Below are 141,715 nucleotides of genomic sequence, written 5' to 3' on the forward strand. Positions count from 1 at the left end.
AACTACCATTAAATTTTGCCTAAACTATTGTGTCCAGGTAAACTCCTATTTGAACAACGCTTATCTGTTCATCATGTATCTATATGAAACTTTTTATGGCCTTAATTAGTGGTCAAAGATAGGTACCAATTGCATCACCGGGATTGCTCAAGGTGTACTTCGACCCGCTCAGACGGCCTTTAGGCATGGGTGGGTGTGGGGTTCTATCCATCAACTTCATCAAGAAAAAAAAAACATGTGGTGTTCTAATTAAAATTGATTTTGAAGAAGCTTATGATAAAGTCAAGTGGCCTTTTTTCAGGAAGCGTTGCAGATGAAAGGTTTCGACCCTAGGTAGGTGGTGCGAGTGGATCGCCCAATTTGCGCAAGGGGGTACTGTCAGGGTAAAAATGATGTGTGGCGACCCGAACCCGGTAAGGTTCGAATCTCTATGTTTACAGTGCTATCCCTGGATCATAGCTAGCACACACAGTAACAAATGATAATCAAAATAAACATATGCCATCTTTATTAATCAATCAATAGATCCAGAGTTTAATTACAACTTTGCACAACAGAGTGGTGGCTCACATTACAGCAGAAGCAAATAAAAACAACACTAAACTTGGGCTTCATCAACGCCACGGGGCTTGTTGAGTGTAGGCCTCGTGATCCTATCATCGTCACTTCTTATCTGCACATGATATGTAGCAGTTGAGTACATGGAATGTACTCGCAAGTTGCCAAGGAGATATAACAGATATATATGCACGGATATGTCAAAGGAAGGCTGATGGTTATTTTGCATAAAGCCAATTTTGTTTCGCAAACATTTTCAAAAGCTCTTATTTTCAAAAGAATTTCTTAAGTGAAATAATTTCCATACGGTACATCCCCATGTCAAAATACGAGCAAAACTGACTCCATAGCCAATCACTGGATAGAGGCTTAGGCTTTTTGGGCAACCGCTAGTCAGAGCCAATCACTGGATGACGTAACATGCCAAAACATTTTTGAAAACATTTTGAAAATAGAGGAGATTCTCCATCAGATTCAGTCTTCAGTCGCTCAGATTGCTCATGACCGGGAGCACGACTAATCGATTAGATTTCACTCTGCGGGGCTGTGCGCGGGCAGGCGGCGGCGACCGGAGAAGCGGCCCGGGGTTAGGGCCTGGCGGCTCAGCCACCATGTAGATCGGGAAGAGGTTTGCGCAGGGAGAGGAACATGCAGAGAGGAAGAATAAGGAGAAGAGAAGGCCCGTCAGAGAGGGACAGGGAAGGCCACGTCAGGGAAAGAAAAAGAGTCAACTTGCCTTGTTATGCTCTAAACCGCTCTAAATGTGCCAGGTCATCTGCAAAACCACTCTGTGGTGTGATTTATCTGGTTTTGTGGAAATTAGACGGTTTTCGACTTTAGGGGGTTATGCGTCCCCGGAGATACATTTGGGTGTGAAATATGGACTTCTGTCGAAGATTAAATAGGGTTGAAACGGGCCAAAATTGGAAAAATAATGGGCCAAACTGTTGGGCTGGTCCAGATTTTTGGGAATTAGTGGGCCAAATATAGGAAAAAAAACAAAAAGAAAAAATAATCGGGTGGTGCCGGGCCGGCCCGGGTGCCTGAGGTCGAGGCCCAGGCTCGGCACAGGCCGTGCCTCGCGGCCCGATTAATTCCGTGCAAGCACGGCCCGTTGGCCACCTATTAGTCTTATCTCCGAGCACACGCACACAGCACACTGCACACCAACACCAACACCAACACGAAGCGTCGAGAACGGAGAGCGCGTGACACTGACAGCGAGAGCGGGACGGGGCAGCGAGAGAGCTAGGGATAACCCACACCCACCAACACCATGGCGACGCCCGGCGAGCAGCAGCAGGCGCCGGCCGCGGCGGCGGCGGAGGAGGTCGTGTCCGTCGAGATGCCCGCGCCCGACGGGTGGACCAAGAAGGTACGGGGGTGATGACGACCTGCTGTCTCCCTGCCTGTTCGCTCGCTCGACCGACCTGCGCTCTGCTCTGCTTCGTTTCGCGTCCGATTCGGGGGCTCCAGGGGTGGAATTCGCGGGGCTTGCGGGTCCTGGGAAGCGGAATTCGACTTCCCCGGACGCGAATTCTAGGGCTTCGGCGGTGCTGGTTTGGCGTCCGAGAGCTTGCGTTTCGAGTTTGGGGGTCTAGGGTTTGCGAGGCTGACCGCCGCGATTCAGCTGGGGTTCGTGGCCTCGTGGGGTTCCGGTGCTCGATTTGAGCTGGGACGAGCTCGGCCACGAGTGTTCGAGCTCTCTGCTCCGGCTGGAGCGCGCGGCCTCACTCTACTCGATGGGGTAGGTGTGCTTGGTGAGCTGCGCCCCGTGCCCGGTCCGTACGGTGGTGATTCGGAGCTGGGGCGCTCGATTTGGATTCGGGACTTCTAGAGATTATCGGGGGAGAGCTGAGCCGGGGAGAAATTCCTAAATCTGGCCGCCAAGTGTCGCTGTTCACTTGCTTTGTTTGCTCGCTGTACTGTCTTTGCTGCTTACATGGTATTCGTACCCAATCTATTAATTCAAATTAGGATGATGATTCTGCTGAGTAGTTGTGCTCTTCTACTGAGGCTGGAATGGGGAATCTCCTTCAGCGCTTGGAGCTATGGCAATCACTGCTAATAGGGGCTTTAGCCTACCCATTTCTAGTTGAATGTTGATTTCTTTATGATAGGTTACCGGTTCCAGTGTTCTGTTTGGGCTTGAAATGCTTCATCTATTACTTCAGATTAGCGGTTGATGTTACTTGAGTTGCAGTGTGTTTGTAGTGAAGCTGGAATGGGGAATCTCCTGCAGCTTCGAGCTATGACGATAGCTGGTAACAGGGGCTTTAGCCTGCCCATTTCTAGTTGGATGTTGATTAATTGATGATAGGTTTACTGGTTCCAGTGCTTTCTTCTGTGCGCATCAGATTAGCGGTCGATGCTACTTGAGTAGCAGTGTGTTTGTAGTGAAGCTGGAATGGGGAATCTCCTGCAGCCTGGAGCTTTGGTAATCAGCCAGTCAATGATACTAGAGCTTTAGCCCCTGATTTCTATTTGGATGTTCAGTTGTTCATCATTAGATGGTGGATTAGTTTCCAATGCTTTGATTTTTTCTGACAAGTAATGGTTCAACAATTACTTTAGATTCAGGTGGTTAACATTGCTTTAGTAGTAGTGTATGTGTAGAGAAGCTGGGATGGAGAATGTTCTGCAGCTTTGAGATGTTCATTTGCTGGTAATAGTTGTCCTACCCATTTCCAGTTTGATGTTGATTATTAGATGATATGTGCTTAGTGAATCTGGTCATATCTTGGTCCATGGGTTTGGTTTAGTTTCATATTACTGTGATTAATGCCAGTTTTGCTAGAACAAGTGCTTGTCGAGCTGACTCAAACTAGAAATGAAAGCTTGATGCAACAGAACAGGGTGCTGCCAAACTGATATGGGCTCCTATTAAGTGTTTAGAGGATTTGAAAATGATCCATGTGCTCAGATGTAGTATCGCATGAATGCCCACCTGAAAATCTCAAATGTTCAAGCTTTGAGTTTAGGGGTCTGCTATTTGTTCATTATCGGATGTGTTTATGGTCGTTTCAGTATCCTTTTTCAACTGGATAACAGAAAAGTGCCAAACAACCTTATTAGCGTAGGAATTACCTGTTCTGTGTAGTCTAACATGGTTATTTTTTATTCCTAGCTAGAGACTGATGGTGCTTCATAAGATTTACTGTCAGTGTTTTGCATTATTGGTTGTTGGCATGCGCTTTTCATGCTATTAATAGCTGCAATATCTGGTTTCTCTATTGGCGGGAAGCATTGAATAGCTCAGGCAGTTGATATAGCTTGTCGTCTAGCGTGTGGATAAAGTTCAATGTTGGAATCATGTAAAAAGTGGTTTGGAGCTGGAAATAGTTGTTGTGGATTGTACCTTTAATGTCTTACGTTGCCACATTAAAATGACTGTTAAGAGGTGACGTTCTAATTCTTTGTTGGTTACCTAATTTTTTCGTTTTGGTTGTTAACTGTTTGCATGCTTGTCGTTCTGTTGGTCACATAGCAACGGGACGCGTGGTGTTACTAAATCGGCCACCAGGTTGGCTCTTGTTTGTTGTGTAAATTTTTGTTGTTGTTCAAACAAATGGATAATGTTTCCTAATACCAATAGATATTATTATCAAGTGTCTTGCATTATTTTGTACACATTTCCATTTTTTGTTGGTTTTGTAGCTTTCTGTATGTTTAGTAAAACATTGTTTCCATATATATAATGTGATGTTCAAAATTAACTACATATTTGTTGATGGCATTGCATCTGAAGTGGGTGATAAGGGTTTGAAAACACACTATAACCCTCCTTTGCAGTTTGCTAAGGCATTCAGATTCTCCGTTATAAGGCCATCATTTTATTTTTGCTGATAACCTTCTAGTCAACTAATTTTGCTAGGTAGATACCCAAATAAGATGTATCACTTCTGTTAAGCTGTGAGATAACTGCTTTTTCCTGTTCATTTTCTGTAAGCACTCTGAAAATCAATCTACTAGTAATTAGAAGTTTACCTGGTGACACTTTATCTCTGCTATGCTAGTAATTAGAAGTTTATCTGGTGACACTTTATCTCTGCTAAGCTGTCCATAAGTTTCATACGAATATTCATATGACATCTATCTCTTTATTTTTTTCCTTTCTGAACGTGAGTGGATTGAAATTGGTTTCTGGCTAATTATGTATCCAAATTCCAGTTACTTTTTTTTTGCGACGAAAGAATTATAATATTGGATAATAGCTGGGTACATCAACACGTTACAAGCACTCTGGATTACACAAATATCCAGAAACTGATTTTCATCTAAAAGTTTTTTTTTTGGCACTGCTGCACAGGAGGAGGGAGACGTGGGTTTAGAAGGTCAAGTAGTGCCTAGGTAAGATACCTTTCGATATCTAGGATCGATGATACAGAGGGATGGAGATATTGATGTAGACGTTAGCCATAGAATCAAAGCAGGGTGGATGAAGTGGCGCCAAGCTTCTGGCATTATCTGTGACAAGAGGGTACCCCAAAAGCTAAAAGGCAAGTTTTATAGAACGGCGATTAGACCCGCTATGCTGTATGGAGCAGAATGCTAGTCTACAAAGAGACATGTTCAACAACTGAGTGTTGCAGAAATGTGTATGTTGCGCTGGATTTGTGGTCACACAAGAATGGACCGAGTGTGGAATGATGATATTTGTGATCGTCTAGGGGTAGCACCTATCGAAGAAAAGCTTGTCCAACATCGGTTGAGGTGGTTTGGCCATGTCCAAAGGAGACCTTCAGAGGCACCAGTGCATTGTGGAGTTCTAAATCAAGATAATAATGTGAGGAGGCAGAGGAAAACCGAAGTTGACATGGGGGGAGGCAATAAAAAGAGATTTGAAAGAATGGGATATACCTAGAGATCTTTGTCTGAATAGGAGCGCTTGGAAAACGGCTATCGACGTGCCTGAACCGTGACTGAGGGTGCTTGTTTGGGTTTCAACTCTAGCCTACCCCAACTTGCTTGGGACTGACAGGCTTGGTTGTTGTTGTTGTGAGTCACATTGACTGTAGTGCAAAAATAATCTAACTATCTTTCTGCTTCTTAGGATCTCTAAAAGGCCTCCTTTGAGGCTAGGTTCTGCCTGTTTTCGAGTTCTATTCCTGTCAGGGCAGTAGCTAGTACTTGGCACAGTTAGCATACTTCCAGTCTAGTTCATGTGAGAGGAGGATGGCACTGATTATGGTGGTGAAAACCAAGAATGTAATGTGAAGCTAAAACTCTTAATACTATCTCTGTAATAGTGTGACAGTCTAGTTCTTCTTTGTTGATTGTCATGCATACCTAGCAGTAAATTGGCAAGCATGCATTCGACTGTCTCCAAGCATGCTGTCTTTTACTGACCCCCTGTGTCCTAGCTGTTCTTGTGCTTCGCAATATTTACATCAGTAAAGTTTTCCGCGTGGTGTTAATGACTACCTGGTGGTGGAGCCAGCAGTTCTTTTCAGTTAGTGGTGCCTCTGCTTTTCAATATGTAATCCTCTGGATGATAGATGAACATCCAAACATTGGATGCTATCGAGGCTAGCACTGTTCCACAAAACATTGTTCTGCTGGTAGCATGTTCATGTGTTCCCTTAACTTTTTCTAATCTTTCAAAGGAACGGTTCTCTTTTTCTTTTTGCAAGGAATCAAAGAGCTGTTAGTAGGCACTCATTTCTTTCATTAGTTAATGTGTATTTTATGGGAATATCTGATTGCATGAACTAATATACTTTCTTTTTCAATGTAGTTTACTCCCCAGAGTGGGGGAAGATCTGAGGTTATTTTTGTTTCACCAACTGGTGAGGAAATTAAGAACAAGAGGCAACTAAGCCAATACCTGAAGGCACACCCTGGAGGCCCTGCTGCTTCAGAGTTTGATTGGGGAAGTGGTAGATACCTTTGACTGCCACTCCTTGTTATTTCTTTAAATCTCTGGTTCTAATAGAAATGTGGATGGCTTTAGAAATCTTGTCTTCTCCATCTAAAATGCTTTGCAAACAGGTTATACCCCAAGGCGTTCTGCTCGCATTAGCGAGAAAGTCAAGGTATTTGATAGCCCAGAGGGCGAGAAGATCCCAAAACGCAGCAGAAACTCAAGTGGTAGGAAGGGTAGGCCGGGGAAGAAGGAAGCCACTGAAACTGAAGAAGCCAAAGATGCTGAAACTGGCAAGGAGGCAGAGGAGGTCCCTAGTGAAGATGCTGCAAAGGAGACTGATGTGGAGATGAAGCCTGCTGAAGAGGCGAAGGAAGGTCCTGCTGAAACTGAAGATACTGAGAAGGCTGCAGACAAGGCTAATGACGCTCCTGCTCCAGCACCAATGGAAGAAGATAAGAAAGAAACTGCGAAACCAGCTGAATCTGCTGTAGCTCCTGCGCCAACAGAGGAGAAGAAAGAAGATGCCAAGCCAGCTGAGCCTAAAGCTGTAGCACCAGCTCCAGTAAGCAACCCAGCTGAGCCTGCTGCTGTTCCTGCTCCAGTGCCTGAGACCAAACCAGACGCCGAGCCTGCTGCTGTTGCTGCTCCAGCGCCTGAGACCAAACCAGACACCGAGCCTGCTGCTGTTGCTGCTCCAGCACCTGAAACCAAACCAGATGCCGAGCCTGCTGCTGTTGCTGCTCCAGCGCCTGAAACCAAATCAGATGCTGCTGCTACTGATCCAGCTCCTGGAACCAAGGCAGATGCTGCTGCCGCAGATCCAGCACCTGGAGCCAAGGCAGACGCTGCTGCTCCAGTAGAGAACTCTGCCGACAAAGGTGGAAGCCAGGAGAGCCAGCCCGTGCACAACGGGCAGCTGCCGCACTCAACGGTGAAGTGCATCTGAAGCCGGAAACCGGAAGCCTGAACCCCTTCCGGCACCCGTGTATCTCATTTAGGAACAAATATTTGCATTTGCATTCGCATTGTAATCAGTTAAAAAAGTCGATGGATCGGTAAGCATGTTAATTAGTCAGTCTGACGCTGCTGGGTGACAGGTCGGTAATTAGGCTCTGCATTTTAGCTTGTTCTGTATGGCTGGTGTCGCCGCCCTACATGTATCCACCATATCTTCTTGGTTGTACTGTACCTAACTCTGCGTAAGCATATTAATCTTAGGCCATGTATACTCCGCTGTAATGTCTGTATCTGTCTGTGCTTTGTGTATTGTGAAACTTGCATAACTAGTTGCATGTTATGAAAATAAAGACTGGCTGGGTATGTATGGATGCGGGATAGTGTACCGCACCAATAAACCCAGCCACGAACAGCAGGGAACCTGATGCTATTTGTTGATGTGATATTTCTGCTGAATTCGTGTGGTTGGAATGTGTTTCTCAACTTTCTTCCTTCCATTCCAATCTTTCTATATGCTGTATGCAATGCTTCTACTTTACATCTTGTACCCCGGAATTCGCTGAGGTAAAAGATCAGGACGGCGGGGGCGGTTTGCTGCTGGCGGCGACCGGCAGACGGGGCACGTCGGGTGCAACTGCAGCCAGCGGTCGACGCAGCGCTGGTGGAAGGCGTGCGCGCACTGGGGCAGCACCCGGAGCACGTCCCTGGTGGCTGCCACCGCCTCCTCGTCGCCGTACACCACTTTGGGCAGCGCCCGGAGCAGCCCGGCCTCGACGTGCTCCACGCCGCCCACGAAGACGGCGGCGACCGTGCGGGCCAACGACGACCTCCGGCGCGCGGGCGGCGGCGAAGGCGGCCTCCAGCTCCACCATCCGCGACGTCGAGTGAGTGAGCGCTTGGCTGATGACTGGCTGCCCGGCGATGATGCTCCGCGTTGCGTGCGATGCGAGTGTGTGCGTGTTGTGGGGTGACGGAGCTAGGGAGGTGGCGCTGCTCAGTGGGTTGCTTGTGGGGATGGGGTGGGTCGCATGGCCTGGCAATGGCAGTGGCAGCCTAGGAGAAGCCTAGCGAGGCTGATGGCACCCGGCGACAGTGACCTCGTGAAGTGACACAGAATCTAGACCACCGCCATCATACAGCTTCTCTTTGGGCCTACGCTGTCTTGTTACCTTTTGTACAGCATTGTAAATCTGGAGTTTGCCAGCCCCACCGGCCTAAGTGTACCCGGTGGGGTGTTATTGTTTCCTTCAAAATAAGCATCCCAAATGCCACGGGACCGAGAAACGGGCAATCTTATCTTTCTGTCGCGGCAGGTTTCGCGTCTTCCGATCCGATCGGTCTGACCGTACCCGAGGCTCAACCACTGTGGTTTTCTTCCAAATAAGCATCCAAACAATGTCACGGAGCAAAAAAAAAAACAGACACCCTCTGGACGTGGCAAGATTTCTACCGCGGCCCCCGATACGACCGGCCTGACCGAACCCGAGGAACCAAAAAAAAAAACTAGGCCGTTGCGTGGGGACAACAGGAAAGACAACAAACAACAAAGAAAGGCGACGGAAGAACCTGTGTCGCCATCGGAACACCATGCGAGAGGGTAAACACCCCACGCACCTCACCTCCGGCACCGACGCGGCAGACGCCGTCTCGCCGCCAACCCGGTCCAAACACAGAATCCCCACGTACGTCACGCTTTGCCGCCACCCAAAGCGACAACCACCGGCGCAGACCACGTCCGGGTGCAATGAGGCCCTTCGGAAGCCAATGAAAACAGCCCACCACGGGCCGCAAGCGCATAGACGCGACCACAGAAAACCTGCGAAGAAATACCCTTGACGGCGACGAGACCAACGAATCGACAACCTTGCACGAAGCTCCCAAACGCCATCCTCCGAGACGTCGCCGCGCAGACACCATCCCTGAAACCTCCAGAAAACATCCTCCCAAGCGACAGGGCCAATGACGGGCAGAGAACCCTGAACGGAGATCAAAAATACGAACCTCCGACTCGCCACCGATGCCAGCCCTAGGCGGAAAGCACAGAACCCACGGCGCTGCCGACCCGAAGGACAACTTCCAAACAACACGTCGGCGGCAGTGCACAGTTGGCAGCACCGAGAGAAGGAAATGACCGCCACGGTGGCGTGCCGTCACCGACGGCCCGCCATCCAGCGGCAACCCCGCGGGCAAAAAGAGGCAGCCCAACACGGCAGACGCCGGATGCGCCTGCATGCAAACTCGACTGAAGGAAAACCTTGACGTCACAAACGAACTCAAGCGAACCAACACGCGTGGACGCAGAGGAGCCAAGAAACGACGGAGAACCGTCTCGCAACACGCTCAGAAACAATACCTCCACACCCCTACTATATAGACGGGAAACATGATCCCCAGTGGCACAGCCGCTGACAGCGGGCCACCCCGAAAAACCGGCACTGTTGAGAAAACGCAGTTTCCGTGGGCACCTACTGATGTAGCGCGCTGTGAGTGCGAGAAATCCTTCCCCTTTCGGATTGAGAGTTATGATCAAATGGCTAGGTTACCTGACGTCCCGCGTCCGGGGCAAACTTGGGTTATAATTAAATCAGAGCCGTTTATCTACGGAATGGAAGGCTAGAAAGTTTTTTTTGGTGCGATTTTCTAGGAGGTCTGTCTTTTTTCTGATTGATCCGTCATGTACGTTTAATATATAATAGATGAGGATGATCAGCTGGAGTGTCAATCCTCCAATATGCTGATGTTATTTTTTATGGAGCATGATTTAGAGAAGGGAACAAACAAGAAGTTGATCCTATGTATCTTTGAGCAGCTTTCAGGCCTTAAAATTATTTTTCATCAAAGTTAGATATTCTGTTTTTGTCGGGCTGAAGAGAAAGAGTCGGATTATAGACAGATTTTGGGTTGTGAATCTGGAAACCTCTCGTTTTGCTAACTGTTGAGGACCGGTTTGAGAAAAAACTAAGATGTTGGAAGGGCAAGTTACTCTCATATGAAGAATGACTTATTCTAATCAATTATGTGCTCTCGAGCATGCCTATGTTTATGTTATCTTTTCTTGAGATACCCGTCGTGTTTCCTCAACGATTGGATTTCTGTGGATCCAGTTTATGTTGGCAATCCGATGACCACAAGAGGAAATATCGTCTTACCAAATGAAACGTTGTCTGTCGTCATAAAGACCAGGACGGACCGGGTATCGAACTGCTCGACCTCAAGAATATTTGCTTAGCAAATGGTACCAAAGCTACTTAACTGGGAGTGGTCGTGCCAGCAACTCCTTCGTAATAAGTATCTTCATTCCAACACGCTCACAAACTAAGATACGACCAATTGACTCTACTTTTTGGAAGGGCCAAATGTGTGTTAAAGATGAGTTCTTCAACAAAGACACTTTCATTCTAGGGGATGGTCGAGGTACCCAATTTTGGGAAGATATTTGGCAAGGAGATAGTCCGATAGCGATTCAATACGCATCATTATTTACAATCCTGTAATGAAAAGATGTCTTTCTTGCAAATGTTGTATTGACAGTACCTATGAACATTTCGCAATTCTAATCGATCATATGTTCTTCGTTGCTTGTCATCCATCCTTCTGGTGATAGAATTCTGTTTTATTTGTTTCCGCTCCGTTTTTTGCCCCACTTAGTTTAGACGTCATATCTATGACTTGATCCTATCTAGCTAAGACAATTTAGGAAATTATTTGCGATAAGCTTTCCAAATTGTGTGTGATGACTTATGCTCTTGTACTTGTATAATGTCACAAAACAACTTATGTCCTCTTTTTATTGCATCGGTACTTTTATCATAACAATAAATTGAAACAACAACATGCATGTAACAAGTCATGAGAAACAAATGCCACACGAATCAAGAAGCCACGACCATCCTACATATATTGCTGCTTTACTTTTGAACGTCTGGGCCTCGATCAGTTGCAGCGTGGGCTCACGGCGAAGATATCAACTGCGAACGACTTCGATACCACGCCTGCTTCGAATTTCAGCTTGTCGCCGCTCCGTTCAACGCCATTGATGCCTAACGATTGGAATATTGCCAAGTTGACGCTCACCCCGCCCAGCCCGTTAATGAGCATGGACTTGATGTTCCCGTGTATGCTACTCTTGTACCGTAGCTTAAAGCCATCGACATCGATCTCGCAGTCGCTTGGGAGGGACACCGAGAAGGAGCCGTCTGCGTTGAGGACGTAGGATTGAACACCCTGCGGGAGGATGCCCGGAGGGAAGCCGTAATTCCCCAGCATCTCGTATGCCGTTGGAGCTGTGGAGTTGCTCGTGGTGGGAGGAGTGGCAGAAGAGGCCACCACGACGAAGCCAGCTGCGAGGAGGAGGAGAAAGAGCTGGTTCTTGGCCATTGCTAGATTGTGATACCTTGCCCGAAGTATGGGAGAGATGATTGAACTAAGGATGGAGTTTCTAGCAGCCTCATATCACTACTACAGAAACGGTTATCAGTAACGGTCGGAGCCGCCGTTACTAACTTCGTGTTACTGATGATACCCATCATCAGTAACGGTCGCACTGACCGTTACTGATGTATATGTACATCAGTAATGGTCAGGAACCGTTACTGATGCTGATGTATATATCATCAGTAACGGTCGCGTCTCCGCATCAGTGTTGGTCGAGCGACCAACACTGATACATTTTCGGTATTTAAAATAATAATTAAAAACACAGTAAATACACAGGAAATACACAGCAAATTATATACAGCACAACAAATTATATACAGAATGTATCTCATCACAGAAAAATATATCTCATCGCAGAAAAATACATATAAAACCGCAACATATCACATCACATCACATCACATCACTTAAATCATACAAATGTATATAAGCCGCATCATATAAAGCATATAAAGAATACAAATGTATCTCACTTCACGACATTGATTACAAAGTGTCAAAATTTCATACAAGCATAATTACAAAGTGTTAAAATTTCATGGAAGCATATAAAGAATACAAATGACTCTATTGTCGTGGGTGAACCCTAGACACGACTTGTTCCACGCGTTCGAAGAAGTCCCCACTAGGCTTGATGACCTCATTGTTTATGAGATGGGCGAACTCCCTTTGAATGTTATAGACGACCCATTTAGGTCGGTGTCCCATTGTCATTCGGGGCGACCAGTACTCTTCCATCGCCGCGACTGACCCCTTTCACTCAGGCTTGAACATGCTGGCATTCTCTATAAGGATGTGACAGCAGTAGTAGCCACAGAACACACTGCCGGGCGGCTGTTGCTGGCAAGGGAACCTATGGTTATGGTGAGGCTCGGCTTTATAGCCTTTACCAGCTAGTTTTTCCTTGGTCGTCACTTTTCAGGCAGTGTTAATTAGTGATTTGATGGGTTTCCAGAACCTACCTCGAACACCCTTCTTCGGAAGCAGTGAATCGAAGTAGTACACCACGGACCAAGGCAAACAAATGAGTAGTGTCACCCAATGGTCTCTGTTTTCAAAACAAACAAACTTTAGTATCTAAGGGTGTATAAGAAAGACTGAATTAGAAAAAACAACCGGTTCCATATATAAAATTGAACTTACTCCAAATTAAGGAAGAAAAGGATGAAGTCGTCGTCCGCGTATTTCTCGAGACATGCCACCAAGTATTTAGATGCCATGGTTCTTGAGGCATCCTTTTCAGGCTCAAGACCGATGTCACCGTAGTTGAACATCGCGGAGTCTAGAATGGCTACTTTTTTGACCTCCAATCGCCGCAGTTCTCTTATTTGGTAGGTAGACCACAGCCTTAAGAGGTTGATATCAAGCTTTTGGCGATTGAAGAGGTGGAACAGTTCGTTGTACTCCACACCAAAGGTGATAGGACGTTTCTGAATGTTCCCTGTTTCTTGGTCAAAGAAGGCATAGTCTTTTGGGATTCTAACATTGATCTGTTGGGCATGCTGTTCAGAACCAGCTGATGCTTGCATGTAGAACTGATGAAGCTCTTGCATCTCTCTGGACATGGCACGCAGGGAATCTTCGGTGACCATCGGTCTTCCGGGATAGTAAAGAAGCACCCGGTCGAACTCCCTAGCCACGAAATAAGATCCGTCTTCGAATCTCTGACCTTGATATGGGTTCTTGATGAGAATGTCAGGCCTATTGTCCTCCCAGACTCCAGTTATGTCAGGCACATGGTGTATCTCATCTTGAGTGACAGTGGAGGACTCCTTGATGGTCTTGCCGCCACGCCCCCTCTTTTTATGCCTCCTCTTACTGTCCCATGCCTTCTGCTCCTCTGCCTTGTACTTGTCATCGATCTTGTGGCATCCCATGGACTCAGCGGCACCCAAGAGAGAGAAGGTGGGAGGGATGCTTCCAGCCTGTGCCGAACCTGTGGTTCTGCAGGCATCGACATTGCCCGCTCTTCATCTCCACCGGCATCGACAGGAGGAAGTATCCTAGGGGAAAGGCCGAGCGGCAAATGAGAAGTACCTTTCTGGGCAGAGGGAGATCGAGTTATAGAGGGCCGCCGCTGGTTGTAGAGAGATACCAAGCTCCTAGGCCACATAATGCGGTAGTTTGGATAACCGCCTAGAATATCCACGCCTTCCTTCGGAGGTAGCGGGATAGCATAATCCTGATGGTCGTCGACGACGGAGTCCACCATCACACTCACTTGTGCGTTGTTCATGAGAATGCCGTGCACCAGTGGCGATGATTGTCTGGCATCAGGCAGCCAATGACGCCTACAGGCTTCCCAGGCTTGTCAACGCGGATACGACACTTCACCGGTGCCTGCGCGTAACAAGAAGAAGGCATATGTGTGTAAGATCTTTATTCATGAAGGTAAGGAGTGAAAAAGAGTTTGAAAAGCTTGCTTACAAGGATGTTGTCGCTCGGACCCGGATCGTTATCCCGGTTGCCCTCGCTTGGGGAAGGTTGGCTAGCGGGGGGGTTGTCCATGTTAGGAGCTGGGCTGTAACCTGGGGTGTAGGTGTCTTCGTCCTCCATACGTGTGTCGGAGGCGGCGCTGCTCTTCAAAGGGGTGCTCTTTCGCGGGGGAAGAGGAGGAAGATGAGGAAGGAGATTTCTCAAACCTTCCACTCCTCCCCCGAGTATGGCGCCAAGGGCGGTGTGGTGTTTGGCCAATGCCGACACCAAATGATGAACGGCTTGCACTGCATATTCCCGCGACACCTCTTGAGACACGATAGATGCCTGCTCTCGCGCCTCCGTCTTAGCTTGTTCTATTATCTCAGAAGAAGCGGGAGCTTTTTCTGGACCCTGCTTCGCTTCGGAGCAGGCGGGAAATAATCATCCCAGCAGGCCCCTTCGCTTTCTCCTAGAACACGGCCCATGTGCTCCGCCTTTTGCAAGCCGGCGGTCACAGCCGACTCCCACCTCTTGCTCTGCACGAAGTTGTCAGAGGTTTCTGACCTCTTTCTCTCCTCCCATTTGTGGGCATTTTCCTGTCATCATATAAGACAGGACGTGAGTCTATATGGATCAGGAGTGTCATAACTAACGCCGAAAACAACTAAATGCACGTGAACCCTTACCGTAAATTTTTTAACAGGCGGCTGCATTGGCTCAATGCCCGCCCACTGCTCGGGTGTCATGTGCTGACGTGCATATTCTCTAGCACGTTGGTCCTCCAGCATGTCATGCACTGGAGGCACCCTGCCTGCCGCCTCGAGAATTTGGTCCTGCTTGCGCCAAACTTTCTTCTTCCCCTCTTTCCCTGCACTCCCTAGCCTGTGGTTCAAGCGCTTCCTTAAGCGCAGCGCCCTCATGCGTTCACTCTTCGCAATGAAGGCAGGGTCAGACGATTCCTTCTTGAACTTTTCCCATTCGGCCTCATCAGTTACCGACGGCCATTTCTTCTTGATGATCTCATACGGTTTGTCCATCCACCTTCTAGCGGTGGTTTTCCAATTAGCAAGTCCATTGCGGACTGCTATGTTGACGGCTGCTAGGAATCGCTCGCGCCACTCATCGGTGACTTGGAACCTCCTTGCAACGTCCGCGATGCACGTTTCTCTAATGACTTGAGAGATGTCACTCCACTCGTCGGTGATCTTGCAATACTTGCGTGCAACTGCTCCATAGGTCGTTGCGAAGGCCTTTTGTGCCCTCTTTGGCGACTCCGAGCAGCCTCTCTCAGAGTGCCGGGTGACCACGTAACAGAACTCCTTCAAGTTGTGGCTCCCCCTCGGCGTCTTCTTCCTTTGCTTCTTAGCGGGAGTTTCAGAAGGCTGCGGGTTACTCTCTTCCACCCGTCGCTCGTTGTCGCGCTCTTCTGAACGAGAGCTTGTTCAGAAATCGACCGTTACTGATGTGCATCTATACTTGTTGAGCTTTGTACCAATTTAAATTACATCAACGTATTTTGTACCAATTTAAATTACAGGAACGTATTTTGTACCAATTTTTCTAGTATTGTACCAATTTAAATTACAGGAGCTTCTTACCAATTTAAAAAAAAGCGAAAGTTTGATGAATAAATTCATGCATTTTGTCTAGTATCTGTGCTAAATTTAATTTAAAAAATTCATCACATAAAGCCATGTACCAACATGCATACACAAAAGTACATGGATCACACATAATTTCACTTAGTACAAAGTTTGCATTAAGATTCAGTACGAGTACATTTTTACAATGTGACTACTAGTGCTTCTCATTCCTTCGGTAAGTCATAACTTGACTCCTCGCAGAACTGCTTCTGAGGTAGGGTTTTTGTGGTATTTTCTCGCTCTCGCTCCCATCACTTCTTCTTTTCTCTCTCCTTTTCCTCGTTAATATCGTGCGTTCTGCTTCTTCGTCATCTGCGGCGGTCGTCGGATCATGAAAACCTTCGTAGTCTTCTTGAGAAGTAACTCCGTCCACTCCAACAATGCTTCTTTTCCCTCTTCTTACTACGATGCGGCCTTTATTTGCCGGGTCGTCTATGTAAAAAACCTGCTTGCATTGTTTAGCAAAGACCCATGGTTCCTCTTTTGCCGGGATTTTTCTCACGTCAACTTGTTCACGAGGGATCTCAGGAGGTAGCACCATCGTCGTGAACCTGTGATTTTCTTCTTTGTCACGTTTGGTCCATCTTACACGGAATATTAGGATCTTTGTGATCGAGTACTTCAATTCCCAAATCTTCTCGATAACGCCGAAGAACGCTTTGGTTTTGCTGTTGTCGTCGGTCGCGGTTTCAGAAGTCATGACTACATCACTATTTTGATACGTGCTTTTACGGTCCTGAGACGCAGTGTAGAAGTTATAGCTGTTGAACGCATATGATTGCCAAGTAGAGACGTGGTAAACAGGTTGCCGTGACAAACATGCAACCGTCTCTTCTGATACATTGGTCGTCTCCCTACCGTACCAATAATTCTTCAGCCACGCTGCGAATGTTTTATTGTGCTCCCAGTGGATCCAGACTTTTTCTCTTTTAGGGTTTTCATTTCGCAGTTGTTCCAGGTGCATTTCCTGATAAGGCCGGCAGCAACGGACAGTTTGCAAGACAACCAAATGTGCTCTTTCAAAGTCAGCTTCCCTTCCTCTTCCATAGACATTAAGGTATGTATGTCCAAGGCCACCTTCGTCATCGAGCTTGCCCTTGTGCCGTGATTCGGGAACACCTTTTGATTTCTGATCGGCCAACCAATCCGTGCAGAACTCGATACACTCTTCTGCCCTAAAGCCTTCCATGATGCTACCTCCCGGACGCGATCTGTTACGAACGTACCGCTTCAGAACCCCGTTGTATCGTTCAGGACCATACATGTTATGCAGGAACGAGGGCCCTAGGGACAGGATCTCATCGCATATGTGGATCATTAGATGGACCATGATATCGAAGAATGATGGAGGGAAGAACATCTCGAGATCGCACCGAATCTGTATCATACTATCCTTCAATATCTGGCATCGTCCAAAGGTGATTGACTTCTGCGAGATGCTGTCAAAGAAGTCAGAAAGCTTCATGATTGTCTCCCTTACGTGTGGCTCCATGATACCTCTGATTGCGACTGGAAGTAACTGAGTGAGTATGACATGGTTGTCGTGAGACTTCATGCCAGATAGCTTGTGACTCTTCATGTCAACTAGATGCTTGATGCTCGACGAGTAGTTCGATGGGACTTTAATGCCATGCAGGCACTGGCACATCCTATGCAACTCGTCTTTGTACGGGTTGTAACATGCAAGACGACACCGCGTGGTCACCGTCACGAAACCATTCTTGTCGGCTGCCGACACTTGATCTTTGCCCCACAACTCTTTCCTGATAGACATGAGTTCCAGGTCCATCTTTCGTTTTCTCTGGAATGTTCATCAGCAACCCCAGCATGCTGTCGCATACATTTTTCTCCACGTGCATGACATCTATGTTGTGGCGGCATTCTAAATGTGCCCAGTACACCAGGTCCCAGAATACGGACCTCCTTTTCCACACGACGCCTTCAGGTTCCTTATATTTCTTCGCAGCAACCTTTCCGGGGACAACCTCAAGATCGTTCACAATTTGGAGAATTTGCATACTAGACTTCTCCTTCGGTGCTGTCCCGTGCTCCGTCTTCCCATTGAACCTTTCCTTGTCATCCCTCCAAGGGTTTTTAGCATCCAACCACTTTCGGTGGCCCATGTACACAATTTTGGATGAAGCGGGCAACTTCTCCGATGTCGTGTTTTTCCCGCACTTTGTACAGGCCTTGTAGCCATGTGTCACCTGGCATGAAATATTTCCATTTGCGGGGTAGTCATGCACGCAAGTCAGAAGCGCTGCTCTCATCATGAAGTACTCCCTCTGCCAGGGTTCCAAAGCTGTTTCAGCTCATCCTTCACTAGCTGCTGATACACATTTAGGTCTGCTCCCAGCTGCTTTGGACCCTATATGTGTATGCACATGTGGATGTTCTTTCTCTTCATGATTAACCATGGAGGAAGGTTGTAGACAAACAAGATCACTGCTCATGTGCTGTGCTTGTTGTTCATGTTTCCGAAATGATTTATCCCGTCAGTGCTGAGGCCGAGCCTCAGGTTTCTGGGCTCTGCCCTGAAATCCGGAAATGCCGTGTCGAAGTTCCTCCACTGAGTCCCATCGGCAGGAAGTCTTAGGACCCTAGGTTTCTCCACACGGTAGTGCCCGTCAGGATCGAATGCAGCCTGCGCTGGATCGTGATGGACGAGATACCTCACGTCCTTAACGTTCTGCATCCAACGTTCAACTCGGCCACCTGCCGTAAGATACCAGACCGTCTTTGTCGGCTTGCCCTTCATCACTTCTTCCCTATCGTCTTCGCTAGCTCTGGCGTTTTTCTTCTTGTATCTCGATGCACCGCATATGTGGCAGCTCTCATGGTTCTTGTACTCTCCAATGTATACCATGCAGTCGTTTGGACATGAATGATGTTTCCCGCAACCCAATCCGAACGGGCATGTAATCTTCTTCGCCTCGTATGTGCTCTTGGGCAACTTGTTTGGCTGTGGAAAAACCGAAGCAAGATAATTTAACAAGCCCATGAAGCCCTTGTCTGACCAGCATGATGCTGCTTTCAGCCTCAAAAGTTCGAGCGTCACTTCGAGCACGTTGTTTTCTTCGCCAGCTCCATCATACAAGGGTGTGTTTGCGTCCTCCAATAATTTTTTGAACCGAGCAGACTCTGCCTCATCTTTGGGGTCCTTCAGCTGCTCCCGTAGGTACGGGTCATCTAGCATTTCGGCAATCCTGCCACGTGGAGGTCCTTCACCTTCCACATTAGCCTTCTCATCGACCCTTGTTTCTTCCTCGGAATCATTCACCAGATCATACCGCAGGACATCATCATCTTCGCTACCGCTACCGACATCAACGGCATCCTCCCCGTGACAAGTCCAGCGAGAATAGCCTTCCACAAAACCCGATGCCAGCACGTGCATCTGAACATCTTCAGGCTTCATCATTCATGTGTTTCCACATTTGTGACATGGACAACGCATCATCAAAAGTCCTTTTCGTTCCATATCACCTTTCGCGACTCCAAAAAAGACCGTCCATTTGGTTATCCATCGAGCATTGATTCTTTCCTTGGCGTATATTCAAGAACGGTCCTTCGATCTACAACACAATACACAAGAAAACAAACAAAACAAAATAGTTAGCCTAATCATTGACAAGGGATTAAGGTGTTAATTAACCGAAGCTAACTAATAATTTGAAATTATAGACATTCGAAATTATAAACATTCGGAGAGAAATTGGAGGCCGGCGAGAAAGATCGGGATGGAGAGAGGGCCCGCAAGAGAGAGGGAAGCTCCGGGCAACGACGAGAAGGCCGCATTTTGGCGGACGACCGAAGCTCAAAAATTTGAAATTGGGGAACTTCGGAGAGAAATTGGAGGCCGGCGAGAAAGATCGGGATGGAGAGAGGGCCCGCAAGAGAGAGGGAAGCTCCGGGCAACGACGAGAAGGCCGCATTTTGGCCGACGACCGAAGCTCAAAAATTTGAAATTGGGGAACTTCGGAGAGAAATTAGAGGCCGGCGAGAGAGATCGGGAGGGAGAGAGAGCTCGCAAGTGAGAGGGAAGCTTGGGGCTCGAAAGATGGAGCTCACCGGCCGCCGGCGGCCGGAGCTTCAAAAATGGAGCTCGCCGGGGTCCGGCGGCCGAATATGGAGATGGGGGCCGGCCGGGGAAGAGAGGAAGAAGGGAGAGGGAGGGAGGGGATACCTGCAGCCGGTCCAGTCGGCCGCCATGGCGAAATTCGGCAGGGCTCTGCCGGATTTGGAGGAGAAGGGGCCGCAGCTGGTCTCGGTGAAGACGCGCAGCACGACCAGCTGCGGCTCTGTGCAGTGTATTTAAACCGCGACGCTCATCAGTGTCGGTCGTGACATGGCCGACCGTTACTGATAACAGGGGCGACATCAATGACGGTCGCTGAACACCAGCCCGTTATAGATGTATCACACATCAGTAACGGTCGGACTGCAATCGACCGTTACTGATATGCTTTGTTCATTAGTGGCGGGCACGTTAGGTTGACCGTTACTGATGTATCACTCATCAGTAATGGTCGACTCGTAGGCAACCGCCACTGATGTCTCTCACGAGGTATGATGGTTCATCAGTGGCGGTCATCTCGCTCCACCGCCACTGATGTATGGCTGGGCGGAGACGGGCAGACCTCGCTCTATTCATCAGTAACAGTCGCGGCCACGACCGACACTGATATTATTCATCAGTAACGGTCGCGCCGGACCCGTTACTAATGTGCCGTTACATATAGACCGTTTTGTAGTAGTGTATACAGTAGAGACAATTATGTTGCAGATAAGTGTATGAAAAATATGGCCGGTTAAACTAGCAAAACATATGGATTCTGCAAATCATTGAATAATTGGAACAATTAACTAGCATTAATTTTTGCCTGAAGTGCGTCGCTCCAGGTAACTCCTACTTGAACAACGCCTATGACTTATCTGTTCATCATGTATCTATGTAAGTTTTTTATGGCCTTAATTAGTGGTCAAAGATAAAGAACTTAGCTGCAGACTTTCTGAAAGAAGATTTGTTTCAGAATATGGAGGGACTACTCTTAGACATTCATTAATTAGTAGTACATGACGGTCGACATTGCAGGTAATCCAACATTCCATCTCTTTTCCTTTGCCTCCAATATGCCTACGAAACATCGGAACGATCTGAATCTCAACAACAAGACAGTAAGACACAGTAAGGTTGTCACCATACTAAAAAGGGAGGGTTCTACGAATCGCCTGCATGAACGCTTGGTCGGTGATGTATACGCACTCCGTCAGGTGGAGGGCCTTGAGAGCCGGCGACCTGAAAAGGCACTACTTGCAATAAGCGTGGCTTTCTATCACAGCACTACTCAAGCAACAAAAAGAACCAGAGATGGGTTCAGTTCAGTTAATTCAGCACAAGTATATAGGAGTACATCTCACTACAGACTATAGTAGCACTGAAAAAAAAATTAAGGAGAGCGAGAGAGAGTGTACCGTTAATGGTTTCCACTTTCAATGAAACTAGTGGAGTAGCCCGCGCAGATACGCGGGCACCATTCATACTATTATTTTAGTCGTCACAAAAAAAAATATGGCTGATTCAGAAATTACATCGACTATGAATCTATCATTCGGGTCGAAAATGACCGCAAACTATTTTAACCACTAAAATCTAAATTATGGAATATATGAATACTGGTACTGAAAGCTAAACCTATCGATGAGCTAACGGTTTTGCACAAAAGGCATGTTTTATGATGTTTTTTTTAAGATACCTCATCTAACCATCTATCCCAAAAGACCGATCTGATAGGAAAAGGAGATTTGATATACTTAACACCCCCCTTCACATCCGACGTGGATGTGGAAAGAAAGAAGCTCCCCCACGCCCGACGTGGGTGTGGATAATGATGGAAAATTGCGGGGAGATTGAGACTCGAACTCGAGACCTTTGGCTCTGATACCATGTTAAGATATCCCATCTAACCATCTATCCCAAAAGACCGATATGATAGGAAGAGAAGATTTGATATACTTAAGAGTTTTTACATCTAACTTGTAGACAATCAATATGAACTAAACCTACAGGTAAGAGGCAATATGTCTCATAGTAACACCCAGCTTCCTAGTGTCTCAGACTTATTACAACTTTCTACTAAATCTAAGACACTTATTATGAATCGGAGGCAGTAGTAGATTAGTTCATGTAAGATTTCTCCTTGCGTGTAACTTAAATTATTGGAGTATGGTGCAGACTACAAAAACGGGGGGTTGCAATTAAAACTAATTTCATGCAAGTGCAAAATAAAAATTGGGTATGAAATACTCACTCCTTAACTCTAACAGCTCTTGTGTCAACATTCCCCGCATGACAGTTTTGGCCTTTTGCGAAAAACCCCAAAAGGTAAATTTTGGCTATTGTCCTACACTCGTGGTGTTCATTTCATCTCTCGTCCATAAACTCAGTCGGCTTCATGTTTGCCACGACATGCAGGTTCCGGATGAGCGATTGGCCCAGAAATTTGTATAACAATTTAGAGTTAAAAATGTTGGTGGATTTTTCTTTTTATAAACTTGATTGAACTGACTTAGAGAAAGATTAAAGCACATCTTATATTTAGAAACCGAAGGAGTAGTATATTATTGTATTTTGTTGATACACACATTATCTCTGTTCCTAAATGTGTAAGAAATCTTATTTTTGTCCACGTAAGAATTTTTTTACTTCCTCTGCTCAAATATAGATGTATCTATACTTAAAAAACGTTTAAATACATGTAATATTTTAACAATTAATATGGATCGGAGTGATTACGTTTTAACCAAGTTTGTAGAAAAAAGGCACCGTAAAATATCTTTTATATGTGTCGTCATTTGGATAATCACAATAAAAATATGGATTAATTGTCTTTAAACTGTGTAACCGGCAGATTTTAATTGTCTCCACCATATAGCTAGGCCGTTACTACGGACATCTACGGACCGCTAAATCATCCCCGCACATTTCTTCGACAAGATATCACCATTCACCAGCACCGGCCATGGCCAAGAACCAGCTCTTCCTCCTCCTCCTCGTGGCTGCAGCCTCCATAGTGGCCTCTTCGGCCACCAACACCACGAGCAACTCCACGGCTCCAAGTCCAACGGCATACGAGATGCTGGGGAAGTACGGCTTCCCGCCGGGCATCCTCCCGCAAGGTGTTCGACATTATGTCCTTCACCCGGACGGCTCCTTCAACGCTCCGGTACAGAAGCATCATACACGGGAACATCAAGTCCTTGCTGATTAGCGAGCTGGGCGGGGTGAGCTTCAAGCTGATGATCCAATCGATAGGAGGCAGTCTAGGCGTCAGCGATGTTAAGCGCGATGGCGACGATCTCAGGTTCCAAGCAGGCGTGGTGTCCAAGTCATTTCCGCTTTCCGATTTCGCCGTCAGCCGGCGTTGCAAGTGATTTACGTTCTGAAGTAAAGTGTGCGCGCAGCAGCATATGGCCGATGGTTATGGGCTTGTTTATTCGCGTGGCGTTTTGTTTCCTGTGACTTGCACATATGCTGTTGTTTCAAATTATTATCAATAAAAGCTAGCATCGTGGCTTGCACATTTGCGCAGGTGACACTTTGAATTATCTCTACTGTGAAATTTTTGTAATGATCAAATGTTGATACTTATACGAACTATGTTTGGGAAAGAGATAATGAGAAGGATGGCAATGCTCAAGTGCACGAATCAGGGATGTCGAAGGGGACATCGATCTTCAGATGGAGGAGAGGAGAAGATCTAGGATTCATCGACCGACCTGCACTACTGTAGAAGGGGCGCGCTTTTGTAGCAGTAGCGTATCAATCACCCACACAAGTCCATGAACTTGTTCCCCAATGCAGGACCTCGGAGGATCAGAGATGCAAGTACTAGAAGGGGAGTCCTGTTTCCTACTGAAGAAGAACTTGCAGAGCATTGCAACAGCAGTTTAGGCAATAGCTTGGTAATGAAGGTAATTGTCATGTTCAATGTAAAATTTAGCTGGAATTTCAGTGACAATCATGGCTCTAAAAATGTTTCTTTCAGGTTTTTAGTGAATTCTGATTTATTCATTTTTGACCGGGAGGGAATTCTGATGTTTTCTCCTGTTTTTATATGCTATTCGATCTGAGACGGGCCCAAACTGTTTCAGCCCCTCAAAAGCATTAAGTGAGCCCCATCATTTCTGATGAGAAGTAAAAAGTAAAAGTTCAAACAGAAATAACAGACAGAAGAGAAGTGACTGAAACAACCAGCAAATATACTCACAATTTCAGACCTACTGACGGGAACATGTGGTCTTACGATCAAAATCAAATAGACCAAACACAAGTTTCTGAAATCTGTGTTTTCTTCAGTGGCATGCCTGTGGAATAGAATAGACACACGTTTTCTGTATCCAACTTCATGTGTGTGGCGACCTACCAACACATTAGTCAGAGGGGTTCATCGGATATCCAACGCCTGAGCATAGCAAGGCATCTCTCTGGTTGATACTCCGGCGCCGTGTGTCCACCGCCCTGTATTTAAATTTAGCGATATTTGTCTCAGGACTATAATACCATAATATATATGGTGCATTACAGAACTCTTATGTTTTGAATTGTTCAACGATTCTCATGTAAATACGGTTAGGCAGAGATAGATTTCTTGGTACCTTTACAGTAGCAAATGTCATGTTATTTGCATACGTTATGGTGAATCTGGAGACACATTAAATATGAAAATATCAGTGGAGTTCTCCAAAGCAGAGTATATACTCTACTCCCTCTGATCGGTCGATGGAAGTATTTTAGGTCTTATAGAAAAATTTGTACCCTGCGGACTGTCCATCGAGATACCAAGCCCTCCATTCATCCACAACGGGGAAGTTGAGCGATCTGACCCAAGACTGAGTGCCCACAAAGGGTACCATAGCATCATGGTCTCCACTGTAGAAGCAAGAGAGATGAGAGGTTAGAAATTAGAAAACTGCAATTTTCTAAGCTATAACCTTTTCAACATAACAGCATTACCTATATACCAAGGCACGATAACCTTTTGATGTAATATTGCGATGGTATTTTATGGTACTCTTGATGTCTCTTGAATAAGGTAAATCGCCATCATGGCACCTCACCCATTCCTCCACGCTCCCCTAGGTTATTGGTGTATGTATAGAAATGTAAGAGCAGGGTTAAACAGTGCATACAAATAACAAAAGTAGGAAAACGTGAGGTGCAAATTAGTAATTTACCTTCTTGATCCCAAGGGTTGCCTGAGTGATGTTGCTGTTAGCCCAAAAATATAGCAGGTAGTTGCAATAGTCCTGTATATCAAAAATAAAACTGAAGCCGATTCAGAAAAAACTTTATACTATGATTTTTTATGATGTAGCAGCATCTTCATAAGCTGCTAGGTTGTTTTGGGTATTCTCCAAGTACGAGATATGTTGCTTAATATCTAGGAGTATGTATTATATATTGAGAATATATAATGGGTAACACAAAAAGATACTAAATCTAAAAAAGTACCGCACTATGTCATGTCGACCCAACTATTTTTGTTTTTCAGATTACAAAGACACACTCAAATACTGAAATACACCACATGCACACCATCACACCCACACAGCCACACTAGATCTAGAGCTAAGTTGGATTTTTTTTTAAACAATTTCTATTGTAACTACCCTCCGGATACGCATACGCCCTTGTCCAATTCATTTTTTCCTTTTTATCGGAGCCATTTTGGAATCCAATGTCAGGTTTCTACAATTATTAATCCGTTTATGAGAAACAGTTAATTGCAGGTGTTTGAAGACTATAATTGTCATGTGACTGAGTCAACACTCTTTGCTCTGCTTTAGTCTAATTCTCGGTCAATGATCTTTGTGTTTGTCAGACTTCCTTTTTAGCCTTGGTAAGATATACACTCATGTATCCTGACCAGGGTGTTTCGCTTGTTAAATCTCTAATCCGTCCCTTAACCCTGAACCAAATAGTGTGCAGTCGATTTATTTTAGTTCGATCTCTTTATATTGCACAATGTGACTTTAATTTTTCAGCAATGGATTTGATTAAGATGGACGTACTAGGCAATCCAGAGGGGGACGAGGAGGTTGATGTTTCAATACTCCAGCAGGTTCCTCCTTCAGTATCTTTCTCTCTGTTGTCCAATCGTTTGGTCTGGGCGAAATAAAGATGCACTTCTTATACAGAATATGTCCCTCCTGAATTTCTTGAAACAGCTGCAATGAAACATAATTTTGTTGTTTCAATAGCAAGATAACATATGAAGGATGAACCAGAATCACAAATCAAACCTTTTGATTTTGACGAAGGAATCACAAATCAATTAGTTATACAAGAGACACAGCAGAGTATGGCATGCTCGATACAGGAACTTTAATTGGAACATAGCAGTTTCTTCACATTTTTCACTTAATACATACACAAATTTAGAAGGCGAAAGTTCAGTTAGTTGTATCCTTACTCTGTTGAACTTGTCCAAAGATTGTGCACAGAGTGCCTTCTTGGGGTTGGCAAAGTCTTCCCCTTCGCAGTGCTCCATAATCGCCTTAGGATCGATGAAATCACATGCAAGCACATGGACATTGAATTAATTAACTTCATATATGTCAGAGAATGTTAAGCAGTTGACTACAAGTGAATAGGTGATTGATCAAGAGATAAGTTGTGCCTAATTAATCACCTCGTACAGTTGATCTGAAATTATTCCCATTCCATGAAGAAAAGGCACTCTAGATTCAGTATCAATGCGTTCACCTGTACCCGGGTTACCCACAAGGTAGCCCTGACCATTTCTTATATCATTACATAAACTGTTGTCAAATTAAGATAATGACACTGTAATTGTCACTACATCAATACTTGTAGCTTAATGTATATTGTATGATGTCATAGTACCTTAAGATTAATAGTCGGCCTCAGTTCAGCTTCAATATCTGAAAATAGCATGAATTAATATCCACCTTTCCACAAACACCTTAATTTCTTTTAAAGAAACCAGCTTAAATTAGTAAAGTGTGTGATTACATAAAAATGTACTTACTCCGTTCCTAAATATAAGATGTTCTAGCTTTGAACTTGGTCAAACTCAAACATCTTAAAATTTGATTAAAAAAATTAGAAAAATCTACCAACGTTTATAACTCTAAATTAGTTTTTCTAAATCAGTCATGATATATATTTTCTTAATATACTTATTTGATGTTATAGGTACTAATACAGCTTTTTTATAAGTTTGATCAAATGTTAACAAGTTTAAAATTCAGAAACAGAAGTACAGAGTAGTATAAAAATAACAATAAGCGCTGCCATAGTGATAATACCTTCTGAGATCTTCTGCATGAGGAATGGAGCGATCTTTCCACCGTAGGAGTCTCCACCGACGTAGAAAGGATTCACGAGGAAATCTTGATGCTCAGAGAACCACTGATCCAAACGATCAATAAACACAAAAGGTATCAACTAAGCAATGAATAAAACGCAACCATTTTCTCAGAATCTCACAAAAACAGTAGACTATACCTTGGTGATGAACTTTCTGAGCTGCAGAGAAGCAGACACATCTCCAACATCATAGCCTTCTGGTTTCTTGGAGAAGGAGAACCCGGCACCGACCGGCGAATCGACGAACAGGACACTCGCCGCCTTTGTCCAGGAGTAGGGATGGTACCGCAGCCGTGGTATGCCTCCATTGAAGGGCTCGACGACGAATTTCAACGGGCCTGGGAAAAGCAAGCAAGCAATTGCGAGTATGTAGCTCTAGAAGTGGCATGGGAGACAGATAGTTAAGTCTGGGGAAGTCAATAATGGAATTACTACTGACCTATCTCGAAAAACAAACCGCTGAGCACGGTGCAGCGGTCGCCGCCGGTGAGCCAAAGGATCACCGGGTCGCGCCGCGGGTTGCCCTCCGACTCGATGAAGTAGTAGAACAGCTCCGAGCCGTTCTCCTCGTCCACGGCGACATACCTGCCAAAGGATCAGTTAAAAAGGAGCTGACAATTATAAACGAATGCACAAAGCGATGTTATCAGAATTCCAAAGACGTGATATTGTATCAAGTGTCTGACTGAAGAATGAATTACCCGGTCTCTAGGCGGAAAGGGAGGGCGCCGTCGAAGCCCGGGAGGCTGGAGACCAGCGTCGGAGCAGCAGCCTCGACGGAGAAGAGACGGCGGCAGTAGCGTGGCAGAGTGGAGAAGAAGCAGAGGAGGAAGACGAGCCGTAGAAGCATCAGGGGCAGAGGAACTTGCGCGTCCATGGTTTTCTCGTTGAAGGTTTCGTTAAGCTGCAATGTTCACATCGACTTTGTATTATACACTTCATCTGTTCTAAAATACTCCCAGTGTTTCTAAATGCAAGAATTTAGGCTAGGAAAGCGTCTTACATTTAGGATGATAGTGAGTGTACAAGTATGTGTCCTTCAAATAAAATACGTGCATAATTTTCGTTGACCGTCAAACTTTTATAAGTTTGAGATGCCAACATTTGATCTTCCATTACGAAATATATTCTCATATTGTATATCCTGGTCTGACATTATACATGTTGATATTTTTATAATTTTAGTCAAATTTTGAAATGGACAGTCAACAATAGTTGTACATTATACTTTAGAAGGAGAGAGTATGCACCACTTGACCTTCATGCGTTCTTCTTCTTATTCACCTCGATTCATGATTTTTCTAAGTAATACCTACTAAATACAGTACTCTTTTCTTCACTTCTGGGAAGGTAACTCCAAGCTAGGACAATAAGAGTCTCTGAAAGCATCAAGACATGCTGAGATTTTTTCTTTTTAATGGACGCCCAATGGCATGCTCTCCTCACAAAACAATTCTTTTTTATGCCGAACCATGGTCTGTCAGACCATATGTTGACACTAGATTGAGAAGGAAGATAAGAGGAGAACTGAAGGTCGCCGATGCATTTATTCAGGAGGAAGCTATTCGATTACAAGCCGGGAATGCCGACTTGCCGTATACACGTTCGTCACCTTTTTTTTTCGGGAATTATAACAGGAGAACGTTCTCTCGTTCGTCTCACTGCGCGACGCCTGTTCTGTCTCCACCCAATCAACTTCCTCTTGCCCGTTCTGCCGATGCAGTTCCAGCCACCGCACGCGCCGCCGCCGCCCGAGCCGTTCCAGCCGCCGCCCTGCAGCGCCTCCGCCCGAGCCTTCCCCATTGCGGCCACGCGCCGTTCCTGCCGCCGCCCCGAAGCATCCACGTCGCCGCCCCAGAGCTGCCGGCGCGAGCCGTCCCCGGTGCCGCCACAAGCTACAGCCCAGCGAAGACTCCCCTTCGTCCGTTCGGCCGGTCCCGCTCAAGATCCCACAAGCTCGAGGGGAGCACGAACGGCGCAGCCATGTCTCTGCGGACGCCGGTGAGAGGAGGGGGAGCGGGAGGGAGGAGGTTTCGGCTACAGGCAGGGTGCACCTCAAGCTGATATTGGACGGGAGGTCGAAGAAGATGCAGCCATGCAGGACCAAAGGTCAAAGATGATAGCACTGTTGCTGTAATCCTGTCGCCGGACGTCGTCGGATTTCCGTCAGAACATTCAGTTTCGTCAGTAGAAAAATAAGGCGCCGGGAGCAGCCCTGAGTCTGCTCACTTGAGTTGTAGCCGTTGTAGTTCAGCTAGTTAGCTTGTTAGCACACTGTCCAGATTTAGACTGAGAAGTAACGATTTGAGAATTGAGAGCGGAGATGGCAGATTTCATAGAGTGGAGGGTTGCCGAACTGGCCCTCACCGTATGTCGCCAGGTGAGGTATGAATCAACCTTCCCTATCGATTTTCGTCCATGGTTGTGTCCGGTGGATTGTCGTGTTGTAGCGGGGGGATACTTGCCGTGAGAGTTTTGCGTGCAGTCGTTTTCAATGGTTGTGGTAGCTCGATTTTCAGTGGAAGACATGCAAGGTGTGGTTGTGGTGCTAGATTTGGACCGAAATGGATGATCATGATTATTTATGTTCATTACAGGCGACAATAATTCTTTTTTAATCGCGGATGGCAATTTGTGTCCATTAGTGATGGCATGCAGATATGATTTGTGTTGGATTGTTTTGAATGGAGGTGGTAGCCTGATTGGAGTGGAGGAGGTGTGGATACGGTGCTGGATGGTAGAGTTTGACCGAAATAGTTGGACATGGCAAGTTGTATTCATTACGGGTGGCAATTTGTGTTTTGTTAGGGTTTTGTGTGAGGTCGTTTTGAGCGAATGTGGTAGTTCGATTTGGAGTGGAGGAGATGTGGGATGGAGTGGTGGGTAAATTTTTACTGGATTTATTGATGAAGGTCGTTATTTTTGTTCATTAGGGTGGCAATTAGTATTCACTACGGGTGGAAATATGTATTCTCTAGGGAATGCTAATTTATGTTCTTTCAGATGGAATTTGTATTCATTATGGGCGGCAATATGTATTCAGTGTGAGTGGCAGTTCGTATTCACCAGGGTGGCAATTTGTAGTCACGGGGTAATGGTAACTTTTGCTCTTTTGAATGGAAATTTGTATTCACTATGGTGAGAATTAGTCTTCACTTGGGGACAATTTGTGTTTAGTCCGTGTGGCAATCTGTATTCACTAGGGTGGTAACTTGTTCATTCAAGGTATCAATTTATGTTCATCAGGGATGAAATGGATAGATGGTTCATGTTGGGTTGTTCTGAATGGAGGTGGTAGCTTGAACCGGAGTGCGGAAGATGCGGGATGCGGTTGTAGATTTTGATCGAAATTGATGTACATGCATGGTTATTTGTTTTCATTAGCGATGGCAGTTTGTATTCAGCGGGTGGCAATTTCTGTTCACTAGAGGAGACATGGAGATAAGATTTGTGTGCGGTCATTCTAAATGGAGCTGGTATAGTTTTGTTTGGAGTGCAGGTAATTAGGGGTTGTAGTGGTAGATTTTGACCAAAATAGATTGACACGGCTATTTATGTTCATTAGGTCAGTCATTTGTATTCAGCATGGGTTGCAATTTGCGGGTGGTAGGTTTTGTCCAAAATATTTAGTTTACATGTCATAAGTATGAGTTGGTTTAAAAACAACAGCCACATATGCTGTGTGGTTTTATCAAAGTTTTCCAAGTCTCTTTTGAGCTCATGAAGTCTCGTGATGCATGCACTGATTGTTTTTACTGATGTGTACAGAATCGGAAAAAAATTGTTGGACTGGCACGAAATGACCTGACGTGTCAAAAGTTGATCTCGAAAGAACCAGCTACATGGTATGTGCAACCCCGCACTGACGTCAAAACGAGTGTAGTCGCGTGCTGAAAACGAATGCGGTCGCCCGTAGCAGCTAACACCCGGGCTCCTCGCCTCTTTCCATTACTTGCATAACGGAAATACATTGTCCATGACATCAGGAAAGTGAAACAGGGGAGGAAAACAAAGGAGCCTAATACGTGGGCAGGAAACCCGCTGACAGCGCTCGCAATCAAAACGCTGACTACAGGACAAAAACCTGTGCCTAACTACTGACCTAACACAAGAATTTAAGAGTTCTCAAAATTACAGATCCCATTAGTAGACGGGCAAACGAAGTAGAGCCAAAACGAAACAATTAAGGCCACCAGAACATCAAAGAGCACAACGCAGCATCAGATAGCTGGAAGACTTGGAGCATTGACACCAGGCGCCTGGCTTCCTTCTTGCAGAGCACGCATGAGCTCCTGTGCATTGTGAATGAGTTTCTCGGCTCCTTCCTTCAGTGCTTCAGCATCATTCCCTTTATGCAAACCTGCCCAAGAAAAAAGAAAGGCACTCATAGCAAAAACCATTTCAAAGGCACTTGAGTTTGTAATTTTCAAAAGTAACACGATTGCGGCACTTCCAGATTGCCCAAGTAGCAGCAGCCAAACCTACAACAAAGAACCTTTTCCTTCGAGGCAAAAGAGCATGTATGCAGGAAAAAAACTGCCATTGAGGTTCCAAAAAGTGAACCAACCACACCCCAAACCACTTTAACAGTAGAACAAGAGAAAATTAAATGTCTGGCAGTCTCAGTTTTACCACAAAAAGAGTAGAGAGGAGTCCCCTACCAATTTTTCCTGTGCATGCAATCTCTAGTCAACATAGCATCCTGAAATAACAACAACAAGAAGATCTGAATTTTCAGAGAAATTTTAGCACGCCAAATCCACTTGTTATGGGCACCATGCACATTTCTTTCAAGCCATCTGTAAAGGGACTTAATTAATCACCTCGTACAGTTGATCTGAAATTATTCCCATTCCATGAAGAAAAGGCACTCTAGATTCAGTATCAATGCGTTCACCTGTACCCGGGTTACCCACAAGGTAGCCCTGACCATTTCTTATATCATTACATAAACTGTTGTCAAATTAAGATAATGACACTGTAATTGTCACTACATCAATACTTGTAGCTTAATGTATATTGTATGATGTCATAGTACCTTAAGATTAATAGTCGGCCTCAGTTCAGCTTCAATATCTGAAAATAGCATGAATTAATATCCACCTTTCCACAAACACCTTAATTTCTTTTAAAGAAACCAGCTTAAATTAGTAAAGTGTGTGATTACATAAAAATGTACTTACTCCGTTCCTAAATATAAGATGTTCTAGCTTTGAACTTGGTCAAACTCAAACATCTTAAAATTTGATTAAAAAAATTAGAAAAATCTACCAACGTTTATAACTCTAAATTAGTTTTTCTAAATCAGTCATGATATATATTTTCTTAATATACTTATTTGATGTTATAGGTACTAATACAGCTTTTTTATAAGTTTGATCAAATGTTAACAAGTTTAAAATTCAGAAACAGAAGTACAGAGTAGTATAAAAATAACAATAAGCGCTGCCATAGTGATAATACCTTCTGAGATCTTCTGCATGAGGAATGGAGCGATCTTTCCACCGTAGGAGTCTCCACCGACGTAGAAAGGATTCACGAGGAAATCTTGATGCTCAGAGAACCACTGATCCAAACGATCAATAAACACAAAAGGTATCAACTAAGCAATGAATAAAACGCAACCATTTTCTCAGAATCTCACAAAAACAGTAGACTATACCTTGGTGATGAACTTTCTGAGCTGCAGAGAAGCAGACACATCTCCAACATCATAGCCTTCTGGTTTCTTGGAGAAGGAGAACCCGGCACCGACCGGCGAATCGACGAACAGGACACTCGCCGCCTTTGTCCAGGAGTAGGGATGGTACCGCAGCCGTGGTATGCCTCCATTGAAGGGCTCGACGACGAATTTCAACGGGCCTGGGAAAAGCAAGCAAGCAATTGCGAGTATGTAGCTCTAGAAGTGGCATGGGAGACAGATAGTTAAGTCTGGGGAAGTCAATAATGGAATTACTACTGACCTATCTCGAAAAACAAACCGCTGAGCACGGTGCAGCGGTCGCCGCCGGTGAGCCAAAGGATCACCGGGTCGCGCCGCGGGTTGCCCTCCGACTCGATGAAGTAGTAGAACAGCTCCGAGCCGTTCTCCTCGTCCACGGCGACATACCTGCCAAAGGATCAGTTAAAAAGGAGCTGACAATTATAAACGAATGCACAAAGCGATGTTATCAGAATTCCAAAGACGTGATATTGTATCAAGTGTCTGACTGAAGAATGAATTACCCGGTCTCTAGGCGGAAAGGGAGGGCGCCGTCGAAGCCCGGGAGGCTGGAGACCAGCGTCGGAGCAGCAGCCTCGACGGAGAAGAGACGGCGGCAGTAGCGTGGCAGAGTGGAGAAGAAGCAGAGGAGGAAGACGAGCCGTAGAAGCATCAGGGGCAGAGGAACTTGCGCGTCCATGGTTTTCTCGTTGAAGGTTTCGTTAAGCTGCAATGTTCACATCGACTTTGTATTATACACTTCATCTGTTCTAAAATACTCCCAGTGTTTCTAAATGCAAGAATTTAGGCTAGGAAAGCGTCTTACATTTAGGATGATAGTGAGTGTACAAGTATGTGTCCTTCAAATAAAATACGTGCATAATTTTCGTTGACCGTCAAACTTTTATAAGTTTGAGATGCCAACATTTGATCTTCCATTACGAAATATATTCTCATATTGTATATCCTGGTCTGACATTATACATGTTGATATTTTTATAATTTTAGTCAAATTTTGAAATGGACAGTCAACAATAGTTGTACATTATACTTTAGAAGGAGAGAGTATGCACCACTTGACCTTCATGCGTTCTTCTTCTTATTCACCTCGATTCATGATTTTTCTAAGTAATACCTACTAAATACAGTACTCTTTTCTTCACTTCTGGGAAGGTAACTCCAAGCTAGGACAATAAGAGTCTCTGAAAGCATCAAGACATGCTGAGATTTTTTCTTTTTAATGGACGCCCAATGGCATGCTCTCCTCACAAAACAATTCTTTTTTATGCCGAACCATGGTCTGTCAGACCATATGTTGACACTAGATTGAGAAGGAAGATAAGAGGAGAACTGAAGGTCGCCGATGCATTTATTCAGGAGGAAGCTATTCGATTACAAGCCGGGAATGCCGACTTGCCGTATACACGTTCGTCACCTTTTTTTTTCGGGAATTATAACAGGAGAACGTTCTCTCGTTCGTCTCACTGCGCGACGCCTGTTCTGTCTCCACCCAATCAACTTCCTCTTGCCCGTTCTGCCGATGCAGTTCCAGCCACCGCACGCGCCGCCGCCGCCCGAGCCGTTCCAGCCGCCGCCCTGCAGCGCCTCCGCCCGAGCCTTCCCCATTGCGGCCACGCGCCGTTCCTGCCGCCGCCCCGAAGCATCCACGTCGCCGCCCCAGAGCTGCCGGCGCGAGCCGTCCCCGGTGCCGCCACAAGCTACAGCCCAGCGAAGACTCCCCTTCGTCCGTTCGGCCGGTCCCGCTCAAGATCCCACAAGCTCGAGGGGAGCACGAACGGCGCAGCCATGTCTCTGCGGACGCCGGTGAGAGGAGGGGGAGCGGGAGGGAGGAGGTTTCGGCTACAGGCAGGGTGCACCTCAAGCTGATATTGGACGGGAGGTCGAAGAAGATGCAGCCATGCAGGACCAAAGGTCAAAGATGATAGCACTGTTGCTGTAATCCTGTCGCCGGACGTCGTCGGATTTCCGTCAGAACATTCAGTTTCGTCAGTAGAAAAATAAGGCGCCGGGAGCAGCCCTGAGTCTGCTCACTTGAGTTGTAGCCGTTGTAGTTCAGCTAGTTAGCTTGTTAGCACACTGTCCAGATTTAGACTGAGAAGTAACGATTTGAGAATTGAGAGCGGAGATGGCAGATTTCATAGAGTGGAGGGTTGCCGAACTGGCCCTCACCGTATGTCGCCAGGTGAGGTATGAATCAACCTTCCCTATCGATTTTCGTCCATGGTTGTGTCCGGTGGATTGTCGTGTTGTAGCGGGGGGATACTTGCCGTGAGAGTTTTGCGTGCAGTCGTTTTCAATGGTTGTGGTAGCTCGATTTTCAGTGGAAGACATGCAAGGTGTGGTTGTGGTGCTAGATTTGGACCGAAATGGATGATCATGATTATTTATGTTCATTACAGGCGACAATAATTCTTTTTTAATCGCGGATGGCAATTTGTGTCCATTAGTGATGGCATGCAGATATGATTTGTGTTGGATTGTTTTGAATGGAGGTGGTAGCCTGATTGGAGTGGAGGAGGTGTGGATACGGTGCTGGATGGTAGAGTTTGACCGAAATAGTTGGACATGGCAAGTTGTATTCATTACGGGTGGCAATTTGTGTTTTGTTAGGGTTTTGTGTGAGGTCGTTTTGAGCGAATGTGGTAGTTCGATTTGGAGTGGAGGAGATGTGGGATGGAGTGGTGGGTAAATTTTTACTGGATTTATTGATGAAGGTCGTTATTTTTGTTCATTAGGGTGGCAATTAGTATTCACTACGGGTGGAAATATGTATTCTCTAGGGAATGCTAATTTATGTTCTTTCAGATGGAATTTGTATTCATTATGGGCGGCAATATGTATTCAGTGTGAGTGGCAGTTCGTATTCACCAGGGTGGCAATTTGTAGTCACGGGGTAATGGTAACTTTTGCTCTTTTGAATGGAAATTTGTATTCACTATGGTGAGAATTAGTCTTCACTTGGGGACAATTTGTGTTTAGTCCGTGTGGCAATCTGTATTCACTAGGGTGGTAACTTGTTCATTCAAGGTATCAATTTATGTTCATCAGGGATGAAATGGATAGATGGTTCATGTTGGGTTGTTCTGAATGGAGGTGGTAGCTTGAACCGGAGTGCGGAAGATGCGGGATGCGGTTGTAGATTTTGATCGAAATTGATGTACATGCATGGTTATTTGTTTTCATTAGCGATGGCAGTTTGTATTCAGCGGGTGGCAATTTCTGTTCACTAGAGGAGACATGGAGATAAGATTTGTGTGCGGTCATTCTAAATGGAGCTGGTATAGTTTTGTTTGGAGTGCAGGTAATTAGGGGTTGTAGTGGTAGATTTTGACCAAAATAGATTGACACGGCTATTTATGTTCATTAGGTCAGTCATTTGTATTCAGCATGGGTTGCAATTTGCGGGTGGTAGGTTTTGTCCAAAATATTTAGTTTACATGTCATAAGTATGAGTTGGTTTAAAAACAACAGCCACATATGCTGTGTGGTTTTATCAAAGTTTTCCAAGTCTCTTTTGAGCTCATGAAGTCTCGTGATGCATGCACTGATTGTTTTTACTGATGTGTACAGAATCGGAAAAAAATTGTTGGACTGGCACGAAATGACCTGACGTGTCAAAAGTTGATCTCGAAAGAACCAGCTACATGGTATGTGCAACCCCGCACTGACGTCAAAACGAGTGTAGTCGCGTGCTGAAAACGAATGCGGTCGCCCGTAGCAGCTAACACCCGGGCTCCTCGCCTCTTTCCATTACTTGCATAACGGAAATACATTGTCCATGACATCAGGAAAGTGAAACAGGGGAGGAAAACAAAGGAGCCTAATACGTGGGCAGGAAACCCGCTGACAGCGCTCGCAATCAAAACGCTGACTACAGGACAAAAACCTGTGCCTAACTACTGACCTAACACAAGAATTTAAGAGTTCTCAAAATTACAGATCCCATTAGTAGACGGGCAAACGAAGTAGAGCCAAAACAAAACAATTAAGGCCACCAGAACATCAAAGAGCACAACGCAGCATCAGATAGCTGGAAGACTTGGAGCATTGACACCAGGCGCCTGGCTTCCTTCTTGCAGAGCACGCATGAGCTCCTGTGCATTGTGAATGAGTTTCTCGGCTCCTTCCTTCAGTGCTTCAGCATCATTCCCTTTATGCAAACCTGCCCAAGAAAAAAGAAAGGCACTCATAGCAAAAACCATTTCAAAGGCACTTGAGTTTGTAATTTTCAAAAGTAACACGATTGCGGCACTTCCAGATTGCCCAAGTAGCAGCAGCCAAACCTACAACAAAGAACCTTTTCCTTCGAGGCAAAAGAGCATGTATGCAGGAAAAAAACTGCCATTGAGGTTCCAAAAAGTGAACCAACCACACCCCAAACCACTTTAACAGTAGAACAAGAGAAAATTAAATGTCTGGCAGTCTCAGTTTTACCACAAAAAGAGTAGAGAGGAGTCCCCTACCAATTTTTCCTGTGCATGCAATCTCTAGTCAACACAGCATCCTGAAATAACAACAACAAGAAGATCTGAATTTTCAGAGAAATTTTAGCACGCCAAATCCACTTGTTATGGGCACCATGCACATTTCTTTCAAGCCATCTGTAAAGGGACTTAATAGTAAAACGTCCAGAATGCTCATGTACCCAAACCACGGAATCAGCATCAAAAGACAAGTTCAGAGCCGCAACTCTGTTTCTTATTGAACTCCAGTTATCAACCAAGATAGGATTCAATTGTCGCCTAAAACCCAGATTAAAGCCAGTATGAATAAAAGCTTTGATAGTAATATTAGGAGACAAGCAAATACTATATAAATCAGGGAATTGAATAGACAGAGGTCCATTCTCACCATCCCAACAGTCCTCCCACAATCTCATCTGATCAGCATTACCCAGCCTAATCTTTCTTCTAGCAAGGTAGAAATCCTTCACTTTCAGTAGGGCTTTCCAACTAGGGGAATCTTGATGTCTCATCTTAACAGTAGGTACAGCCTCATTACTCAATATTTCCTCCTGATCAGAGTTTGCCACAATCCTTGTTCATTATCCAACCTTCACCACCATTTACAAAGAAGTCTTATTTTGCTTCCTTAAATCTTTAACTCCAAGACCACCCTTCCCCTTTGACATACAAACCCTGGCCCACTTGACTAGGTGATATTTTTTCCTCTCACTGTTTCCTTGCCAATGAAACTTTCTTCCATGCTTGTCCAAAGAAACATAGACATGTGATAGGAAGGTAAGTTAGAAAGACAGGCATTTAAAAGAAAAGTTTTCCAACCCAAAGAAAACTGCAGCTTTTCTAGGCTTCAAGTCTTTTCATGAATTTAGCATCTAGAAAATCCCAATCTTTGTTTTTGAGTGGAACAAAGGTAACAGGAACCCCAAGATATTTCAAAGCTAGGGTACCAATCTAACAACCAAACAAGGAGGCATAATGTTCCGTAATGTTGTTATCCCCACCAATAATAAACACCTCACTCCTCAGAAAATTGATTTTAAGACCATACATTAGCTTAAACATGCATAATAACTTCATATTCACAGCTTAGTCCTCATCATGTTGAAGGAAAATAACAGTCCTGATCTATTAGATCACTAGCAAGACCAACAAACAAATTATTATTTTGTCCTACAAAACCATCTTAGTTAACACCTGATCTGCCAGATTAAATAACATAGGGGACAATGGGTCACCTTGTCTATGTGAAGAATGCTTTCCTTCATGGTGATCTACATGAGGAAGTTTATATGCAGCCACCTCCTGGTGTTGAGGTTCCACTGGGTCATGTCTATCGCCTTCGAAAAGCTCTTTATGGGCTCAAGCAAGCCCCTCATGCTTGGTTTGAGCGGTTCACTTCTATGGTTCAAGCTGCTGGCTTTTCTCCTAGTGAGCATGACACTGCACTCTTCATTCATACATCTGAGCGTGGTCGTACGCTTCTTTTGCTCTATGTAGATGACATGTTGATCACTAGAGATCATTTGGCATATTGACATGGTATTAGAGCTCTAGCCATCTCTGTAGCTTACCCCACCTGGCCGCCGCCGGCGAATCGCCGGCCGCTGCTCCCGTCGTTGCTGACCGCAAGAGTCCAGGTTGGCCTCGATTTCCCCTGCATCTCTACCTTCACGTCACCTGCTGCTGCTACTCTGCTCTGCCTCCGCATCCCCTGCTACTGCTTTTGCTTTGCTCCGCTTCCCTTGCTGCTTCTCTACTCAATCTCTGCCTCCACTGGTTCCCTTTCCTCTACTACTAGTCTGCAGGGTCTGCTTGCCCTCCGCCTCCTCTAGATCCCCTTCCTCTGCTGCTGGCCTACTTGCTCTCCTTCATCCTTGCTCTATTCTTGTGTGTAGACGCAGGGTTATTTGGTTTGTTCCTGTAGTTCGGTCTGTTCCTGCACAAGTCTAAGGTGGATTATGCTGCTGTGTGCCTTGGCAGAGTTCGAGTGAGCTTGCTATTGTAGTATGTGTGCTGGTTACGAGCAGAGAAGTTGGAGGTCTTTACTTGTGTGCTGAGTTGTTCGGATGAGATGTTGGCTGCTCCCGCTGTCGTGCTAGTGTTGTGTCTTTCCTTGCTGTTTGGCTGTACATCATGAATTCTGAAGGTCTGCTTGGTCTTTGTCCTTCCTTGTGTGATGGAGTTGATGATGTTGTTTCCATTTCGGCTCCCACCAGTTCACAATATTTTGGAACTCTATTGACCCAATTTCAGAACCAGCTTAGCAATCTTCAGACCCAACTGCGGCAGTTACAAGCATCATTTGATGGATCAGTTGGCAATCATGTTTCATCATGTTCAGTGTCAAGTGTTACCATTCCTTGGGTGTTGGACTCTGGGGCTTCTTTCCATGTGAGATCTGATAGCTCTTGCCTTACGTCATGTCGACCCATTGCGGATGGTATGTTCGTTCATACAGGTGATGGTACTCCATGCAAGGTCACTCATAAGGGGACTCTGTCCACATCTCAGTTTGCAGTTTCAGATGTGTCCTTGGCTCCTAAGCTCTCAATGAATCTCATGTCCGTTGGTCAGTTGGCTGAGAAGAATTATTTTATTGGATTTGATGACATCTCCTGCTATGTGCAGGATCGTCAGAGCAAGAGGATCATTGGAACTGGCCATCGTCGTAGAGGATCCACATCCCTCTATGTCCTTGACACCTTACACCTCCCTCCACCTTTTGCTTAGTCCGTGTTTTTCTCTACTAAATCTCTCTCGAGTTCGCCCTTTTCATTTGCCCAGTGGCATCATCGTTTAGGTCATTTATGTGGTTTTCGTTTATCTACTCTTATTCAGCAAGGTGTTTTGGGTCGTGTTTCCGTTGACACTAGTTTTCATTGTAAGGGTTGTAAGCTAGGGAAACAGGTACAACTTCCATATCCTTCCAGCACCACTTGTTCTAGTCGCCCTTTTGATTTAGTACATTCAGATGTATGGGCCCCCTCTCTTTTTGTTTCAAAGGGTGGCCATAAACATTATGTCATCTTTGTTGATGATCATTCTCGGTATACTTGGGTCTATTCCATGAAGCATCGTTCTCAACTGATTTCCATATATCAGGCTTTTGCACGTATGGTCTATATACAATTCTCTTGTGCTATCCATTTTTTTCGTTCTGACTCTAGGGAGGGGAGTATCTATCTGTAGCTTTTCGCGAATTTCTCTCTTCCGAGGGTACTCTTCCTCAGCTTCCATGTCCAGGTGCTCATGCTCAGTAGAGCGTAAGCATCGTCATGTTATTGAGACACCTCGTACTCTTCTGATTTCTTCCTTCGTCCCTACTCAGTTTTGGGGTGAACCTATCTCTACGGCTGTGTATCTCATCAATATGCAGCCTTCTTCCCGTCTTTAGGGCAAGTGTCCTGGTGAGGTTTTGTTTGGTTCTCCTCCTACATATGACCATCTCCGTGTTTTTGGTTGTATTGTTACGTTCTTTTAGCACCACGTGAGCGTACCAAGTTGACTGCACAACCTGTTCAGTGTGTTTTTCTTGGATACAGTCTTGAGCACAAGGGTGATCGTTGCTATGATCCTTCTGCTCGTCGCATTCGGTTTTCTCGAGATGTCACTTTTGCTGAGGATCAACCCTTCTTCTATTCTTCTTCCACTTGGCCATCATCTTCCACCTCCTTGGAGTCCACCTCCTTTCTTTCACTTCCACCTATCTTCTCTTTCGATGAGTCCATTCCTGATCAATCACCACCAGATCTACCTTTATCACCACATGCTTCAACCTCACCTCCACCAGCTCCACCTTCTCCACCGGCTCCATCTTCTCCTCCACCAGATCCATCTTGTCCTCCACAAGCTCGACCTATTCTAGATAGCTTTCCTTTCCATTACACTCGTCGTCCCAGATTACCACCTGATACACAATCATCTATTCCTTCTTCTTTTGTTCCTCCAGCCAGTACTGTTGATCCTCACACTAACGACTCCTCTCAGACAGGAAGGTATGCTCTTCGTGATCGCTCCTCTCTTGAGCTTCCAAACAGGTATAGAAATGATTTCTCAGTAGGGGCAGCTTATGAGCCTACAACTTATCAGGAGGCAGTTGCGTTGCCTGAGTGGCAAAAAGCTATGTCTGAGGAGCTTGCTGCCCTAGAAGGTACCAGTACTTGGGATTTGGTTCCACTACCATCTCGATCAGCCCCTATTACTTGCAAATGGGTGTACAAGGTAAAAACTAAGTCAGATGGCTTTGTGGGACGCCATAAAGCTCAGCTTGTTGCAAGAGGATTTCAACAGACTCATGGGAGAGATTATGACGAGACTTTTGCTCCTGTTGCTCACATGACATCTGTTCGCACTCTAATTGCTGTTGCTGCTCCTCGGTCATGGAAAATTTCCCAAATGGATGTGAAGAATGTTTTCCTTCATGGTGATCTACATGAGGAAGTTTATATGCAGCCACCACCTGGTGTTGAGGTTCCACTGGGTCATGTCTGTCGCCTTCCAAAAGCTCTTTATGGGCTCAAGCAAGCCCCTCATGCTTGGTTTGAGCGGTTCAGTTCTGTGGTTCAAACTACTGGCTTTTCTCCTAGTGAGCATGACCCTGCACTCTTCATTCATACATCTGAGCGTGGTCGTACGCTTCTTTTGCTCTATGTAGATGACATGTTGATCACTGGAGATGATTTGGCATATTGACAGCCTAACCCCCTTAGCACTTTGAAAATAAGAACCAACTATATCATTCAACCTGACACTGGCACTCCCATTTCTGAGAACTTGATTAGTCCACATACACCATTTTTCATTACATCCTCTTAGCTTCAGACAAGAGAGGAGAAAATCCCTGTTAACCTTATTATAAGCTTTTTTGAAATCAAGCTTAAGAATCACACCAATCTCCTTTTTAACATGTGTATGGTGCAGAATCTCATGCATTTGAGAGGCTGGAAACCTGACATTTTCTAAGCTACAACCTTTTCAACTTAACACCAATTACCTATAGACCAACGCACGATAACCTTTTGACGTAATATTACGATGGTACTTTATGGTGCTCTTGATGTCTTTTGAATAAGGTAGATCTCCATCGTGGCACCTCACCCATTCCTCCACGCTCCCCTAGGTCAGCGTATATGTAGAATGTAAGAGCAGAGATAAACAGGACATGAAAATAACAAAATAAGGAAAACGAGAGGTGTAAATTAGTAATTTACCTTCTTGATCCCAAGGGTTGCACGTGTGATGTTGTTGTTAGCCCAAAAATATAGCAGGTAGTTGCAAACAAAATGATAAACCATGTATATTTTTAATATATAATACTGTAGATAGATATTAAAATAGCATATATATCTCATACTCTGAGAACACCAGAAAACCTAGCAGCTTATGATTTTTTCCTATTTTAATATCTACCATCTATTATATATATAAAGAAAATACATGGTTTATGAAAAAAAAAAAGAAATCCAAAACGTGTCTCACTATGTTACTTTTAGTTTACACGGACGCATATAAACACTCACCACACTCAATCCAATCCATGACTTCCTCACTAAATCTAGAGTGAAGGTCAGCTCGATTAAATTCAGTTATCCTATATCCCAAAACCAAGGGGCAAACAGTTTACCATGGAACACGTATGCATGTGAAGGTGTGGCACATTGGCGCTCAACCCAAGAATCGAGTCTGGGTGCACCACGCCAAGCCTTACCGATGAGTCCGGGTTCAATCGTGTCTACGCAAATAAAGGCTTGTCATGATCATCTAGTACTCCCAGTTGCTCATTTTTTATGAGTCGGAGAGAGCAGTGATTATCGAACGCAATTAACATCTTGTGCTCTCTCCGATTTGCTTTTCGTTTTAGCCGAGCCATCTTTTTGGAATCCAGTGCCAGAACATGTCAATTGAAGGTGTTTGAAGGCTAGATTTTTTCATGTGTGAGAGACAACAGTCTTTGCTCTGCTTTACTCCAATCCTGGGTCAATGATCTTTGTGTTTGTCAGATTTCCTTTTTAGCCTTGGTAAGATGGACACTCATGTATCCTGACCATTAAGGATGTTTGCCAATTCCCTTAACCCTGAACCAAGCGGCGTACATTCGATTCATTTTAGTTCGATCTTAAGCAATTGAGTTGATTAAGATGGACGTACTTGGCAATCCAGAGGGGGACGAGGTGGTTGGTGTTTCAGTACTCCAGCAGGTTCCTCCTTGAGGATCTTTCTTTCCGTTGTGCCATCGTTTGGTCTGGGAGACACATAAATGCACTTTTTATACAGAATATGTGGCTTGGAAACTTCTTGAAGAAGCTGCAATGAAACATCATTTCTTGTTTCGGTAATAGCAAGATAACGGATAAACCAGAATCACAAATCCGTTAATTATATGATAATATGATACAAGAGGCACAACGGCTACTGGCATGCTCGATACATGATTTTTATTTGGAATATATCAATACATACACAAATTTAGAAGGAGGAAGTTCAGTTAGTTGTATCCTTACTCCGTTGAACTTATCCATAGACTGTGCACAGAGCGCATTCTTGGGGTTGGCAAAGTCTTCCCCTTGGCAGTGCCCTATGATCGTCTTAAGATCGATCACATAACATACAAGCACATGGACTATTAATTAGTTGACTTCATATATGTGAGAGATTAGGTGAATAGGTGATTGATCAAGAGTTAAGTTGAACATAACTAATCACCTCATACAGTTGATCTGAAATTATTCCCATTCCATGAAGAAAAGGCACTCTCGATTCAGTATCAATGCGTTCACCTGTACCCGGGTTACCTACCAGGTAGCCCTGATCATCTTAATTTATCATTACACAAACTGTAGCATCAATACTTACGACAGAATGGATATTGTTCGACTGTTGATTACCTTCAGATTAATTGCCGGCCTCAGTCCTGCTTCAATATCTGAAAATAGCACTAGTGTTTTGGATACTTGAAGTATGAACTATTATCTACCTTCCCAAAGTACTGATATATCCAATCTACTCCAGCTGTTCATAATTAATTGGTGCTCCATGTTCTAGCAGAACTTTTGCAAAAAAACCCTATAGTTTTTCGAAATCAACGTGCAGTACACGTTCAATTGAAGATGTGTACATGCATGTTGATTTCGTAAATTAGTAGGGTTTTTTTTTATAAAATCGCCGGCGCCTATTAATCGTGAACGTAGGGAGTAATAAACGTTACCGTAGGAGTAATGTATACCTTCTGAGATCTTCCGCGTGAGGATTGGAACGATCTTTCCACGGTAGGAGTCTCCACCAACATAGAAAGGATTAGCAAGGAAATCTTGATGCTCAGAGGACCACTGATCCAACCCAATAGATGAACACAAAAGTATTAATAACCAACCATCAAGCAATGAGTGATACGCATCCACGTTCTCCCGATCTCAGCAAGAAGAGCAATAGGAGATTACCTTGGTGATGAATTTTCTGAGCTGGAGAGAAGCAGACACATCTCCAACATCATATCCTTTGTGTTTCTTGGAGAAGGAGAACCCGGAGCCGACCGGCGAGTCGACGAACAGGACACTCGCGGCCTTCGTCCAGGAGTAGGGATGGTAGCGTAGCCATGGCAAGGTCCCGTCGTAGGGCTCGGCGACGAATTTCAACGGGCCTGGAAAAGGCAATCCATCTTATTGCTGTTTTGCCTTTTCTGAGACAGCTAGTCCTGAGGCAATTTTACTGACCTATCTCGAAAAATAGAGCGCTGAGCATGGTGCAGCGGTCGCCGCCGGTGAGCCAGAGGATGACCGGGTCGCAACGCGGGTCGCCCTCCGACTCGATGAAGCAGTAGAACAGCTCCGAACCGTTCTCCTCGTCCACGGTGACATACCTGCAGCCAAGGATCAGTTAAAAAGGAGCTGACAATGAAACGAATGCACTTGCGATGTACTAAGTGTCAATTACCCGGTCTCGAGGCGGAAAGGGAGGGCACCATCGAAGCCTGGGAGGCTGGAGACCAGCGTCAGAGCAGCCTGATGATCATCATGTTTGTAGCATTTAAGAGCATACTTCGGAGTTTATTTGGCATAAAAATTAAGCTTTATTGATCAGATTTCTTATTTAGAGAGTACTAGTACTTGCAAATACATTGTATGACCTACTTTACAGCCTGGGGCTCACATTTGCAGGATGGGTGCGATAAGGCACCATATTTCTTCTCCAAGGCTTACTTGTGCTTCATCGCCAAGTTCTATAACTGCTCTTGGACCTGCTTGCGACAATTACAGAGAAGAGAGGGAGCAAAACAAAAGAAAGTCATATCAGCCAGGGATCAACTTGAGAAGAAAATACAGAAGTTTGAGGACAGGAGTAAAAAAATCTCACCTGCCCCCAAAAACACACAGGGTTGTGACACCAAAAGGGAGGACGACGGGGGAGAGAAGAAGGGCATCACGGGGGGGGGGGGGGGGGGGGGAAGAGGGCCAGAGACGGAAGAACACGTCGAGGTCAGAGGAGAAGGAAGGAATGAAGAGGCAACACCGCTGATCTGCAAAATCGCTCGCGATCTTTGCTGAAGCTCTACGGCGTGACAACAACTCTGACCCATTCTTCAACCTCGTTTCACTACAACAAGCTTATTCTATCGATTAGCTGCAGTAATCTGTCCCTTCCTTTGTTCATGTGCTTGGTGATGAAGTCTACATCTCTACCCAATTCTTACTTGTTGCTGTAATCTCACTCTATTTACGGTTCAGATTAGTAGAACTAATTAGTCTATCTACTGTTAGTGTTTTTATTTGCAAAAATCTGAGATCCACCCAATCCTTTGTAGTTAGTTAATCTTGTTGTCGAGTATTCAGTTTGTTTTGCATTAGAAATCAGTGGATCCTTTGCTTTGTGCTGTGATCTTTCTGCCTGAGCAAAAACAAAAAAAAATCAGTTACTGTTCACTAGATTTTAGAGTTTAACTAGTGTTTTTAATCTGTCCCATTCTAGTTACTTTTCTCCTATCCAATACTTAGATTTTTGCTTGAGATCTTTGTTGAATCTTGCTTTTAGTTTTGCTGTTCTCATAAACAAAATCACCAAAAAAATATTTTCTCTTTGTCATCTTAAGTTTCAGAATCTCTGACCCATTCTTGCCAAACTTGCTTGTGTGAATCGGTACTCTGTTTCAGTTTAGAGGCATTTGAATTTGGGCACCAAAAATCATTCTCTTTTGATCTAGCTGTAAAAAACTGCTAAGAACTTGTAATTTGGTCCCAGTGAAAAAACGACAACCCTATACTTTCAGTGGATCACAGCCGCCTGGACGGAGAAGAAAAAGCAGGGGAGGAAGACTGAGCCGTAGAAAAAGCATCAGTTCCATGATTTTCCCCGTTGAATATTTTGCCAAGCTCCAATGTTGAGGTCGTCTGATATGCACCTCAAAGGTAGAAAAAGCATCAGTTCCATGATTTTCCCCGTTGAATATTTTGCTAAGCTCCAATGTTGAGGTCGTCTGATATGCACCTCAAAGGATAAGAGGGTCAGCTGAGCTACATCACGGATCAGATAAAAGAAATGGGACGACGTGATTCATTGCGGTGCAGCACGAAGTTAATGTCTAGTCTAGTTTAGTGTGTCTTCGTGCTGCACGCCAGCACGTGAACCTCAAACAATCGTAAATAATACATGCCGCGCCCCGCGCGCGTGGGTGTTCTTTTTTTAACGCTGTTTTCTGATTTTCTGAGATAAAGGATGATAGAATTTTTGAAGCTGGAGAGATGCTGACGCGTGGGAAGGACGAAGGCAAGTCTGTATTTTTTTCTTCTTCTGATTAGGCCGTCCCATTTCTGATTATGTACTGTTTTAGGTATTTAAATCTATTATCTGAATTTGCTAGCGCACAGGTGCCTTTTTTTTTTGAAAATCAGTTGAACCGATCATGCTTTAAGATCTGTGAAAATTTGGTCGCCTTTCTTTTTTTTTTCTTTTTGTGTCGAGCCTCTTTTCTTTCTGTTATCTCTTTCCAGAGGGCTCGGCCGACGCCTCGACCTCGTGTTCTGGAAATGAGGGGTTCCAGCCTCCCACCTCGTTCGAGTCGCCTTCTGGTTCTCTCGCGTGGGCGCAGCTGACGCTTCCTACAACCGCCCTGGTCTGACGTGGCGGCGAAGTCCGCCTCGTTGTCCTCGACGTCGCCATCCTTCTCCGTCGTGTGTGGGGGCTGGGCGAGGGCGCGCGGGTGCCACAGAGGCACGCGCTGGTGTGCGTCGGTGAGGAGGACGGGTCCGTAGAGGCGGGGTGGGTCATTTTGCATCTAGGCATCGTGTTGTGGTTAGCTTTGTCTACTTGAGATTCTGCCGCTCATTTTTGCTAATTTTGATGTGTCTAGGCGAAGTCAAGGAGGGCAAGGCATCTTTATTCACTTCGGCATCTGCTTGTGCGATGAGTGCTTCGTTTATACCCTGACCGAAATGGTTGTATACTGTTGATCTGGAATGATCGCTTCATAGAATTGGTACTTGAGGAATTTATACGTACTCAAAGTACTTAAGTAAATATTTAAGAAATAGTGGTATTGGAATACAATATTAACATACTAGAAAGATCATCTAGATACAATACCAATCCGAAAAACCTATGGTGATTGTCAGGTTACAGCCCGAAGGAAATGTACAAACGTAATTAAATTGTATATTTAATTATGATGCATGACTCACACATGCGTGTCATGAGACGTCACAGATAAGTGTCCGGTTAAAAGTTAATTATATTATGGTTATTGATTATAACTGGACTCAAACAATAACAAGTTTGTTTAAACATGAAATCTTATCTGCATATAGATCAGGACTCTGGAAATAGCAGTATATATAAGAGATTTCAACCCTAGCCTCAAAAGCATTGTAAGCGGCACCACCGGTAAGGCAGAGGAATAGAGATAGGTCGCAACCCTGGATTTCTTACATTTCAGTGGGCCAAGAGAAGGACATATGCTTCTTTTATCTATACCAATATATTAAATTGGAGTTGGTGGTGATGGTACAGTCGCGGTACGTCACTTCACCAAAATTATGAATCTGACATCGCTGTCACCACTTGATATGGACATGCTAACCATGGATACGACCTTTGATACCCTCAATTCTATAATATTTGACAAGATTTATAATCAGGTGAATTCAAGTAGTAATTGTTTTCATTGTCATACTTATGAAGAGGCGGAGCTACTACTATCTTGTCTCGTTTCATTACGTAGGCATCTTGTCGAGCTTTTCAAGTCCAAGGTCAAAATGAGATACGGTGGAGGCGAACGGGAGGGCCAACAAGAATCAAGCATTCATATAGCTGAGAGGGAAGGATTTCAAGTGTACTTACCAACAAATCAAACGGCACATGATTCGGAGCTTGCTAGAGAAAGATATCACGAATTAAAGTTGAATCCGATTCGGGTCCGAGCTGCCAGGAGATCCGAATTTGTTTTAATCACCCAGGCCGCATCCGGAGTTCAAATCAAGCAAACAAGTACTTGTTGGAAAGGTAATTATAAGACCTTTCCAACGGATCTGGCCCCATCAAGAGATTCGACTCGTGCTGACCGTGACGGACAAAACAAGCTGACGGATCTGTTTTTCTGTTTCCTAAAGAGTTGTAGTTTGTTAGGAAAGTTAGAGATAGAGTTGGATTTCGGACTCCTTATTCAAGGTGGACGAAAATATCTCTCTCTCCTCCTTTATATACCCCATGAGCCCCCCTAAGGAGCCTTGGGTTTTGTTTAGTTAAAAGTTAGCCATCGCTACTACTTCGTGTAATCGCGTGTGTCGGTTAAACCACCTGTTTTACCGCTTTCGGAACCCCAACTTATCGTCTCGTTGAGACTTTGGTTTGATATAGTATATTCGCAATTTTAGATTGCATCCGCTATTTATCTTGTTCTTGCTTGTTCTTCGATTGCTTGCAGGAACAAAGACCTTCGTGGTCAGGTTGATCGTGCCCCCGCGTGATCAATAACCCTTTGGAGTTGGTGTATCGATTGCTAAGGCGCTGCCTCCTAGGCCGTAGTCGGATCGTCAACGTCACCTCCTACCCAAATCGAGAGTTACCAATCTCATCGAAAGATCGGGCCACCCGCACCCGTATCACGTGGTATCAGAGCTTAAGGTTGCTCGGTGAGATTTTTCCAGTTTATCCATAGTTTAGATCTGTTTTTACCTATCGTCCAGAAAAAGCCAAACAAAAATTAGAATTAGGTACCTTGTCCTACAACCAATCTGAGCCTTGCAATTTTCACATTAGTATTTGCATTGTTGAATCTTTGCTGCATTAATCGTGTCGAGTTGCTGGATTAGATTGGATCGTTTTTCAGATTTTTTCTACTAGATCGAACTTGCTTTTGGTTTTCTTGTTCTTCGTGTGACGCAGGTTTCCTTCATCAATCTTCCGCCGCCAAACTTCCTGCCACACCACCGCCATAATCTTCCGCCGCCACCATATCTTCCACCGAGTCCCTCTTCGAGTCCTACACCGAGTCCTTCTTCCAGTCCTACACCGAGTCCCTCGTCGAGTCCTACATCGAGTCGGCAAGTTATAGTTTTCAGCCGCGAGTTCGAGTCCGAGTCCAATCAAGAGTGCTTTTGGAAAGTGTTTCATAATAGATCGAATTTTGTTTAGAGATCAAGTTGTTCGGAAAGTTGTGAAAAAAAAAGAAGGGAAAGAAGAAGAAAAAGGAAGAAAGAAAGAAAAAAAAAACGAAAAAAAAAGAGAGAAAGAGTTCGAGTCAGTTTCGGACCCGAGTCCGAGTAGAATTTTAGTTTCGGGTGGGTTTGACCCGTGTTCAGTAAAGCGGACGTATCTTTTGCATACCAACTCGGATTTAGACGTTCTTGGACTTTTTGGAAAGCTCACGATGAGGCACATCAGGAAATATCCAGGGCGCCGCCCTGCACTTTGACCCTCAAATTCGGCATCTAAGGTGGACTTTTCGAGCTCCAAAGTTTCTGCACCCGTTTTACGGCACCGGGGCAGCGCAGTATATCTCAGTTTTCTCCACCGTCCGATCTCCGTTTCGAGTGATCTTGCACTTGTTGGAAAGCTTGTTTTGATACGCTTCTAACCCATATTTTCTCATATTTTTCTGAATTTTTCTTAGTGCAGCCTTTGCTGTTCTTCGACAGACCGACGTACAGTTTTCCGGTCCTTCTTTTGCGTGAGTTTCTGGGGTTAAAAAAAAAAGAAAAAAAAAGAAGAAGAAAAGAATAAGAAGCCAAACAGAAGGCCACAAAAAGAAAAAAGAAGAAAAAAAATCCCAGGGATTTACTTGTTGTGCCATCTTTTGATCTTTGTATCCTATCTTCTTCAGTATCTAGGCTTAGATTATTTCTGTAATTCGTTCTTATCGACTCCAGCAGCTAGGACTAGCATTATTGAGCATATTTTCAACTTTGCATTGCTGATTTGATTATTTGCTATTCTTTGCTACTCACAAAAGCCTCCAAGCTACACAGATTCTACACCTAGGTTGGTTTGTTACCGAGGCATCGATACATTTAATCTCCGGAGGTGTTGGTTACGCCGCTGGCCATCACCTTCCTGTTTTGCATGGTAAGAACTTGTAAGAACTTGATTTTTAGCTTGAGAGTTGAGCGACTTGTAGCCACATCCTAGTAGTTGATAAGAACATATTACTGTGATTTATTTCTTGTTTTCTACTAACCATGACAGGACTTACACGAAGCATGGCAACTAGACCGATGCTATCCCGTGACCGCGATGAGTGCTTTTCACCACGGCCATCCTCGACGCCTCTTGTTGATAATGTCACGGCAACGGTACAAAACAATCCTTCTAATACAATTAAATTACCTTTCTTTGAGGGGGAAAATGATGCTGAAACATATATAGATTGGGAGCTAGCTTTAACTGAACAATTCACATGCTTCCATGTACTAGATAGTCGTAAGGTCCAAATTGCTAGTAGTAAATTTCGTTTTGATGCATTATCATGGTGGTGTGAGATAGTTAGAGAAAACAAAATACCTCACACTTGGATTGATATGAAGAAAATCATGAGAGAAACATATGTTCCTCCAAGTTATGCTTATGAGTTGCGTTCCAAATTACGACGTTTGACACAAGATGATAAAACTGTTGATGATTACTACCATGAGTTCCAAATTTTAACCTTGCGATCTGGTTTAGATGAAACCGAACAAAGAAAAATGGATAGGTTTTGTTGTGGGCTTAACTTTGATATTTCTTACATAATTGAATACGGAAAATACGACTCTCTATTGTGTTTGCTTAATCTTGCTCGTGAAGCGGAGAGGAAATTGGAGAGAAGGTGTACAAGAAACGTGTTGAGCCCACAAGGTAATGTTACAGAGGTTTGTGTTGCTGAACTAAATATGACGTGTGTTGAAATAAATGAGATATGTGATGACCATGCTGCCCCTTGTAAAACTGTTGATTTACTTGCCGATTTGAGCGCACCCATTGATTCAAATGATAATGATTTATGTGATGAGTTACCTGCTGTTTTGGAACAGACTTGTGACGCGATGATTAAATTTGATTTATGTTGCATTGAATTAATTAAACATGAAGAAGTGTTTCCTATGGTTCCGCCTAATAATTCTTTGTGTTCTATTAAACTTGATGCACCTATATATTTGTCACATGCAAGGGATAAAGGTTCTGAGTTAACAATTTCAAAATCTTTTACTAATGCCCATGGATACACTATTCAATTAATTGGAGAACATGACGTGAACAATAAATTTTGGGTGCATCAGATTTGCATTGCTTGTGATAACTTTCTTGATTTGAGAGAAAATAATATGTTGCATATGCTTAACCATTTTGATATGACCTCCAATATTGGTGTTGATTATTTGCCAATTAGTTCTTTACACGATTGTTCGAATATTAGTGCTTTGACATGCTCTAAATTTCAGCATCTTGTAGTAACTAATTTGGGTAACATTATTAATTATTATGCTCCAGTGTTGGGATGGTATAATGGTGAGCGGTGCAAACGAAATACAAGATATTGTTTCACTTATATATGCAAAACATATTGTCAATCTTCTTGCTGGAATGATATTCATGACGATTGTGTGACTAATTATCTCATGAGATTGTGTTATAAAACATTAATTGTGCAACATGGGAGTGGAGTTAAAAATAACGATATATACATATACCATGCGCATACCTTGTCTCTTTTGTTAGCATATTTTCAGCATAAACGACGCCGAGGACGGCTTTCCTTTCAAGAAAGGGAGGATGATATGGACATGCTAACCATGGATACGACCTTTGATACCCTCAATTCTATAATATTTGACAAGATTTATAATCAGGTGAATTCAAGTGGTAATTGTTTTCATTGTCATACTTATGAAGAGGCGGAGCTACTACTATCTTGTCTCGTTTCATTACGTAGGCATCTTGTCGAGCTTTTCAAGTCCAAGCTCAAGATGAGATACGGTGGAGGCGAACGGGAGGGCCAACAAGAATCAAGCATTCATACAGCTGAGAGGGAAGGATTTCAAGTGTACTTTCCAACAAATCAAACGGCACATGATTCGGAGCTTGCTAGAGAAAGATATCACGAATTAAAGTTGAATCCGATTCGGGTCCGAGCTGCCAGGAGACCCGAATTTGTTTTAATCACCCAGGCCGCATCCGGAGTCCAAATCAAGCAAACAAGTACTTGTTGGAAAGGTAATTACAAGACCTTTCCAACGGATCTGGCCCCATCAAGAGATTCGACTCGTGCTGACCGTGACGGACAAAACAAGCTGACGGATCTGTTTTTCTGTTTCCTAAAGAGTTGTAGTTTGTTAGGAAAGTTAGAGATAGAGTTGGATTTCGGACTCCTTATTCAAGGTGGACGAAAATATCTCTCTCTCCTCCTTTATATACCCCATGAGCCCCCCTAAGGAGCCTTGGGTTTTGTTTAGTTAAAAGTTAGCCATCGCTACTACTTCGTGTAATCGCGTGTGTCGGTTAAACCACCTGTTTTACCGCTTTCGGAACCCCAACTTATCGTCTCGTTGAGACTTTGGTTTGATATAGTATATTCGCAATTTTAGATTGCATCCGCTATTTATCTTGTTCTTGCTTGTTCTTCGATTGCTTGCAGGAACAAAGACCTTCGTGGTCAGGTTGATCGTGCCCCCGCGTGATCAATAACCCTTTGGAGTTGGTGTATCGATTGCTAAGGCGCTGCCTCCTAGGCCGTAGTCGGATCGTCAACGTCACCTCCTACCCAAATCGAGAGTTACCAATCTCATCGAAAGATCGGGCCACCCGCACCCGTATCACCACTTGGCTTTTAATCCTGAAGCGTTTTTCTTTTCTATTGATTCTAACCACGCACGGCGCATTGTGGCCGGATGTCGGCAACACGGCCAGCAAGCAGTGCCACCGTTCCATCACAACGCAGTCCCCACCATCCCCGCAGCGGGCCAGCGGCCGCCCTTTGCCTGGCGTCTCTCCTCTCTCGTCCATATACCTCTGTTCTTGGCGGGGGCCATGACTGTTGGTTACGAGGGGAAGCGGTCGCGGTCGGAGCACCGCCCCTTGCCGTCGAGTGGCTCTCTTCCTCTTCCTTCTCCTACTTCAGATCCCCTCTTTCTCCTACGCCTCCTCCCTCCATATTGCGAGTGCCCCTTCTTCTGATCCACGACTGTCCTCCCCCGCCCCTCCCCAGCCTTGTGGCCTTGCCAGGGGCTGCGTCTGCACGGAACGATGCCCAGGAATCATGTGTTCCTTTGCCCTTGCTCCCCCGCGCGCGGCACTCTCTCCTCATTCACTCTAACTGCATAAGAATTAGTAGCGGTTTTCTGATTTCGTTTGGTCCGTATTCTTCTGATGATTTTTGGTGGCCTTGGTAAGCTTGGTACCGTTTGGCCTATAAATTGGGTTTGCAGGTGAGAATAAAGTAGATGGCTTGGACTTCTAAGTTCTAAATCTGGAGTACCACCTGAGTAACAGGATGGTGAACTAACGGGGTGTAAAATTTCTATTGCAATTTAATTTTGAGGTACTGAGCTTTTTCTTTGTAGCCTCCAGTCCGATATAAATTTCTACTCTTTATAAAGATAGAATATGCAAGTTCCATAGAATAGTAAGTTGTGTTAGAATTTGATGTTGTGGGCCTGATCAGCCCAATCTCAATTTTAATAAATTCTGAAAATCTCAAAGGCCCATTCATTAAGTGAGATGAGGAGAGTGGGAATGAGAACAGTCCCACCTTGCTAGTTTAGAGTGAGTGAGACCCACATATAAGGGATGTTGCTTCTCACATATTGAGCAAGTGAGCAAGTGAAATCCCCACGTGCGCTCCTCCTCCGCTCGCCTCGTCAAGACGCGCGCGTGCCGTGTTTCATGGATCGAGTTCGAACCGTGCCGGGTCGGGTCGGGTCGGTGCGGGGCCGGGCTTCTTATCTTTTTGTCACGCGCGCGAGGTATTTTTGGAATCTGTTACGGACGCGTGCAGATTTTGTGGAGTCGGTTCAGGTTTTCTAAACCGAACCGACCTTTACCTGTGTGACTATATATACAGCCGCCCCGTCCCTCCGATCGGTACGCAACACAACCGAGTTAGGGTTTCGCCTGTCTCTCGCTTTTGCGCCGTTGTCGTAGTCTACTCCATCCCGAGCACCGGCATGCACCAGTGATCGGGAGAGCAGGTCTCCGGAACCTTTCACCTTTGTGATCCTGTACGGGAGAGGGCGAATGAGGTTTTTGGGAAGCGCTCCGCACGACTGCTCGCTTCCCTGCAACCACGGGTCGTCTGCCTCCTCGAACTGGCGGGTGCGCGACGCGCCGCCGTCTTATTCGTCATCAACTTCATCAAGCGAACGCAACAACAACGGATTTCTCTCCACCGCAACAGTACGTATATTGTGATTCGATCTGTTGTTTAGTTATGATCTGCGAGTTCACATTGCTGTTCGTTGGGCTGTTTAATACTTCAAGTAATTTTGAGATGCATCTGTTAGTTGCTGCTGTCGTCATGATCTATATTATGGAATTAATCATTAAATTGTTATTCTCAAAATTGCTTAATTTTCCAACAAATTGATCTGAATGAATAGAGTTTTTGTTTGGTGAGCTAGGGATGGAATCAGTGATCTCAGTTCCGTAGAGCATTGAATCTGATGTAGAGGGTTTGGGATTAGTTCTACAAAAGATTTTGGTGGATATCTTAGTGGGGAATGAAGCAGCGGTGGTAGCTCTAAGCGCAGAGATGCAAATCAAACCCACTTTTCTCTGCTCTCCATCCCTAAGCTCTCCAAACCAAAACTATTTTAGTGGGGATTTCTTAGTTCTGGCTAGCAAATTTCGGTACTGTCCAGAGAAGTGATACTGACTTAGCTCAGTGGATATATGTTTCTGGTTATCGACTAGGAAAATGAGATCAAAACAACTGAATGATTACAAAGAAAATGAGCCCAACGAGACACATACTGCAATACTCACTAATACACAATGCACATGTGTAGTATGCTCTATGCTGATATTGTAATTCCAATGATTTGGTTTTCTTGTATAGGTTTGATCTTGTTGATTTATATATTTCTTAGTTGTCACATCCGTTTAATTTAGTTCTTGCAAATCCGCATGTAATGAGATTACTTGGTAACAACTGTGTACTTCTAATCAAGTGTCATCCATTATAATTGTTCTTTTTGCGGGAGCAGTCTTATGTGTTAGTCCCTCCGTCCCAAATTAAGTGACTTTCTAGTACATGTATCTAGATACTTTTTAAACATAGATACATCCATATTTGGACAAATTTGAGTCACTTAATATGGGAACGGAGGGAGTACTATGTTAAATATAGCATCGATCAAGCTTGCATTTTGACACACATTTCTTGCATGCTTGGGCTGTTAGTTATCTGGTTAATTCACTAATCCTATTTTTCAAATAATTAAATCTCTAAGGGGTGGACCAGAGGGACCGATGAGAAATAAAAGAAGCAAAAGGAATGTTATAGCTTAAGTTATTTCAGACATAAAAAATTCTACTGTTGCAACGCACGGGCCACTTACTAGTATGTATTAAATTTTGCAGTAGGTTTTTTAACCTACCGTTTTCCTTAAAAGATGTTATTATGATATGGGCCTAAACTGTTTCAGCCTATGGAAAACATTGTGTACATCATTTTCCATGAGAAGCGCTCGCTGAATTTTTCACCATTTTCAGTAATTTTTTGCCCGTGTCTTCAGATTTAAAAATTCAAGCATAAATGTCATGTGGGGGCGCACGTATAGGCGCCGGCCACCTAGGGCAGGGAAGGACCCAACATCTGGGTCAGCTTAGTTAATTTGAGTAATTAAGAGTCCAGATTGGAGATAGAAAGGTTTCGTCCCGTAGAAGATTTTCCCTACTGTTTCCAATCTGATTAAGAGTCCAATTTTGTAAGAGTCTAGCTTGATCCCAAAGTTTGTAAGGGCTATTTATAGTCACCCTAGTTAATCAATAAAGCAAGCAATCAAAAACCCAAATCCTATCTTCCCTTGCGCCCTGGGCGCCCCAATTCTCTGCCACGGGGCGACGAGGTTACAAGCCTCGTCCTCCCATAGAGCATCCTTACTTCCTGCGATCTTCCTCTAATTCCCAAAGTTCCCAAGCACGTGACAATTTGGTATCAGAGCAGTCGATCTCCGCTGCACCTGAAGCCATGTCGACCAGCCCCAAATAGCCCAATCCACCGAAAACCCTAGAGGAACTCATCGCCAAGGAGCACGAAGATTTTGAGGGCGTCACTCAGAGCCTTGGCGAAGTCGCCGATGGCATCGAACTCCTTCGCAAAGACGTTACAACGACCCTTGATGCCCTTGAAGAAACTCTGCGGAAGATGCAGCTGAACTACGACGATCTATCTCAACAGCAACGGGCGCAAAATGTGGCCATCACCCCGCTGGAACGTGCCAACCATGGTGGTCCCTCCCTCGACGCGGAGGATTCGCCGCGGGCAGCCATGCATCATGGCCCCTTCCGCTGCCCGACAGCGCCACTTGGGGCAGGAGAAGACCGGCCACCTCGCCTCTACAAGCTCGATTTCCCCACCTACGACGGCACGGGTGACCCTCGACCCTGGCTAACGAGATGCAATCTCTTCTTCATCGGACAGCGAACTCCTGCCACTAACAAGACTTGGCTGGCGTCCTACCACCTCACGGATGTCGCTGCCCTCTGGTACGGCCATCTGGAAGAGAAGATATGGCGGCCTTCTTGGACAGAATTCGTCGACCTCATCTCGCAGCACTTCGGGCCTCCTACACGCGCCAACCCCTTCGGCGAGCTGATTTCCCTAAGGAGCACCGGCTCGGTGGCTGACTACACCCAGCAGTTCCTACAATTGGTGTCCTACGTCAAGCGGATTCCAGACGAAGCAGAGCGCATCATATTCACCAACAACCTCGGCGAGCCTCTCAAAACCCAGGTCGAGATGCTTCGGCCGACCACTCTCGAGGCTGCCATGGACATGGTTGTCTCCTTCGAGCATCTTGCCTCCGTAACTACAGCAGCAGGCCCCACACGCCCGAACAGGCCGCCGCGTCCGCCCAATACTGCCCAGGTTGTCGCTACCGACGCGATCCCAGGAGCAGCACCCGTCTTCAAGAAGCTGAGCGCCGCCGAGATGGAGGAACGGCGGGCCAAGGGGCTGTGCTTCAATTGTGATGAGAAATTTGTCCGTGGGCATCGCTGCAAGTGCTTATTTTATATCGAGGAGGAGGAGGAGGAGGAGAACCTCCAAATCTCACTCCTCGCCATCACCGGCGTCCGCACCAGCGACACCATGCAACTGGTGGTGCGGGTTGGGGAGCGTGAGCTCCTCGCCCTCGTCGACTCGGGAAGCACCCACAACTTCATCAGCGAGGAGTTAGTAGGACACGTTGGCGCCCCGTTCTCTACTGGTCGTCGCCTCCGGGTGACCGTCGCCAATGGAGACCACGTCACCTGCGGCGGGCTGCTTCGACACACCGCCATCGCCATCGGTCAAGAGAGCTTTGTGGTGGACCTTTATGCCATCCCATTGGGCGGCTTCGACGTCGTCTTGGGTACTCGCTGGTTCAAGACTCTTGGACCCATCCTAGGGAATTTTGAGCGGCTCTACATGTCCTTCTGGCGGATAGATCACCGCATCGAGTGGTGCGGCCTCTCAGCCACGGGCCACCTCCACCATGTCCAAGTTAGCACGGCTCGTGACCTCCTCGACAACCTCCTCGCCAACTTCTCAGATGTTTTCGCTGAGCCCAAGGGGCTGCCGCCATCACGCACCCACGACCACCGCATTCATTTGGTGTCGGGAGCCTCTCCGATAGCTGTCCGCCCATACCGCTACCTTGCTGCCCAGAAGGATGAGCTTGAGAGGCAATGTGCAGACATGCTGGAACGTAGGCTGATTCGATGCAGCACCTCGGAGTTCTCTTCCCTGGTGCTCCTTGTCCGAAAGAGTGACGGGTCTTGGCGTTTCTGCGTCGACTACCGCGCCCTCAACACCAACACGGTCAAAGACAAGTTTCCCATCCCCGTCGCCGATGAACTACTCGATGAGCTTAAGGGCGCCCGCGTCTTCACCAAGCTGGATCTGCGCTCTGGCTATCACCAAGTGCGCATGTGCCCGGAGGACGTACACAAGACCGCGTTCCGCACCCATGAAGGCCTCTTCGAGTTTCTCGTCATGGCCTTTGGCCTCACGAACGCTCCGGCAACCTTCCAGGCCTTAATGAATGACGTTCTTCGTCCCTTTCTACGTCAATTTGTGCTGGTCTTTTTTGATGATATTTTGGTGTACAGCTCATCTTGGTCAGACCACATCCGTCACGTCAAGGTTGTCCTGGAGCTCATGCGGCAACACCAACTCTATCTCAAGCGCTCCAAGTGTGCCTTTGGGGAGGAATCAGTGGCGTACCTCGGCCATGTTATCTCCGCGGATGGCGTCGCCATGGACAGGCAGAAGGTGATGGCCATCATCGACTGGGCCATGCCACGATCTGTCCGTGCAGTCCACGGCTTCCTGAGATTGGCAGGCTATTACCGCAAGTTCATCCGTGACTTCGGCGTCATGGCTGCGCCCCTCACGGCCTTGCTGAAGAAAGACGGGTTCCTCTGGTCAGAGGAGGCTGACCGGGCGTTCCTTCAGCTGAAGACCGCGCTCACCACGGCACCCGTGCTGTAGCTTCCCGACTTCACCCTCCCGTTCACTGTGGTGTGTGACGCTTCAGGCTCGGGGTTTGGCTCCGTGCAGCACCAAGGCACGGGTCCTGTCGCCTACTTCAGTCTCCCGATCGCTCCTCACCATGCGCTCCTGGCAGCCTACGAGCGCGAGCTCATTAACCTGGTCTAGGCAGTACGGCACTGGCGGCCGTACCTATGGGGTCGCTCCTTCATTGTCAAGACGGACCACTACAGCCTCAAGTTCCTCCTCGACCAACGCCTGGCAACAATACCCCAACATCATTGGGTTTGCAAACCTTTGGGGTTCGACTTCACGGTGGAGTATAAACCTGGCCGCCTTAACATGGTGGCCGACGCTCTCTCTCGACGCGACTTCCCTGACGCCCGTGCCTGTGCAATCACGGGTCCTGCCTTCGACCTCTTTGACACTATTCGCCAAGCAGCCCACACTAACCCTGCTCTCGTCACATTGCTTGAGCAGTTGGAGGTTGGCGAGTTAGGGTCCCCTTGGGCCCTCGTGGATGGCCTTCTCACCTTCGAGCACCGTGCGTACGTGCCCCCATCATCTCCATTGGTGGCGGATGTCCTACTGGCCGCTCACGGCGAGGGCCATGAAGGCATTCAAAAATCACTTCATCGGCTTCGCCGCGACTTCCACCTTCCGCAAGCCCGTGCTGCTCTCCAGGACTACATTCGGGCTTGCATGGTGTGTTAGCGCAACAAGACCGAGCAGCTCCATCCGGCTGGTCTACTTCAGCCTTTGGCCGTGCCGTCTCGTGTTTGGGAAGATATCTTCATGGACTTCATCGAAGGGCTGCCAAAGGTGGGTGGCAAAAGTGTCATCCTCACCGTGGTTGATCGCTTCTCCAAGTATGCCCACTTTATTCCGCTGGCGCATCCCTACACTGCGGTGTCGGTGGCCAAGGCCTTCTTCGCCGACATTGTTCGCCTCCATGGCATTCGAGCCTCCATTGTCTCTGACCGCGATGTGGTTTTCACTTCCGGGTTTTGGAAAGCTCTCTTTGCAGTTTCTGGCTCTCGCCTGCATATGAGTTCAGCATTCCACCCGCAGTCGGATGGCTAGTCAGAGGCTGTCAATCGAGTCATTGCCATGTATGTGCGCTGCTTCACGGGCGACCGTACTCGGCAGTGGCTTCATTGGCTCCCTTGGGCAGAGTATTTCTACAACACCTCCTTCCACACTGCCCTGAAGGACACGCCTTTCCGTGTGGTCTATGGACATGATCCTCCGTCTTTACGGACATATACATCGGGCGAAATCCGCAATCAAGCTGTTGAACGCAACATCGCCGACCATGACCAGTTTTTGATTGACATCCGTGAGCGTCTGGTCCAGGCTGCCCAGCACTACAAGCATTATTATGATGGCAAGCATCGGTTGCTTTCCTTCGACGTTGGCGAATGGGCTTGGCTGCGCTTACACCACAGACCAGCCGCCTTCCTCGGCGCAGGTGCAAAGGGCAAGTTGGCACCTAAATTTTATGGTCCTTACAAGGTCATTGGCAAGATTGATTCAGTGGCTTATCGCTTGGAGCTGCCACCTCGTGCTCGTATCCATAATGTCTTCCATGTTGGTGTTTTGAAGAAATACCATGGGCCTCCCCCGGATGCGCCGCCTATTCTGCCCGCCATGTTTCAAGGACGCGTCCAGCCTACGCCAGCTAAAGCCTTGCTGCTCGCCTTGCGCGGTGTACAGCAAGTCCTCATCCAGTGGGCAGGACAACAGGCTTCAGTAGCTTCTTGGGAGGATGTTTCCGTCTTCAGGGAGCGCTACCCAGATTTTCAGCTCGAGGACGAGCTGTTTCAGAATGGAGGGGGAGATGTCATGTGGGGGTGCACGTATAGGCGCCGGCCACCTAGGGCAGAGAAGGATCCAACATCTGGGTCAGTTTAGTTAATTTGAGTAATTAAGAGTCCAGATTGGAGATAGAAAAGTTTCGAGGTTTTCCCTACTGTTTCCAATCTGATTAGGAGTTCTATTCCAATTATGTAAGAGTTTAACTTGATCCCCAAGTTTGTAAGGGCTATTTATAGTCCCCCTAATCAATCAATAAAGCAAGCAATCAAAAACTCAAACCCTATCTTCCCCTGCGTCCTAGGCGCCCCAATTCCCTGCCACGGGGCGACGAGGTTACAACCCGTTGAGCACCCTTACTTCCTGCGATCTTCCTCTAATTCCCAAATTCCCTAAACACATGACAATAAATAATAGAGTTACTGGAGTAATAAAAAAATCAGTCCATACAGCCGGTTCTCACAAATTTAAATCTAACAGAAACAGGAACATGTGGCCACACGATCAAAATCAAATGGCCCAAGCAAGTGAATGAAATTTGTGTTGTTCTTTCAGTTGCCCGTGGAATGGACAGACCTTTTCTACTTCTACATCAATTTCATGTACGTGTCAACCTGCCGACACATTAATCATAGTGGCTCAGTGGAAATCCAACGCCTGAACATAGCGAGGCATCTCTCCGGTTGATACTCCGGTGCAGTGTGCCCACCGCCCTGCATTATAGAACTCTTATATTTTGAATTGTTGAACGAATCTATGTGGATTAGACAGTTAGGCAGAGGTAGATATCTTGTTACCTTTAGGGTAGCAAACGTCATGTTATTTGCATATGTTATGGTGAATCTGCAGACAGATTATATCTGAAAATATCAGTGGAGTTCTCCGAAGCAATCTACATACTCCAATTAATAATACAGAAACCATCGGTTGATGGAAGTATCAAGTTTTTTTTTATTTTTTGCGGGCAGGAAGTATCAATCAAGTATTTAAAGAGTCTGATATACAAATTCTTACCCTGCAGACTGTCCATCCAGATGCCAAGCCCTCCATTCATCCACAACAGGGAAGTTGAGCGATCTGACCCAAGACTGTGTACCTAGAAATGGTACAACAGCATCATGGTCTCCACTGTAGAATGAAGATAGATGAGACGCTGGAAAAACTGAAATTTTCTAAGCTATAACCTATTCAACTTATCAGCATTTACCTATATACCAAGGCGCGATAACCTTTTGACGTAATATTACGATGGTACTTTATGCTGTTCTTGATGTCTTCTGAATAAGGTCGATCTCCATCATGGCACCTTAACCATTCCTCCACACTCCCCTAGGTTATTGGCGTGTATATAGAATGGAAGCGCAAGGTTACTTAAATAATGCACGCAAATAACAAAAGAAGAAAATAGTGAGGTGGAAATTAGTAATTTACTTTCTTGATCCCAAGGGCTGCCCGTGTGATGTTGCTGTTTGCCCAAAAATGTAACAAGTAGTTGCAACAGTTCTGTGGATGCAAAAAACTGAATCTGATTCATAAACAACTTTGGTTCTTTTTTGATGTAGCACCATCTTTATATATAAATAGTGGTTACCCCGCGCGTTACCGCGGATATTAAAGAACAATACATCCGCGTCCATGATCAGTGCAAGAATCACTGTAATACTCAAACAGCTTGAGAACAATGCATTGTGCAAATGTAATTAGGGGAGAACACTTTACCATTTGGGTAACATTTTATGAAAAAAACATTGTGCTAAAACATATCCAAAGCAACGGCAGAATTTGACCGCAAATCACAAAGTAGAAAATGAGAACATTAGTCATGTGCGACACCAATCGGAACAATTGCGCCAACCATCATGGCATAGAGTACTGCCGACCGATGCCTTGTACTAATCCATGAGATCGATGTGTGAATATGTGATGCTGCTTGCCGCGTAGCCAGCTGCTCTGCCTCTTGCGCCTTGCAGCCTTGCAGCAGCTTGCGCCGCTCGCACTGACGCTCGCACTTGCGGCAACTCTGTCGCGCAGCAGCTCCCGCTTGCCGTTCCTATGTGATGGACGATGCTGAGTCACCGCGTCGCCACAGCATGCACCGAATCGACCTCCACCTCCCTCGTCTCGGCTTTCCACGGCCTTGGCGCCGCCGCAACCTCCCTCACCAACCACGGCAGAGGGATGGTTGGTGGTTATCGGGACCATGGACGCAGGTAGAATCGGTGGCAAGGGATTCGGCAGGGAAGGGATGCACGGCCGGATTTGGGCTCCGGCTGCTCGTTGGGGCGGGGAAGCGCAGTAGGGGCGGCGCCGGTTGTCGGGGAGGAGAAGAGGAGCATCGGCGACGGCCGGCGGGCCTCAGAAAGGCCGCGCGGGGGAGTCAGACGATGACGGAGCGCCGGCAGGGTCGGGGCTGAGCCCATGGGCAGGGACATCGTTCTGAGGCGGCCGGGGCCGAGCTTGTGGGCAGTGGGGACGGAACTTGGCCGCGGCTGGTGGGCCTGGTGCAGCGCGCGGCGGCGACGGGGGCGCAGCGCGAGCCGTCAACGGCTAGCACATCGCGCAAGGAGATTGAGCAGCCAGCCAGACGGGGGAAATTAGAAAATGTGATGATTAGACACGCTGACGTGGATAGGCTGCATGTGCAGCTTGCTAAATTAACTGCACTTAGAGCATCAGCAGCAAACTACTCAAATGACCCCCTATAGTTATATTTGGGGGTTTTCAGCAAAAATGCTCCTCCAGAAGAACACCCATACAACTACCTAAACCTAGCCGGTCCCCAAATCCCCATCGGGAGCCCCCAGGTTCCTCTGCCGCGTCGGGAGTCCCTATCGCTGCTGCGCCAACGGAATCGGTCCTCTTCCCGCTCCTCCCGCCAAGGTACGTTCCTCCCTTCCCTTCCCTTTCCATTCTCCCTGCACGACGAGTGAAGAGGCGAGCGGCAGGTGCGGCGGCGCTGTCGATCCACGCGAGGCAGAGGGCAGGCGGGATGGGCGGCGGCTGGGGGCAGGGGGATGCATGCCAGCGCGGCCGGGGGCGGGATGGGCAGCGGAGGTCGGGGCGGGAGGGGCGGCGGCAGGGGGCGGGATGGGCGGCGGAGCTCGGGGCGGGATGGGCGGCGGCGGGGGGCTGGATTGCCGGCGGTGTTGGGGAAGGGCCGGGGGCGGGATGACCGGCGGACGAACCTGGGCAGGGGAATCCCGTTTTTTGCAGAGAGAAATAGCAGGAAGAAGAATTGGTTGTAGATAGAAATAGCAGAAGATTTATACATATATGTAGATGCAAATTGTAGATCAATTTAGTTGTTGGTTTATGAGAGCAGATCATACAATTGCTTATATATTTTTATTGTGTTTCAATTGAAAGCCAGAGTCGATCATTCTTTGTTGTTGTTGTTGTTTCATGAGATCAGATCATACAATTGTGACTCAATTGCTTTTAATTTTTTAGGGTGTTTCAATGGACAGCCAGAGTCCTATGGGTCTCTACACAAATTTGTTGAGTGAAGGATACACTCAAGAAGCTTGGGACCAAAATTTGGGCAGTCCATTCCGAGAACAAGTAATGCAATCTCAAGTAACTCCTCCGGTAAAAGCAAACACCAAGAGGACAAGAAACTTCACTGATAAAGAAGATGAAGTGTTGGTGGCTGCATGGTTGCATGCTAGTATGGATCCAATAGTAGGTAGTGAGCAAAAGCATGCAACTTATTGGAACAGGATTCATGAGGAGTATGAATTGCACAAGCCACAAGGAAGTGAGCGCAATGTCAATTCCATATCACATCATTGGTCCGTTGTGAAAGAACAAGTGGGTAGGTTTTGTGGATGTTACGAGCAAATTATGCATAGGCACGAAAGTGGGAAGCCAGAGCAAGACAAGGTAGTTCCCCTAGTTGTTTATTTTCATTGTATGTTCATATGTTTTTTGCAAATATACTAAGACATATTCGCTTGTGCAGATTGTTGATGCTCTCAAATTGTTCAAGTCACAAGATAAGACCAATAAAGGGTTTGTGCTATTGCATTGTTGGAACATGCTGCGTTTTGAACAAAAGTGGTTAGCTCAAGCTGATAGGTCATCTCATAGTAATAAAAAGTAGAAGTCAAGCTCCAATGCAAGTCCAAGTATGTCTACTCCTGGAGTTGATGCGATACACAGTTGACGCGATACACATTGATGACTTTGAAGCTACATCTCCGGTCAAAGCTGGTCACATGAAGAGACCCATTGGGAAGAAGGCGGAGAAAGAGCGGCAACGTCGAGGTAAAAATGTTACCTCTTTAGAAGATAGTAATGTTGTGATGGCTTTGGATGTTCTGTTCTCAAAGAGGACAAAGTTGGAGGAGGCAAGAGATATGGCAAGAGAAACATCAAGACAAGCAAGAGAGATGGCAAGAGAAACGGCACGACAAGCAAGAGAGGATGCAAGAGAGGCATCAAAGGAAAAGCGTTATGTTGGAGCACTTGCAATGGAGCAAAGGAAGTTCGAATTTGAGGAAAGGAAGATGGAAATGGACATCATGAACAAGGATCTTAGTTCGTTGGATGATGACCAAAAAGAATACTACAAGATGATAAGGCGTGATATCATTGACCGGCAATCTAAAAGATCGATTTGACTGTGTTGTTGTATTAAATATTTGAGTATGGACTATGTTGTTGTTTTAACTATTTGAGTATGGACTATGTTGTTGTATTAACTATTTGAGTATGGACTACGTTGTTGTATTAACTATTTGAGGTCCATGGACTAATTCATTAAAATAGTTGCATACATTACAATACATAATATATATTACACCCCTCCATAATGTAAAAACAGTACATGCTAAATAGATCAAGTCGGCAGGGTAACTTTCTTCGGGACAAAACCTTTCCGACTTAGATCCTAACTCTAACTACATACGACTAGGTAGATTGCACACTACATTGCCCCATAAATTTGCCACAGGTGCTCAACCAGGTCATCCTTTAGTTGAGAGTGGACTTGTGCGTTGCGGATGTCAAGATGATTTTGAATGAAGTCTGAGAATTCAGCCGTCTGTGCATGAGAGGGAATAATCTTTTCTCCCATGTTGTCGTAATTGTAGTCTTGGGGACCTTCATCTCGCTCGTCTTCAACTATCATGTTGTGCATGATAACACAAGCTGTGATGATATCATGGAGTACTTCTTCATCCCACATTCTTGCTGGTCCACGAACAATTGCAAAACGAGCTTGAAGCACTCCAAATGCTCGCTCCACATCCTTCCTATGTGCTTCTTGACATTTTGCAAAATATTTATTCTTCTGCCCTAGTGGAGAGGGTATTGTCTTAACCAATGTGGCCCACTGCGGGTATATCCCATCGGCAAGGTAGTACCCCATTGTATAATTGTTACCATTTACCGTAAAATTAACTTCTGGAGCTTGCCCTTCTGCTAGCCTTGCGAAGATCGGGGAACGGTGAAGAACATTGATGTCATTAAGAGAGCTAGGTAAACCAAAGAAGGCATGCCAAATCCAAAGATCTTGTGAAGCAACAGCTCCTAGAATGATTGTGGGCTCATGCACATGGCCAGTATACATACCTTGCCATGATGAAGGGCAATTTTTCCACCCCCAATGCATGCAGTCGATGCTCCCTAGCATTCCAGGGAACCCTCTGCTCTCTCCAATTGCAAGCAATCTAGCGATATCGGCTTCATTTGGAGCTCTAAGATACTCATCTCCGAAAACTTCAATAATAGCTCTAACAAATGCTTTCATACTATCTAAAGCAGTTCTTCCTCCAATCCGAACGTACTCATCTGTAGCATCTGTTGCTACACCATAAGTCAACATTCGGAACACTGCGGTAGCCTTCTGAAGAGATGATAACCCAAGTTTTCCAGCAACATTTTTTTTTCTCACAAAATAGCTATCGTGTTCCTGCACAGCTTTCACTATGCGAAGAAACAACGGCCGAGACATTCGAAACCTGTGAGAACAAAGGTAATTAGTTGAACACTAGAGGAACAATATAAATGCAAGTAAAAACCATATGTACGCATTGCTTACCTTCGGCGAAAATACGAGGAGCCATAGACAAGATGCTGCGCGAAATAGTCTTCGAATAATCTAGCATGCCCAGCTTCAATATCGCGGTTAATTACCTGACGACCCGGCACTGAACCGCGACGGCGTCGAGCATTGAACCGCGTGTTTGCGTCGAGAACTATGGCCACCGTAGCAACCATTAGTTCATGGCCGTCCTCCTCCTCCTCCTCCTCCTCACTCACGTATTGCCAAAGTAAGCTACAACTCATTTTTGTGAGAGGAGGTTGAGAGGTGTGGTAGAGAGTGAATGGACCGAGAGGTGTGATAGAGAGTGAATGGACAATGGATTCAGAGCTCCACATATATATAGACCAAGAAATATATCCATTGGAAATATAGCCGTTGAGAATATAGCCGTTCAAAATATAGCCGTTCAGAATATAGCCGTTTGAGAATTAAATTATAATATTATAGTTTATTTAATTAAATGAATATAAAAATAAAACTATTCGATTTAAATTATAAGCGTTTCAAATATATAATTTCAAGTCAAGTCGTTTGAAATATAGATGTTTTACAAAAACGGTTGAAGCATATGAATAAAATATGGATGAATGAATTATAAGGGGGTGAGATTTGGGTAATCTGCTGGGGAGATGGCAAATTTGGGAAGGAAATCTATAGTAGGGAGTCCCCATATGGAGATTTAGGAAGTCACATTTAGGTAGTCTGCTGGTGATGCTCTTAGTGGGTTTGAACTTTATAGAGTTTATAGATAAGCTGTTAGGTTTTCTGGGTGTTGTCAAAGTATGAGATATATATGTGTTATTTTAATATCTATCTAGTATATATTAACGCAAAAAATACTACAGAAACCATTAAAAGTATATCACTATGTCATGTCGACCCTAATAATATTTCTTACACCACGCTCAAACCGTCACATCAACACTAGGTCTAGAGCGAAGGCCGCTCGATTAAAATTATCCTATACCCATCAGTGCTCAATCCAAGAATTGACTACGGGTGGACAGATTGCACCACGGCAAGCCTTACGTACCATATAGTCATGGTTCAACGTGTCGACCATAATAATCAAGCAAAGTTAAGCCCAATTTTGCCTGATATGAACCACACGCTAGATCATTGCAGGTGTTGATTCAGAATTTGTTTCTCACAAATGGAATCAGAGTGCAGCAAAACAATCACACTCTCAATATTATGAAACCCAATTTACAAAGGCAATTAACCTCTTGTGCTCTCTCCAATTCGCTTTTCCTTTTTAATTATCAGAGCCTTCTTTTTGGAATCCAATGCCAGATTTCCACAGTTATGAATCCAATCGTTTATGAGAAAAAGTTAATTGCAGGGGTTGAAGCCTATAATTTTCATGTGTCAGGGACAACACTCTTTACTCCGCTTTAGTCTAATCCTGGGTCAATGAGCTTTGTGTTTGTCAGATCTCCTTTTTAGCATTGGTAAGATGTACACTCATGCATTTATCCTGACCATCAATGGTGTTTGGTGATTTGAATCTCTAACAATCCCTTAACCGTACACCAAACGGTGTGCATTCGATTATTATAGTTCGATCTTTTTACATCTCAGAAGTGACTTTAGGTTTTTAGCGATGGAGTTGGTAAAGATGGACGTACTTGGCAATACCTTGGGGGACGAGGTGGTTGATGTTTCAGTACTCCAGCAGGTTCCTCCTTGAGGATCTTTCTCTCTGCTGTCCCATCGTTTGGTCTGGGAGACGTATAGATGCACTTCTTATACAGAATATGTGGCCTGGAAACTTCTTGAAGCAGCTGCAATGAAACATCAATTTGTTATTTGGAATATCAAGACATACACAAATTTAGAGGCAGAATGTTCAGTTAGCTGTATCCTTACTCTGTCTAACTTGTCTGAAGCTTGTGCACAGAGCGCATTCTTGGGGTTAGTAAAGCCATCCCCTTCGCAATGCTCCATGATCGTCTTAAGATTGATCACATTACATGCAAGCACATGGACATTGAATTAACTAAATTCATATATGTCGGGGAATTAACTGCAGGTCAATAGGTGATTTAATGGTCAAGAGTTAAGCTGTGCCTGCTAATTTATCACCTCGTACAGTTGATCTGAAATGATTCCCATTCCATGAAGAAATGGCACTCTCGACCCATAATCAAGGCCTTCTTCACCTGTACGCGGGTTACCTACCAGGTAGCCCTGACCAAATTTTTGTACCATTACATGAACTGTTGTCAGATTGAGATTTGAGATCATGCATGGCAGTGTAATTTTCTTTAACATCGATCAAGAAAGGATATCGTGTGAATGTCACGGTCCCTTAAGATTAATAGTCGGCCTCAGTCCAGCTTCAATATCTGAAAATAGCAATAGTGTGCTGAAGATCAACTTGAAAACACCTTTCATATATATTTTTCTTTCGTTAAGTGCGTTATTGTGCAAAAATGTAATAAAACATATAAGCGTCACCGCAGTAATAATATATACCTTCTGAGATATTCTGCGTGAGGAATGGGACAATCTTTCCACCATAGGAGTCTCCACCGACGTAGAAAGGATTCGCGAGGTAATCTTGGTGCTCAGTGAACCACTGATCCAAATGATTGATAAACACAAAAGTATATTAACTACTAACAACAATGAATAAAAAACATCCATGTTCTCTCGATCTCACCAAGAATACCAACAGGAGTAGTACCTTGTTGAGAAACTTTCTGAGCTGCAGAGAAGCAGACACATCTCCAACATCATATCCTTTGGGTTTCTCGGAGAAAGAAAACCCGGCGCTGACCGGCGAATCGACAAACAAGATACTCGCGGCCTTCGTCCAGGAGTAGGGATGGTACCGTAGCCGTGGCAAGGTCCCGTCGTAGGGCTCCGCGACGAATTTCAACGGGCCTGCAAGAGCAAACAATTGCGGCTTAGCTCCAGAGAATAGATAGTGAAGTCTGGGGAAGTCAATAACGAGACTTTTACTGAACCTATCTCGAAAAACAAAGCGTTGAGCACGGTGCAGCGGTCGCCGCCGGTGAGCCAGAGGAGAACCGGGTCGCGCCGCGGGTCGCCCTCCGACTCGATGAAGTAGTAGAACAGCTCCGAGCCGTTCTCCTCGTCCACGGCGACATACCTGAAGCCAACGATCAGTTAAAAAGGAGCTGATAATCAAACCAATGCACTTGCGATGTTATCAGAATTCTGAAGTGTGTGACTGAAGAGTTAAATTACCCGGTCTCGAGGTTGAAAGGGAGGGGGCCGTCGTAGCCCGGGAGGCTGGAGACCAGCGTCGGAGCAGAAGCAGCCTCGGCGGAGGAGAAGAGACGGGAGAAGAAGAAGCAGAGGAGGAAGACGAGCCGTAGAAGCATCAGTGGCAGGGACACCACCTGCGCATCCATGATTTTTCCCGTTCAATATTTCGCTTAGCTCCAATGTTCAGATCGACTTAAGATGCACATTGCGATGATTTGTTTCAGGATTTTTTTTCTAAATATAATGGCTGCCGAGTTGTGTTGGTTGATCTGTTTTAACAGTAAAGTAATGCATAGAATCACGTCCTTAATTAAAGGATGTGTTTTAGGAATTGATGGAAATTTAGGTAACTAACCAACGTTATTGGCTAATCCCATCAATCACGTCCTGACCCTGATTGGTCACTTACCAACTATAGGTTTCGGCCCCTTGTAGCGCAGCACTATAAAGAGGAAACCTTGGCCATTCTCACAACACGGTTCACGTGAGTTTTCGCCGGCACTAACGACCCTACCGATCTAGGGCGCTGTTAAAGCTACAGTAAGATCGTCACCACGACGCCGGTCACCGGTCAGTACCGGTATCGGCCTGAAGGACGCCGCTACCTCCGACCTACGGCAACTACGGCGATGGCCTCCTCGTCCACTGGACGTACGGTTAATTTTTCCCTGAATCTCTTTATTGTTAGTACTCTAATGCTTACCAGTGACTCGAAAGTTAATCTTCTTGATGCAAATAATCTAACAATGGTATCAGAGCCATCACTGGTAGTTTAGAGTTTGTATTCTGATTAGGGGATTAACCTATTTTGTGCTAATGATGCTTAATTAGTTTCTGTTAATGCTAATCTTGTATGATTAAGATCTAATTAGGGTTAAAATTAGCACTGTTAATCTTTTTCATGATAATGTTGATCGGATTAAGTTTTGTCGTGGGATCATGGGTTCATGCATGTTCGGTTAGCAAGAGAATCTAAAAGGAGGGGAATCAATCAAACGACAAAACCCAAATGAAATTCCCCAAATTTCCCCGAACCCTAGAAAGTAAATTCCCCAAATTCCCGAACCCAAATGTTTAAACAAAAGATTTCGGGATGAATGTTTTTACCTTATTTCGAGCGAGCTGCAACCTCATGGACGACGACATGCATGGCCATGGCCTCGTGCACCGCGGGGGCGCCTATCCTCCCCTCGGGGAGGAGCCGCATGGCAACCCCAGCATGCGAGGGCGCCGCTGCCGCCACCATGTTGCTCCGGCACGTGGGAATGGCTCCCTCGCCCGCGAGCAGAAAGCCGGTCGCCACAGGCCTCCTCACCGCGGCCTCACCACCCAAAAGGAGCCGGCGCCGGCAGCCCCGCTCGACGGAGGAGCACCGCCACCGCGCCGCAAGGGCCGGGCGCCGAGCACCACGCCTCCATGGACGCCGACCGCGAGCCGGCGACTTGGTCGCCGCCGCTGGGTCCGGGAAACGCGGGGGAGGGGCTGCGCGCCGCCATGAACGCCGGTCGCGAGGTCGGTCGCCAGCGGCGGCACCGTCTCTCTATGGGATCCGGAAATCGTGGGGAGGAGGAAAGAATCTACACAGCGGCTAGGGTTTCGTGGGGTATTTCCCTTGTGCGACTAGGGCAAGATGCTGACCGTCGGATTTGATCCGACGGCTTGGAACGCTGCGGGAATGAACGTGGGCCTTCAAGCGGGTTTTTGGGCCACATTCACGAACGGGCTTCGGCCCACGTTAAGTTAGCCCGCGCTATAAAAAAAATGCTTCCGCTGTGTTTATGCGCGGGGATCGTTATGGGCCAGCCCAGTTTGGCCCAGTTTACCACTAAAGCAAAGTTTAATGTTTTTCTATTATTGCACTGCATTTCTAATGTATAGAATGATGTTTAAATATATTTTTGCACTGTTAATTAATGGAAAATGACCCAATTTTTTTATCTTGCTGACTGAAAATTGGACATGTAATTATTCTACACAAAGTTGAACCAACAAGATATTTTGTGTAGAATATTTTATTTGTTTCGTGTTGTACCATTTTAGGCATCAATTAATGATTAAAATGCTAATGTTTAAACTTGATGTCTATATTGGGAATTTTTGGCTCTAAATTAATTCCGACCAACGTTGTTTTAATTTATGAGCCATTGCTCATTATGTCAATACAATTTTTTCGTCATTTCTGCCCAACGGTGATATGACTTAGAATTGTATACTCTTGTATGTTTATTAATTTACCAACGTAAATTTCTATCATGCAATTTTGACTTATATTTTTCTTTTCATTATTATGTTATAATCACAGCTGCTGCCTCATTGGGTTATGACAACATTGAAGTACTGACGGGGAGCAACTTCCAAACTTGAAAGTCCCACTTGGAAATGAGTTTAGGAGTCAAAGGACACTCGATTATGCCCTCAGGGAGGATAAACCTACACCTTCAGCTGAAGATGTGGCAGGGTACGATGACCTGATAAAAACTTATGAAATAAAACTGGAAAAATGGGATAATTCAAACCATGTGGGTTTCCTTGTAATGAAAACTTCAATCTCCCCTGATATCATCGGGGCAATTCCTGTAAAGGACACTGCTAAAGAATTTCTTAAAGCAGTGGAAGACCAATTCAAAAGTTCTAAAAAGGTATATTCTCGAGAGCGCTCGAGCAAGCTTCTTGAGAAGTATGTGATTGAAGGTAATGTGAGGGGTCACATCTTGAGGATGGTAAATGCAACTTCAAAGCTTAAGGCTTTGCAGTTTGTCCTTAATGAAAATATCCTAATCCTCTTGATTTTGGAGTCCCTTCCTCGAGAATTTGATCAGTTTAATTAAGATCAATTATAATTCTCTAAAAGAAAAATGGACACTCGTGGAACTGACTCCCAGGGTTGTCGAGGAAGAAGAGAGAATTATGAAGCAAGGAAATGACCAAGCCTTTTTTGTTGCCTCTTCCAAGAGGAAGCATGAAGGTGGTCAGGGATCTTCCAGGACCCAAAAGAAAGTTTTTGTCCAGAAGGATGCTCAAAAGGCTCCTAAAGGAAAAGGTCATAATGCCAACACTTCTGCTAGTGTGGAGAAGAATGCTTGCAATTTTTGCAAGGAGATAGGCCATTTCCGGAAGGACTGCCCCGGTTTCCTTAAGTGGATGAACAAAAGAGGTAAATATGAAATTACTTTCGTGGATAAATCTTTGTATATTGATTTTTCTTGAAATACATGGTGGATTGACTCAGGTGAAACCGTTCATGTTGCAAACTCTATGCAGGGATTAAGTTTGATCCACACCATAAAGGCAAGAACAAGAAGCATTAAAGTCGCAAACGGGAAGGAAGCCGATGTTGAAGCTGTGGGATCCCTCACATTGGAGCTGCACACCGGCTTTCATCTACATTTGAATAATGTCCTTTACGTACCTACATTGAGTAGGAATTTGATTTCAGTTTCTTGCTTGGACGATATTTCTTGTTTGGGAATCAACAATGCGTTATCAAACATTGTAATAATGACGTTGGCCTCGGTGTCAGACGAGGCAAATTATATATGTTAACTATTAATTCGTCTATTATGCATGTGAGTGATGTCAATGTTTTGAATGATGATTGTAACGCTGAGAAGAAATGGAAAAATACAAGTACTTCTTCGAAATCGTGGCATCGTCGCTTGGGCCACATTTTGAGGGGGAGAATGGAACGACTTATTAAAAATGAAATTGTTCTTCCATTAGACTTCTCAGATGCAGACAAATGTCTTGACTGCATTAAAGGAAAATACGCAAAAACGATTAAGAAGGGAGCAACAAGAGCCTCACGGGTCCTCGAATTAATTCACACTGACATATGCGGACCCCTAAATATTAAGTCGGTGCATGGTTTTAATTCATTCATCACATTCACGGATGATTTTTCCCGTTACGGATATATTTACCCCATACGCGAACGATCTGAAGCTTTGGACAAATTTAAGATATTCAAAGCCAAAGTTGAAAATCAGTTGAATGAAAAGATCAAAGTTGTTCGGTCTGATCGTGGGGGAGAATATTATGGAAGGCACGCTCCTTAAGGGCAAATTTCAGGACCTTTTGCAAAATTCCTAGCTGAGAATGGGATTATTGCCCTATATTCAATGCCTGGTGAACCTCAGTAAAATGGTGTGGCTGAGCGCCGCAATCGCACCCTTATGGACATGGTGTGAAGTATGCTCAGTCATGCAAGTTTGCTAGTTAGTCTATGGATGGAGGCTTTAAAGACAGCAGCACACGTACTAAATCTTGCTCCAACAAAGTCAGCACCCAACACACCTTACGAGATGTGGACGGGAAAGAAGCCGAGCTTGAATTACCTACATGTGTGGGGCTGTCCCGCAGAAACAAGAATTTTCAATCCACAACTCAAGAAATTAGATCCGAAAACGATAACATGCCATTTCATTGGATACCCTCATAGGGGAAAGGGATACCGTTTTTATTGTCCGAATCACACCACAGAATTTGTGTAGACTAGACAAGCGGTGTTTTTTATAGGATAATGAAGTCACGGAAATAAGGGAAATTAATCTTGAGGAAAAACGGGTATATGTTCCATCCCCCGTTGTCCAAAAGATTTATTTGCCAATACGGAATATTAACGTGACACACAATGTTGATCCTGATATTCATCGCTCAGGCTCTCAACCACATGGAGATCCTGAAACGGAAGAAGGTTCACACCCAAATGGAGACCAAGAAGGACCACACCCAAATGAAGACCAAGAAGAAGCAAATGAGGATCCCCAAGTAGAAAATAATCCTCAAGAAGAAAATGATCCTCCTTCACCACCACCTCTTTTGAGAAGATCACAACGTGAAAGAAATAAAGTCATCCGACAAGATTTTGTCACTTATATAAGTGAGGATGTAAATATTATAGGAAAGGTGGAGGATCCATCCTCATATAAGGAAGCCATTAAAAGTGAAAACTCGTCTGAATGGGTAACTGCCATGGAAGACGAGTTAAAATCTATGGACACGAATAACGTTTGGGACTTGGTAGAAATTCCCGATGGAGCTAAGAGGGTAGGCTGCAAATGGGTCTACAAAACAAAATATGACTCCAAAGGGAATGTTGAAAGATTTAAGGCAAGGCTCGTCGCAAAGGGGTTCACACAGAGGAAAGGAATCGATTATAATGAAACTTTCTCTCATGTGTCATTCAAATATTCTTTTAGAATCTTTATGGCATTAGTAGCTCATTATGATTTAGAGCTACATCAAATGGATGTTAAAACGGCATTCCTAAATGGCGACTTAAATGAAGATGTTTACATGACTCAACCGGAAGGTTTTGTGGTGGAAGGTAAGGAACATTTAGCATGCCGTCTAAAGAAATCCATCAATGGCTTGAATCAGGCTTCAAGACAATGGTACCTCAAGTTTGATAAGATTATCAAAAACTTTGGTTTTACGGAAAATGTTGTGGACAACTGCATATACGTAAAATTTAAAGGCAGTCGTTTCACAATTTTAGTCCTGTATGTGGATGACATATTGTTGGCATGTAGCGATAAGGATATGCTACATGAGACTAAGAATTTTTTGTCATCTAATTTTGATATGAAAGATCTCGGTGAAGCCTCATATGTCCTTGGCATTGAGATTCATCAAGATAGGTCTAAAGGCACATTAGGACTATCACTGAAAGCATACTTTGAGAGGGTACTAAAGAAATACAATATGCATAAGTGCTCTCCCTCACCTGCTCCTATAGTCAAGGGCGATAAGTTTGGGACATTTCAATGTCCGAGGAACCAAATTGAAACTGATCAGATGAAGTCGGTTCCTTATGCTTCAGCTATCGGAAGCATCATGTATGCACAAGTATGTACACGCCCTGACTTATCATTTGTAACCGGGATGCTTGGCAGATACCAATCAAATCCAGGACCAGACCACTGGAAGGCCGTAAAGAAAGCCTTGCGTTATATGCAAGGTACTAAAGATTACATGCTAACATATCGGAAGTCTGATAACCTAGAAGTTATCGGTTATTCAGACGCCGATTTTTCCGGGTGTGTGGATAGTAAGAAATCCACGTCAAGTTATATATTCACACTCGCCAGGGGAGCCATATCGTGGAAAAGCTCCAAACAAAGTTGACTGCTTCATCTACGATGCAAGTAGAATTTCTGGCATGTTGTGAGGCCACTGGGCAGGTTGTATGGCTAAAGAATTTTATTTCCGGACTTAAAGTGGTTGACAACATTTCTAAGCCACTGGTATTATACTGCAATAATAAACCAGCAGTTTTCTATACAAGTAACAACAAGTCAAGTGCTGCTGCCAAGCAAATTGACATCAAGTATCATGTTGTGAAAGACAAAATCGAGGATCAAACTATTAACGTCAAGCATATAAGTACGACACATATGCTTGCGGATTCGCTAAATAAAGGCTTACCACCCAGTATTTTTCGTGAGCATGTTGCCGGCATGGGACTACTGGAGGCCTAATGATCCTGGAATTTTGGGGACCACTAAAAGGAACCACTCTCAATAAGAAAAATGTTATCTTTTTGAAGCAGGCTGATATACTATAGGTATTGAGTTTCAGAGGCATTTCATCGGTCACTGTAAAACTTTACTTTGGTATATTATTCCTGCGGAAAAGGACAGATGTGTTAAACCTAACGATCAAAGGGGAGAACGTTGGTTGATCTGTTTTAACAGGAAAGTAATGCCTAGAATCACATCCTTAATTAAGGGATGTGTTTTAGGAATTGATGGGGATTTAGGAAACTAACCAACGTTAGTGGCTAATCCCATCAATCACGTCCTGGCCCTGATCGGGGGCACTTACCAACTATAGGTTTCGGCGCCCTGTAGCGCAGCACTATAAGAGGAAATCTTGGCCATTCTCACAACACGGTTCACGTGAGTTTTCGCCACCACTAACGACCCTACCGATCTAGGGCGCTGGTGAAGCTACAAGAAGGTCGTCACCACGACGGCGGTCACCGGTCAGTGCCGGTATCGGCTTGAAGGACACCGCTACCGCAACTACGGCGATGGCCTCCTCGTCCACTGGACGTACGGTTAATTTTTCCCTTAATCTCTTTATTGTTAGTACTCTAATGCTTACCGGTGACTGGAAAGTTAATCCTCTTGATGCAAATAATCTAACACACGGATCAGATAAAGAAATGAGACGACGTGATCACCAATGCATCACGAAATGTATAGTTTATCGGTGTCTCGTGCAGTGCTTCGTTTTCTACAGTACAAGATTTTGTGGGATATGGGGTGACAAATTTTGTCAGGCAGAGATATGCTGATGTCTGATGCGTGGGGGAGGAAGGCAAAAGTCTGATTAGGCGGTCCAACTTCTTTCTGGTTGAGTACTTCTACGTGCCTATGTGCGACGCAACACAAAGGCTGTGGATCAAACCATTGTGTGGCACGTCCTACCAACATCGGTCTTTTTTTTGTTTGAGTAAATATCGTAAGACACATAGTTTCTGACGAACTCTAACATAGAACTTCACCTTTTGCATTTTTTATCACTTACCCCGTACTTTTGGACAAAACTGTATCGCAAAACCCGTAATCCCGTTGTCAACACGGCTAACAGCGTTAGTGACATTGGGACCCACCTGTCGGCCTCAGACACTAAAATTGGCTTAGCTAGTTCGGTCCGGTTCGGTTTTCTCTCATTTTTCTGCCGGTTCAGGTGGGTTCGGGCCTGCTCTGTTCTTCCTTCTGTCCTACACCCTCGCCCACACCACGTGGACTCCTGGCGGCTCGTCGTCGTGGTGCCCGACTAGGTTGGTGCCGGCGGAGAGTCGTCCCATGAGCAGAGGACAACAGCGGCAAAGGAGGAGGAACAACAGCTGCTGTACCGTGTGCCGGTCTTTGACCCCGCCTTCAGCAAGTTCTGCTCTCTGCCCACGCCGCCGGTTGACAATTGTTACACCGTGCAGGTCTCCATGACCTTGTCAGGCTATTGCAGGGAAGATGCCACGGGCAACAACAACGCCTTCGTGGTGGTTCAAGCTCTTTGCCTGGGTGTGCCCGCCCCTGGCCCGCGTCTCTGAGCAATGGTTCTCGCTGGAGCTGGAGATTTGGTGGGTGCGGGCCAGCGATCCTCCTGAGGCGGAGCTGGTGCACCTTTTGGGCCGCTGCTCTTCTTCCGCCTCACGCTTTGCATCCGCGGCGGCCGCTACGGGCAGGCCAGCCCTCTGTCCATTGACCTGCTTCGCAACGAGGAGCTCCCCGATAGCTTTGCCGGTTTCGGGCCGACAGACGTGGAACCGAAGGAGTTCCGGGCCAACAAATGAGAGAAAACCGAGCCGGACCAAACTAGCTAAACCAGTTTCTGTGTCTGAGGCCGACAGGTGGGCCCCAATGTCAGTAACGTTGTTAGCCGTGTTGACAGCGAAATTACTGGTTTTGCGATACAGTTTTGTCCAAAAATGTGGGTTAATTGATTAAAAACCAAAAATGTGTAGTTTTCTGATACAGTTCGTCAGAAATTAGGGGTTTTGTGATATTTACTCCTTGTTTTGAAGGCACTCGACACAGACTCTAAGAAATAAGTGTGTGAGGCCAGTACAACAAGAGGATAAATTTCTCGGGTGAGACCCGAAATTTGGTCTGTGGGAACTCCGACTTGCGCGGCCGGACACACCACCGCGAGCCTAAGCCACTGCACTAGCCGTAGTTCTCACCAACATCGGATATTAGTACTCCTCCGCTCCATGTTAATTTGTCAAAATATTACATGTATCTAGACGTTTTCTAGACACAGATACATCCATATTTGGACAAATTTGACACAATTAATATGAATGGAAGGGAGTATCTTTTTAAGCGAAATACGCGGCCTCTATTAGTTTTTTTAGGAGCATTTCTCATGTACCTTGGGCCTATTCTAACGAGCCTTGTACTTGGGCCGCACCTGTCTTGTGTGCATTATGCTCTGGACCTGCGTATTGGACCTGGACGCCTGGCCCGTAGCAAAGGAAATGGCAGTGGAATCAACAGGAAGCATTTCTTATTTTGGTGCACTGCAGGCGAAGGCAGTAGGGGTTAGAGGTGGGCTGAGGTTGCTCGTCGTCGGGTTGGGGGGTATATGCTTGTCGGCGTCTGAGATTTGCACACGCCTTGCCTGAGTTTTGCTCCGCCCATAGATGTGGTTCGTGTCCCCAGTTTATATCTGCTGATTTTTGGCTGATTTGATACGGGATTTTTGGTAGATGATGACAGGAAGGGAAGGCTTCATCCTCTTTCGTGGATTTTGGTTTGCGCTGTGGTGAGGTGAGTTATACCGCTGTATCCCTCGCCGAATTTTGTGTGGCTGTAGCGAGCGAGGCGGGCTTGCGGTAGTGTTTTGGTTGTACTGTGTTTCTAGGTTGCTTTGAGTCTGAAATCCTTGAAATTAGGCTGAATTAGATATGTTTGGACATCTGCTTGCATTGCCCCTCACCGGATTTTTGTGGGTGATCTGGTGCGAGTGATGCGCGGCTGCCGCATTGAAATGGTTGTACTCTGTTCTAGGTCGTCTTCGAGTCTGAAGTTAGAGCTGCAGTGAATTGGTTCATTTGTCCCTTTGATTATTTTTTTTGATGATTTCATGGTTCATCTGCCCCCATGATGACATGTTGTTAGTAGTACTGTTGGAATGTGTAGCTCTACTGTCTACAATGGATCTCATTGCCTTTTCAAGTTCATACGTTTTTATCATCTGAATTTCATTTTTGGTCATTTGCAATGGGTGTATAGTTGTAGGCAATAACTGTAAATGGGATAAGGGATATGCACTTCACATGTCTTTTAATGTGTGTTATATGAGCTTATGGTCTGCTATTACCCTGACTATATGAAATCCAAGCATGTAAAGCTGATTTTGCTCATCGTTTATCATCAGTTTTCTAGTGATAATTTATTTTTGAACTAATATAGCAACATTTTTTTTCATCCAAATTTCATTGCCATTTTCTGGTTCCATAGGTTGGGCTAGTGAAAGTGTCATTCTGTTATATATATTTATGTTCCTGTTGGTCGCAACCTCCAACATGGTGGCCATGTCCTTGCCCAACAAGGTGAGTGCAGCTCATGTTAGATTATTCGCTTGCAGACCTACAGGGAAGTATGCTCTTGGCAATAGAAGCTGTAGTAAAAGTAACATTACAAATATGTAAATATTACTCCCTCTGATCCTAAATTCTTCACTCAAATTTGCCCAAATATGGATGTATCTATTCTTAAAAAGCATCTAGATACATGTAATATTTCGACAACAATTCAGGATCGGAGGGAGTACTTGGCAATTATTGGTCAATCAGAGGCTCAAGTCTCTTCAGATGTTGGTCTCACTCCCGCAGCCAATTGGCACATATTGTCATTTTTGCTTCTTGGTATTTAGCTTGCTATATATGAAAGCTAATTTGGTTGTAGCTACTATATGCAGGATGGAGAACTTGCACGACATCAAGTGTCTATGCTGCTGTTTGTAGCTCTTTCTTTTGGTATAGGAATGTTTTTCTTCACTAAGATTTTTGGGACTCAAGTGCTGACTGGTAAGTTTTTTTAATCAAGTGTCTATGCTTCTGTTTGTAGCTCTTCCTTTTGGTATAGTAATGTTTTTGTTCACTGAGATTTTTGGGACTCAAGTGTTGACTCGCGTCACTGTTTTAAAGTGTATGGAAAACCTGAATTTTGTTCTTGAGTATACAAGCTTGCCGGCATGTGTTCATCAGTCCACTTGTACATGTAATGTTTCTGTTCTCTATTCTTGCATATTCTTTTTCCACATTCGTCTTGCAGATTCTTTGTACATACAGTTTCTTCATAGCAATGTGAGAATCCTTGTTCCTTTATCCACAGTAAATTTGTCCGTATCTGGATTTTGATTATCAGACTCTTAAAAGAGTTGGGTGGCAAAAAGGGAAAGATCCCTATTATCTTCACTTATTAATATAGATTCTCCACCTGCATAAAGTTCTATTCATTTATAACATGGTATCTCAATATGGCCAAGCTCTGGTTACAAAAAAGGTTCCATGGAATGAGCAGGTATGGGTTTTTGAAGAGATGAAACTTCCTTGTCGGTCTATCTTCTGAGCTAAAGAGTAAAAAAATTCTGCTGAACTCCCCGTGGGAGATACTTCAAAGGCCAGCAGGAACTGGAGCGATTTTCAGCTCACTGTCATCAAATAAAATTTTGGACGCACTAAATACAATGGGCATAGAGTATGCCCAGGTATGATCATGTGCCGTTGACCGAATTTTCCCTCATCTCACGCTTCCCTCTCACTTATTTACTTCTTATTGCGTTGAATTATTTGTTTGAAATTATGGAAGACTCCACATAAGGTATGTTTTGTTGGATGAAATATACATTGCCTATTTGAAATTCTGGTTACAGCTAGTTACTTGACTTCATCTTGCTCTGCAATCTGCAAGTCGAAACTTGTTCTGCTAAACCACAAAAGTAAGCATGCCAACATTTCAAATCTTTGCCGTAAATTCTGGAAACTTGTTCTGCTGAACCTCACCCTGTGCAAAACCGAACCGAAAACCGAACCGAAAGTTCGATTTTCTCGGTTTTCGGTTCCGGTTAGCCAAACAGCTAACCGTATCGGATTCAGTTTTTTAGTTAGAAACCGATGGTTTTGGTTAAACCAAAAAAAACAGAAACAGTGAATATAATTTGTACGCTGTGGTACTGGACAGACGTGATGCATTATCCTAGTGGTCTGCGGTCTCTTCGTGATGTGAATTTGAGGTCCTGTGTTCAAATCACACTTCCCCCATTTTCAGTCTATTTTTTCCGGCCGGCTGTAGGAATATGGGTGGATTCTGGGCCAAATGGCTGTGGACGGGCTGAACCTGAGACCGATTCAATACAGTGTGTATGCCTCTATAAATGGTTCTATGGAAGTAAAAGTTGGAACACTTCTTTTCATTGAAACATGTATAAAAATTTGTGTGTCACTCAAAAATTCGTGTCAACTTTGGTTATAACCGAAACCGAACCGTATTTATGTACATAACTGTATTAACCGAAGTATACAAACCGTATTAACCGAACCGAACCGAAGAACCGAACGCACACACCTGAGCTAAACCACATAATTCTCGGATGTTGTGATGCGCCGCCGCTGGTGGCTGCTGCCGTGTGCCATCCCCGTACTTTGATCCTGCGTTGTCCCTGCTGTTGTGCTGCGCCAACTCGCGCTTGCCGCCGTCATATAGTTTTTATGTAAATTGCACTTGCCAGGTATAGTTTTTGCAATGTCTCATCAATGCAATCATGTTGTTTCTCAAGTTACGGTATCATACAGTCCTCTACATGCAGTTCTTAACATTTTTACCTCAACTTTTCGCCAATTATTAGCACATCTGCTTATGAAACTTGTTTTTGGTATTTCTTTGATCAGTTTGCGAATAATCAGTGTTTTGTACGTAGATTTCCCATTATTGTTAATGCCTTGTTCTCTTGCATTTGCAAAATTGCTGCTACTCCATCTGTGGGTTAGATAACTAATTTGGATTCACCTCTAGCTAGATCGACACGTGTCTAATTGGCTTGGCACACAACAAAATTTTCTTTATACCTTGTACGACCAATGATAGATCAGAAATTGCGGTTCTTCTAATCATCAATTTGGAGCACTGCTATGCAATTCAAGCGTTCGTAAATTGCAATTGTATTTTGTTTATGCTTGTTCTTGATAGCAACAATGCAATTGATTGGAAATATATATTGAATTCTGCGTTTCAACCTTTGTACTATGCTATAAATGCAAGCATACTATTGTCAAGCAGCAATAGCACTTCCTCATCTACATGGTTCAGTTTTTGTAAAAAAAAACGTTAACCAAATCTTATAACCCCTTCTTCAGTGTCCAATTCTGGTTTTTTGCAATTGCAGTTCCAGGTTTTAAAATTGCACTATTTGCACTGTTGCAATCCAACTTTTCGTATAATTATAATATCAAATACAATGGGATTTCAAATTTGAAGTACCTTTTGCATATTCTAAATATAGTCAATCCCCTGATCTCCCAGACTTGTTAGTTTTGGAGGTGTTGACTGCATTTTCTGGTTAAGAGGTGTTGACTGTGTGTTTAAAGCCTGATCTTCCAGCTAACTGATATGGATACACTAAGAAGATCAAGAGGTGTTGACTGTGTGTTTAAATCCTGCATAAATTTAGATGAACTAGTTACAATGAGTCATTTAAAAATCAAGTGATCATTGATGTAGCAAGTTGGTGGCAGTAGTAGCAGGGTGCTATGAACAAATTTTTGGAAGCAATTGGAAACTTTGAGATAAAGAGAGATAACTGTAGAGGTCAGTATTTTATGTGGTTTTGTTAGTATAGATAGAGGGATAACTGTAGGGATCATCGATGTAGTCAAATGCATTTGCATTTGTTTAATACACGAATTTGATCCTATTATGTTTGTTGCTTCACTTTGTTAATTTTGACTTTTGTTTTTGTCGTGTAGATTGATCTACTTATGATGTATGGATAGTTTGGTGAGGGAAGGCAGTTTTCCTCCAATCAGCAATGAATAGGTACTTCTTTCTCTTTTGCCTTGCTGTGATCTGTTTGTTGATGTTATTTTTTAAACTGAATTTGCATGCACTTTAAGACTTGCAATCGAGCATAGTATGAAATACAATTGCAGTTGTGTAACACTGGAATTGCATGTAGCCTAATATGCGCAATCAGGTTTCTTTTGAATTGCAATTGCACTTGTTTGTTGCTGAGATTGCACACTAGTAATTCTCAAGGCTGTATTTTTTGCCGATTCTGATTTTGTACATAGGCTAAATCAGTCTCAATTGCATGTAAATTACTATGCGCAATCGGGGTTCTTATGAATTGCAATTGCATTTCTGTGTTTATGGGATTGCACGCTGTAATTCTCAATGCCGATTTTGATATTTTTTCCAGCCACATGCCCAATGGCTGAATCTGTCTCAATTTGCATGTAGATTACTATGTGCAATCCAGTCATGAATTGCAATTGCATTTGTGTGTTTCTGGAATTGCACGCTAGTAATTCTCAAGGCGTATAATTTTGTCGATTTTGATTTTTTGTCCAGCCATATGTCCAGAGGCTAAATCAGTCTCTTCTTGTCTGAAATTGTCACTCAATTGTTTCATTACCGACACATGCCTTCGTTTTTTGTTGGTGTTTGTTTCTTTATCTGTATGTTTTCCATAAAATGAGCAGGTGACTGTTTTAATCTCAGAGAACAGGCGTCTGGTTTTTTCTCAGAAAACAGACATCTGCTATATAGACAGACCCAAAAAGTAATTGTCCGACGAGATGGATATTGAGACCCTTATCAATGACATTGCGTCTTGAAATTTAGAAGGAAAGTTTAGGTAACAAGGCTACAAACCATTTTAATATGAATATTGCTTTTGATGAACTATAAATATGTATTTGCGTTCATAAACATATATTCTATCATTATTTTGATGCTTATATTAACAGCCCAAGTTATAGTTTCGCTCTGGACCCGAAAATCTCTGGATTGACACTGCTGGAAACTCATAATGGTCTAAAGTGAAATATCACCACTGAAAAAATTAGACTTTATCTCCCTCAGCAAACCATAATGTAGTGGCTAGTTGGATATATGATGCATATCAATATATAGATCTGTTCTTAATTTACAACCCAACTTGCTGGAGGCTTGACCGTTGAAGATAGAGCAATAGTTCATCCAGCTTTATTGTCTGTGATCCTCGAGTTATGCTAGTTGCTGTAAAAAAATGCTAGCTTCTAGGAGTTGACAAATATCCTACGGAGTACACTCTCTCCATCTATCTATCTATTTATATATATATATATATATAAAATGGATCATGCTCTCATAGTCACAACGGGCTTGCTTGTTGTTATCCGAGCCTCGAGCACACGCACGCACTACGTGAAAAACGTGATGAGGAAACAGAGTTTTTGAGCTGCTCAAACTTCCGCAGCTTTTCTTGTTTCTTTCTTCTCCTTTATTGGGTGCTTCCTCTGTTTCATAATTCTTGTCGAAATATTACATGTATCTAGATATTATTTAGAAATAGATATATTTATTTTTGGGCAAATTTGAGATAAGAATTATGAAATGGAAGGAAAGGGAGAGGACATTGCCATGATACAGGGTTCTCGTGCCATCCCATGAGGCCATGACGGATCAAATGGCGCATCTCCACGTCAGAACTTACTATGATGATAAAGCCCGAATCGGCCATAATAGAAAAGAAGACCTTTATGCAAATGCACGCAGATGTGCAGGGGCAAGCAACAACGGGAAAACTACCATGCGAAAAGAGAAAACTTGTGCAGTTTACTAAGGCCTTGTTTGGTACTCAATTTTTTGTATAAACAGTTTAGAGACGATTATCTCTGATTTTTTCTCACAAAATATTTCATTTTTATCAAATTAAAATATCACTCATACTAGTGTCTTTCTAAAAAACACCGGTGACTACACTGACACTAAACAAGGCCTAAATCGGTGATACCAAGGGCCCAAAACATCTCGTGGTGCACCGTTGATGAATGCCCCGATCTTCGTGCAAGTCATTTTACTGATTACCTAGTGTTTGCGAGAAGTTCCATCCATCAATTACAAAGTCACTGTACTCATGTGGTCATGTCAAACGAAATTGAAAAAAATAAACAAACAATGCAGAGCGCCATGTGAAATGATTAGATGAGCTGTGATGACTGGGCATACTTTCTCATTTATTTGTGAAAGTCAGCCGTTTCCTGGCAAACCTTTCGTCCAGCTGCATGTGACATCCTGAACTTGTCAGATAACTTGCGTGTCTTTATTCCTGTCTCAGAACAGAGTCCACCGTGAACTTTGAAAGGACGCAAAGCCCCGCTCCCAAGCCCTAGCACGGGAGTGGCGCCGGCGGCCACCTTCCCTGGCCCTCGCCACTCCGGCAGAGCCAGCCACCTCCCCTCATGGATGCCTCCCTTGGTTCCTCGTTCGGCTCGCCCAGCCGGGTCGCACTAAGCACTTCTACGGAGGGGGATTTCCGCTCGTACTCAGAGGTCGCCCGTGGAGTGGGGCGCTCGCCGGGCTCGGTGAGCTAGCCGGTGCTGGCGCGCCTCGCGTCATTGGTTGTTGTTCCCCCTCTCCCCCCTGCTCCCTCTGTTCCAGTCCGCACGGGTGTCGCTCTCCGTTTGGGGCCGAGGGTCGAGCCTGAGGAGGCTAACTGGCAGCCAGGCGGCCGAAAGCGCCCCCGCCGTCAACGTTCAAATCGGAGTCCTGGTCCGGTGCTCCCCTCCTTCTTCGTCCCCAAAGATATTCCAAAGTCCATGGACGGCAGATGCTTCAACTGTCTCGAGGACGACCACGTGGCGGCGCTGTGTCCGAACTCCACCCGTTGTCGTCGCTGTGGGGAGGAGGGCCATGTTGCTAGGGCTTGCCGTGTGGCGAGCCCAGTGGATTTGGCAACGGTGGTGCCTTCTCGCTCTCGCTTCCCCCCCCCCCCCCCCCTGACGGTTCGCCCCACGTTGGTTCATGCGGTGCCGCGCTGTTCCGGCTCCGTCGTCGCCCCCTCACCTTGTCGCGGCGCCCCTCCCAACCCCGGCCCCCCAAGCCCTGGATTTGGCCCGCCAGGTGGTTTTCTCGATTCGGCCTCAGGTCGAGCGTGTGATTATCCCGCATTCCCCGGCGGTCCAAGACGCGGAAGACGGCCTTCGCTGGAGCTTGGAGGTCTCCCTGTCCGGCGAGAGAAGGCGTGTCCTGACTTCGGAGGTCAGAGGAGTGATCAGTTGGCTCTGCCCGGCGGTGGTCAATCAGTTTTCCCTCTGGCCGTTTTGGCCTGCTGAGTTCCTCTGCATCCTCAACTCTTGTGGCGTAAGTGACACCCTTCTCGCCGCTGCGCCGCTGGAGGGTTGCAGGTTCGCCCTGCGGTTTCGGGTCTGGAACAGGCAGCTTCAGGCTAAGCTTCGCCGCCTCCGTTTTCGCGTGTTTTTGGAGTTGGACGGTATCCCGCCTCATGCCTGGGATCATTCAACGGCGTCCGCCATTCTTGGACCTGCCTGCTGGATTGAGCGTCTGGGCACCGAGACGGCAAGACGACCCTGGTCTGTTCGCCAAGCAGAAGGTTTTGGGCATCCCTGAGCCCCTTCCTCCGATGGACCCGGAGGTGGACCCTGCTCTCTGCCTTTCTCCCGAGGATCTCATCCCACAGGAGGTGCAGATCCTGGATTATCCGGTGTTCATTCACGTCCTCCGGGTGGAGGATCGGGATGTGTGGACCGATCGTTCTTTGGGAGGAGGGGACTCTTCCTCGGACGATAGCAATGACGTCAACATGGATCCCAGCAGTGGTCCGTCCAGACGGAAGCCGCGGAGCCGCTCGTTCGCCTGTGGTCGGGGAGTCGCGGATGGCGATTCGCTCCATGGCACCTGGCCTTCGTCTTCCCGCGGCGGTGGCCCTTAGATGCTTGGGGCGGCGTGGGTTCGTCGTCGTGCTCCGCCGTCGCCCGTCCCTCCCCACCCCCTTCCGGCCCTAGCAGGGCCCCTGCTGACGCCAAAAGCAGTGGTCTTGCTTGATCCCGAGACCAGCCTGTCGGTCAAAAGTGTCGATCCTGCGCTTTTTTGCGTTTTATCGTCGCTCGGCGAGGCGCCAGAACGGTCCGGTGATTCTGTGGACCCAATGAGGCAGGAGGCTCTGCTTTCCCTGTCGTGCCTGCCCCCCTCTCCTTTTGCTTCTCCCGCTTCTGGGCCGATCTGCGGGCCGTTGGTGGACTCTCCCGCTACTGGGCCGGTCAGTGAGTAATTGGTGGTCTACCAGCGGCGAGCGGCCCAGTCCCCCTCCATCCCAGACTTCGGGCTGGGGGATGGGTTCGGGACGCCCGCGTCCGCTTGCTCCCCCATCGTCGAGTTGCAGCCCTCTTTCTCGGGCCCAGAGATGGACATGTTCGGCGTAAGCATCTCCCCGGGTGGCAGCTCCCTCTCGGCGATGGCCGAGCCGTTCACGCCTTCCCGTCCTTCCATTCAAGCCTCCCCCACGGTGGAATCTTTTCGAGCACAACTTCGAGTGAAGACTTCCAGAATTCTTCCTCTCCCTAAAGCGGTCCGTGCTCGAAAGGGATGCGGAAGCCTAGTGCGTCGTCGCCAGCCTATCGCCCTGCGGCAAAGGCCAGGCGCCTCCATCAAGCGGCAACAGAAAATCCTCAGCTCCAAACTCTTTATTGCTCATGAAGGCAATCGTATCGGAGAAGAGGCTCTCCAGGTGTATTTGAACATCTTCAAGCAACCCCTCTCCCAAGATCACATCGCTGCTATCCTAGCGCTCTTCGGATGGGACGCTAACGTTCTTCCCCTGATGGACGATCCGCCGCCGGCGGAGGAGATCGCCTGAATACGGTCTCCTGACAGTTGTCTGGTGTTCTTGGCGATGTCGCAGAACACTAAGATCTTGGTGTGGAATGTGCGTGGACTCAATTCACCGGCCAAGCGCGTCGCGGTGCTTCAAGTGGTGTCAAGCTGTGGTCCTGCGATCGTTTGCTTCTAGGAGACCAAATTACAGAGCATTGATCACGCGATTGCTTCTCAGTGTCTGGGCAGGAACCTCTCTGATTTTGTTTACTTGCCCGCATTAGGAACCAGAGGAGGCATTCTGCTCGCCTGGGATCCTTCTCTTGTAGTCCTTTCCAACGCTCATTTTGCCGACTTCTCTCTCATGGCTCTGGTGATCGAGCCTGAAGGGCATTGGTGGCTGACCGGCGTATATGGACCTCACAAAGAAGCCGACAAGCCCCTGTTCCTTCAGGAACTTCGCGACATTCGTGATCTCCACGCTGGACCATGGGCCGTGTTGGGCGATTTTAATACCATTGCTAACTCCTCGGACAAAAGCAATGCTAGGCTTCATCGCACCACCATGTCTAGATTTAGACGGTTGCTTTCCGACATGGATTTAAAAGAGCTATATCTTTCGGGTCAAAGATACACGTGGTCTAACGAAAGAGAGGCGCCGACCTTGGAGAAGCTCGATCGTGTTTACTCCACGGTGGACTGGGAGGCTGCTCGGCCAAACACTTTCCTCTCGGCTCTCTCTACCGTTGTTTCTGATCATGCTCCATTACTCCTCGAGATCAATGCCGATTTCTGTCACGGTTGTCGTTTCCATTTTGAAGCCCATTGGCCGAAAGTAGATGGTTTCTTTTAGGTTGTCCAGGAAGCTTGGGACAACTGTCGAGGGGTGGCTAATTCCTTCAAAAACTTTGATAACAAACTGAGGGCCTGCGCCAAGGCACTCTGCAGTTGGAGCGACAAAAGAATCGGCAACATTAAACTGCAAATTCTTCTCTGCAACGAGGTCATCCATCAATTAGACGTGGCGATGGACTCCCCTTTGCTCTCCTCCGAGGAGCGTGCTCTTAGGCGCACTCTCAAGAAGAAATTCCTCGGCCTTTCTTCCCTTGAGAGAACGATTGCTCGTCAACGTTCGCGTATCCTCTAGCTCTCCGAGGGAGACGCAAACACGCGCTATTTCCATCTCGCAGCCAACCATAGAACGAGGAAAAATTTCATTGCCAAACTCAAGGAGGGGGGAGTTTACCACACTGAACACGACGACAAAGCTCGTTTGGCGGAAGCTTACTTCCAGGAGATTATCGGAACGGCCATTGACAAGGATTTTGCTCTCAACCTAGACTTCCTTGATATTGGCCCCGCGGACCTCTCTCCTCTTGATTCTCCTTTCATGGAAGAGGAGATCCTCAGCGCCATCAAATCTTCTCCTTTCGACAAAAGTCCCGAGCCCGATGGTTTCAGGTGCAATTTCTTCTTCTCTTGTTGGACAATCATCAAGGACAATCTCGTGGCATGCTTCAACCAATTCTACTTGATGCGCTTTAGTGGTTTCGAGGCGGTCAACAAAGCTTTTCTTTGCTTGCTTCCCAAGAAACCAGACGCCGAGGCCATTAGGGATTTCAGGCCCATTAGCCTGAACCACGCTGTCGGCAAATTCGTCGCCAAAGTTCTGGCTAACCGTTTGGCTTCCCGTCTGCCTTCCTTAGTGGGCAACTACCAGAGCGCATTCATCAAAGGGCGCTGTCTCCACGATAATTTTGCTCTGGTGCAAAACTCTGCCAGATTGCTCTACCGGTCTAGAATCGCCTCGGTCGTCCTCAAGCTAGATATCACTAAAGCTTTTGATTCCTTGCAGTGGGCATTCTTACTCGATGTTCTCATCTAGAGAGGCTTCGGTAGAAGGTGGATTGCTTGGATAAGTGGTTTGCTGGGTTCCGCTTCTACCAGGATTTTGATCAATGGAGTTCCCGGGTCCTCCATTCAGCATCTTCGGTGCCTTCGACAAGGAGACCCCCTCCGCCCATGCTGTTTGTCATTGCTTTGGACACATTCAATTCCTTGTTCGAGAAAGCTACTACCGTGGGTCTTCTCTCGGACTGCGGCCTTCGTCTCCGCACTTCTATCTTCGCCGACGACATTGTCACTTTCATCTCCCCTACTGCCCGCGATCTCTCAGTGCTGCTCTTCTTTCAGACTTCGGAGAAGCGTCGGGTCTGCGGGTGAACTTGGCCAAGTCATCTGCCCATGCTATTCACTGCTCTGAACAACAAATTGTTCTCCTGGAGAGTACACTCTGTAAGGACGCGGGATTCCCCTGCACTTATCTCGGGCTCCCGCTCCATCTTCGCAAACCGTCGGCCGCCCAACTTCAGGTGCCGGTGGATAAGGTGGGATCGAAGTTGCTCAGTTGGAAGGCTCCGATGCTTTCCTTAGGAGGGCGACTCACTTTGGTGAAATCCACTCTTTGTGCTATCCCGGTCTACGCCATGCTCTCCCTCAATCTGACAATCAAAACTCTGTCAAGTATCTAGAAGATTTGTAGGGGTTTCTTGTGGAAGGGGAGGAAGGATGTCCGAGGCGGACATTGCCTCGTTGCTTGGAGCGACGTTTGTTCCCCTAAGCGTTTCGGAGGGCTAGGCATTCCTAATCTTAGGATGCTCAACGTGGCCCTTCAAGCCAAATGGAAGTGGCTCCAACGTACGGACAGTACCAGACCCTGGCAGGATCTGGCGCTTCAAATTCATCCTCAAGCCACTGACATTTTTGAAGCGGCAACATCTGCTTCCGTTCTGGATGGGCGCAGCACTGCTTTCTGGACAGATCCCTGGTTCTTTTCTTCTCGCCTAAAAGACTTGGCGCCTAACATTTTCGTTGCTTCCCCCAGGAGAGATCATCTGTTGACAGTGGCGGACGCTAAACTCAATTCCAATTGGGTCAGATCCTTGAACCTCTCGGTAGTCGCTGCTCACTGGGATGAATTCCTTTGTCTATGGGAATTAGTGGCCAACACTGAGCTTCGGCCAGGAGAGGACTCCTTCACCTGGTCCTGGACTGCTTCTGGAAAATTCTCTCCTAAGACTGCTCATGAAGCGTTCTTCGGCGACCGTGAACAAATGCTCGGCCATGACTTGATCTGGAAATCTAAAGCTCCTACCAAATGCAAGATTTTCCTTTGGCTGGCCTGCAGAGACAGATGTTGGACAGCGGATAGATTAGAGAGACGGGGAATGGATCACCCGGCAGCTTGCCCCCTCTGCGATCAAATGCCAGAAACGATCAACCATCTCCTGCTCGGCTGCTCCTTCTCGAGGGCCATTTGGTTCGAGCTCTTTGCGGTCTGGGGACAAGAACATCGGGTGCCAGATGCTGATGCTAAGTTGACTACCTGGTGATCGGATTTCCGGTTCAGGGGCAAGGAGAAGAGGGATCTAGCGACCGCTATCAGCTTGGTCTGCTGGTGTCGTTGTGGAAGCACCGCAACAACATTGTGTTCGAACGCAAACGCCCAAGCTTTTCTTCTTTGATAGCAGAGACAAAGGCGGAATGGAGGAACTGGAAGGATGCGAAGCTTTTCAACGGCAACACAATCTTCTGTAATGTTCTAGGTCTAGCGGAAGGTGTAACGTGGAGAGAAACGGGATAATCTTGTAAATCGCACTCTTTCTGCCCTTAGGCAGATCCTCTTCTATCTATAAACAAAGATACGTCGTTCTCGACGTATTCCAGAAAAAAAAAATTGACCAAAACTTGACAACCTGTCAATGCCTAAAAGAAGATTATACCCAAGTCAATTGTATAGTTGTTAATCAATTAATGCTATAATTCAAGAATCAAGTTGGTAGCATCGTGCCACAAGTGTGGATCAAGTTGTGGAGAGCATGTTAGAGAGTGTCCTGACTATAACGTCGCTCTGTCCAATGTCAAACCTGGTTCTTATTCTTACTGCATGCGCAGCGAGTTCTAATTAATGTCTCGACTAACTTGAAAGAGGATGCGCTCTGTCTCTCTCACAGTTTTTTTAAACTAGACTAGATAATACTGTCTTCGTCCGGGTTTATAAGGCCCCTATTGAAATCCGTGTCAAACTTTGACTAACAATTATACAAATAATATTTAACAAATATATACTAAATTTATATCATTAGAAAGAATTTTCAATACGAAACCAACAATATCTCTTTTGTGCCACAATAATATCGTATTACCATCGTAATTTTTCAGTCAGCCATAAAATTCCGCGTAGGCCTTATAAACCCGGACGGAGGTAGTACAAGTTAACGTCTAACTCACCTACTACTAGCTATTCTGGTTCCCCGAGTGACGACGGATCTTGCTTAGAAAATCCTGATAAGAAATGGTCGCTTTAAGGCCCAAAGCCACAAGAAGTTTTTTTTTCGAAAAGGGGAAACTCCCCGGCCTCTGCATCAAGTGATGCACCTAGCCATTTTTATTGCAAAGTTGTAGCAAGTCATACAATTCAGCGATCGGAGATTGTCGATACAAAGATAATCCAACGAAAAAACCAAACATAGCAAATCTATGCATTAAGTCGTCTAGTAGACCACCAGCCAGCCCGGTTGAAGATATCCCGTGAGACCATTTCCGGACGGGTGCATCTAATAGCCAAAGGTTCCCGCTGCTGCGATGGGAGAGCAGAAAAGCCCATCGCCTAATCCAGTGCGTGGCTTTGTAGATAACCTGCAAAAAATGTGGAGCTCCTGATCAATAAAAAACAACATAATTTCTGCAGTTCTAAATAGCCACAAGAAGTACCTAACGGCTTGGTTATCTTCGGTCTTGCAGATATGCATGTAGAAGTCTGCCTAGTTGGAGTGAAAAAAAAAGAGTTGATCTCCCTCAGCCCAGCATAAAGTAGTGTCTAGTTTGGGCTTATGAATCTGCATCATATACCCAACTAGACACTGCATGGCGCTCATATAAAACATGATTAATTATTGTTCTTTCTTCAACTGCGGAGGCATGTTGGGCAGTAAATTAAGAAAGAAGAAAGAAAAATAATTAATCATGTTTTATATGAGCGCCTGATCCTCGAGTTATGCTGAGCTAGCTTCCAGTGGTTGCTAAAAAAAGGCTAGCTTCCAGTACTTGACCAATGACCAATGGTTTTCATATCCTACAATTGGAGGTGCTGAAAGGTGACCTGAGTGTACACTGCAACCCTCTATAATTAAAATAAACGAACCAGTTATTCAAAAAATTATGTAATTTTAAAATTTCAGTCGTGCAAAAAGGTTACCCTGGGACGATATCCTGCAACTCTCTTGAATTCAGACAAACGAACTATTTTTTTTCAAAAATGATGTGATTTTCAATTTTTAGTTCATTTAGTTGAAATAAGCAGGGCCAAAGGGTATACCCTCAGGGTACACATTTGCACCTCTACCTACATTGTGGCAATCTAAATGGGTAACGCTCTCCATCATCAATATATAACTCAAAGGTCGAAAAATATTTTCCAGACTTGGCCCTATGTCTGTTCTGTCATGACCTCATTGCACTTACCAAAGGGGGCTTGATGCTGGTTCTTCTTACAAAGTGGCACGTCAGAAGTGAGTATGCATCAATATAATGATCTACCCGGAGCTTGCACATACCAAGTTCATGCAAGGACACATCAGAAATGACTTATCTACTCGGCCTCCTACACGCTAGCTGTGACAACCCCGACATAAGGAGCGTCAACAATGACAATCAGGTGTGACATTTTTCGTGGTGCATCACTGGTGAACTTGCAGGAGCGTCAAGTTTTGTAGTAGAGAATAAGGATAATACTTTGCAACAGTTCGTCATAAACTCTGACAAGGGAAGAGTTTCTCCCATGGTCGGAGACGGTTCACGAGTCCTACTTGGAAAAGATTCCCGGGTGCAAGGTGTGGAGGGATGAAACTCTACCACCTCCATATGGTACTTCTAGAGTACTTTATTTGTTTGTATGTGGAACAGATCTCAAATTGTATCAAACAGATGAACAACGAGATTTACCCAGGTTTGAGCCCTCCTTGGGGTAACATGCCTACTCCTCGACAGGAGCCCTTAAATGGAGCTCAGGGGACCTATATATAGGGAAAAAACAATTCAGGTCTCATCGACATGAGCTCAAGAAAGATCGCTAATTTTGTCGATTTAGGATAGTTTAGCTACTCTTTGGTTGTTTCTCTTGAGTTAATAAAGACTAATCTAAGACGTAGGGCTATTACTCTTCTGAGGGAGCCTCAACCTGGGTAACTTGTTGTCTGGCATGTCATCAAAGTTATACACGGAACCCTACCGTCGCCCCTCAATCCCAATTTTCTCTGCCTAAAGTCCGGTTCACAGGATTATTGTACAACCTACCCACTAGATGGATCGTCAACAAATAAAACTCTATGCATTGATATATCATTGCTAAGAAAAATGGGCTACACGTGACCCCAAATTTAACGTTTTCGAACATCTAATAATATATTCCTTCCGTTCCATAATTCTTGTCGAAATATTACATGTATCTAGACGCTTTTTAGGAATAGATACATCCCTTTTTGGGCAAATTTGGGACAAGAATTATGAAATGGAGGGAGTATTAATTATCTTCAGGGAATGTCTCTCACTTACTTTGGCAAGACGAAACTTGGTGTGCTATGTGTTATCTTTCTTGGGGAATAGTTCCCGTGTGGTTTTTGTGGGTTCATGGCCGGGCGTGTTCCCTTGAAAGGTATCCAGCTAAGCTTGCATTTACATCTCGTGAGGATACATGAGTATTATAGAGGAACAAGAATGTATGAGCCAAGACAAGATAGATCCATATATCCAAATCCATATGCTCTCAACCATTTCCCTTTACTCTCCCACAAAAATAATAATTAGACTTGATCTCCCTCGGCCAACCATAAAGTAGTGGCCAGTTGGATATATTCTTCATATCAATGTATAAATCTGTTCTTAATTAATTTACGGCCCAAGATGCTGGAGCCTTCACGGTTGAAGATAGAAAAATAGTTAATCCAGATTTATTATATTTGCGTGTGATCCTCGAGTTATGCTAGGAAGCCTTGTAGTTGCTGTAAAAAAAAGGGGCTAACTTCCAGTAGTTGACAAATATCCTACCATATATGGCAATCAGAATGGATCATGCATGCTCGCATGGGCACAACGCTTGCTTGTAGTGTATAAGTCAGTGAAGCCTATAAATAGTAGCACGAAGCTAGAGCAAGTTCCATCCATCAGCTGCCTAGCTAGTAGCATTGCACAGTGCATCTTCTTCTCTTCCACGATCGCCATGACTTCCTCCTCGCCGCTGCTGTTGCTCGTCCTCATTCTGGCTTTGTCATCATCATCGCCGGTTCTTTTTGTCGCGGCGAGAGCCGGTGCAGGCAACTACTACCATGTGGCAGGCTCACGGCTCACGCACATCCGCATGTACATGCACGAGACCTTCGCCGGCCCGAATGCCACGCTGATCATGTCCGTGCCATCCCCGTTGGGCGGCAACGCGACATTTGGGTCGGTGGGCGTGCTAGACAACGAGCTGCGCAACGGGCGGGACCGCCAGCGCTCGGCCCTCCTGGGACGGTTCCAGGGCGTCTTCGCCGGGGCTGGGCAGGTGAACCCGCCGGGGCTGGTGTCGGCAATCAACCTGGTGTTCACAGCGGGCGAGTACCGTGGTAGCACGCTGGCCATGCTAGGCCCCGTGTTGGCCTTTGGGGTCCCGATCGAGCGCGCTCTCGTGGGCGGCACCGGGAAATTCAGGATGGCGCGTGGCTACTGCGTCATGACGTTCCTTGAGACCACCTCGCCGGTGTCCCTCGTCAACCAGCTCGACCTGTTCGTTGAGATGCATCCTGCTGCGGCTTATTGATCCTTTTTTCCTCTGTTATATCGTGTATTCGTGTACCGCGTATCATTATTAATTGGTTTATCGTGTGTGGCATGTGTCGTGCGTGCGTGTTGTGTGAAGTGTTCCAATGTTCTTGAAGAGACAATAAAATGTGCTTGATTTTTATATTTGTTGTAAACCGGTTGTCATCTATCTCTGTTTCAAACAAACTCGATTCTCGTAGAGCATATTGGTGAATAGCGAGACAGAGCCACTTGTGAATAGGAAGCGGCGTTGCCAACAAAGACGGTTGGGCTGTGATTTTTTTTTGTGGGCAAGGGTTGTGGAATGTGGATGGTTAGGGTGGGATTCGAGAGCATTTTCACATTAGAGCTCAAGCTCGAGAAGCTTCTATTTTCAGGCTTCTAGCTTCAACCTTTACGTGGCTCGGGTAAATTTCACTAACCGGGGTTATAAAATAATACTCTCTCCGATCCTAAATTGTTGTCGAAATATTACATGTATCTAGACGCTTTTTAAGAATAGATACATCCATATTTGAGCAAATTTGAGTCAAGAATTTAGGATCAGAGGGAGTATGTTTTAACGATTATTAGAATGTCCATAAAATATAGAGTGAATTTTATTTTTTGTGAAAAAATTTATCTCATTTAACAGAATTCTGCAAGCTTACTTTATTTAAGAAAACTTGTGACAAAAATTATCCCATTTAGTGTTTTCTTTTTTTTTCTCCGAAATTACAAGTGGTCAGACCTAATCCCTCCATTCCATAATATAACGCACGCACACATGTTGAAATTTTGCTTTGACCATCATTAGATCAACAAAAGGTGAATTATGTATTATAAAAGTTATACCATTGAAAGTTCCTTCAAATACAGATCTAGTGGTATAAGTTTTATAACTTATAATTCACGTTTTGTTGGTCTAATTAATGGTCAAAGTTCGACCTTAAAATGTGTGGGCACGTTGTGCCGTCTTACATGGCGGCGGTTGTTGAGCAACAGTCACGGCCTGCGCGTGCATCGCAATGGTGTTGTAATCGCTGGCTACTTAGTATTAGCTTGTTCATGTGGTGCGTATGCAATTACATGTATCTTTGATGCATGCACGACGATCGAGCTCTCCAGTCCCCTGGACTCACATCTCTATGATACGAGTCTTTCCACTACCTCACTATTACAAAACACAACATAAGTGACGGGCCATCAGTGACGGGCCTTCTCCGACCGCAACTGATGAACCTCATCAGTAACGGGTCTTTCCCACCCGCCACTGAAGACCCATCATCAATGACGGGCGCACAAAACCCGTCACTGATGACCCCTCATCAGTGGCGGTCGCGGTACGCCCATCACTGATGACCCCTCATCAGTGACGAGCAGGAAAGACTCATCAGTGACGGGCGCAGGACACCCGTTACTAATGGTCCAATGCAAAAACCTGGAAAAATCACCAAAACACACATCACTGGGGGGCCTTATGTCTGTGCCCGCCACTGATGTCCCCAGTAATGCTGGGCCGAAAAGCCAATTTAAGGCCCAGTCCAGTTCCAGTCCTAGGGTTTTGAGGGAGGGTATAAAAATCCTACAGCAGGGAACTCCCTTCCCAGCCGCCGCACATCTCTCCCTCATCCCTGCTCCCCCCGATTCTCTTCCCCTCCCCGGCCGCACGCATATCTCTCCCTCCTCTTTCCTTCCTCCCGATCCCCTCCACACCAGCCCCTGCCTCTGCCTTCCTCCACACCAGCCGCCGCCCCTCTCCTTTCCTCCATACCAGCCGCCGCCCCTCCACACCAGCCCCAGACCACACCGGCCGCCGCCCCTCTCCTCTCCGTCTCGCATGGCGTCCAGAGAAGCAACAGTGGCCCGTGGCACCCAGATCTCTCGGCCCTCTCACTCGCTGAGTCTCTTCCTGCAGCCGTGGAGAGGAGCCGCCGCCCTCAAGTCCTCCTGCCGCCGGATCCGCCCGTGGTGCCCGGATCTCTCGGTGAGTCTCTCTCTCTCTGATTTCTCTCTCCGTCTCACTCGCTGAGTCACTTTCTGTAGCCATGGAGCGCCGCCGTGGAGAGGAGCCGCCGCCCCCAAGCCCTCCTTTCGCCGGATCCGACCGTGGCGCCCAGATCTCTCGGTGAGTCTCTCTCTCTCTCTGATTTCTCTCTCCCTCTCACGCGCTGAGTCTCTTTCTGCAGCCATGGAGCGCCGCAGTGGAGAGGAGCCGCCACCCCCAAGCCCTCCTGCCGCCGGATCCGCCTCCGTCGATCGGCGCTCGAGTTTGGAAGCAAGTTGATTTTGCGAGCAGATTTGGTGTTTGGTTTTGATTTGGTGTTTGCGAGTGGATAACACCGGTGCGGTGAGGTCGACGGGCTGCTATGTGGATTTGGGGCTGGCTGGGGGCCGGCCACTTTTTTTTATTTTCTTCAAATTCACATCACTGTCGGGCGTTATGGTGTGACCGTTAGTAAGGGGCGGCCTGCCCGCCACTGATGTTGTTTTTGGCCCGTTACTAATGAAGATAGTGCCCGCATATATGGATGGCGTATCGGTGATACAGATACACCTCACAGTGGAAATTAAGAAGCAGAGGAGGAAGAGGGGCTGCAGCCTGCAGGCGACACCTGCACCTCCATCTCGATGCCTACATTTCTGACCTTTTCTTTTTCAGCAAATGTGAAATGTGGGTTCACATTCCTGACCTTCATGAGAAGGTTTTCTAAAAAAATTAGTGTGGTAGCTGAGCATAACACTTAACGGGCTTTTTCCAAAAAAAAACACTTAACGGGCTTGGCACGGTTCCTGCTTCGGCGAATCCAAGGCCCAGTAGCCAGGCCTTTTAGCCTACGGCTCACCAATTATTAACAAAGGAAACATGTAAAGAAAAAAAGAAAAGAAAAATTCTAAACGGTCCAGGGTCAGGACGAGACACAGTCCAAGGTGGGGTCGTGGGCCGGCACAACGCACGACCATTTTAGAGTCGTGCCGAGCCAAGTGGACAAGGCTTGTATGTTGGGCTTGCGGACTTTATAAAACAGTCTGTCCGTTGGCCAGCTATAATTCAAGATGGCAGTGGGTATCCATTATCCGTTTACCCGGCGGGTATAAACCCATTAGGTATGGGTATGGGCCAAAATTTTACCCATGTGTATGTAAATGGGGAAAATGTTGTATCCAGCGGGTATGACGGGTACGGGTATGGGGAGGTGATACCCATACCTTTGTATCCATGTACCGGTGCTGACAAGTGAGTCCTCTGGAGTCTCTGAACATTGCCGATGCTTGTTTTTTTCTAGAGAATTGATGGTGATGGTAACTGGGCCTCGTTGGACGCAATATTTGATGGGTCGTCTCAGCCTGTTGGCCCAATCACGAACCCTAACCTACTCTTCTAGCCTTCTCTCGATCTCTCCTTTCAGTCTTGACTCTCCCCATTCCCGTTCTCGGAGGCCACACCCAGGCGGCGGCGGATCAAGTGGCGTTGTTTTTAGCATATATGTTGTTGTTTATGTTGCTGTTTTTAGCAAATATGATATTGTTTATGTCAAATATAATGTTTTTCATAGCTATATGATCAAAAAATTATACGGGTACTTTTATCCGCGGTACCCGTCTATCCTGACGGGTCACGGGTATGGGCAAAAGTTGTACTCGGTCACGGGTATGGATACAGATAACGGGTCAGCTCATAGACGACGGGTACGAGTATGGGGAGCCAATACCCGTGCCCATACCCTGCGGGTGGCATCTAGAGCTATAATCACACGGTTGGTTTATGGCCAGAGACGAAAAATAATGAGACAGTGGCACGCTCGCTCTCTGTCCAATGTGACAGCGGCGGATGCAGTTCGAAATTAATATGTGCTTGTTCAGGATACTGGTCTTCTTCAAAGGGGCCTTCTAAAAGTCTTAGCTCGCCCAGGTCGTCCGCCTATATTCTGCTGCTACGCCTGAAGCTTCGCCGACCGAGTATTCTGAAATGAACGTTTGCTGTATGTGGCCTGTAACTCCTGATATGTTTCAGGTAGCCTACGTTTGTGTTTTACTTTTCCTTGTTCCGGTTTCTTGGGGGCCATTGTAGCCCCCTGCCAATCTCTACAAAAGAGACAAAGTGCATCATGAGATACTGCGGACAAAATACGTATACTCAGAACTGAACTATTTTGCGGGTTTTCCGGGACTGCCATTTAAACTATTTTGCGGGTTTTCTGGGACTGCCATTTAAAACCTTAGGCAAAGGCCGTGCAAACCTCTGTTTCAGTATAAACACTAAATCATTAGCCACATCTGAACACCGGCAATCAAAACATCAGAATTCACATCAGGAAAAAAGAACAAACATCAGACTTCACATCCTCACACCATATATGTTTTGTCCAACAACACGTGTGTGGTAGACATATTAGTCAGAGTGGCTCACCCGAAATCCAACGCCTGAACATAGCAAAGCATCTTTCTGGTTGATACTAAGGAGCAGTGTGCCCACCACCCTGCAGTTGGATGAAGCAATTTATCTCAAGACTACAACACCGTTAATTTATAATGCATTACATATAATTTGAATTGTGGAATGAAAAGTGTCCAACTAAACAGTCCCATGACAATCCTGGATCGTATCCAGGCACAGGTTTGCGTGTTTCAACTTTCCACGGCCTCAGAACTGAAGGCAGAGATAGACATATCGTTACCTTCACGGTGGCGAACGTCATGTTATTTGTATATGTTATGGTGAACCTGCACATTGATGCATCAGATCATACTTCAAAAATTAGTTGAATTTTCCATACCAGTTTATATACTCGAATAGTACATAAACCGACGGGATGGAAGTACTTAACGAGTAGTATAGACAAATCCTCACCCTGCAGACTGTCCATCGAGATGCCAAGCCCTCCATTCATCCACAATGGGGAAGTCGAGTGACCTCACCCAAGACTGTGTGCCCAGAAATGGTATAACAGAATCGTGATCTCCACTGTGTAGAAGGAAGAGATTTCAGAGGTGGGGAAAACTAAAACATTCCCATCTATGCATATAGTTGGAGATGAATGCGATAACATCACAAATTTTATTGCAATATGTTCTAGTATAATTCTGCAAAAAATGTCAGTTGTACAAGTAATATCACCCATTTTGAAATATAAAATAAATACGTAAATGCATTTACCTATATACCAAGGCACGGTAACCTTTTGTCGTAATATTACGATGGTGCTCTATGCTGCTTTTTATGTCATCTGAATAAGGTAGATCTCCATTGTGGCACCTCACCCACTCGTCTATGCTCCCCTAAGTTATGGCATATAGAGATGTATAATAGAAGGGTTAAACATTGCATAGAACAATAAATATTTCTTCTTGAAGAGAATAGTGATTTACCTTTTTGATCCCAAGGGTTTCCCATGTGAAATTGTTGTTAGCCCAGAAATATGACAGGTAGTAAGCGTAAGACTGCAGATGGAAAATTTGTACCAGATTCAGAAATAACTTTTGATGATTTAGGAACATCTTGACAAGCAGCATTATTTGTATGTATGCTATGTTTTCAATATCTATCAACTACTCCCTCCGTTCCTAAATGTAAGAAGTCCTACCTTTGTCCTAAGTCAAATTTCATAAACTTTTACCAAGTTTATAGAGAAATCTAACAACATTTGAGACTCTAAATTAGTTTTATTAAATCTATCATGGTATATATTTTCATAGTATACTTATTTAATATTCTAGACGTTGGTATATTTTTCTATAAACTTGATCAAACTTTAAGAAGTTTCACTTAGGACAAAGTTAGAACTTCTTACATTTAGGAACCGAGAGAGTATATAGTAAATAATACATGACTGTCAACCAGGTAAAAAGAGTTATGCAAGAATAAAATGGTCATTCATTACGTGGACCCAACTATTTAAGCAAGTCATAACGGCTTAGATTTGTTAACTGAATATGAGAAATTGGCCAAATCATGTTCTTTATTGGAAGGGGAATATCGTAGGATTACATGGGCTTCATATACTATGGGCCTAAAGCTGCATGTACATGATATACACAAGAGTAATAGCAATACTCCAGTTTGATGCTAAGTGAAGAAATCTGAAACATTGAGTTTGAGAATATGAAAACAATGTTGTCCTCTAGTTTAAAGAAATCTAACACTTGAAGCTCGGAAGGAACATATGGAAGGTGAATGGTGGACTGTTGGCAGTGCGAGCGCATAAATGATGCATCCACAACAATATGCCTCGTAAGTGTACTCATACATGAGTATATCAGAGCCCAAAATATCATACCCGATATGTGTTGATAATTTTACCTAAATAAATAGCCCATTAATTAAGTTATTTTAACTACACCTACGTCTGACTATTGATCTGGTGGACCTATCATTGATGGACAGCCATCAATCAATGTTCATGGTTGTACCTAAACATTATGTGCCCAATTAAGTTATTCAAAATTTTACACGTCACACAATAGCTACTAGATCTTCAAGTCTACTTACGGAATCTAATATCAATGACCACCGATCTGAAACCTGAACTACACGTGTGGATATAATATGACATATATACAACTAGACGTTTAACGTACTTATCAAGGATCAGCTCGGTTGTCTGAACTTTGATGATGCTTATTGATTAGATATAACAGTTACAGACGAACCATTTACCATCTTAAAATCCGCACTTCAGTTTCCTGCACTGATCTGATGTCACACACAACAAAACTGCTGACTAGGTACAATACAAATGACCGACTGTCCTGCTCGACATACCGCCAAATTTCTAGGCACGAACGACCAACCAGCTGACTGTCTGAACTTTAATCCACTTATTCATATCTTGTACAAAACGCCAACTGCGTATGGAGTTAATTAAGATGGACTTACATGGCAATCCATTTCAGGACGAGGTGGTAGATGTTTCAGTACTCTAGTCTCCTCCATCAAGACTTTCCTTTCTGTAGTATCAACGTTTGGTCTCGAAGACACATAAATGCACCTTTTATACAAAATGTGTGCCTCGGCATTTTCTTCACGCAGCTGCAGGTAAACATCAATTTGTTGCTTCCATAGCAATATACTCCCTCCGTTTTATAATTCTTGAACACTTAAGGAATGAACACTTATCATATATTAAGCTAGTTATATGACAGAAACATCAGATAATGGCCTGCTTGGTACAGGTATTTCGTGTTGAATATATTAATTCCTTCATATTTTCACTCAATTCATACACAAAATTTAGAGGGCGACGGCAATGTTGTATCCTTACTCTGTTGAACCTGTCCATAAGTTGTGCGCAAAGCACATTCTTGGGGTTCATATGATCTTCCCCTCGGCAGTGGTCCATTATCATCTTGAGATCGATCAAAATCATATTGGGGCATTTTAGTACTTAGCTGCAGGTGAACAGTTAGTTGAGAAAGAGTTGTAGGTGTGCCTAATTAATCACCTCGTACAGTTGATCTGAAATGATCCCCATTCCATGAAGAAATGGCACTCTCGACCCAAAATCAATACCTTCACCTGTACGCGGGTTACCTACCAAATAGCCCTGACCATTTTTTTTTCAATCACAAAACAATGTGGTTATATATAGATTTTGGCAGTGAAGTTGTCTGTATCATCAATACCTATATATAACAGGATTTACATTGTGTGAATGTTAGCTAGCGTACCTTGAGATTAATTGTTGGCCTCCGTCCAGCTTCAATATCTGAAAACAGCATAACGTGTTGAAGTAGGAGAATTGCCTATCAACCTTTCAAACGCACCTATATAATTAAGTACCTTCTGATATCTTCAGCGCGAGGAATGGGACGATCCTTGCAGCAATGGAGTCTCCGCCGACGTAGAAAGGATTTGCGAGGTAATCTTGATGCTCAGTGAACCACTGATCCAACAGATGAACATAAAAGTGGTAAATGACAGATCAACCACAATCGCAGGCATATGTTAGGCGAAATGCACAGTAACCCCTCCGAATAAAAACGAAGTATTATCTTAGGTTATATTTTAGTCAATTCACCTATTAATTAGTTTTTAGTTTCTCTCAATCCAACTGTATGATGTGAATACAACTACCAGTATACTCAATACTATAAATTTGTTAAAATATCTCTGTGTAAGCTTATGAGAACTTCTACAATACCGCAGAATGAATATAAGCCGCAGGAGTTCTCTGTAAGGCTGATATCCCTACAAAAATAGCAACAGGAGTAGTACCTTGTGAGAAACTTTCTGAGCTGCAGAGAAGCAGACACATCTCCAACATCATAGCCTTTGGTGTTCCCGGAGAAGGAGAACCCGGCACCGACCGGCGAATGACGAACAGGATGCTCGCAAACTTTGCCCAGGAGTAGGGGTGGTACCGCAGCCGTGGTATGCTTCCCTCATTGTAGGGCTCGACGACGAATTTCAGCGGGCCTGCGAGTAAGAAATGAACCGCAAGACAGTGGGAGACCAGAGAGAACAGAGAAGCAGGGCCGGCGCCGGAGGCCGAATCTTACTGACCTATCTCGAAGAATAGCCCGCTGAGCACGGAGCAGCGGTCGCCGCCGGTGAGCCAGAGCAGGACCGGGTCGCGCCGCGGGTCGCCCTCTGACTCGATGAAGTAGTAGAACAGTTCCGCGCCGTTCTCCTCCTCCACGCTGACGTACCTGCCATGGATCAGTTAAAAAGGAGCAGATGAATAAGCAAATGGATGCCATCTATGGCCATGCCTACCCTGTCTCGAGGTGGAATGGAGGTCGCCGTCGAAGCCTGGGAGGCGGGACACCGGCGTCGGAGCCGAATCGGCGGAGGAGACGAAGCGGTAGCAGAGTGAAGAGAAGCAGAGGAGCAAGACGAACCGCAACAGGCGCTGGGGCAGAGACGCCTGTACCTCCATCTCCATGCCTAGCTTGTTTCAGAACTTCACACTCAGATTAGCTTGCCCACATTTCTCACCTTCATCCGTTCCTCGCCTAGATGATTCTAAATTAGTGCTGTCGCTGAGCACGGCTGCACATCAATCTTAGTCTTTTTCTTGTTTTGAGGTCACATCAATCTTAGTCTCGTGATGCACGCGGTGCGGAGAGCCTGTTGAATGGAGTAAAAAATTGTTGGAGATTGTCAATGTTTTTGCAGCCCCATGTTGATCAATCCAAGGTCTCTTGTTTTAGGCAGACTTACCTGCTCCCAAACAGCAACGAGGGAGGGAACACCGCAGTCAGATTTTGAGAATGGAGGGAGAACTGGAAAGATTTTCCCCGCGAACGTTGAGGACACTGGTCTCCCTCAGAGGGACATGCTTATAGGTCCACCGGGCCGGGCTTTTTTGAAAAAGAGTAAATTTCATAAAACCACACTTACTAAGTCAGTTTTTCACGCAGGCATCACTTTTGCTAATTTGCCCGAAAAACCACACATTTTCAGTCACAATGTAACAACAAGTCCGTAATGACGTGATTAAGCGAGTTGATAGTTTTCCTTACAGGTCGGGCCCACATGTCAGATGACACGTCGGACGAACCCGACCCGTTAGCCTGGTAACCACACATTTGGAAGATGCTGTCTCCAATGGCTCCGGGAGCTCGTGGGCAGGCGGCGGCAGGGGCGCGCGGGCTAGCGGCAGCTGGGGCGCGTGTGCTCGCGGTAGCTCTTGGGCAGGCGGGCCTGCAGAGCGGTGGCAGCGGCTCGCGGTAGCTCTGGGGCAGGCGGGCCTGCAGAGCGGGGGCAGGCGCCCGCGGCGCGTGTGCAGGCCAGCGGCGGCGCGCGCGCAGGCGGGGCGCGGGGTCGCGCGTGTAGGCAGGCGGTCGCGCGCGTGCAGGCTCCTCCGCTCCCTCAGACTCCGTCTGCGCGAGGACCAGAACCGGCGCCATCCTCATTCTGGAGGCGCTAGAGGCGCGTCCCATGTCCTGGGGCCTCTCCCCGTGTCCCAGGAGGTGCAGGCATACGCGTCCATGATGCAGGGCCACGTCCACCACCACCACCTGAGCTTCGCCGGAGAGCAAGAAGGTGTACAACAACGGGCTAACGGGTTTGATAGTTCATCTAGCATGTGGGCCCGAGCCGTAAGAAAAACTGTCAATTCGCTTAACTGCGTCATTATGGGCTTTTTGTTACATTGTGACTGAAAACGTGTGGTTTTTCGAGCAAATTAGCAAAGGTGGTGCCTGCGTGAGAAAACTGCCCCAATATATGTGGTTTTGTAAAATTTACTCTTTGAAAAACACGGAAATCCGGCTGGCTTGGCCATGTTGTGCCCGGCACGGAACTAAGTGGGATGGGCCGGCTCAGGCCGGGCTAGCTTCGGGCCTGAGGTTCAGGTGCAGGTTTGGTACAGCCGGGGCCTTGGACCGCCCGATTACCGATTTTTTTTTTTTAAAAATACAACACGTTCTCGCATCGCTGGAAATAAAAACCTGTGGCCTCAGCACTCGGACCTCCACATCTCTTCTTGTGGTTGAAGGCCACGCTATTTTTTCTGTTTAGTTTAGAGCGCAAGCCCTTTTTGAGCATTGTGTGTGGCTGTCACAAGGAAAAAAAGGCCCGCTGACCGGGCCGGTAGTTTCACAGGGCTTTTCTGAGGCCCGTGGGGCTTTAACGGGCTCATGCCAGCCCAGCCGAGCTTGGTGCTGGGTCTGGGCCGAGAGGCTTCCAGCCCAGCCCCTCTAATGCCGGGCTTCACCGGGCAGCGCCCGTGCCAGGCCCGTTTATCCCTAGCCAGGCCGTTGGCTACCTATAGACCTGCCCAAGTCGAAGCTCGCCCAGGTCGTTCCTCGTTCGCCTATATTCTGCTGCTACGCCTGAAGCTTCGCTGTCCGAGTATTCTGAAATGAACGTTTGATGTATGTTTCAGCCTACATTTGTGTTTTATTTTTCCTCATACAGAACAACTGAACTACTCCGTTTTCTTGGGGAACTTTGGTAGCATCCTGCTGGTCTAAAAAAAGACAAAGTGCATACTTTATACTGCGGACAGAATCTTCAGAACGGAACAAAGCAGGCTGAATCCTTTTGCGGGTTTTCTGGGACTGCCATTTAAAACATTAGCAATGGCCGTGGAAACCTCTGTTTCAATATAAACATTAAATCACTAGTAACATCCAAACACCCAAAAATCAAAACATCAGAATTCCCATCAGGAGAGAAGAACAAGCATCAGACTTCACATCCTCACACCATATATATTTTCTCCAACAAGACTTATGTGGCGGGCAAATTAGTCAGAGTGGCTCATCAGAAATCCAACGCCTGAACATAGCGAGGCATCTCTCTGGTTGATATTCAGGCGCACTGTGCCCACCACCCTGTAGTTGGATGAAGCAATTTGTCTCAAGACTACAACACCATTAATTTATAATGCATTACATATAATTTGAATTGTGGAATGAAAAGTGTCCAACTAAACAGTCCCATGATAATCCGGGATCGTATCCAGGCACAAGTTTGTATGTTCCAAATTTCCAGTCTCAAAATGCAGGCTGAGAGATAGATATATTGTTACCTTTATGGTAGCGAACGTCATGTTATTTGTGTATGTTATGGTGAATCTGCACATCGATGCATCAGATCATATTTCAAAAACAATATCTGTATTTTCCAAACCAATTTACATTCTTGAATAATACAAAAATCAACTTAACGGGTATAGATAAATTCTCACCCTGCGGACTGTCCATCGAGATGCCAAGCCCTCCATTCATTCACAATTGGGAAGTTGAGTGATCTGACCCAGGACTGTGTGCCCAGAAATGGTATAACAGAATCGTGATCTCCACTGTAGAGGAAGAGAAGTTAGAGGTTTGGAAAACTAAAAAGTACCATCTATATATAGTAGAAGATGGATGCAATAATATCTCCAATTTTATTGCCATATGTTCTAGTACAATTCTGCATACTTGTCAATTGTTTAAGTAATATCACCCATTTCGAAAAGTAAAGTAAATACTTAATCGCATTAACCTATATACCAAGGCACGATACCCTTTTGTCGTAATGTTATGATGGTACTGTATGCTGCTTTTGATGTCTTCTGAATAAGGTAGATCTCCATTGTGGCACCTCACCCACTCGTCCATGCTCCCCTAAGTTATTGGCAATATAAGAGAAGGGTTAAAAATTGCATAGAAAAACAAATATTTCTTCTTGAAGAGAAAATTAGTGATTTTACCTTCTTGATCCCAAGGGTTTCCCATGTCATATTGTTGTTAGCCCAGAAATATAACAGGTAGTTACCGTAAGACTGCAGATGGGAAATTCTAACCAGATTCAGAAAAAACTCTTGATGATTTAGTAACATCTTGACAAGCGGCTTTATTTGTATGTATGCTTTCTTTCCAATATCTATCCATTATATATCAAGTAACACACGATTGTCAACCGTGAAAAAAATAGTTATGCAAGGAAAAAAACATATGGCTATTCATTACGCGGACCCAACTATTTAAGCAAGTCATAACGGCTTAAATTTGTCAACTGAATATGAGAAATTGGCCAAATCATTTCTGTATTGCAAGGAGAAGAACATATATGTCATGAACCAGGTTCACGACATGGGGGATAATGGCTTTAGGGCCTGTACGAGGTGACCCTGGACCCAAGAGGCGCGACGGCGCCATGAAAGGGCAGGGAGGAAGTATAACTAGATTGGTTTATTCTTGCTTGTCTCATAACGATTACAGGGGGCCCTTTATATAAGGAAGACTCGACTTGACATACAAGAAACTAATCTCTACTTTCCTAACAAACCATATCTCTACTTTCCTAACAAACCATATCTCAATATTCCTATCTTATCTCGTGCCTAACTAATTTAGGAGATGCTAATGGGATATTGTCCCTTATATGGATACCTAGGGCTGTGTCTCTATAGGGATGTACGCCCATGACATTACACCCCCCTTTTTGAGCAGCTCGTCCTCGAGCTGCGGTGGAGGCCACGGTTGAAGCCCGAGGAGGCCCCAAGCTGATGGCCGGCCATGGATGTCATGGTTGTGCAGCACCTTTGATTTTGGATGATGATGCACCCATGTCCCTGCCACCTTTGGAAGAAGTGGCCTCTCGCTTGTCCCCACGCCTGAGTGCAGGAACCGCCATGTTGCTGCAGCACGTCTCACCACCTTTTCTTGCGCCCGCCCCGAGAGGCGCTTCTTCCCTGTTGCTTGTTGCTGCTCCTCGCAAGCTTGGCAGGTTGCACTACCACCAGGTCTGGCTTTAGTTGTGTCACCCGTAGGGACATCGACGATGAAACCAGTAGCGGCGGTGAAGGCAATGGCGATGGAGACGAGATCAGCGGTGCTGCAACTATTGGGGATATGGTTCTTGGCGTGGCTGCTTTCCGTTGATCCACCGACGCGCGGACCTTGGTGCAAATTGCATGCACCTTGTCGAGCGCATCTTTAGCCTTTGCGATCGGGCTTGTAGTTCGTCAAACGTAGCTTTAATCCTGTCGCATGTAGCTTCAAACTTGGTGGAAGGAGATAACTCCGTGGCATCAGGCGCGGTGGACATCGACTGCTTTGATACCAAATTGTCATGAACCAGGTTCACGACATGGGGGATAATGGCTTTAGGGCTTGTACGAGGTGACCCTGGACCCAAGAGGCGCGACGGCGCCATGAAAGGCAGCCGCACCTCAAGGGCAGGGAGGAGGTATAATTAGATTGGCTTATTCTTGCTTGCCTCATAACGATTAAAGGGGGCCCTTTATATAGGGAAGACTCGACTTGACATCCAAGAAACTAATCTCGCCTTTCCTAACAAACCATATCTCAATATTCCTATCTTATCTCGTGCCTAACTAATAATTTAGGAGATGCTAATGGGATATTGTCCCTTATATGGATACCTAGGGCTGTGGCCCTATAGGGATGTACGCCCATGACAATATATCTTAGGATTACATGGTCATCACGGGCTTGCTATAGTAGGGCCTAGAGCAACATGGGCCCTCAACCTCAAGGAATGTTCCATCGGTAGAATTATAGAGGAAGGCTGAAGCTCCATGGGTGTGGCAGCAGTTCGCGTATTTGTAAGACCAGAACGTGAGATTGAATCCTGAATATTGCGATGTTGAGAGAGATAGTGACCATAATCAGTATGATCAACCTCAATTCCCAGAAAATAGCCGAGGGACCCCAAATCTAGCATCTTCAATTGCTCATTTAACTTTCTCTTAACAAATGCAATGTTTGCCTGATCATCTATAGTTATCAACATATAATCCACAGAGAGCATAAACAAAGTACGATCTCACTCAAATATATATGAATAAAAAGTGCAGGGTCATGTTCACTGGGAGAAAAGTCAGCAGCTTGAACCACAAAATTGAAATGCTACCAAGCAGGGGGAGCTTGCTTGAGCCCATAAATAACCTTTCGAATCCCAAATGGATGAGAACCAAGCATAGCTTGGGTGGTCAGCCAGCCAGGTGTGCTAACAGCCCACCAGAGTTCGATCCTTGAAGGTCTCACTTTGTAAAAATTATATATCTATATAATGTCGGACTGCAATCGTGCAACTCTTACAGTTTAACTTCAAAAAAAAAAAACTTCCGAGGTCAACAGCAGGCGGCTGTTGAACTTCAAAAAAAAAAACGTCCGGCCGTGCGGGCTAGGTCTCCTCAGCCGGGTGTCACCCGGGAGCTGCATCTGTCCGGGGGTCAACAGCAGGCGGCTGTTGTGCTCGGGCAGTCGCCCGCTGCTCCGGTTGCTCCTGTTCGTGTGTCAGGCGGACATGCGAATGGGACATCTACTCCAACGGTGGCCGAGATGATTGCGTTCGGCGGGATCCAGGATGCTGCGACGTCTGGGGTGCGATCCAGTGCAAGGCTTCATGCCCAGCCGGATGGCGACGCTACCTAGTTGGAGCGCGCGGCTCGTCGGACTCGTGACCGCAACAAGAACTTTAATTCAGGTACAAATTTACTTTCAAAATTTTCTTTTGTTGAACTACCTGATTCTGAAATCATGCAGAGGGCTAGTCGTATTGGGGTGTCTCTAGGTTCTACTATTTCATCTGTTAGTGAATCGATTAATTTACTTAAGGATGTTGAGATGGAGAGAGCGCTTTCCTTACTTCATAAGAATGTTGGGACTGCAAATGGGGATGTAGATGGCTTACACAATATATGTCTCGAAGATTTCAGATCTCTGTGTAGACTTAGATGATGAGTCGGTTGTCATTGAGGATGATCAGTCGGATCGTTGTGTGAGAGTCACACGCCCTCGAAAGAAGAAAGTCTACGATTGCTCAGCCGTTCGTCGGAGCTCTAGGATTAAAAAACAGAGACGTTATTCGTGGTGAAAGGTATATTTTGGAATAGTGAAGGTCTTCATGACCCAGCTAAGCATCGCTTTATACATGATCTTGTCCGTGAGTAGCATATGGATTTTGTGGCTATTTTGGAGACGAGGCGTTCCAATTTTCGACTCCCTTTTTGAATCACTTGGCTAGGGCTTTAGACTTTGCTTGGTATACTACCCCCGCACGGCAGATTTGGTGGTATACTCGTTGGGGTTAACACAACAACCCTCCACGTCAATTGGGTTAACACAGGGGATTTTGTGTTAAATTCCAGCTACGGTCCAAGGTGGATGGTTTTGACTGGGTTTTGGTTCCGGTTTATGGGGCAGCCCAGGTGGGGCATAAGGCGGAATTTTTGGCCGAACTAGTTCGGATTTGTGAGGCGGAAGTCCCGCCGATGCTGGTTGGTGGTGATTTTAATATCATTCGCCGTCGTGAGGAAAAAAATAATGATAATTTTAATGCTAGGTGGCCTTTTATTTTTAATACTATTATTGAGAGCTTAGACTTGAGGGAAATTGCTCTGTCGGGGCGCCAATTTACTTGGGCTAGTAGACGTCAGACTCCGACTTATGAGAAATTAGATCGCATACTTTCTAGTATTGGTTGGGAGCAAAAATTTCCGCTAGTGTCGGTTCATGCTCTGCCTCGTTCAGGATCTGACCACACTCCTTTGATTATTGATTCTGGCGATCAGGTTCACCTCGGTAATAAAGCTATTTTTTCGTTTGAGCTCTCATGGTTAAGTCAGGATGGATTTTATGAGATAATCGCCACTGAATGGGCGTCTATTACATCGGGTAACACGCCTATTGAGCGTTGGCAAAATAAGATTAGACACATTCGCCATTTCCTTCATGGTTGGGCCAAAAATATTAGTGGGGTTTATAAGAAAGAAAGGGATCACTTCTTAAAGATTATTGACGCTCTTGATATCAAGGCTGAATCTATAGACCTTTCGACGGCCGAGCGGTCTACCCTGAAGGAGGCTAATGATTTCGTATCTAAGCTCCGACGGGAAGAAGAGTCGAAATGGGGGCAGCGGGCTAAAGTTAAGTATGTCCAGGAGGGAGGTAATAATACGAAGTTTTTTCACCTCATCGCTAATGGAAAGAACATAAAGAAAAAAATCTTCTAACTCGAGCAGGACGAGGGGACAATTACGGGACAAGCGAACCTTCAATTGTTTATCTCCGATTACTACAAGAGATTGTTTGGTGCATCGCCGCCAAATTCTTTTTCTCTTTTGGAAGATCAGATCGAGGATATCCCTCAACTCTCTCCGACGGAGAATGCTATTTTGGTGGCTGTTTTTACGGAGGACGAGGTGCACGATGCAATCGTTCAGATGGAACGTAACAAAGCTCCAGGTCCTGGCGGCTTTCCGGCCGAGTTCTACCAAACTTTCTGGAATGTTATTAAATTTGATCTGATGGCGCTTTTCACACAGCTTTAGTCGGGCGAGCTGCCTCTTTATAAACTTAATTTTGGCGTAATTACTCTTCTTCCCAAGGAGGATGCAATTCAGATCCAGCAATATCGTCCTATTTGTATGTTGAATGTGAGCTTCAAATTTTTTACTAAGGTAGCTACTAATCATATTGTGGGGATCGCCCATCAAGTGATTAGTCTTACGCAGATGGCTTTTATGCCAGGCCGGCACATTTTGGAAGGGGTGGTTGTGCTTCATGAGACCATCCATGAGCTTCATCGGAAGAAGCTGGATGGAGTCTTGTTTAAGATTGACTTTGAGAAGGCTTATGATAAAGTTAAATGGCCTTTTCTCGAACAGTCGCTCCGAATGAAAGGTTTCGATCCTATTTGGTGCGACTGGATTTCTCGTCTTGTTCAGGGAGGAAGTGTGGGGATTAAGATGAATGACGATATTGGTCACTTTTTCCAAACCCGGAAAGGCTTACGTCAGGGTGATCCGTTGTCGCCGCTGCTTTTTAATATTGTTGTGGATATGCTGGCTATCCTTATTTCTTGGGCAAAAGAGGATGGTCGGGTTGGAGGCCTTATTCCTCATTTGGTTGAGGGAGGGGTTTCCATCCTCCAATATGCTGACGACACGATTCTTTTCTTGGAGCATGACTTAGCGAAAGCTATTAACATGAAGCTTATACTCAGCATTTTTGAGCAGCTCTCCGGTCTTAAAATTAACTTCCATAAAAGTGAGATCTTTTGTTTTGGGAAGGCTAAGGATGAGGAATCTAGCTATAAGAGCATTTTCGGGTGTGACTCGGGGTCGTTACCAATTCGTTATCTAGGGATCCCCGTTCGTTACCGTAAACTGCTTAATAAGGAATGAAAGTCGGTGGAGGATTGTTTTGAGAAAAAGTTGGGGTGTTGGAAGGGTAAGCTTCTTTCCTACGGCGATCGATTTACCCTCATTAATTATGTTCTTACTAGCATGCCCATGTTTATGTTATCTTTTCTTGAAATACCCGTCGGGGTTCGCAAGAGATTGGATTTCTACAAATCTCGTTTCTTCTGGCAGTCTGACGAGCATCGGCGGATGTATAGGCTGACCAAATGGAATATCATCTATCGTCCTAAGGACCAAGGTGGTTTGGGCATTGAGTTGTTGGAAATTAAAAATAGATGCTTGCTAAGCAAATGGCTTTTCAAGCTCCTTCATGAGAAAGGGATGTGGCAGGAACTGCTACAGAACAAGTACCTTCGTGGTGACACCCTTTCCCATACGTCTATTAGACCTACTGATTCTCCATTTTGGAAAGGGCTCATGAAAGTTAAAGATGACTTTTTTAGCCGTGGTATGTTCATCCGGGGGATGGTACCGGAATTCGTTTCTAGGAGGACACCTGGCTGGGAAATTCACCTCTTGCTCATCAATATCCTTCGCTCTTTCGGATTGTGCAGCACAAAAATGTTTCTGTTGCTACGGTCTTTGCGTCGGTTCCTTTGAATATAAGTTTTAGACGGAACCTCGATGGACACAAATGGGCGCGTTGGCTGCATTTGGTTCGGCGTTTGATGTTGGGGCAATTTTCTGGTGAGCCGGATAAGTTTGTTTGGAGTCTTTCTTCCTCGGGCATTTTTACAGTAAAGTCTATGTACGCAGATTTTATGAAAGGACAAACGGTTTTTCATCGGAAATACCTGTGAAAGTTGAAAATTCCTTCAAAAGTGAAGATATTTATGTGGTTTCTCGACCGCAAAGTTCTTTTAACTAAAGAGAATCTTGCGAAACGAAACTGGGAGGGGAGTTTAAAGTGTTGCTTTTGTGACTCCGATGAAACTGTACATCACCTCTTTATTTCGTGTCCTTTAGCTCGCATTGTGCGGCGCATCATTAATATTACTTTTAATCTGCCTCCACTGACTTCGATTACTAATTTATTTGGCAACTGGCTTACTGGGTTAGACAACAAAATTAAGGCTCATATTTGAATGGGAGTTTCGGCTTTCTGTTGGGCTATTTGGAACTGCAGAATTGATGTTGTTTTTAATAGAACCAGAGTTCCACATTTTTTGCAGGTTGTTTGCAGAGCTACCCATTGGATCCGACTGTGGGCTTCCTGCGCGTCTGCGGAAACCTTTGGATACTGGATACAACCGACTGGAGATGGTCGCTCGGGATATCTTCAGCCAGGCTGGCTGGCGGTGTACTAGACGCCTAGATGCATAATTTCGTCTTGTTAGAGCTATTTCGTTGGCTTATCTTTGTATCGACTATCGCTGATCAGTGAATTGTATGATGTTTTATCACATTGCAATAAAAATGGCTGTGTGCATCAATTGATGCAGAGGCCGGTGATCGCTTCCCCTTTTGAAAAAAAAAAGTTGTAACCTGATACTCTTGCAAATACTTTACTATTATATACTTACGTGGTTTCAACAAATGAAATCTGATTAAAGAGGTCTGTGGCGCAACTGCACGGGCCAATCATGCTAAATATTTTTATCAGTTCTAGTAAATATTGATGTCCTTTTGTCATTATTTGCATCTACTTTCTGTTTAGGTTTCAGCATTCTTAGCAACTATTTGCATTATATATTAACTTCTGTTCTCAATACCTTAACGAAATGTACATTCGATTTATTATTTTAGTTTGATCTTCTCTTTATCACACAACGACTTTAGTTATTGAGCGATGGAGTTAATTGAAATGGGCTTACTTGGCATTCCATTTGAGGACGAGGTGGTACATGTTTCAGCAGACCAGTCTCCTCCATCAGGACTTTTCTTTCTGTAGTATCATCGTTTGGTCTGGGAGACACATAAATGCACCTTTTATACAAAATGTGTGGCTTGGAATTTTCTTCAAACAGCTGCAGGGAAACATCCATTTGTTGCTTCAATACCAAGATAACATATCAAGGCATGAACCATAATCATATATTCAGTTATTTATACGACTGAAGCATGGATAATGGCTGTTTGGTACAGGTAATTTATGTTGAATATATTAATTCATTGAAATTTTCACTAAATTCATACACAAAATGACAAAATTTAGACGGCAAAATGTTGTATCCTTACTCTGTTAAACCTGTCCATAAGTTGTGCGCAAAGCGCATTCATGGGGTTCATATGATCTTCCCCTTGGCAGTGCTCCATTATCATCTTGAGATCGATCAACATCATATAGGGGAATCTTTAGTAGTTAGCTGCAGTCGAACAGTCAGTCGAGCAGGAGTTGTAGGTGTGCCTAATTAATCACCTCGTACAGTTGATCTGAAATTATCCCCATTCCATGAAGAAATGGCACTCTCGACCCAAATCAATGCCTTCACCTGTACGCGGGTTACCTACCAGATAGCCCTGACCATTTAAAAAAAAAAACCCTTACAAAACAATGTGATATTGAGGTTATGCCAGTGAAGTTGTTTGCAGCATCAATGCCTATAACAGCATGGACGTTGTGTGAATGTTAGCTAGCTTACCTTCAGATTAATTGTCGGCCTCCGTCCAGCTTCAATATCTGAAAAAAGCACAACGTGTTGAAGTAGGAGAATTGACTATCAACCTTTCAAACGCACCTATATAATAATTAAGTACCTTCTGATATCTTCAGCGCGAGGAATGGGACGATCCTTGCAGCAATGGAGTCTCCGCCGACGTAGAAAGGATTTGCGAGGTAATCTTGATGCTCGGTGAACCACTGATCCAACAGATGAACAGAAAAGTGGTAACTGACAGATCAACCACAATCGCAGGCATATATAAGCTGAAATTGACAGTAACCAGTACCCTTCAGAATAAAAATGAAGTATTATCTTGGGTTATTTTAGTACTCCATAATTAGTTTTTTACTTTCTTGTAATCCAACTGTACGATGTGAATACAACTACTAGTATACTCAAAACTATAAATTTGTTAAATATCTCTGTGTTAGGTTATGATTCCACCCTTATACTCCTTTGTTTGAAAACTTCTACAATACCGCAGAATGAATATAAGCCGCAGGAGTTCACTGTAAGGTTAATATCCCTACAAAAATAGAAAGAGGAGTAGTACCTTGTTGAGAAACTTTCTGAGCTGCAGAGAAGCAGACACATCTCCAACATCATAGCCTTTGGTGTTCCGGGAGAAGGAGAAGCCGGCGCCAACCGGCGAATCGACGAACAGGATGCTCGCAAACTTTGTCCAGGAGTAGGTGTGGTACCGCAGCCGTGGGATGCTTCCCTCATTGTAGGGCTCGACGACGAATTTCAACGGGCCTGCAAGAAAGAAATTAACCGCAAGAGAGTGGGAGACCAGAGAGATCAGAGAAGAAGGGCCGGGCGGCGCCGGAGGCCGAATCTTACTGACCTATCTCGAAGAATAGCCCGCTGAGCACGGAGCAGCGGTCGCCGCCGGTGAGCCAGAGCAGGACCGCGTCGCGCCGCGGGTCGCCCTCTGACTCGATGAAGTAGTAGAACAGTTCCGCGCCGTTCTCCTCCTCCACGCTGACGTACCTGCCATGGATCAGTTAAAAAGGAGCAGATGAATAAGCAAATGGATGCCATCTATGGCCATGCCTACCCTGTCTCGAGGTGGAATGGGAGGTCGCCGTCGAAGCCTGGGAGGCGGGACACCAGCGTCGGAGCAGCAGCCTCGGCGGAGAAGAGACGGGAGAAGATGCAGAGGAGGAAGAGGAGCCGCAGCAGGCGCTGGGGCAGAGACGCCTGCGCCTGCATCTCCATGCCTAGCTTGTTTCAGAACTTCAGATTGGCTTTGCCGACATATCTGACCTTCATCCGTTCATCCCTCGCCTAGATGATTCTAAATTAGTGTGGTCGCTGAGCACAGCTGCACATCAAAGTCTTTTTCTTTTTGAGGTCACATCAGTCTTAGTCTCGTGTACGCGGAGAGCCTGTTGAATAAAAAAATTGGTGGAGATTGTCAATGTTCATGAGTACGGAGTATTTTATTTTGCAGCCCCATGTTGCTGACGTACCTGCTACCATGGACAGTTGACAAGGAGCTGATAAACAAACAAATGGATGAGCACCTGAGCTGGGATGGAGTCATGTATGGCCATGCTTACCCTGTCTCGAGGTGGAATGGGAGGTTGCCGTCGAAGCCTGGGAGGCGGGCGACCAGCGTCGGAGCTGCCTCAACGGCGGGCGAGATGAAACGGCAGCAGAGTGAAGAGAAGCAGAGGAGGAAGACGAAGCCGCAGTAGGCGCTGGGGCAGAGACGCCCGCGCCTCCGTCTCCATGCCTCGTTTGAGTTTCATAACTTCGGACTGTTTTCGGGAAAAAGAACTTCAGACTTCAGATTGACTTGCACTTGCCCGCATTTCTTTGTTTTTCTAATCGGGCGACTTCCCCCATTTTCCATTTCATAAAAACGAAATAGTAAAATGCATCGGAATTCCTAATTTTTTCGCAAATGTCCCAAGTTACTTCTACTTCTTTGAAACTGCACATTTTAGTTTTAAAAATTTCATAAGTAGTTCATTCCAGGTCCTATACTAGTCAAGTGCGAGCGCGGATTGCAAATAACGCCCGCCTCTTTCTGTCTTCTCCCCCGCGAGCCCACCTCATTCTTCTCCTCTCGTCCATTGCATCCCATCCTGTCCCCAACCCAGTCAACAGGAGAGGTGGAGGAGTGGCAGGGCCGACACCAGGGCAGTGGGCGCGCCATAAAGGACGAAGCGAGGAGGGATTCTGCTCCCGTTGCCGAGGTTCCCGAGATCCGAGAAGCAGCAGCGGCCGCGCACGAGATCCGGTCCTACTCGGCTCGCCTGTTTCGCCGCCGCTCGGTCGGTGCGCGACGCCGAAGAGAAGAGGCGGGCTCCGGTGGTCGTGTCTAGCCGTGTGGTGCGGTGGGAGCAGCGCGTGCGTGTGTGCCCATGGCGCAGGGGGAGGAGCTGGCCGACGAGTTCTTTGACTCCACGAGCGCTGCCAGAGGTTCATCCGGTCCTTGGGCCTGCTGGATCCCGGCGCCCGGCCTCACGAGATGCCGTGCTCGAGGCCATGTGCTGAGGAGGAGATCGTTCTGGGCAGCCCCGCTGCCGAGCTGGTCTCTGCCGCTGTTACCCGTTCGACGGACAAGGGCGAGGAGCCGCGAGTGCCTGCGGACGACCGCGCCAGGGAGGTAGTGGAGTGAGTCCTCTTCTCCTCCATCCATGCATCACTCCGTACAAAAAGAATCACATATAAGGATTGCATGTACCCAAAGTGATCGGCGGTGGGTGGACTGCGGCGCGAGTTCGTCGGCGATGAGAGGGAGGAAGGGAGCAGCCCCACCGCCGGTTTGGGTTCACGTGAGGGAGAGATGAGAAGAGAAGAAGAATGAGGTGGGCTCGCGGGGGAGAAGACAGAAAGAGGCAGGGGTTATTTGCAAAAAGCCGTCCACGCTGGCACCTGACTAGTGGGCCCGAAGACCCACGTAGGCAGGCGGCACGCGCCAGAGCCAGTATAGGACCTAAGATGAACCACTTATGAAACTTTTAATTAGGACTAAAATGTGCAGTTTCAAAGAAGTATGACTAACTTGGAACATTTGCGAAAAAATTAGTACCTTTGGTTCCTTTTACTCAAAAGGAAAATAACATTGTCTTAGAGCCTTATAACCCACTATAACCAACCCGTCTAGGATTGATTGCTATGGGGTGAAAACCTGTTGCCACTGTATGCAGAGTAATATTCAACCCGCAGAAGCAGGCAAACTTCAAACAGCACGAGACACTTACAGACCCACACAGGGGAAAAAAAAGGCAGATTACTAAAGCAAGACTAAAAAGAGGACTTCAGTACATTGGAGCATCAGCGAGGCGATGTGCAGTATCAGCCGCCTGTGGCGCAGCCTGGTGTCAGCGTCTCAGTTGGATTGTAGCTTGTAAAAGTCCACTTGCCCACATTTCTGAATTCTGACCTTCATTCCGTTCCTCGCCTAGATGATTCGTGTCACAAATTCTTCTAATCAGTGTGGTAGCTGAGCCTGAGCCGATCTAGTACAGCGTCTCGTGATGCACCTGGAGCTCCGAGAAAAGCCTGTTGCAGCTAGTAGTGCGGATTGATGTGGAGACGTAGCCTCTTTGATCATAGAATTTTCAAAGAAAAAAACAGAGGATTCCAACGGTAAGAAATAATTCCTATGGATGCCATTTGGATCATAGGATTTGTACCAAAAAAATTTCATAGGATATGATCTTTTTTCTCCAAATTTTGGAGGAATCCAAGCATGAGGTCTAACCTCTTTGGAAATTTTCTTTGAAAGTTCCAATGCACCTTCTCTCTATATCTCTCCCCTCTTACTTCATCTAGTTTTAAAATTCCTATGTTTTTCCTACGGAACATCCAAACACATTTTTTTAACAATTTCTATGTTTTGAATCCCTATAATATACACAATGCCATGACATTCCAATCCTATGTTATTCCTATCCCTATATCTTTGCAATCCTACAATCCAAAGAGGCCTGTAGTACTGCGTGGAGAATCATGATACCCCGCCTGTTGGTGTGGTCTGCGGGAGATCTATATTGAAACCATTTGTTTCGAGTAAAATAATAAAATTAGAAATGCACCAAATTTACACATGCTCATGTTCAAGTGAAATTTTAATATTTCCATATAAATTCTAGACATGTCTTGAGAAATTGATAGAGATGCCTCAAATTGATAGAAATGACTCAAAAAAAATTAACATTAAAATTTTACAAACATAAATGCTAGATGAGGGTGCCAAATTAGTTTGCTAACATAATATTAGGTCTCCTGTAAAGACAAAAAGTGAAAGAATTTCGCATGAAAGGAAATTTTTACTTGCGTTCAATACACACATCTTCATTGTTACGAAACCAATGGATCCTCGATGAATTTGAAAATTTTATGTTATTCGGAAGTTAAAATATATAAACCCTCAGTTACATTCCTAACGCCCAACCATTAACATCTCTTGAAGAAACAGCAACATAAATCAAACAAAGTTAGAGCATATAGATAGACCTAATAAAAAAATGGAAGAATAAATCGGAATGTTCATCTTACATGTACAGATTTGCTGCTTGCTGCCTGTCGAGTTGCCATTGTCTTGTTCCGGAGAACACCTAGAAACAAATCCACATGAGTCTTGGCAAAGCTGGCCTATAGAGGTTTTTTTGACGTAAAAAGTTAAGTGAACACTTGCATACCTTTAGATAAGTTGAAAGTTGAAGGACAAAAAATATATGTATCTTTATACTATATTAGATGCGTGTGTTTTCACAAAAAAAAATGTTGTTTTCTTTAGCATTGTCCAGTCGGTCAAATTTATGTATCCGGTTCAATGATGTTCAAACGCCCCATGAACTACTTAACTGAAAAGGAACACTAGTGCACTCCCGGAAACAAAATGTATTCTGTTATAGCATTGATTCAACCAACAGCACGTCAAAGCACCACGCGACGTGGTTGAAGAAGCCCTCAGAAACAAAATGTATTCTGTTATAGCATTGATTCAACCAACAGCACGCCAAAGCACCACGCGACATGGTTGAAGAAGCCCTGAGAACGTGATATGGCCCAAGTAATGATCAAGGAAAATAATGTCGCAAATCATGTTGTTACCAATGTCACATTGCCGGAAAAGCCAAAGGAGAATACAACAATTGTCTACATTGGAGAAATACCACTTCAGATTTCGCGCTCCAAGTTTCCATCTCTTTCCACACCATTCTGGAAGGGTCTAGCATGTGTAGAGGGCAGTAATAACTAGTACTTGAAGTCAGCTTGTAGGCACAACAAATGGAGCATGATTTGAAGCCCAAGTCAAAAGATACGAGAGTTCCAATGCGAGCTGTTCATAAATTGACTGCTGCACGAGTCTCACAAGTTTCCTCCTTTCCAAGGCAGATCCACACGTTTTTAAAACTCATTTTGGGTTGCTTTCACACCTAACTAGGAGGGATGTTCCTAGTATAAGTATTCCCCACCATTTTCTTTGAAAAGGGGTTCAGATTTTCAGAGTTGTAGTCACCCATGTGTGGTTGTGTATGTGCTGAGAGCACTCGTGTTTGTTGAGCGTTAGCTTTCGTGTGTGAATTGAAGGGCATATCCTTTGATCTAGATAAGATCCTGATAGTTCTTCCTTGTGATTCTCAATAGGTTCACAAGTACTATAGTTTGGGTTGCGTTGTTGTAAACCGAATTAGTTATCCACCATCGAATATGGAGTGTTGTGTCGGCTGCTCTCGAGTTGTTCTTGTTATTTCTTTGTATCGTATATGATGTATGGGACTATGTGAGTAGAGGGGGGTTGATGGAGCAGCCAAGCTTTATATGTTTTTCATCGTAGGACGTAGAATCGTGAGTTCGTGACGTATATATTCGCTTAGCCCTGGGAAGGAGCTGAGATGGCGGCTACAGATGATTGTTTATTTGATTTGATCGTGGCAAAGGGGTCGGCAACAAGCAGCTTTGCGTACGTACGGCAGGTAAATCAAACCACATCCCCGTTGCTCCGGCCAGATCAGGTGGGCGTGATCAATCAGGCCACAGTTGTAATCGGGCCAACTAGGGCAGGAAATATGTATCCGGTGTCATACAAATTAAGCAGATGGTCATGGGTTATGCGTGAGGAGCAGAACAGATCGATCCGGGTCCCCCGATCAGCGGACGGTGTCTGGAGGCACAAAATTCAATTTCACTGTAATTTCGTTCGGGCCAATCGTTCCTCCCGCCACACTTCAAAGGTTAGTCGCCTGAGGAAAATCGGTTCATATGAACTGGATTCTGGGCACCATATGTTGGATTGCCAATGGTCTCCGGCCACTTTATGGACCTGAAAATCAGAAACCATTTTGGCGGCTTAAGACAGCGTACTTTAACGGACTAAGACCACCGGATTTGTTAAGTCGCCGGATGGGTCCCACTCCAGGTTTTGCCGCCTCCTACTAGCTTGACCCCCTGCCCGCCCCGCCGTGGCCAAATTCTTCTTCTCCGGCGGCGGCAAGAGGCGTCGGAACTTTCTTTCTTGGCGGCGCCGCAGGTCAATGAATTCCGCAAGCCCTGTGCTTGTATTTCCCCTAATTGATCGAGATCTGAACCACATCCGCCATTCGTTCTCTAGGAACCCTAGCATTTTGGGGGGTTTTCTGTTTTTCTGCGGTTGGTAGAAGCAAATTTTCCCAATCAACGCTGCCAGACGCGATGCCACCCACCAGGAACGGCGAAACCGGGTAATTATATTCGCTAGCTCATGCTTGCGCCATCAATTACAGGTCCAAAGCTCACAAAACTGACACCCCGTGGCATTGGCAATTAGGTCGGACGTGGAGACGAGGTTCAAATTCATTGTTACTTTCTTCCCGTCGGTTGGGAAGCTATCCGATGGCAGTCTTCGCATCATAGAAAGGGACACATTGGCCGAATGGGAGGTGCCAATTGGCGAATTTGATCCCCAGGTCACGGCAGAAGAGGGCAGGAAGCAATTAGGCTGTTCGTGGAGAAGATTGGGGAGTATATCCGCTGGGGACCAGCGCAAGAAAGTATCTGTTGCGGTACGATGAATCGGGCTCGAGGTATGAGTATGTCCGAATCGAGGATGGCGCGGATTTGGTCGCTGAGGTGGAGCGGAGCTCGTTGATTGAGACAAGAATTCGAAGGTTGGATATGTGGCGTCGAAGCTAGCAGAGCAAGCTGCTGAAGATGACTGGAGATCACGACAGAGGCAGAATGTTATTGTCACAACCCAAGTGACCGAAGGGCCAGAAGCTAGGGTTGTTGTGGACTGGAACGCCGTTCGTGTAGCCAAGGGGACACATGTAGTTATCACACCGATGAGTGACAATCGGATGGCCAACCTCTTAGGGATTCCAGTAGATGAAAGAGATCGGGAGTAGGGGGAGGAGCAGTCAGATGTTGATGATCCGGACGTCGCCGGGGCAAGTTCAGGCCCCGGTGATCGCAGTCGGGTCGATTCAGAATTGGACCAGATTTGATGTTTGATGCTGTAAATGATGTCGATGATGATCATGCTGATGAGCTGGTATGCGTATATGACAAAGAGAATCATGTTTTCGAAGTTGGTAGGATGTGGCCAAACATAGATGAGTTCAGGATGTCTTTCAAGACTTATGCAGTGAACAAAGAGTTTGATGCCCTGACTTTATGGAGTGACAAAAGAAGGTTTTGTGCTACATGCAAAGAAAAAGATGGGAGCATGCAGCCTTGCAAGTGGAAGATTCTAGCTAGGTGTCAAGCTGACGAGAGGACGGTTAGAATCAGTCGGATTCCACATCCGCACACCTGTATGACCACCACACAAAGAATAACAAGCAATTAAGCTTAGTTATAACACAGTTTGATAAGACAAACAAGCGCAATGAAAGCTTTATTTGGTGATTGGGGAAACAGCTTCAAGATGTTGTATCGTTTCAAAGCAGAGGTCGAGAAGAGGTGTCCTGGCAGCATTGTGATAGATACAGAGATAACAGGTGGGAGGGTGTTCTTCTCTAGGTTCTTCATCGCTCTAAAGCCTTGCATAGATGGATTCAAAGCTGGGTGCAATCCATATCTGAGAAGTGGAATGGGCAATTGGCAGCATGCAATGCCCTGGATGGCTACAATTGGATGTTTCCTGTGGCCATTGGGCTGTTTCAGTCCAAGTCAGAGGAATCATGGACATGGTTCATGATGTAGATGAAGAGGTGCATAGGGCCAATGTCTCCTCTAGCGATATGCACAGATGCATGCAAAGGCCTTGAGAATGCTGTGAGGACTGCGTTTCCCCATGCCGAGCAAAGGGAGTGCTTTGGCCATCCACTACTACAGAAAACTTCATCCGTGATCCTCCTCCACTGGCGATTAAAACGGACCAAAAAACACATCGTCACTGGAGGCCTCTCACCACCAGTGACGGTGAATATTGTCCCGAAACAAGTCACCGCCACTGGTGGTCCATCGTCAGTGGCGGTGGTTACCCTAACAGCTACCAATGACGGGCGTCCAAAAGAACCGCCACAGATAGGTGATCACCATAGGTGATCACAATACCCAGTCGTCAGTATATTACGTCAACCGTTGCAGCTCTATAACAGCCCGAGAGCAACTTTTACATTTAAGTCCTTGTTTGGACCTGTTTGTAATTTAATTCTTGTTGCATAACATGTTACATTTGCATCCATGACATGCCATGTCTATTTAATTGTGTCACATGAGTTTTAAATTTGCATCTCAACTTGTGGTTTGAATTCTTGTTGTGTGATTTTGCTAGAAGATTCAAATATGAATCACCCTTCTTTGAGTTTGAATTCCTTTCTCTCTGTTTTGCAAATGAGATTCAAATGGATTTTGTTTTAAACCTTCAACCCCATTTGAACATTTCCAAATAGCAGTACCATATTTGAATTCTACTACTTCTCGGCTTTTAAAAATGGTATTTGAAATTTGAATCCAAAACTATTTGCAAAAAAACACAGAAAACAGGAAAAAGGAAAAAGAAATAAAAAGGAAAGCCTTACCTGCTTACCGTAGGCCCGAGCCGGCCCAACAGCCGCCTCGGCCCCGCCTCGCGCGCGCTCCCCGCAGCCCAACCGCTCCGCCCTGCAGCGCTGCGGCCCGCTTCTCCCGCGCTCGGCCCCGCAGCGTAGGCCTCAGACCCGCCGCCCCGCGTGCCGCCCCGCAGTGCGCTTCTCCGCGTCGAAGACGTACTTCGCGAAATGCGCCACCTCTCACAGCGTCTTCCTCCTCACCTTTTTCGTCCTTCCGGCCGGTGAGCCCCGCCGTGCGCCCCGTCGACGTGACAGCGACAGCCACACCTCCGCCTCGCCTACTTAAGCTGCGCCGCACCTCCTCCTACCCGCGCCGCCTCTAGGAAACCCTAGTTAGGGTTTCTTCTCCTTTATTTTCTTGCGCCACCGTCACCGCTCCTCTCGGGCCGTGGACGCCGTTGCGCCGCGCCACCGTCTCCGGCCGAACAGAGGCAAGCTGACCGCGTCACCCGAACCGCGCCGTCGCCTACTTCGTCTACGTGCAAGGAATCGGAACGAGAACGCCTACATCGACGCCCGCAATGACTTCTTCCTCTCCGGCCGCCGCCCGTCTCCGACGAAATTCCGGCGAGCTCGTCCGTGCAGTCCTCGCCCGCTTCCTCTCACGTCACCGGGGTGAGCTCCTCTTCCTCCCTCTTCTTTCCGCCCTCGGTTTGGGCATCGTAGCGTCGTAGCCGTGCGCCCGCGCCCCGCCGTGCCGCAGGCGAGCTTCTGAGCTCCGCCGCGCCGCCTCCTCGCTAGTAGTTGTGCGGTGACCGTCGTGTCACCTAGTTCATCTCCGCGCGCCGCTTCCGTTTTCCGTGTTAGGGAGCCCCTCCGCCGCTAGCTTGGTCGCCGGCGTCCATGCTCGCCGTGGCCGCCGCACGTGCTCCCAAGCCGCCCGCTTGGGTTGAGTTAAGAGGGCTTGCGCCCTGGATATAGTAAGATCCGAATCGCAGCCCGCCTGGTTACCTTGCTCGTCCGTTCTCTTCACACCGACCCGACCCGGGTTCGATCCCTGCGCGCGCGCGGAATAAAACCCTCTTTTTTAGCCTCTGTCCGAGACGGAGAGGTGGGCCCGGTCGGTCAGCAAACGCGGGCTCCCATCCGCGTCAGCGCCACGTCAGCTAGGTCCCGGTCCCGCTTGTCAATGACCGTGGCTAGCTCCCCTTAGGTGTAAATTGTTTTGCCTGTTTCGTTTTCTTTTATAAAATCCCAGAAAATGCTTTGATCTTGTTTTATTTGTAGAATATTCATTCTAGATCCAAATAATACAAAGTCTATATGTTTTGGAATCAAAAAAATGCAAGGGATTTAACTGTGCAATTAGAATACATTTTTGAGGTTTCAAATTTCAAATCTGTCCTAGATTTGAAATTCAAACGTATGAACTTGTTTAGTGTCTAGTTTAAAATTGGTAACCCTTCTGTAATAAGTGTAAACATCAAAGTTGATCACTGTAACTTGTAGAACACAGTAGCATACTTGGATAGGCCACTGGTGTAGTTTAAAGCTACTGTTTACCATGTTCTAGTCACCTAATGGTTAACTTTGATGCTAAATGGAATCCTTTCACTTGCATCTTGTCGCATCATGTTGTCCCATGCCATCTCATCTAGGCGCCGGCGGGAAGCACCACCTGCACGCCTCCGTTGCACCACCTGCTTTCACGGCCCCGATCCTGGCTTCGCTCTGAGCAATTCCATGGTTGGGGTGCGCCTTTTATAGACACGGGAGGGAGGCTTGCCACCGCGCGCGACGGATCCGCGCGGCACCGTGGCGCCTTTTCCTTGAACGCGGCGCAGTTTCCGCCGCCATGCTTACCGGGTAACCGCGGCACACGTGGCGGCCAGCCGTCAACTCAGAAGCCTCGGAGTGCGGTGAACCCCTTGTGTTGCGGTCCTCCCTCACCACAAGGCACCGGTGTATGGTGCAACCCGTGGGCAGCTCACGGGCACCACAGTGTACAAGATTCCTCCCTTTCCTGCAGGTTAGACTCTTACCAATTCCGAGGTGCTGCAAATTTTTTCGAAACTTACGAAAACAAGTAACATAGGTTAATCAGATAAATAAATCTCTCTTGCTTCCCAGCCCCCGGCACAAAGGGGTCAATGCCAAACTTGGATGCGAGCATTTCCTTTCCCAGGCGCAGCGACTGCGCGGTGCGTGCTGCGGGAGACCGATCAACTGCACGCCTAGTGATGCACGTTGCGGGAAGCCCGCCAACGGCACGACCAGTGATGCACGTTGCGGGAAACCCGGCAACGGCATATCAAGTGATGCACGTTGCGGGAAACCCGCCAACGGCATGGCCCGTGCCGGAACGATCCGGCAACGGGTTTTCGTTTCAGGGCCACGGCAGCCCCTTAGTCACAACCAAGTATGGAAAGACACCTTTGTGCACTTAAAGCACGAGGAAAGAGGGGGAAAACACGCGAATGAACAAGGCAAAAACAAAGCTCAGGGGTGAAACACTTATCTTTATTCACAATCAACTAGCGGTTTCCACACGGGGGCTGCCCGGTTACACTAGTTCGAGAGGTATGCATCGGAGGCATCACCTGAGGGTCGGGCTCCGCCGCTTCACGGGTAGAACTTGCGCAAGTGTTCAATATTCCAGCTATTGGGCATCGGCAAGCCGTCTTCGGTTTCCAGACGGACAGCCCCCGGCCTGGTCACCTGTACTACCCGGAAGGGGCCCTCCCATTTCGGAGTCAACTTGTTCCCGGCCTTCGTTCCTTGTATCCGGCGCAGGACAAGGTCTCCGTTCTCGAGCCCCCGGGGACGGACTCGTCTGTCGTGATAACGACGGAGTCCCTGCTGGTAGCGCGCGGCTCGCACAGCAGCCCGGCATCGAAGCTCTTCGATGAAGTTTAGATCATCGACCCTTTGCTCGTGTTGGCTGGTGTCGCCGTACGCGCGTACTCGGGGAGATCCATACTTGAGATCGAGGGGCAGCACCGCTTCTGCCCCGTAGACAAGGGCGAAAGGAGTTTCGCCCGTTGCCCGACTAGGTGTGGTCCGGATGGACCACAGCACGGGCTGGAGTTCTTCGATCGAGTGCTTCCCGTGGCCTTTGAGCTTGTCAAAGGTTCTCGTCTTGAGCCCCCGCAGAACCTCTGCGTTGGCTCGCTCCGCCTGTCCGTTGCTCCTCGGGTGAGCGATGGACGCGAAGCGCAGCTTGGTGCCCATGGCTTCGCAGTAGGCGTGAAACGCCGCGCTCGTGAATTGCGTGCCGTTGTCGGTGATGATGCTGTTAGGAATACCAAACCGGCACACAATGCCCTTAAGGAACTTGATGGCCGCCTGGGCGGTCACCTTGCGCACTGATTCCACCTCCACCCATTTGGAGAACTTGTCGATGGCCACAAACAAGTATTCGTAACCGCCAACCGCCCTTGGTAGCTTGCCGACGATGTCCAGTCCCCAGACCGCGAACGCCCATGAGGACGGGATGACATGCAGGGCCTGGGCTGGTTGGTTGCTCTTCTTTGAGTGGAACTGGCACGCTTCGCACGTTCTCACCAGCCGCTCTGCGTCAGCCAGGGCCATGGGCCAGTAGAAGCCATGCTGGAAAACTTTGCCGGCCAAAGCCCGGGAGGCCACATGGTGTGAACATGTGCATCGATGTATGTCCTCCAATAGCGCACACCCTTCTTCCTGCGGCACGCAGATGAGTTTGACACCATTCGCACGCCTGCGGTAGATGCTGCCGTCTATCACAGTTTACATCTTGGCTTGCCGCGCTCCGCGGCGACGTCATCCTCCGGGAGAGGCTCCCCTTTCAAATAGCGGGCGATCTCTTCCGCCCAGGGAGGAATTTCCCTGCCAACGCATGCCGCCGTATCAGCGGCATGGATCCCTGCTACTGCAGGGGTTCCTTCGGGTGCCGGAGGGGCGTCCCCGGCAGCCGGCTGGGGGGTGACTGAAGGAGCCAGTTGCTTCTGACAGAACACCCCCGCCGGAGGCTTCCGGCGCTCTGCTGCCATCTTGGCCAGCTCGTCAGCAGCGAAGTTGTCCTTCCGCTTGACGTGTTCAAAGCGCAAACCCTTGAACTTCCGTTCCAGCTTGCGGACCTCTTCCACGTACTGCGCCATTTGAGGGCAATCGTAGTCCTTGTTCACCTGGTTGATCACAAGCTAGGAATCACCGCGAACAACCAGGCGCTTAGTGTCGAGGGCGGCCGCTGCCCGCAGCCCGGCAAGCAGGCCTTCGTACTCCGCCGTGTTGTTGGTGGAGTTAGCGAAGTCGAGTTGGACGGCAAACCACAGCTGGTCCCCTGTGGGTGACTCGATGACGACCCCGGCCCCCGCTCCCTGGAGACTAAACGCACCGTCGAAGTAGAGGACCCAGTGGCCCTCGTCCAGCTTGCCGGGAAGGCCGGTCTCCGACTCACTTTCTTCTACGCCCGTGGACGTCCACTCCGCGACAAAGTCCGCCAGGGCCGTGCTCTTGATGCTTTTGGAGTTGGCGAAGTGGAGGTCAAACTCCGATAGCTCCATCCTCCATTCGGCCACCCTCCCGGTGTCTTCACGGTTCGTGAGGGTCCGCTCAAGGCAGAACCCGGACACCACCGTGACGCGGTGCGCCTGGAAGTAGTGGCGCAGCTTGCGGGACGCAAGGAGAATCCCCAGAAGGAGCTTCTGTACTTGCGGGTACCTTGTCCGCGCGTCGCGCAGCACCGTGCTAACGAAGTATACCGGGCGCTGCACCAACCGCTTCCGCGGCGCCGGGGTTGCTGGCTCGGGGTCGGTCCTCGGGTTCGAGGAGGTTGCCGAGGGCCGCTCCGCCCCCTGCCCCGCAGCCCCAGTACCCGGGACGTCTTCCTCCCTCTCGGCAACCAACACCGAGCTGACCACCTGGTCGGTCGCCGCTAAGTAGAGTAGCAACGGCTCGCCCAACTTGGGGGCGACGAGGATGGGCGGGGACCTCAGGTATCGCTTGAGTTCCTGGAGCGCCGCCTCGGCCTCAGCAGTCCAGTCGACTGGACCCTTCCTCTTCATTACCCGGAAGAAAGGCAGGGCACGCTCGCCCAGCCTGGAGATGAAGCGTCCCAGTGCGGCAACGCAGCCGTCGAGGCGCTGGACATCTTTCACCTTGCGGGGGGCCTCCATCTTCTCGATGGCTTCTATTTTGGTCGGGTTGGCCTGTATCCCCCGGTGTGAAACCAAGAAACCCAGAAGCTGCCCCGAGTTGACACCGAAGGTGCACTTATCAGGGTTCAGCTTGAGCTTGATCCTGCGGAGGTTATCAAATGTCTCCCGCAGGTCATCAATCAGCGAGTCCCCACGCTTCGATTTGATGACGATGTCATCCATGTAGGCCTCTGCGTTGCGGCCTAGCTGGGGCCCCAAACATTCTCGCAGGGCGCGCTGGAATGTGGAGCCCGCGTTCTTCAACCCGAAAGGCATGCATGTATAGCAATAGCAGCCAACCGGGGTGATAAACGCGGTCTTTTCCTCATCCTCGACCGCCATCTTGATTTGATGGTAGCCGGAGAAAGCATTCAAAAAACTCAACAGGTCACAACCAGCGGTAGAATCAACTATCTGGTCAATACGGGGTACAGGGAAGGGATCCTTGGGGCATGCACGATTAAAATCGGTAAAATCTACGCACATGCGGAGCTTATTCCCTGCTTTGGGCACTACTACAGGGTTAGCCAGCCAAGTGGGGTACAAAACTTCCCTGATCGCCCCGGCAGCCCTGAGCTTGCCCACCTCTTGCTTGATGAAATCTTTCCGCTCTTGTGCCTGCCATCGGATCTTCTGCTTGACGGGGTGCGCGTCCGGGCGCACCGCGAGCCGATGCTCAATCACCTGCCTGGGGACTCCGGAAAGGTCCGACGGTTCCCAGGCGAACAGGTCGGCATTTTCCCGGAGGAAGGTGACGAGGGCGCTTTCCTATTCGGCGGTCAGGTTCGCACCGACGGTAACGGTGCGCTCCTTGTCGTCAGCTTGGAGAGACAGCTTCTTCACTTTGGCGGCCTCCTCCCGGAACCCCCGCCCCTTTCCGGGGCGCGAGCTCGAGCCTGCCCCTCCTCCGGCTAGCCCTTGCAAGGTGGCGCGGGCCTTCTTTGTTGCCGGGGCGTCACTCGGCAAGGCGTCGTCCTCGACAACACCTTCGTCGTCGGCGTCAGCTGCAGCAGCGGCCCGGACGACCTCGCCAACGCACCAAGGTGCGTCTTTGAGATCGCACCCGATGGAGAGGACTCCGTAGACGGACGGTATCTTCATCACGCCGTAGGCTCAATGCGGAGCCGCCATAAACTTGATCAGCACCGGCCGACCAAGGATCCCGTTGTAGGGCAACGGGGTATGCGCCATGTCGAACACTATGTGCTCGGTCCTGAACGCTTCCCGGGACCCGAAGGTGACCGGCAGCGTGATGCGTCCTAGCGGGCGCACGATCCCGGGGTTCAACCCCCGGAACGGTTCGGTGGGCTTCAGCTGCTCCATCGGCAGCTGGAGCTTTCCACCAGCCTGGCGGACAAGAGGTTAAGCCCCGCTCCATTGTCCACCAGCACCTTGGTCACCGTCATATTGCTAATGATCGGCGAGACGACGAAGGGTATTACCCCGGAACCCAACTGTCGCGCCGGGTGATTGTCGGCGCTGAAGGTGATCGGCACGTGCGACCACCTCATCGGCTGTTGCGGCTCCGCATCCGGCAACAACGCGCACACGTCGCGGGTGAGGCGCTTCACCGCGGCGTGGGATGGGAGAGCGTAAGCTCCCCCATGGATGCAGGCGACGCCATAAGGCTCCTGGAAGCCCGGCTCGTCGCCACCAGAATAGCCGGACTCGCGCTGCTCCTCGGCGCGCGCCCTGTCACGCCCCCGAGGAGGGCGTTCCCGCGCAGCGAGGGGCTGGCGGCGCCCCCCTTGGGGTTCAACCCTGCCGGCATCATCGCCGGCCGGCCTCGGACCCGCTCTGGGGTCGTTCGGGCAATCTCAGGAGAGATGCCCGATGTCGCCACAATTGAAGCAGGCGCCGGCGGCGCGGCGCTCCTCGTGGCACTGCTCCCGCCGCTGCTTGATCCCTTGCAAGACGCGGCAACTCTGCGCATCGTGGGTGGAGTTGTTGTGGATAGGGCAGCGGGGTGCGTCGCCCTGCTTCCCGCCAGACTCTCCCCCCGGCGAGGCCTTCTTCATGGGCCTCGCAGCAGGAGCCCCCGAGTCCGTAGCGAGGACTTGCTTCCCGCTGCGCTTACGGGAACCCTTCTTCTGCAACCCTCGCCAGGGCTCGCGGCAGCCTGGGCTGCCAGCTCGGGCGCTAGGCGCCCCTCCTCGGCCATGGCGCACTTGTGTGCCAAGGCGTACAAGTCCTGCGTCGTCCGGATCCGATGCGTGCTCAGCTTCTCACGCATCTTGGGATCGCGGACGTTGATGGCGAAGGTGTTGATGATGGCGGCCGCCTCCGCCTCCGGGATAGAATAGGAGAGATTAGAGAAGCGTTGATGAAGGCTCGCAACGTCTCTCCCGGTTTTTGCACGATGGTGAGCAGCTCCGCCATGGTCCCCGGGCGCTTATAGCCGCCCTGGAACGCGCTCACGAACTGCTCGCGCAGGTCTGCCCAGGTGGCGACGGATCTGGCGGGCATGTTGAGCAACCAGGTTCGCGCTGATCCCTTCAGGACCATCGGGAACCAGTTTGCCCTGACCTTGTCGTCGGCGCCGATGGCATGCATGCCCAGCATATAGGTCAGGAGAAAATCTTTGGGGTTAGCGGTCCCGTCATACGTACCGAGCGCAGGCGCTCGGAACTTACAGGGCCACACCACCCGCCGCAGCTCGCGCGTGAACGCGGTGCAGCCGTCTTCTGGGCCCAGGGGAACGTCTTCTTGCTCCAGCGGGCGCTGACGCTCCACCTCGCGCCTGCGCCGGCGCTCCAAGCGCGGGTGCAGGTCCTCCTGTTGTCGGGCATTCAAGATGCCACGCGCATCACCCCCCGGGACGGTGGGCGAGGAATTCAAGGACCCCTCCGGGCCCCCGTCTACCTGGCCCCACTGAGGAGGGGGAGGGTTCTCCCCCTGTCGCAAGGCGGGCGGTGCGCCTTCGCGCTCTGAGTCCCGCCCGTGGCCAGAGCCTACCGGGGCACCCTCGCCTTACGGCTGCTGGGCGGCCAGGGCGAGAAGCGCTTCCAACTCCTCGCCCGACGTCTCATGCGCCGGCCTGCCTTGCTGCGGCTCGTACCGCACCATGACGCGCGCGGCAACGAGGGCTTCAGCCGGGGTTCACACGAGGGGCAACCGGTTTCCTGAACGGCTGCTTCCCGCCCTGGCCCCGGACGCCTCCGGGTGCGCAGGGTGCGAACCTCCAGGGGTCGCCCGTGACGCGGCGTGCTCCGGGTGCCGCGATTCAATCCGTTGGCTGGCCCGGGCGACGCCATGCGTGCTCGCCCGACTGCCCCCGGCACTGGGGGCAGCCGGTCCCTTCGGTCGATTGTCGGTCGACGGTCGAGGAGGCGGTGGAGGCAGCTGCGTTTGCTGCACCCTCGAGGGCTCGGGATTCTTTTCAGCTCCCGACTCGGGTTGCACATCGTGCGACCGCGTGTGCACCGCTGGGGCCTCACGCGGGTCTATGCGGGAATCACCAGCCCGCTTGGGGGCATGGTGACAAGGCTCGTCGACGAAGAAGAGTGAAGCCGATGCCGATGGGAACCTCTGCTGCTGGCGATCTACCAGATGTCGTCCACTCCCGCGCCCCCTACCTGGCACGCCAGATGTCGTCGCTCGGTGCTCCGACACCGGGGGCGTGCAGCCACGTCCCCCTTTTAGGTTCGGTAGGGGCGTCTGGGGCGCAGACCCGGTTATCCCCGGCACGGCCGATGAGGCCCCACGGAGCCGGAGAGACCAAGTGCCAGGTGGGTGCGCTAATACCAAAACAAATACACACCCGTTTTTTACCCAGGTTCGGGCCACCTGGAGGTGTAAAACCTTACGTCCTGCCTGTCTGAACTGATACTGATTGCGGATCAAGCATTTACAAGTTTTTGCCGGGGCAGTTCCCGGGTTTCCTCTCAATGGCTAAGTACTCCTTACTATTCTTTGCTTGCTGTCCACTGGAACCAACTGACCAACTCACTACCTTCCCAACTGTCGGACTCATCAACCATCTAACCCCCTTGACCGTTGGCATGGGTCCTCCTTTTATACACAAGAGGATGCCACATGTGCCACGGTGCATGGGCTACAAGTGTCCAACGGGGAGGCACGCAACTCTCCCCGGTGAGCTGGTGGCATGCATGAGTGCCACCTCCGCTGCTAGGGACCTAAGACCCTAGGGTAGGATTGGACAACCACTGTTCCTTGGATCGGACGGGTAACTACCCGTCGGTCGGCTCGTTTACTGCGCCGCACGCCTTACTCCTTGCCTTGGTGGGACCGCGCGTTCCGCACCCACCACGTGCCCGCGCGGGGCTGTCCAGTGGGCCCCACGACCCGAGGCGGGGGCACGCGTCCGGGAATCCCCAGTCCCCGCAAGTCGACCCGGGAAGCACCCGGGCCCAGCGCACCCGGGAACCTCCTCCCGGGAAGCAGCTTCCGGGGAGGTGCCTAAGCGGGAATATTCTCCGAAGCCCCGCTAGCCCCTTTCGGGCTGGTCGCTTGCCGGGAAGCTCGTCGGCGCTCCCCGGGATGAGACCTTCCCGGGAACCCGGGGGAGGGGCCCACGCGTCGCGCAGCGGTGGTACCCCGGGTGCCACTGGTGCGACCGTTTAAATTGAAATAAAGTCTTTTCAAAGCCTTTTGAGATTCAAATTTGAATTCAAATATGCAATTTTGGCATAATGCTCATGGATGCAATGCATATGAAAGAGTTTGAAATTTTGGGATGTTACAGTAGTCCTCATGACCTCACTCATCGAGATCCTCCTAGTAGATGTAGTTGGCATCCTCATCTTCATAGAACTCTGAATTTCAATAAAAATGCAATGCAATGAGTACATTATATACTCAGCGTGCCCCCTCAGAAAACCTGAATAACTACATGTATGGCTTCAAAGGAAGGCTATATGGTTATTTTGCATAAAAGCGATTTTATTTGAAATACAACCATATTTTTGATGAAAGCGGTTTTACACCAAAACAAGTTTTATATGGTATCAATCCAATGACGTTCAACAACGACACCGGATAAGCAGCGGCGGGATCCTCATGACCCGGCGGCACAATCGACCTTTGTCGATCCAACACACTCACACACCAACACCGAGAAATAGAGAGATGACAGGTAGATGACCCAAGGTGCCACTTCACTCGTCGATTAACCACGGACACGGCTATTCGAATAGTTTTGACTCTGCAGAGTTTGTACACTGTACCCACATGAAACCTCGTGTTACCCCGCTGCTGTCCTCCCGTCGGAGTAGCAATGGCGTCGATTACGTGACCTTTCAATCAACGATCCTTGGTATTGTCTCAGCCCGCTAAGGTTTCCCAGTCGGAGGTGTGTATGTCCACCCGTTAAAGGCCCCTCTTGCGCCAAACAACGGCCGCAGCTGCCAGGGATAGCAAGTCCCTCAAGTCTCCACGAGACCCAATCCACCACTTGGCCGAGACGCCACCAATTCACGCTGACCTAGTTGGTACGCCTTACCCATTTAGGCATGTGGTTGCACTTGTATGGTGAAGTAAGCGGAAATCAGACATTTTCCCTTATAGGGTACAACGGCAAACCACAAACTCGAGGGACTCCAATCCACTCCACCAACAATCCGATGCCGCCATACCCTTGGTAAGTTCACCAGAATAGTATTAAAACACACCATCGACACTTGTCGCACAAGTCCGACCACACTCAACATCCAACATGCTCACAATAATTCAGTTTTAAAAGAATAACTCGCACTTGAGATGACATACTCGGAAGAATGTGAACTAAGTTATTAAGCAAGGCTAAGCAGATCTACTATGTGTAAGAATACTAAATAAACTATTTCAGGTATTAGGAGAAAGGCGACAAGCAGATTATGGCATCATGATAGCGTCAATCGACACACTATCTATAGGAATAAAATAGCATGCATGTTTATAAAACAATAAAATAACTATGTTCAAAGAGAGGGGGGGCGAGGATGCTCTTCTTTTTCAACCTTTTGTCCTTGTTCCACCTCGTCACTCTCTATTCGTCGTAACGATAACAAGAACAAAGAAAATAAATACAAAAGCAATAATGCCAAATAAAATACAAATAAAAGAGTGAATAGGAAACAAGGCCAAGAATAGGTTTGGAAAGGCTAGGAATAACTTGGATAGGATTGTGTATTGAGATAGATTCCAAGAAAGATAACTATATACCTGAAATGAAGGATATAGCTGGATTGTCCATACCCTTTAGTATAACAATAAATACTAAACTATAAAGCTATGCTGCCACTAACCAAAAATAGCTCAAGCATATAGGTAAAAGCAGTCCAGGACAAAGAAATGCACCTTATCATTGTTAATTTGCAAGTACCAATCAACTCATATCATACGACAAGTGGTGATCATAACATCTAGCATGCAGCAAGATGAGCGAGAGAATTACAAAGCTAATAATGCTCTCTACACATGAATAAAAATATAAAAACAGAGCTTGTTCTAATTCAAGTCAAGGTTGAATACAAAGCCTGATTTCAGTGGTAATCAATTAAACAAAATCACAGCAAATAAACTATGAGTAATGCATGGCACACATGATATTCCATACTAGTAAAACCGAACATATAATTTATACTAATGGCATGAGCATAACAATAACTAAGAGATGCATCTTAATTGTATGCAACTATACATCTTAGGCATTTACAAACAATCATCTACATCATGGAAGGCACAACAAACAATGCTATCATGTGAGAATAATTAATACGGATAAAGCACTCTACAATATATATGCTCGTTCGGTGGCAATAATTAGCTATCATGTGATATTATGAACATACACACCATACAAGTAGTAAGCATCATGGCAGCAAGCTATTGTACAAGGAAATAACATCCCTATATTGGCTTAAACAAGTACAAGCTAGCAGCAACTAACATGTATCACTAGCTCGCAAGCAAGAGGCTAACCATGGATGAGTATACCATACTAACTAAGCCAAGTCAAACTATAACAAAGTATTATATACAAGTACTCTATACAACAAAAGCAATAATAAAGCACATGCATATTCTTTCTATCTATAAATACAACCAAGATCATGTCATTGGAATGGTACTAAAGTTCTAGTAAAGCATTCATAGATTATTTAATAGATACAAGAATACCTACGGCAAAAGTATCACAATTGTACAAGCCTACTCTATGCAATATAAGCAGCGGATAAACGCAATCATCGTACCATGACATCTGAACAGCATGGAAAGCATCAAAACAACATAAGTATAAAACATTGGAATGCTGCAATATAATTAAACAAATAGTATATACAAGATCAAGCATATTTATATACACTAAACATGATATATCTATTGAAAAATAATAATGTTAAAAACACACTAGCAATCCATAAATACTCAAAGAACTACCAGCTAGCAGCATCTATGAGAAAAATGTAAGTTATAGAGAATCGAAAATAACCAAAGCAAGTATCATGGCTACAAATAAACAAAAATACAAGCAAGGATGTTACTTTTTATAAATCTGAAAACTAGCTATCTAGGCATGTGTATACAAACTTTAGAAACATTTGTATAGCAATACAAATCATCACAGGATATAAATATTAGAAGCAGCCCACGATGTAAATATAACCCGCAGAAATAAGCTACGCAAAACATATGCAAGAATCGAATGACCATTTATTAATCTGCGCAAAAATAGATACACTCATCGATCAATAACATAAATATGACTGAGTTCTAAAATATGTTCAGAATACTCATAAATGTATCTAAAATGCCACACGATGCAGTTTAATGCAATGGAATTCATGCATATGAATTTCTGATCTTACCGATGAAGTACAATGCAAACATTTGCCTTTTAAATAATAGAAGACTTGGCTAAGAAAAGGGATTCAGAAGTGAATGTCTAATTAACATGGGTGAAAGTAAGACTAACTAATAACATGATCTTAAAGACATTTAAGCAGATTTTTACAGAGCAAGAACATGTATGATTAAAATGACTAATGCATATGAGATAATGACTTTGCAATCCTAGTATCTTCAAATCTACCAGTCCGAAAAATATGAAATTATTTGTATGAAAATTAAATAAATGTTATACCATGATACACACTGTAGATGCAACAGATTTCACCCAAACAAAATAAATCTAGCAAAAAGATGAAATCAACCAATTGGCTCTAAGCAGGATAGGCTAATTTGAGTTTCTGACTCCCAAATCCTAGGCGATTGGTCCGGGACATCTAACCAGTATTAATGACGTCCAGAGATGAGTACTAAAGCAAGGAAGAAAGATTTGATTGGTGGAAAATATTCAGAAGTCCAAGAAAGATCGGATTCGGGGCTGTTGGATCAATTGGTTCAGAATTCCAATTGACTTTGTGGATGGGCTGGGTATAGAAGCATTCATAAGGATGTTGATTGGACCAGATGCTCACCAATTCGTGGAACAGCAGTAGATTAGGAAGGAGAAAATTCGGTGGCTGGTGTAGTCGTTCAGAGGATGGTTTCTCTGCGCAGTCCTTTCTTCCTTAGTGCATGCGGCTTGGTCCTCTCTTCATGGCCTGTACCGCTCCATCCCTGGCTGCTGTAATCGATCAGGAGATGGCTCTTCAATCTGCAGTACTCCTCTTCTCTTCTTGCTGTGCAATGCTTGTCCTCCTCTTCCTGTGCGTACTGCTCCTCCTGATCGCTTGTCCAAAAAATATAACAGTTGTATTTTTTAGTGTATAATAATATTGTTTATTCTCAATATAAGTTTTAGACATTGATTCATAGTGTTTTAGACAAATTTCTGTGATTATGTGTGGCTTTGCTGCTAATTTAATTCCATAAAATTCAATTTTCATTAAAATGAGCTGAAACTTCGCATGAGAATACCTCTCAGTCTAATGAAGCCACATGGAAAAAATCATGCCCAAAGTTGTTATAATGTTACAATTTGGATGTTGACTTAGAAGGTATCAGAGATATCTACCTAGATAATTCCAATATGGTATTCTTATGGGCTTCCTTTGAAATTTTGACACCAAACTTCATATACAAACATATTGTTGTGTGAGAAGCCTCCATGCCAAATATCAGACCATTCTGAGCAATTTTGTAATTTATAACAATTTTTAACCACATTAAACACTACAAAAGCATAAATATTTCATTTTCAGCAATGTATTTAGCATTGAAATCTTTAGTGAGACAAGAAATAATTATTATACACTTCAAAGTACATGTGCCATAGTTTTCAGAGAGACACATAATACAATAAGAATATAATACTAGAACCAAACTATTAACCAGTGACGGGTATATACAATATCACCGCCACTGGTGCGTGGAATAGGCATGTGGTGAACCCTCACTATTGTTTCAATTACCAGTGGTGGGGTTTTCATATACCCGCCACTGGTGGGTCACCAATGGCGGGTATCCGGAAATACCCGCCACCGGTGGTCTCTTGTACCAGTAACCCTAGGAAGGGTCGCCAGTGGCGGGTATCCATGAAATACCCGCCACTCGTGATGTTCCCTATATATATTACAGAGCGGGACTTAGCGAAATTTTTCGTATCCGAAGCGCGCGTCCTCCCCGACCAGCAGCGCTTCCTCGACCTCCCCGACAGCCAAGCGCTGCCCAAATCTCGCGCCACTGCCGCCGCCGCTGCCCTTCTCCCTCGCCTCCCCTCCCCTCCCTCGCGCCTCCCTCGTCGCCGCCCTTCTCCTCGCCTCCTCGCCGAAACCCTAACCTAGCAGCCACCGCCATGTCTTCGAAGGACACGAGCTGGGGGGTCGCAACGGACGACGAGGAGCGGGAAGCCCCTCGCCCCGCAGGCCCTGCCGCCGGCCACTGAATCTGGATCCGGCGGCCCCGCCTTGCCGCCGCCCGGCCCGCATCGCTGGGGGCGCGGCCGGGCCGCCTCAACGCTGCCGCCTCCACCGGCGGCCCCGGCCTTCTCCGCCCCGGCCCCGGCCGCCTCCGCCGACCCCGCCAACGCCACCACCACGGCCACCGCGACCGCCTCCACCGCCGACGCCACCACCACGGCGGCCGTCCCCGCCACCGACACCACCACCGCGGCCATCCCCATCGCCGTCACTGCCCCTGCCCAGGTAAGGGTTAGGGTTCAATTTTTTCTATTAAATGGGTTCAATTTTATGAATTTGCTATTGTTTAGTGACAAATTATGGTTCAGTTTGAAGAATTTGGTATTAAATTGGTTCAATTAGATCAATTTGCTAATGTTTAGTGGTAAAATATGGTTCAATTTGATCAAATTGCTGCTGCTTAGTGTCAAAGTATGGTTTAATTTGATTCATTTGCTGCTAGTTATGGATTTGTTTGATGAAATATGATTGAATTTGATCCCGACCATCCGGTTGATATGAGGAATGTGGGCCCGGCCATCATGCCGAGTCGTTGAGAAGGGTCCGGCCATCATGCCGAGGGGGTATATGTGTGTGGGAGTTTTTTTTATGCAGGTATAAAATTCGGGTAAACTCATTTGTTGTTTTACAGCAATATTCATGCCGAAATTTT

General features: G+C 46.3%; 7 protein-coding genes, 5 long non-coding RNA genes and 2 pseudogenes across 23 annotated transcripts; 6 read left to right on the plus strand and 8 right to left on the minus strand.

The window, feature by feature from the left end:
• The first annotated feature begins 1,704 nt into the window (after nt 1-1,704).
• On the plus strand, nt 1,705-7,826 carry LOC100825551 (methyl-CpG-binding domain-containing protein 11). Its single transcript, XM_003577619.4, has 3 exons — nt 1,705-1,933; nt 6,296-6,437; nt 6,550-7,826. Exons 1-3 carry the CDS (start codon nt 1,835-1,837, stop codon nt 7,368-7,370), a joined length of 1,062 nt encoding a protein of 353 aa, XP_003577667.1. The 5' UTR covers nt 1,705-1,834; the 3' UTR covers nt 7,371-7,826.
• Nucleotides 7,827-11,314: 3,488 nt separating this feature from the next.
• LOC104585015 lies at nt 11,315-11,758 on the minus strand. The gene has a single exon (XM_010240900.1). It carries the CDS (start codon nt 11,756-11,758, stop codon nt 11,315-11,317), a length of 444 nt encoding a protein of 147 aa, XP_010239202.1.
• A 12,344-nt stretch (nt 11,759-24,102) lies between these two features.
• LOC100825866 (serine carboxypeptidase-like 19) lies at nt 24,103-28,193 on the minus strand. The gene is made up of 13 exons (XM_003577620.2): nt 27,976-28,193; nt 27,714-27,859; nt 27,413-27,612; nt 27,214-27,316; nt 26,789-26,826; nt 26,574-26,675; nt 26,355-26,438; nt 25,954-26,109; nt 25,117-25,188; nt 24,896-25,017; nt 24,698-24,811; nt 24,538-24,583; nt 24,103-24,400 (listed from the first exon to the last, which is right to left on the minus strand). Exons 1-13 carry the CDS (start codon nt 28,149-28,151, stop codon nt 24,317-24,319), a joined length of 1,443 nt encoding a protein of 480 aa, XP_003577668.1. The 5' UTR covers nt 28,152-28,193; the 3' UTR covers nt 24,103-24,316.
• Nucleotides 26,483-33,717, minus strand: LOC112272397 (serine carboxypeptidase-like 18). Of its 6 annotated transcripts, none has more exons than XR_002966138.1 (8): nt 33,500-33,717; nt 33,238-33,383; nt 32,937-33,136; nt 32,738-32,840; nt 32,313-32,350; nt 32,098-32,209; nt 31,936-31,976; nt 31,163-31,634 (listed from the first exon to the last, which is right to left on the minus strand). XR_002966138.1 is itself a non-coding variant. In XM_024463061.1 (8 exons), exons 1-8 carry the CDS (start codon nt 33,673-33,675, stop codon nt 31,625-31,627), a joined length of 816 nt encoding a protein of 271 aa, XP_024318829.1. In that variant the 5' UTR covers nt 33,676-33,717; the 3' UTR covers nt 31,190-31,624. The 6 variants fall into 6 exon arrangements, 4 of the variants coding, with proteins under 4 accessions (XP_024318831.1, XP_024318829.1, XP_024318830.1 ...); XM_024463061.1 differs by having other exon boundaries at nt 31,190-31,634; nt 32,098-32,199; XM_024463062.1 differs by having other exon boundaries at nt 31,190-31,634; nt 31,907-31,976; nt 32,098-32,199.
• A 2,940-nt stretch (nt 33,718-36,657) lies between these two features.
• Nucleotides 36,658-37,506, minus strand: LOC112272401. The gene is made up of 2 exons (XR_002966147.1): nt 37,460-37,506; nt 36,658-37,158 (listed from the first exon to the last, which is right to left on the minus strand). It is a non-coding gene; the product is annotated as an uncharacterized LOC112272401 (long non-coding RNA).
• A 4,688-nt stretch (nt 37,507-42,194) lies between these two features.
• Nucleotides 42,195-45,860, minus strand: LOC100834528 (serine carboxypeptidase-like 19). The gene is made up of 11 exons (XM_024463060.1): nt 45,809-45,860; nt 45,605-45,692; nt 45,389-45,456; nt 45,169-45,314; nt 44,896-45,095; nt 44,682-44,784; nt 44,344-44,381; nt 44,162-44,263; nt 43,960-44,043; nt 43,607-43,762; nt 42,195-42,574 (listed from the first exon to the last, which is right to left on the minus strand). Exons 2-11 carry the CDS (start codon nt 45,632-45,634, stop codon nt 42,449-42,451), a joined length of 1,053 nt encoding a protein of 350 aa, XP_024318828.1. The 5' UTR covers nt 45,635-45,692; nt 45,809-45,860; the 3' UTR covers nt 42,195-42,448.
• A 53-nt stretch (nt 45,861-45,913) lies between these two features.
• Nucleotides 45,914-48,111, plus strand: LOC112272400. Its single transcript, XR_002966146.1, has 2 exons — nt 45,914-47,707; nt 47,799-48,111. It is a non-coding gene; the product is annotated as an uncharacterized LOC112272400 (long non-coding RNA).
• A 13,741-nt stretch (nt 48,112-61,852) lies between these two features.
• On the minus strand, nt 61,853-70,932 carry LOC100826180 (serine carboxypeptidase-like 19). Of its 4 annotated transcripts, XM_024463059.1 has the most exons (13): nt 70,690-70,932; nt 70,446-70,591; nt 70,163-70,362; nt 69,952-70,054; nt 69,786-69,821; nt 69,559-69,665; nt 69,343-69,426; nt 69,102-69,257; nt 62,856-62,927; nt 62,632-62,753; nt 62,439-62,552; nt 62,222-62,267; nt 61,853-62,137 (listed from the first exon to the last, which is right to left on the minus strand). In XM_024463059.1, exons 1-13 carry the CDS (start codon nt 70,854-70,856, stop codon nt 62,054-62,056), a joined length of 1,437 nt encoding a protein of 478 aa, XP_024318827.1. In that variant the 5' UTR covers nt 70,857-70,932; the 3' UTR covers nt 61,853-62,053. The 4 variants fall into 4 exon arrangements, with proteins under 4 accessions (XP_024318827.1, XP_024318826.1, XP_024318824.1 ...); XM_024463056.1 differs by lacking the exons at nt 61,853-62,137; nt 62,222-62,267; nt 62,439-62,552; ... (5 more) ...; nt 70,446-70,591; nt 70,690-70,932 and adding exons at nt 66,181-67,387; nt 67,468-67,704 and having other exon boundaries at nt 69,112-69,257; nt 69,559-69,778; XM_024463057.1 differs by lacking the exons at nt 61,853-62,137; nt 62,222-62,267; nt 62,439-62,552; ... (5 more) ...; nt 70,446-70,591; nt 70,690-70,932 and adding exons at nt 66,185-67,387; nt 67,468-67,704 and having other exon boundaries at nt 69,112-69,257; nt 69,343-69,778.
• Nucleotides 62,953-66,185, plus strand: LOC112272399. Its single transcript, XR_002966145.1, has 3 exons — nt 62,953-64,304; nt 64,875-65,306; nt 65,386-66,185. It is a non-coding gene; the product is annotated as an uncharacterized LOC112272399 (long non-coding RNA).
• Nucleotides 70,933-79,727: 8,795 nt separating the features above from the next.
• On the plus strand, nt 79,728-85,156 carry LOC104584582. Of its 4 annotated transcripts, none has more exons than XR_002966143.1 (3): nt 79,728-79,991; nt 80,685-80,776; nt 81,132-85,156. It is a non-coding gene; the product is annotated as an uncharacterized LOC104584582 (long non-coding RNA). The 4 variants fall into 4 exon arrangements; XR_002966142.1 differs by having other exon boundaries at nt 81,145-85,156; XR_002966141.1 differs by having other exon boundaries at nt 79,728-79,869; nt 79,941-79,991; nt 80,685-85,156.
• Nucleotides 85,157-96,197: 11,041 nt separating this feature from the next.
• On the plus strand, nt 96,198-97,038 carry LOC100835135 (dirigent protein 20). The gene has a single exon (XM_003576082.2). It carries the CDS (start codon nt 96,316-96,318, stop codon nt 96,892-96,894), a length of 579 nt encoding a protein of 192 aa, XP_003576130.1. The 5' UTR covers nt 96,198-96,315; the 3' UTR covers nt 96,895-97,038.
• Nucleotides 97,039-98,489: 1,451 nt separating this feature from the next.
• On the plus strand, nt 98,490-99,594 carry LOC112272398. The gene is made up of 2 exons (XR_002966144.1): nt 98,490-99,003; nt 99,065-99,594. It is a non-coding gene; the product is annotated as an uncharacterized LOC112272398 (long non-coding RNA).
• A 1,492-nt stretch (nt 99,595-101,086) lies between these two features.
• Nucleotides 101,087-106,146, minus strand: LOC100835444 (annotated as a pseudogene).
• Nucleotides 106,147-107,792: 1,646 nt separating this feature from the next.
• LOC100836059 lies at nt 107,793-118,874 on the minus strand (annotated as a pseudogene).
• Nucleotides 118,875-141,715: the final 22,841 nt, after the last annotated feature.

The sequence above is a fragment of the Brachypodium distachyon genome, chromosome 4 (assembly GCF_000005505.3).
Source record: "Brachypodium distachyon strain Bd21 chromosome 4, Brachypodium_distachyon_v3.0, whole genome shotgun sequence".
NCBI classification, from domain to species: Eukaryota; Viridiplantae; Streptophyta; class Magnoliopsida; order Poales; family Poaceae; genus Brachypodium; species Brachypodium distachyon.

Bases quoted from the DNA above. Each gene is read 5' to 3' on its own strand.
- LOC104585015 (XM_010240900.1), bottom strand. From the start codon at position 11,758: ATGGCCAAGAACCAGCTCTTTCTCCTCCTCCTCGCAGCTGGCTTCGTC.
- LOC100834528 (XM_024463060.1), bottom strand. From the start codon at position 45,634: ATGGTGCCTTATCGCACCCATCCTGCAAAT. The intron at 44,785-44,895 runs GTAATCTCCTAT...GGGTTGGATCAG, and splicing joins TCAGAAAATTCATCACCAAG to TGGTCCTCTGAGCATCAAGA. The intron at 44,382-44,681 runs GTATACATTACT...TGCTATTTTCAG, and splicing joins CACGCGGAAGATCTCAGAAG to ATATTGAAGCAGGACTGAGG.
- LOC100825866 (XM_003577620.2), bottom strand. From the start codon at position 28,151: ATGGACGCGCAAGTTCCTCTGCCCCTGATGCTTCTACGGCTCGTCTTC. The intron at 27,317-27,412 runs GTATAGTCTACT...CGTTTGGATCAG, and splicing joins TCAGAAAGTTCATCACCAAG to TGGTTCTCTGAGCATCAAGA. The intron at 24,401-24,537 runs GTACCAAGAAAT...ATTTAAATACAG, and splicing joins TGACATTTGCTACTGTAAAG to GGCGGTGGACACACGGCGCC.
- LOC100825551 (XM_003577619.4), top strand. From the start codon at position 1,835: ATGGCGACGCCCGGCGAGCAGCAGCAGGCGCCGGCCGCGGCGGCGGCG. The intron at 1,934-6,295 runs GTACGGGGGTGA...TTTTCAATGTAG, and splicing joins CCGACGGGTGGACCAAGAAG to TTTACTCCCCAGAGTGGGGG. The intron at 6,438-6,549 runs GTAGATACCTTT...CTTTGCAAACAG, and splicing joins AGAGTTTGATTGGGGAAGTG to GTTATACCCCAAGGCGTTCT.
- LOC112272397 (XM_024463061.1), bottom strand. From the start codon at position 33,675: ATGGACGCGCAAGTTCCTCTGCCCCTGATGCTTCTACGGCTCGTCTTC. The intron at 33,384-33,499 runs GTAATTCATTCT...ATCCTTTGGCAG, and splicing joins CCTTTCCGCCTAGAGACCGG to GTATGTCGCCGTGGACGAGG. The intron at 31,977-32,097 runs GTGATTAATTAA...TTGTTATTTCAG, and splicing joins TTTCAGATCAACTGTACGAG to GATGCTATGTTGACTAGAGA.
- LOC100835135 (XM_003576082.2), top strand. From the start codon at position 96,316: ATGACTTCCTCCTCGCCGCTGCTGTTGCTCGTCCTCATTCTGGCTTTG.
- LOC100826180 (XM_024463056.1), bottom strand. From the start codon at position 69,747: ATGTTAAAGAAAATTACACTGCCATGCATGATCTCAAATCTCAATCTG. The intron at 69,258-69,342 runs GTAAGGATACAG...GTTTCATTGCAG, and splicing joins CTTCAGACAAGTTAGACAGA to CTGCTTCAAGAAGTTTCCAG. The intron at 67,705-69,111 runs GTATTGCCAAGT...AATGAGTTGTAG, and splicing joins CAACCACCTCGTCCCCCAAG to CTTACTTTGGCAATACGTGA.